Source organism: Acipenser ruthenus, chromosome 22, assembly GCF_902713425.1.
Source record: "Acipenser ruthenus chromosome 22, fAciRut3.2 maternal haplotype, whole genome shotgun sequence".
NCBI lineage: Eukaryota > Metazoa > Chordata > Actinopteri > Acipenseriformes > Acipenseridae > Acipenser > Acipenser ruthenus.
This window is the reverse complement of record NC_081210.1, coordinates 12,247,645-12,391,823: the sequence shown is the minus strand read 5'-3', so window position 1 is coordinate 12,391,823 and position 144,179 is coordinate 12,247,645. Positions and strand designations below refer to the sequence as shown.

At 40.8% G+C, this 144,179-nt stretch overlaps 2 protein-coding genes and 1 long non-coding RNA gene across 5 annotated transcripts; 1 reads left to right on the top strand and 2 right to left on the bottom strand.

Annotated features, from left to right (window-relative positions):
• Window positions 1-26,288: 26,288 nt before the first annotated feature.
• Window positions 26,289-45,539, bottom strand: LOC117431075 (protein NATD1-like). The gene is made up of 3 exons (XM_034051684.3): window positions 45,308-45,539; window positions 34,081-34,199; window positions 26,289-26,899 (listed from the first exon to the last, which is right to left on the bottom strand). The coding sequence occupies exons 1-3, from the start codon at window positions 45,402-45,404 to the stop codon at window positions 26,783-26,785; spliced, it is 333 nt and encodes a 110-aa protein (XP_033907575.1). The 5' UTR covers window positions 45,405-45,539; the 3' UTR covers window positions 26,289-26,782.
• A 13,264-nt stretch (window positions 45,540-58,803) lies between these two features.
• On the top strand, window positions 58,804-100,694 carry LOC117431675 (dual specificity mitogen-activated protein kinase kinase 3-like). 3 transcript variants are annotated; one of them, XR_004548711.3, is made up of 13 exons: window positions 58,804-59,175; window positions 76,979-77,048; window positions 78,085-78,133; window positions 88,243-88,356; window positions 89,631-89,750; window positions 90,930-91,046; window positions 91,526-91,577; window positions 92,077-92,204; window positions 92,859-92,936; window positions 95,305-95,444; window positions 95,743-95,788; window positions 96,189-96,337; window positions 98,350-100,694. XR_004548711.3 is itself a non-coding variant. In XM_034052897.3 (12 exons), exons 1-12 carry the CDS (start codon window positions 59,151-59,153, stop codon window positions 96,273-96,275), a joined length of 1,026 nt encoding a protein of 341 aa, XP_033908788.1. In that variant the 5' UTR covers window positions 58,804-59,150; the 3' UTR covers window positions 96,276-96,433. The 3 variants fall into 3 exon arrangements, 2 of the variants coding, with proteins under 2 accessions (XP_033908788.1, XP_033908789.1); XM_034052897.3 differs by lacking the exon at window positions 98,350-100,694 and having other exon boundaries at window positions 96,189-96,433; XM_034052898.3 differs by lacking the exons at window positions 58,804-59,175; window positions 98,350-100,694 and adding an exon at window positions 68,424-68,643 and having other exon boundaries at window positions 96,189-96,433.
• A 10,602-nt stretch (window positions 100,695-111,296) lies between these two features.
• On the bottom strand, window positions 111,297-111,897 carry LOC117431232 (uncharacterized). The gene is made up of 3 exons (XR_004548653.2): window positions 111,831-111,897; window positions 111,715-111,744; window positions 111,297-111,435 (listed from the first exon to the last, which is right to left on the bottom strand). It is a non-coding gene; the product is annotated as an uncharacterized LOC117431232 (long non-coding RNA).
• Between the last annotated feature and the right edge of the window lie 32,282 nt (window positions 111,898-144,179).

Here is a 144,179-nt window from a genome sequence, read left to right as displayed (position 1 = left end):
TAGCCTTTACCTTTACCATCCTTGTCTATTATTTTCTTTCTGATCTCCTCAGACAACTCTCTCCTTTGCTTTCTCTGGTCCATGTTCAGTGTGGTGCACACAATGATACCAAACAGCACAGTGACTACTTTTCTCCATTTAAATAGGCTGAATGACTGATTACAAGATTGGAGACATGTGTGATACTAATTAAAGAAACTAATTAGTTTGAAATATCACTATAATCCAATTATTTATTGTCTTTTCTAAGGGGTACCAACAAATGTGTCCAGGCCATTTTAGAATATCTTTGTAGAATAAGCAATAATTCATCTCTTTTCAGGAGGAATGAAGCATTATTTCAATGAGCTGTAAGGGTACCAACAAATTTGAGCACGTCTGTATATATATATATATATATATATATATATATATATATATATATATATATATATACTGCACTGCTGTTGTGGGGCTGTCATAATATTGCATATACAGCAATCTACCCATTTAGAAAAAATGATAACAATTGTATTTCAATCCCATTGCACTGAAGCAGGGCTCCAGTACACAAGCTTGGGGTTTCTCAGTATTTAAACACTGAGCAAAACAGATTCATTCATTCAAATTCATTCAAAACCAAAACAGCATTTGCTCCAGTGCAAAGTTTACACCACTTGAAATAAAACAAAGAATTATCATACTAATACAAAATATATGCAAACAAGCCATATTTTCCCCAAAAGGAATAAACAGCTAATGATGTTAACGACGGTATCTTTCGACTCCCGTTCCAGCCAACAGATGCAAAATCTGCACATCATTATTTTGTCACCGTCAGTTGCCTTCATCCCCTCATGATCAAATTCTTGCAGCGTTGTTTAATTTTAGAAACAAACGTCTCTTCTCTTCCATCACAATTTGAATGCTCATCTGTAATTTTTGCCCTGAACTGCAGCATTGAGGCAGCGCAGCCTCTGAGTCGGCCTTCTGGATCCGTCTCCTAACTTTTAATGCTGACTGCCAATTGACTCTGAAATTGTTTTTTTCTGGTTATTTAAGAGTATTTGTCTTCTTTTTTATTACCAAGAACTGTATATACAATGGAGAAAATGCAGTTTTGAGGTTAAGTGTTTTTAACTCTTATAAGAAATTTAAATAATTATTGGGTTTGAAGAAGTGGTCATATTGGGTTTTATTTGTATTTATTGTAGTGTAGTTATGACATTGTAAAAGTTTAATTTTAAAAGGTACATCATACAAATAACAGTATTGCAGCCGTTTTTCACTTAAAAAGTATTGTAGCGTGCACGGGGGAAGGCAGCAGTAGGGCTGGTAGGTGACGTAATCACACACAGAGACATAAGCCCGATATACGCTCCTTGCAAAGGAGCCGGCTCTTTTGTACAGCGGTATCGGCGCTATGCTTCAGTGCGAGAGGACCCGGGTTCGCGCCCGCCCTCCGCCTGTGTGTGGATTTCCTCGCTCTGTGTGATGCGCCTGCCTGCGGGAACCGAGAACGCTACATTGGTGTCAGTGTGGGATGCAGGTACCCCAGCACGCACTCGTCGGACTGTAGCCTGGTTAGCAAGTCCGGGGCGGACTTGAGGCTGGCAGGGGAGAGTGTAGCGTGCACGGGGGAAGGCAGCAGTAGGGCTGGTAGGTGACGTAATCACACACAGGGGCATAAGCCCGATATACGCTCCTTGCAAAGGAGCCGGCTCTTTTGTACAGCGGTATCGGCGCTATGCTTCAGTGCGAGAGGTCCCGGGTTCGCGCCCGCTCTCCGCCTGTGTGTGGATTTCCTCGCCCTGTGTGATGCGCTTGCCTGCGGGAACCGAGAACGCTACATTGGTGTCAGAAGTGGGATGCAGGTACCCCAGCACACACTCGTCGGACTGTAGCCTGGTTAGCAAGTCCGGGGCGGACTTGAGGCTGGCAGGGGAGAGTGTAGCGTGCACAGGGGAAGGCAGCAGTAGGGCTGGTAGGTGACGTAATCACACACAGAGGCATAAGCCCGATATACGCTCCTTGCAAAGGAGCCGGCTCTTTTGTACAGCGGTATCGGCGCTATGCTTCAGTGCGAGAGGTCCCGGGTTCGCGCCCGCTCTCCGCCTGTGTGTGGATTTCCTCGCCCTGTGTGATGCGCCTGCCTGCGGGAACCGAGAACGCTACAGTATATTATGTAAAAACAAACAAAATAACAATAGTCTGTGCTACCTCCAGGGCAAGCAGCTATTGCCTTTGGGTCTGTGCTACCTCCAGGACAGCACCTATTGCCTTTGGGTCTGTGCTACCTCCAGGGCAGCAGCTATTGCCAGTGGGCCTGTGCTACCTCCAGGGCAGTACATTTGTCCAGTAAAAGTAACTTGCCCCAAGGGCCTCACCAAATACCTTTTTGGCTGTATGTTCTAATAGACCATGTGTTCTGCCCTTGGGTAGCATGCACCTATTTAAAAAATGGGAATTTGCTTCCTAAATTACATAAACTTTTGTCATTTAGGTAGTTGTTACCCCCATGCTAGTAGCCATTGCCATTAATATGTTTAATCTACAAATTGCCTTAGTATGTAACATGTCAATTAGTCATGTATAGTACTCTAATGCCATTATGATTTTTGTGTGATTACAGATGGAAATGGATGACTACTGGATCTTTTCAATTGCATAAAGAACGAAATCCCCGTGTCCTGCGTAGTATTCATGTACTGAAGGAAGATCCCATCGATCTGTTCATGAAAAATCATCTGATGTCACTGGAACATCAAGGCAATGGCTGCTTTGCAGCACACAAGAATATATCACCAAATATGTTTCAGTGGCGATGTGAACTAATTCCTCGGCCAATCCAGAAGTGACTCGCGCTAACTCATGTCCAGCATATGTGTCGTTTCAATTTGTAACTGAGAACAATGTGCGTGAATGCATTGTGAGGTTAATGCCTGAGCATTGTGGTCATAGTCTTCTTAATCACAAAGAAAATGCCATTAATCGTGTTGATGATGAATTGGTACAATACATAAATTAATGTCTATTGCAGGGATTGTCCAACAGTGAGATCTTGTTAAGATCTGTTGAATGGGCACAGAATTGTGAAGAAATGGATCTGCGTAACAGAAGGTATGATGTCACTCTAGAGGACATTAAAAGTATTGGCATTGGTTTTAATGCACGTCAAATAATGGATGGAAATGTCAGCATAGCTGTTGATAAGTTGATTAAATCAGATTTGCGTGACAGTATTTTTTTCTATCAGCAACTATCTCACTCTAAACAGCAGCCCTTAATAACAGTGTTTAGTTCTCCTTGACAGTTAGAACAGTGTAAAATATACGGCTCATCAATGATTTTTTTAGATGCCACATACAAAGGAGTAACCCAGTATGGCTTTTCCTTTTATGCTGTGCTTGTCAGGAGCACTCAAGGGAGAGGAATACCAATTGCATTTTGTATTGTCAGTGAGGAATCCACAGAGATTCTACAAACTTGCTTAGGAAGCTTCATGAGGCAGTGGGATATTTTACACCCAGGTAAATATGAATAATCAGCACTGTCAATATTTAGTTTCTGTGCCATAATTTCACATTTTGTTTGTATATTTGTTTACTATACTGTATATAATGGTTTCCTTTTCTAAATGGTTGAAATCATGATAAACAATATAATTAACTTGTGTTTAGTGTCACTTTGGATTTCAGAAATGCACACTGCAGAGTTAAAATGACTACATTTGTGCAATGTGGGCAGAATGTTTTAAAAAAAGACATTTAATCCAGCAAACAGTCTACACTCAATGTGAGTGTACATACTGTGTCAGTGTTGCGCTTCCCCAATCCAAACTTCAGTTCGCCAAAATATAAATTGTGATTGTAATGTTTATGCACTTTTTGCATAATTGTTTAACCTAATTATCTTTTTATAGGAAATGGAATTTCAACAAATGGCCACTGAATTGATTGCGAACCTTAACCAAGAAACACAAAGTACACGTGTCTCAGTATCTGCAAGAATAGTGGTTCAACAATGCCGTGATGTGGTCCAATTTTGGTCGCAAACTCTTTCACCAACAAAGTGACATCAACAATGTTGTGGAGAGGTGGGACTGTGTGTACAAATGTGAGACCGGAGGGTGCTATTTAGTCCCTCCAAGATTCCGCGATAGCGGAAAAAATCACGGAATTTGTTCTCTCTCGCAGAATTTTTTGTAAAAAAAACAAAAACTCAAACATTTGCTCCCTACTATCACTGTACATGTCACTAGAGCGCATACACGCTTTTTGTATAGTGAAAAGTGTGGCCGGGTTTCAGTGCGAGCTTTAGTTCAGCCATGGAGAGATTCCTAAGGCCATCGGTGAGCTCTGGAAACAAATCTAAATTAGATCCAAATATAATGGCAAAAGATAGGACAAAAATGCAAAATGCAAGTCCAGTATTTCTGACAACTCGCCGTCATAGCTTCTGTTAAAACGGCAGAAGACCGTGACAGCGACCATAGATAGACAAACAGTGGCTACTGAAGAACGAAATAAGGCAAGGTTATTATTATTATTATTATTATTATTATTATTATTATTATTATTATTATTATTATTATTTTACAAAAGGATTTCATAGTTTAGTCGCAAGTTCAAAGCGAAGCGTTGTTCTGTTACTCCTATGTGAAAGGTCAGAGAAAAACAATTAGGACCTTGCTTGTACTGTTGCAGGTCGTGAAAGATGTCATTCTAATTATATATGGAAACACACACGTATTATGTACATAGTGTAGTAACATGAATGCTCAAAAAGGAAGGGGGCGGCTAACTATGTTAGATATTATCCGGATACTTGGGATGACAACATTTTTGTTACTTTTCGATTTGTTTTGTGGTATGTGATGGTAGCACTTTCACATTGTGGCCTTGGTCAAAGAAACAAAAAAGCGAGTTTATCAGCCAATCAGTGTCGCCTCTCACTGTTTCCAAGCGCTTGTCACAGCTTCCAAACTATTTCTATGTGCTGTTGATGTGGATACGTTTTAAAAGTACAACATTTTGGTGAACAACACATGTTTCTAAAAATACCCTGTTACATTTGTACAAAAAAGCTCCAAGCCTAGTACACATTTGTAAAACAGTGCACCAATGCTAATTTTAATCCCAGTGCACTACTACAATCTTATTTTGCTAGGCAAATGTTATTATTACTAATGTGATACAATATAGTCCTATGTTTTGGCCATAACTGTATTTAATTTATTTGTGAAGAATTGTTATGTTTTATGTACATTTAAAAAAAAAATTGGCATCCAATAGTCAGTGCTGTAAGAGTTTAAAAAAAAAAGTGAACTCTCTTTACTTTATTGTATGTGGCAAACGTGTTTGTTCTGGGGTTCCCCCCCCCCCCCCCCCCCCAAATTTTAGTTATGTGATTTAATTTAAAAAAATGAATTTAACTAACATTGACTTACTTTTACTTATTTATTTATACTCATTAACACTGTTTTTCATTAAAAAGTCATTGCTGCAGAAAACACTCTTTTCTCGTTACAAATTTTAGAAACTTTTACCGCGGATTTCCGTGGGGCTATTTATGTCCGTGTAAGCACACTAGACACATGGATGCCTACTCTGATTGTCACTGTGTAGGTTACAAAGTAAGCCAAAGCAATGAAAGAGCAACATTATTTTACATTGGAACTTATTTAGGTCAAAAGTCATATGTCTGTCTTTGTCTGTCCCGAGTCAGCGCAGGGGTGGCAGCTGTGGGATAAAAATAATTGAGCATTTCAAATCAGGGAGAAATCAGTGCATTTTAAAATGATAAAACAAATAGGTGCGGTATTCAAAGTAAAGGTTTGTTTACATCTACGTATTGTGGAGGTGGTGGTTTTCATTATCCAGTGGAACAAAAAGCTATACATATGCATGCTTGCTAATGCAATTACCATGTGATCATGAATTCTGATCCTTGTATTCATAACTGCAAGTTCTATCCCAACCCCAACCCTGCCCAGCAAAAAGCTCAATTGTGCGCAGTCATTTGCAACTGCTATTTAGGATAACCTACAAGTTATGTTACTTTGCTTTTTCTTAGATTTTTCTTTGGCTTGAAGTACAGCTTTCTAAGTGAGTATTCCAATAAAAGGGTTGATGATCTTCTTCTTATCTTTAACAGCCATGCCCTGCAGTATTGCAGGTTAGTAATAGAGTATTGTAAGTAATTTATATGGAAATGTGTGTGACAACAGAATATTGATGACACCACAGACGCTCATGATGAAATCATGAGGTTTGGTTATACTAGTCCTGAATGCCCCTTAAGTACATTGGTGTCCACCACTCCATGCACCATGACTTGCTTCCAAACATTACTACTCATGCCATTTAGTCTAGTCATGACATCTATCTTTAACCTTATGCCAACACACATTCTGTAGTTGGAATGAAAATAATAATAATAATTTACAACGGAACAAAATGTGATGAGTCCACAATTCTCTCCACCCTGCTTGGCTCTTCCTGCAGCATTTTTAAATGACACATTGTTAATCAGGATAATTAGCTAACTTGTGTTAGATAGCCAAGTCTTTTGGATGATCCAAAAATGTTGTTGTGTTACAGGCATTTGGAAGACCTTCAGATAGCAGGCAGGATCGAATGCAACAAGTCACAGGATGTCACCAAAGCTGCCCAAAGGATGACGTCAAAATGTTGTTCACAATTCGGATCGAGTTTATAATGTTGATTTGGTATATATGGCCTGTGACTGTGATTGTGCTTCAAGAGGCAATTTGTGCAAACATACAGAGCTTGCAAAGCTGAAGTCTGCTGACTGTGGCATTGATACCAATGTGATTTATTACGTGCTTTGCAAGGGTATGTCTTGGATGACACAACTTTAATAGTGCATAATAGTGGTCATAATAGTGAGCACAGAGCACTACTCCTGTATTACCAATAGCCTGGGAGAAGTATGTGTGTGTCTATGGGTTTTGAAAGTTATCAACGCTCAAAAGACAACCAATGAAGTGACTGACAACGTGACACAGCCCAGCGATGTTCAGGAAACAACTACTTGCGTGTATTTGTACTGCCTATGTGTACTAGTGCAAGTGTTATAATAGGTGAACCTCGTTGAAACAATAACCTTTAAGGACAAAAGGTCATATATACACATAATTTATTTATTTTTTATTTAGAAGTTGCCAATTGATTTTTACCCTGTTTTTCCTCCCAATTTGAAATAGCCAATTGTATTATTTTAGGCTCAGCTCACCACTACCATCCCTTCGCTGACTTGGGAGTGGCGAAGACAAACACATGCTGTCCTCCGAAATGTGTGCTGTCAGCCGGCAGCTTTCTTTCACTCTGCAGGCCCGCCACGCAGCCAACCCAGAGCTACAGCATCAGAGGACAACGCAGCTCTGGGCAGCTCACAGGCAAGCCCACAGGTGCCTGGCCAGTCTACAGGGGTTGCTGGTGCATGGTGAGCTGAGGATGCCCTGGCCAACCTAAGCCCTCCCCTCCCAGGTGATACTTGACCAATTGTGTGCTGCCCTTGGGGGCTCTTGTCCATGGTCAGCAGTGGAATAGCCTGGACTTGAACCAGCGACCTCCAGGCTATAGGGCGCATCCTGTGCTCCACGCGGAGCACCTTTATCGGATACGCCACTCGGGAGCCTCCTTTAAGTATGTTTTAAATCTCAACAGGTAATGTCTAAAGTTAAAGTTTACAATTTCAGAAAGACAGACTACAAAGAAATGAGACAGAGTTTAAGCAAAGTAGATTATGGTAAAATAAATATGGATTCAGTTGAAAAGGGATGATTACTTTTCAAAAATACAGAGTTATAGAATAAATTAAGCAAATCAAAGTAGAAAACAGGCCTAAATGGTTTAAAGGATTAATTAAAACCCTTTTAGGAAAAGGGTAATGTATAGAGTATACAAAAGACATCAAGACCCGATTAAACATAGAGTATACTGAGCTGCAAGTACAAGTGAAAACATGTCTCAGTTATCACAGTGGAGTAAGGAGGAACACAGGGAGCAGCAGGAAGAAAGATTGGAGTGGAGAGTAGATCTCAGATTTGGTTGTTCATTTATTACTGCTAAAGCAATGTACCTGAAGATATGCTATTTTGTGTTGAAGCATTGCTTTATTTCAAAGCTTTCAAAGTGACTCACTAGACAACCTCAGAACCTTGGGTTATAGTCTTTATTATTCTGTTTATAAATTGGTAATAAGAAAAGGCACAGCCACCCAAATGTTGCTTGTTGCGACCTGGGTGAAGAGGTCATCGTGAATGAAATAGAAAACCAATATAAATGGAATGATTAGGTACAAAAGGATATAAACTGTTGTGTACACGAAACAAATACAATTATAATAGTGAAGCCTTCAGGTGGAACACTCAAAAGAAAATATAGAAAACAAAGTGACATCAATGTAGGAACACATATACACGCAATAACTGCAGTGATGGAATGTGGTACATTAATTGTCCTTGCTAACTTGTGATGTTAGTACTTCTTCCTGATAATTAACATATCCAAGAAGTATATTGGTTGAATGAGCCAATATTTTGGAACCCAGCCCATGAGTTACACAATCAAAGTTGTCCATGCATGGAATAAGGGATTTGCAAGCTTCATCCAAATAAAGTAGGAAAAAATGAAAAGTGAATATATTTAATGAGAATAACAATACTGGCTAAGACATTTTTGACTGTCCTTGTGTTTTCATAGTAAACTAATATTGTAGTGATTGGAAGGTATTGTCTGGAACATTGAAAACACATTAAAACAGAGCGGTGTGCATAGTTTAGGATCTCATGCAAACAGAAGAGAGAATAAAATAAGTGTTTTTGTTGTGATTTGAACCATGGACAATCCAAATGCAATTCTGGTTGTTCAGGAAAAAAAATACAATTGAGCGTTGTGCGTCCAGATGGATGCAGCCCCAAGGAAACAGGAAATCTCTAATTAATGTGCCAGTTTGTCTCGTGAATTCAGTTTTCACTTGCCTTAGTGGCGCAGCTGGTAGCGATACTGTTACTGATTCATGTCGTTCTAGGTGTAAGTCCTGGTTCATGACGTTCTAGATGTAAGTCCTGATTCATGATGTTCTAGGTGTAAGTCCTGGTTCATGACGTTCTAGGTGTAACTCCTGGTTCATGACGTTCTAGATGTAAGTCCTGATTCATGATGTTCTAGGTGTAAGTCCTGGTTCATGACGTTCTAGGTGTAACTCCTGGTTCGTGACATTCTAGGTGTAAGTCCTGGTTTGTGACGTTCTAGGTTGAAGTCCTGGTTTGTGATGTTCTAGGTGTAAGTCCTATGTAAGGCACTTGTTCCTTTTCATATATTTTACATTGGAATAGGGAATACTTTAAGCAAATTTGGAAAACATGCGCCAAAGGAGACCAAAAAGCATAAATAAAATAACATGTGGAACATTGTTACAAAGGAAAATGAAGTAATGACTGAGTCAGACTGCAGACACACACATACACACACACAGCCTAGAGTTACTAGTGAATTTCTCATAATCAGGGATGAAGGAACACCAAAAAACCTTAAATCACACCCTCAGAGATAGCATTACCCATGATTAGAGTTAGGTTACCTTATTTAATATCACCCTAAGGGGCCACATACTGCCTTAGGGTGATATGGCACTGAAAAGTTAGGTTACATTTAGGTAATATCACTCTGAGGGGCCATTTGGACCCTTAGAGTGATAAGGCACTCAGGAGCTGACTGCCTTTATTAATATATACGAAAAAAGGAGCTGAAGGTTTACTTATACCGGTATACTGACTGAAGTGTTTTGGCCTTCAATAATTAGTCTCTGGATGTGAACTTTGCACATTCATTAAAATTGATGTACCGACTTGATAATCTGCCATGGTCTTTGGCAAAATCTCCAATCTCACCTATAAACAAACATTCATACAATTATGTGTGGCAGCTCAAGAGACATTGCACATTCAAGCAAGTTATTTATAATGAGTAAACTTTAAATAAGGAATTCAATAAAAAAAAGGTGGTATGTGCATATTTTAGGGTGCAGAAAAATAGCAACTATGACAGCTAACCATGCGCACAGTCATAGTCAAACAGACCCTGTTCATGGGAAAACCAAACATTTGCGAAATATTGTAAAACACTGATGACAGGGAAATATGCTGTACAGCCTTTTCCGAGCGCCACAAAAGTTCTTGATATATATATATATATATGTGTGTGTGTGTGTGTGTGCGTGTGCGTGTGTTACGGTTCATGTGTAAAATTGGTAAATCTATAGATTAACCAGCTCACTGATCGATCTATAGAATAACCGGTATATGTGTAGATTTAACAGCTCAGCAGTCAATATATAAAATAATTAAGGAGATGGTAGTTCAGCATCTGCACAGTAGGAACTTCATTTGTAAAGCTAGTTTTTATGCTATGCCTATGAGAACGTGCCATTAAAGGAGAATTCGCTATTTATTAAAGTATTTGTTCTTACTTTTTAAGAACATTTTAAATAACATTTAACATTATAAATAAGGGGGTTTCAAACTATCAGCCTTTCAATTCATTGTGCAATGTCTACACTATACTTCAATAAGATTCACTCAGTTGTCTTGCATTGTTATTCACTTCATTAATAATTATATTTTAAAAACGTATTAAGGTATAGTGCACTATTGAGTAGTGTGCATTATTTAGGTAGAGCATAAAAGTTGCACGGGCGGCACGGTGGCACGGTGGTTAGCTCTGCTGCCTCACAGTGCCAGGGTCCTGGGTTTGATTCCAGCTTCAGGGGTCTGTCTGTGGGGAGTGCATATTCTCCCAGTGTTCGCGTGGGTTTCCTCCCACAGTCCAAAGACATGCTGGCTAGGTGGATTGGCCTCTCTAAATTGTCCCCTAGTTCCCCTACGATGGACTGGCGTCCCATCCAGGGTGTAGTCCCACCTTGCACCCCTATGTCTGCCAGGTTAGGCTCCGGCTCACCGCGACCCTCAATAGGATTAAGCGGTTACAGATAATGGATGGATAAAAGTTGCATTTATTTAGTTTTGTGCGATATGAAACAAGCGGTATGGAGTAATATTATTTTCTTTAGTGCAGAGAAACTATCTGAAAAAATCCACGTCTAGTAAAATGGCAAGTGATGTGTGGGATTAACATAAAAAACAAAATCAACAAAGTGGTGCTTCAGATTTGGCAAGTGAGTCAGAATTGGGGGATACAGATGTAGGTGTACATCACTCGAAAATGCTACACACTTTCCAGACACAAACTTGCAAAGTAAATGTTATAGTGATCAACGTTTTGTTTTGTTGTGATTCTATTTTCTGTTATGAGGAGAGTAATAAACGAAAACCAAAATGGTGTATTTTTTTTCTTTGAACAACGCCTCTTTTCCACATTTATTTTTTGAAGAATTTATTTAAGTTAAACTTGACAGTTTTCACTTGCGTACACAGCTTTTACTAACAAGATAATCCCAGGAAATCTGAACCAATATATATTGCTATCATTTCTCAGATTTTCCTATATAAAAAAGCACACATTATGGTAAATTCTATTTTTTAATGGTCATTTATTTGAAGCTGTTAGAGAATAATATTTATCAAACGCTCCTTGCAGATAATTCAGTGTACTTCTGGTCAACTTCCTAATGTTGCATGAAAGAGCTGAAAAAACACCAGTCATGGAAAAAGTACACTAATGCAAGTGAGTCTAGCTTCTGGGAGTTCTTTTAAAAAAAAATACATGGCAAACATTTAGAATGATTTTTTGTTGTTGTTGTTATATTATTGTTTACAAATGCTATGAAAAAGATTCCATTAAAAATCAAATACATGTTAAACATAATGTGTGCCTGTTTCATAGACTAAAAAGTGACAACTACAAAATGATGGTAATACATATGATAAGATTTACTGGAATTATGTTGTTAGCTATATGTACTTTAAGATAACTGTGATATTTCACTTCTATGCCAAGTTTTTATTTAATACCAGCACTAAAGACCATAAAAACACAGTAGTTAGAGGAACATGTTAAATGAGCTTAAATAAGGCAGTGCTCAGATCCCCTGCTGTGGACTATTGAAACAGTTCAGTGTTAATATTGTACTGCTCAGTGTTGAAAAACAGATAGGGGATAACGGAATCACAAGCTTTAAATGATATGCTATTTAAACTGCGTGAAAATTATAGTTCATATTTTGCATAAACAACAGCATTTGTTTATAAACAAGTTTCTGTTCATCCTTAGAATGCATAGTTAACCTTGCCTCAGCTTGACCTAGCCCTTGTCTCAGCGTGACCTAGCCCTGAAGATCGTAGTTTATGGCACACATAACAACAGGCATGGAGGGGATCTGTCAGAGCACAGGAGCCTGCATCTGTCCATTCCCACAATGTCAATTCCCCCAGGCTGTGGGCTGCAAAAAGGGGAACATGTTGTTGTTGCATTTGCATTGTAGAAATTAAACTGCAAACTAAAAATGTTTTACTGATATTTTTTTTTTTTTTTGGTGAACCACTACATCTGCTGTTAATAAGGACAAGATTTTGCCCTGGAAATATACAGTGTCGTGAAAAAGTATTTGCCCCATCTGATTTTTGCATTTTTGCACATTTTTCACATTGTATTTGGTCAGATTTTTTTGTGGGTTGTAGTAGTATATAGAGGGAGTCTGAGAGAAAAAATGACACCAAAGTTTGGTGCTTCTTTCATTTGTTTGGTGTGCAAGGTAATCAAACATGCAATCTTCAGGTGTGAAAGAGTTATTGCCCGCCTAGTTAACTCAACCCAATTAAAGGGATAATTAGGGTCAGCTGTTTGAGTACTTTGGTTAACAACCAGGCCTGATTTGGGCCAGGTCTGCCCAATATAAATATGACTAACTTTGGCCCTTACCATCAGAGTGAAGTTGTCAGCACACAGGTTCTAGAGGCACATCATGCCACGAACAAAAGAAATTCCTGAAGACCTCCGGAAAAAAGTTGTTGATGCCTATCTGTCTAGAAAGGGTTACAAAGCCATTCCTAAGGCTCTGGGGCTCCAGCGAACCACAGTCAGAGCCATATTGTCCAAATTGAGAAAGTTTGGGACAGTAGTGAATCTTCCCAGGAGTGGCCATCCTGCCAAAATCTCTCCAAGAGCAAGGCGTAAAATCGTCCAGGAAGTCACAAAGAACCCTAGAACAAAATCCAGGGATCTGCAGGCCTCTCTCGCCTCGGCTAAGGTCAGTGTTCATGACTCCTTGTCACAAAGACGGCCAAAGTGGGTGGCGTCAGACCAGAAAAGGAATACACAGACGGTGGTGATGATGAGCTGAGTGCAATGGCTGCACTCAGCGTTTATTAACAAATAAAAGGTTTGAACAATGGAATACAAAACAGGACACGGCACTACACGCCAAAATAAAAAGACAAACAAAACGGACAGACACTAACAAACAGGGACGAACAAACACGGTGAGTGAAAACACTTATCTTTACGCTTTTGCTTTCTTTTACTTTCTCCTTCTCTCTCTCCCGTTCTCCACTCACCGAACACCAACCCTGAGTGCAAGAAATGTGCGTCTATATATACTATTGTGCTGGGATTCAATTACTAATTAATTATTCACTTGAATCCCAGCACGTGAATTAATTCTGTGCAACCCCGTGCTCACATATTACATTTAACCAGCACGTGAAGTGATTTGTGCTCTCCTCGTGCCTAAATACAAATCTACACTTTTTAAATACACGTGAAACACAGACCCGTTTATATCCCGTGTACCAATTGTGACAGTCTGGCTCGCAGTGGTGTGGTGGATGACGTCACAGACCAGGAAGTAACTGACTCCAAACAGTGGATGGGCGGGTGAAACTGAGTGCAAAAGCACTCAGCGTATTTAATAACAAACAAACAAAATATTTAAACAAAATACAAACAAAAGGGCACGAGGGCCAAACGAATAAATAAACAAACAAGTAAGTGCCGTGCTGGATTATCCAGCACGTATTAGCAATTGTTTTTTAAATATTATTCCTTCTCTCCGCTCCCCGTACTCTCTACTCCAACACCCCAACATCAAGTGCAGAGAGCTGCAGGTTTATATACTCTGGCCGAGGGATTTAACTAGTTGGTAATTATCTTATTATCCCCCGGCCAGAGTCTGCACGCGTTTGGTAAGGATGCATGACTGTCAGCTAGTTAAATAATCAGTAGCTGATCAGCCATGCATCCTCACGAGGTTTTTAAATATAACAATAAAAGACGCGGCGCTTTTACCCGCGCCGCAAACAAAAATACAAATAATAATAAATAGGGGCGGGACACTCCGCCACACATGCCCCCCCTTGTGCGCAGCACACATGGCCTTTTCGGCCACCTCCCCCCTTAGTCCCCAAAGTCCCGGTTAGCAGTCCCGGCGCAGGAACAGGGGCAGCAGCGGACCAAAGGTGGCGGCCACGGTGGGATGTCCTCCTCCCACCCAAACAGCCGTAGCGTTCCAATGGCCCGCGCACCGGCCGGCTCCTTTGGCCAAAAAAATTTTGGGGGTGGTCTCCAGACCTGCCCCCCCTTCTTCATGGCCGGCCACCCTTTCTCCTGCAGCGAAATTGCTGCGGGGGAAGCTGGTCTCCTGACCTCCCCCCCCTTCTTCATGGCTGGCAGCTGCCCTTCATGGGGCTCCAGCCACAGTATTTCCTGCCGCGAAAGTGCGGCTGGGGGAGCTGGTCTCCTGACCTCCCCCCTCCTCTTCACGGCCAGCAGTTCCCCTCCGTGGGGCTCTGACCACATGATCTCCGGCCGCGAAAGTGCGGCTGGGGGAGCTGGTCTCCTGACCTTCCCCTTCCTCTTCATGGCCAGCAGTTCCCCTCCGTGGGGCTCTGACCACCCAAACTCCTGCCGCGAAAGTGCGGCTGGGGGAGCTGGTCTCCTGACCTCCCCCCTCCTCTTCACGGCCAGCAGTTCCCCTCCGTGGGGCTCTGACCACATGATCTCCGGCCGCGAAAGTGCGGCTGGGGGAGCTGGTCTCCTGACCTCCCCCCCTTTCTTCATGGCCGGCAGCTCCCCTCCGTGGGGCTCCGACCACAGTGTAGTGACCCCAGGCGAAGCAGGATCCCTGGCGACCCCAGGCGACTGCAGCGGCAGCGGACCCTCGGGAGGTGAACTCGGGAGGGGAGCCCCTGGCCATGGAGGCGGCAGCGGGAGCTCCACTTCTCCCTCGTTCTCTGTAGCTGGTGGCTCTCCAGGTGATGCGGAGCAACAGGCAGCCCCAGGCGATGCGAAGCAGGCATCCCTGGGTGGTGCGAGGCAGGGCAGGAGCAGTCCTTCCCATGACGGTGGATGTGGAACCAGCAGGTATTCACCCTCTGCTGGTGGAGGTGGGAGGGGAAAGCAGTCCTCCCACGGCGGCTGAGGCGGAACCAGCAGGTATTCACCCTCTGCTGGTGGAGGTGGGAGGGGCAAGCAGTCCTCCCATGGCGGTTGAGGCAGAACCAGCAGGCATTCACCCTCTGCTGGTGGAGGTGGGAGGGGCAAGCAGTCCTCCCACGACGGTGGAGGCGGAACCAGCAGGCATTCACCCTCTGCTGGTGGAGGTGGGAGGGGCAAGCAGTCCTCCCACGGCGGTTGAGGCAGAACCAGCAGGCATTCACCCTCTGCTGGTGGAGGTGGGAGGGGCAAGCAGTCCTCCCACGACGGTGGAGGCGGAACCAGCAGGCATTCACCCTCTGCTGGTGGAGGTGGGAGGGGCAAGCAGTCCTCCCACGGCGGTTGAGGCAGAACCAGCAGGCATTCACCCTCTGCTGGTGGAGGTGGGAGGGGCAAGCAGTCATCCCACGACGGTGGAGGCGGAACCAGCAGGCATTCACCCTCTGCTGGTGGAGGTGGGAGGGGCAAGCAGTCCTCCCACGACGGTGGATGTGGAACCAGCAGGCATTCACCCTCTGCTGGTGGAGGTGGCGGAGGCAGAGGCAGCTCTTGCTGCTCTGCTCCTGGTGATGGTGGAGACAGAAGCAGCTCCTGCTGCTCTGCTCCTGGTGGTGGTGGAGACAGAGGCAGCTCCTGCTGCTCTGCTCCTGGTGGTGGTGGAGACAGAGGCAGCTCCTGCTGCTCTGCTCCTGGTGGTGGTGGAGGCAGAGGCGATGGGGCGGATGCTGGCCACTCAGAGGGAGGCTGTGGCGGTGCTGGCTCCCTCTGCTGTGGCGGCTGGGCTGGTGTGTGCCGTGCTCCCTTCAGCAGCATAAATAGAGGCTGCTGGGGAACACCAGCATCCTGCCCTTCTCCCCCCCAGAAAAATTCAGGGGGTTGAGCCTGTAACTCTTCCCCTTCTGGCTCTTGGGACTGCAGCTTGGGTCCTAGGGCTGTGGAAGCCCCGACTTCCCTCTCTTCGGGCCGTGGACACACCGACTCCTCCCTTTTGGGCTGTGGACGCACCGACTCCTCCCTTTTGGGCTGTGGATGCACCGACTCCCCCCTCTTGGGCTTAGGACGTTCGGGCTCCTCCCACTCAGGCGCAGGACGTTCGGGCTCCTCCCACTCAGGCGCAGGACGTGCGGGCTTCTTTGCCTTCTTAGCACCGCCCCTCCTTCCCTTCTTCGGGACCAGCAGTTCCACCTCCTGCCATGGAGGGGGTTGGTCGGGTGCTTTGTGCCCGACCTTGCCGACGGCAAAGCACCACTCCTCCCCTTTGAGGCAGGTGAGGCAGGTTTCCTGATCCACCTGCGGCGATGGTATGGCCTTCAGGTGGATCCACTCCTCCGCAGTCTCCACCTCACCTCGATCAAAGGCCTGCACAAAGAGGGGGTCTTCATATGGGCACACCTCAGGGAGGTGCCCATACTCCAGGCAGGCGAGGCACCATGTAGCCCCTCCTTCCTTCAACTCCCTCTGATGCGCATGCCACCTCTCCATATAGGCGTCCACTTCATCCATTTTTTTTTTTTTTTTCAAACACAAAAAACACTATTTGAAAAAACGAACACGAAAAAAACTTCCTTTGCTGTTCCTGGTCCGGCTGTTGGAGGCGTTGTTTATCCCACTTCTGACACCATATGTGACAGTCTGGCTCGCAGTGGTGTGGTGGATGACGTCACAGACCAGGAAGTAACTGACTCCAAACAGTGGATGGGCGGGTGAAACTGAGTGCAAAAGCACTCAGCGTATTTAATAACAAACAAACAAAATATTTAAACAAAATACAAACAAAAGGGCACGAGGGCCAAACGAATAAATAAACAAACAAGTAAGTGCCGTGCTGGATTATCCAGCACGTATTAGCAATTGTTTTTTAAATATTATTCCTTCTCTCCGCTCCCCGTACTCTCTACTCCAACACCCCAACATCAAGTGCAGAGAGCTGCAGGTTTATATACTCTGGCCGAGGGATTTAACTAGTTGGTAATTATCTTATTATCCCCCGGCCAGAGTCTGCACGCGTTTGGTAAGGATGCATGACTGTCAGCTAGTTAAATAATCAGTAGCTGATCAGCCATGCATCCTCACGAGGTTTTTAAATATAACAATAAAAGACGCGGCGCTTTTACCCGCGCCGCAAACAAAAATACAAATAATAATAAATAGGGGCGGGACACTCCGCCACACAATCTATACACCAACATTTACACACGCACCCATACATACATACATACACAGAACACACAAATGCACACAGGGGCGGGGCACTTTGCCACATATACCCCCCCTTGTGCGCAGCACACATGGCCTCCCCCCTTAAATACCCAGCAGTCCAGGCCAAAGTCTCGGGCTGGGAAGGGAGGCTTCAGTGGGCCCATGGCTGGAAATGCTGTCAGCTCCCCTGCCGGTAGTGGCACGGCTGACAGCATGCTGGTCCCGTCCTGCAGCGAAAAAGCTGCGGGGGCAGGTGGACCCCCGACCTCCCCCTTCTTCATAGCCGGCAGCTCCCTCCTGTGGGGCTCCGGCCACAAGAACTCCTGCAGCGAAACTGCTGCTGGGGAAAGTGGTCTCCAGACCTCGTCCCCCTTCTTCGTGGCCGGCAGCTCCCCTTTCTGGGGCTCCGGCCACCGTACTCCCTGCGGAGGTACAGGCAGCAGAGGCAGCTCCAGCTCCTCTGCTCCTGGCGGTGGTGGAGGCAGAGGCAGCTCCAGCTCCTCTGCTCCTGGCGGTGGTGGAGGCAGAGGCAGCTCCAGCTCCTCTGCTCCTTGCGGTGGTGGTGGCGGAGGCAGAGGCAGCTCCTGCTCCTCTGCTCCTTGCGGTGGTGGTGGCGGAGGCAGAGGCAGCTCCTGCTCCTCTGCTCCTTGCGGTGGTGGTGGCGGAGGCAGAGGCAGCTCCTGCTCCTCTGCTCCTTGCGGTGGTGGTGGCGGAGGCAGAGGCAGCTCCTGCTCCTCTGCTCCTGGAGGTGGTGGAGGCAGAGGCAGCTCCTGCTCCTCTGCTCCTTGCGGTGGTGGTGGCGGAGGCAGAGGCAGCTCCTGCTCCTCTGCTCCTGGAGGTGGTGGAGGCAGAGGCAGCTCCTGCTCCTCTGCTCCTGGAGGTGGTGGAGGCAGAGGCAGCTCCAGCTCCTCTGCTCCTGGCGGTGCTGGCTCCCTCTGCTGTGGCGGCTGGGCATGTGCGCGCCGTGCTGCCTTCAGCAGCATAGCGAGAGGCTGCTGGGGGACACCAGCATCCTGCCCTTCTCCCCCCCAAAAATTTTCAGGGGGTTGAGCCTGTAACCCCTCCCCTTCCGGCTCTTGGGGCTGAACCAGCAGGCATTTTCCCTCTGCTGGTGGCTTGGGTCCCAGGGCTGTGGAAGCCCCGACTTGCCTCCCTTTGGGCTGTGGACGCACCGACTCCTCCCTTTTGGGCTGTGGACGCACAGACTCCTCCCTTTTGGGCTGTGGACGCACCGACTCCTCCCTTTTGGGCTGTGGACGCACCGACTCCCCCCTCTTGGGCTGTGGACGTTCGGGCTCCCCCCACTCAGGCGTAGGACGTTCGGGCTCCTCCCACTCAGGCGTAGGACGTTCGGGCTCCTCCCACTCAGGCGTAGGACGTTCGGGCTCCTCCCACTCAGGCGTAGGATGTTCGGGCTCCTCCCACTCAGGCGTAGGATGTTCGGGCTCCTTCCACTCAGGCGTAGGACGTTCAGGCTCCTCCCATTTGGGCTGTGAAGGCAAAACCAGCAGGCATTCACCCTCTGCCGGTGGAGATGGGGACAGCAGGTACTCACCCTCTGCTGGTGGAGATGGGGACAGCAGGTACTCCTCTGCTGGTGGTCCTGCTACTGGGCTGCTGTTCCATTTATGGTTGCCTCCAGGTAGCTGAGGACAAACTCCACACCTTCCTCCAAGGTGTTTGGGGTGTGTTCCTCCTGATAGGCCTCCCATCTCTCACTGTCCATCATCCACAGGGCCCGGACGACTATGGGCAGAGACTGGGCCTCCAGCCCAGCATTCTCTAGGAACCAGCCCCGCCATTTTGTGGCGTCTTCTGCCATTATATATATATATATATATATATATTTTTTTTTTTTTAAACAAAACCCCTCCTGGTCTGACGCTTGGAGGCGCGGCTATCCCACGATGACACCACGTGTCACAAAGACGGCCAAAGTGGGTGGCGTCAGACCAGAAAAGGAATACACAGACGGTGGTGATGATGAGCTGAGTGCAATGGCTGCACTCAGCGTTTATTAACAAATAAAAGGTTTGAACAATGGAATACAAAACAGGACACGGCACTACACGCCAAAATAAAAAGACAAACAAAACGGACAGACACTAACAAACAGGGACGAACAAACACGGTGAGTGAAAACACTTATCTTTACGCTTTTGCTTTCTTTTACTTTCTCCTTCTCTCTCTCCCGTTCTCCACTCACCGAACACCAACCCTGAGTGCAAGAAATGTGCGTCTATATATACTATTGTGCTGGGATTCAATTACTAATTAATTATTCACTTGAATCCCAGCACGTGAATTAATTCTGTGCAACCCCGTGCTCACATATTACATTTAACCAGCACGTGAAGTGATTTGTGCTCTCCTCGTGCCTAAATACAAATCTACACTTTTTAAATACACGTGAAACACAGACCCGTTTATATCCCGTGTACCAATCTATACACCAACATTTACACACGCACCCATACATACATACACAGAACACACAAATGCACACAGGGGCGGGGCACTTTGCCACACTCCTCCATCAGAAAGACACTGGGCAAAAATGGGATTCATGGCAGAGTAGCAAGGCGGAAACTATTGCTCACTAAGAAGACCATAAACGCTTGTCTCAATTGCCAAAAAGCACCTGGATGATCCTCAAGAGTTCTGGAACAATGTTCTATGGACAGATGAGTCAAAAGTGGAACTTTTTGGCTGACATGGGCCCCGTTATGTCTGGTGAAAACCAAACACTTCATTCCACAGTAAGACCAACCAATGGTCAAGCATGGTAGTGGTAGTGTCATGGTTTGGGGATGCTTTGCTGCATCAGGACCTGGACGCCTTGTCCTCATTGAAGGAACCATGAATTCTGCTCTGTATCAGAGAATTCTACAGGAGAATGTCAGGCCATCCGTCCGTGAGCTGAAGCTGAAGCGCAGCTGGGTCATGCAGCAAGACAATGATCTGAAACACACAAGCAAGTCTACATCAGAATGGTTGAGAGACTGTGAGAGACTAATCAATAACTACAGGAAGCGTTTGGTTGCAGTTATTGCTGCTAAAGGTGGCGTAACCAGTTATTGAGTCTAAGGGGGCGATTACTTTTTCACATGGAGGCATTTATTTTAACAAATAAATGAAATATGTATCAAATGTTTGTGTTATTTGTTCACTCAAGCTCTCTTTTATCTAATATTAGGTTTTGGTTGAAGATCTGATAACATTCAGTGTCAAAAATATGCAAAAATGCAGAAAATACTTTTTCACAGCACTGTAGTTGAAGAATAGGTCCCTCAACATGGACTGTAAAGTTAGTATTTGAATTAAAGCTTGAGGTACTACAGCTGTATTTTCCACTTGTGTGAGCATATGACTGTGTTTTGGAAACATGTTTTTTTATGAATAAAAAGGGCAATTTGGGGATAATTATGATGTTTAATATTTCACACACAGAGCCAGCTTCTATTCAAATGAAACTTACTTGTATAGTTTTGCATTGACGTGATTATAGCTAGTACAATAAATCCAAAACTCTTGCAGGTTCTGCGCTCCCATTCATTATGTAAGTCTCAAATAAACACGTTATTATTATTAAAACATGATCTCTGGTACTGCACTTGGTTAAAGAAATCTCTGCTTGCAAGCTATGCTTTCAGTTAGTGTTGCACTTGCTTGGTCATTTCATGTGGAGGGTGAAACTGAGCCCACCCCTTCACTGGCTTCTTTCCTGTCACTATCCAGCCAGCTGTTTCCCCTCTTGACTGACCTGCTTTTAGCCAGTAACATGACCAGAAAGACACTGCTGAGGTGAAATAACCCAGGAAGTGTATGTGCAAACAGATTACCTGAGAATAAGGCATAGCAATCGAGAGCTTCCTTTACCCTAAAGCAGTAGCAGGAAACACACGTGTACTATAACATTCAACAATCCAAGACCGCACTTTTGAGACCTGTATTTTGAATGGAAGTGCAAACCAGGTTTATTGAGGTGGGGGGGGGGGGGTTCCAGGAAATCAGGAAACAAGAGGTACACTTCGAGAGGAACAGATCACACAAGGACACAACAGTAAGTAGTGAATTTATTGAAAAAGAAAATTAAACATTATAAAGACTGGTGTTGCACATGGCACGGACACAGAAAAAGCAAGTACTTTGCAATCCTTTGCTTAGTTTTTCCTATCCCCTTAACTGAGTTCTTCTTATTGCAATATTTCAAATCCTGTATTTTCATTATTTTTGAGGCGTCATTGTTAGGTGCTTTTACTTGAGTTCGGGGGCTACTCTTCAGAACTAGGTGCTGCCATAGACAGATGTTGATCAGCTGTAAGAGACATCCTCCTCTAGTACAAAGCTATACAAGTGTCTTTATTGACCAGCATATCATTTGTTTCACTCAATGGTGCTGGTTCTTACTTCTATAAAGACACTTTGGCTGATCTGACCTCTGCTACTTACATCTATGGCAGGCTGAACTCAGGTGAAAGCACCTTAAAGAGTAAGTAGCAGGGTTCCCCTGGTTACACGTCCCCACGTGCTGCTACAACTGTTTAAATAAAGTACCTGTCATTTTTCTTTTCATTGTTAACAACCTGACAACTTTTTACACTTATAACTTCAAAGTCTGTTTCAAAGCTCTTTTTAAAATGTCCTTGTATTATTTACTGTGATCTTTTGACAACTTTAGTATGTTTAGCATTTTTGCAAAAACCCCATCTTAATAATGATTTGCACGGGACTACAAACCTGTCCAAGGTGTCCTCAGAGTTGGTCAAAAGCAGAGGACGTCTAGTAATCTCCAATCACAGTGGGAGCAGGGTGAGCTGTGGAAAGGTATATAACAGTTGCCTCGGCAACTGGTGTGCCAAGACAGCTATCGCTAGCGGGTCCCCGCCTCCTGTTATGGAGAACCAAAGGGGACTGTGGGTTGATTCCTTGGAAGCAAAAAGATCTCTCTCTGCTCTCCCGAATCTCACACAAATAAGGCTCACCACCTTGGGGTGAAGCCTCCACTCTGAGGTGCTGGGAATTCCCCTCGAGAGGAGGTCTGCCGCCCAGTTTGTCACCCCGGGCAGATGTACTGCCCGCAGTGAGAGGAGGTTCACGTGCACCCAGAGCAAAAACTTGCGGACCGTGCAATGGAGACTGGGAGACCTGAGGCCACCCTGGTGGTTTATATAGACCACCACTGTTATGTTGACCTGCAGGTTCCACACCCCCTATGCCCTCCTGCCATTCCACACAGCGCCCCTGCCCTGGTGACACTGCCCAACGCTACACCGAGGCATAGATTGGCAAGCTGTTTCCACCGGGCTAAAATACCCTGCTGTTGAACCAGGATTGCAGAGGGTGCATGCGCAGGAGACCCAAAGGTAGGTTTTGAGAAGCTGCTGCCATCAAGCCCAGAAGTTTCTGGAATGTCACTACTGTCACTCTGTTGAGATGAAAGAGCTCTAAACAGATGGCTATTCTCAGCACTCTGCCATCCAACAGAGTGGACAGCATGGACCTGGAGTCCAAACACACACCTAGATAGAAGGCATAAGCTGGCTCTTCGCATGACCCAACTGTTGATGGTGGCCGGTAACAAGTTCAGTTTGAGCGTCTGCCTGAGCCCGGAGACTGGGCACAAATGAGCCAGTCATCCAAATAATTGAGAACTCTGATACCTTTGAGTCTCAATGGAGCCAGGATAGCTTCCATGCACTTTGAAAAGGCACGGGGAACTAGAGAGAGGCCAAACAGCAAGACCCGAAACCCCTACACTGTTCCTTGGAAGGCGAATTGCAGGTACTTCCTGTGCGCTGGTTTTATGGGGATGTGGAAATAGGCGTCTTTGAGGCCCACTGTAGTGAACCAGTCGCCTAGCCTGATTGACTGCAACACCTGTTGCATCGTCAACATTTTGAACTGCCAGGTTTCTACCTACTGCCGGCCCATTCAGTTTAGACAGAAGGAGCAGGTTCTCATTGATCAGGCGCACCTCATCCAGTTGTTGTGGTGATGGCCTGTGTCTGTCAGAGAGGGACTGCAGCAAATGTGACCGATAGGCTAAAAGAATGCTGTTAAAGATGCCCAGCCGTCTGAGACCCGACACTGCTTAATTGGGGCAGATAGTGTCCTTGGACAGGAGCGCTAAATTAGGCACCTGTACCAACACAGCAATAGAAGCCACCACTGTGGAAACTGGGCCAGGCACAGCTTCTCTGCATCCTGCACTCTATATAGGGTGCCCATACACCAGGAAACAGCAGGAGCTGTAGCCAGGTGATCCCAGGCGGTGCCGAACGTTCACGCAGCTACTCTGTGAGGACAGTTCCTTGGTGGGAAACAGATGCTGTGGGAGGGATTCCCGAAGCAACCTCTTGGCCCAGCAGCTGCTCTTACTACACGTGTGCCACAGCACACAATGCAGCCTGTGCGTAGTCTCCGTGAAAACAGAAAAATATAATGAGAAAAGAAAAGATTCTCTATAATAAAATTACTTAAATTATACAAACTGTCTTGTTATATTGGCCGAAGCCAAAACTAGAAATAAAATACCTCCAGCCGGAGATATTGCAGCCTGGGGGGGGGGGGGGGGTTGGGGGGGGAAGCACAAAGTCAGCCGACTTATGTTGCTTGATCCCTGGGAAGGGAGACTCAAGCCGCCAACTTCACGCGGGGCACAAGGCCACAGCGGGATGTAACAAACAACAGGCTGTAGTGCACAAATACGTGTAATTAGTAAAACTAATACAGAGATTATTTGTAATATCACATATAATTTGTGTAAAACACAATAAATATGAACATTTATAACAAAAAAGGTAACAAGTACTTATCTGAATAGGCTCAGTTCTTGAAAAGGAATATGACGCTGAGATCTGTGCGTGCAGCCCTTTATACCCTCAGGGACAGGCATGACTGCGTCACAGAGGCTTGGCTGAGGGTACATTGCCAGAAAAACATTGCAGTGTATGCAGTTCATGCACCCTCCTGTAACAACGCTGGTGATTAAAATAAGTGGCATATTGTGTGAACAGAAAACCAGCATTGTTGCAGGAGGGAGCGTGATCTGGATACACTGCGATCATTGTAAGAGAAATTATTTCTCCTGGTGAACACTCACAAATAAATGCAGAGAAACGTATTACCAGTTGATTTATGACCCATGAAGCGTGAATACACATTTCCAGAGTCGGCAATGTTTGAAAATATAACCCTGTAATACGTACAATGCGAGGCACAGTGAAGGGAACGTAGTGCGTTTCTTGTAAACACTGCAGGGCTTCTGCATTTTATAACTATAAAAAAAGAAAAATCATGACATTTGTAAAAAGCTCTGCGTTACACCCTAAAATTACAGTACTTACACCTGTTATTTTTTCTATATTAAACATATGTATTTGTAATCACTAAGGCAATCAATGTACGTTTCAGAGAGTAAATGTTTAACCCTATTGTGGACTCTACTGTTAAACTATAACATTCAAATACAAAAAAAAAAACAAAACACCTACACTTGACAATTTTACTTTTGTATTTATTTAAAATTGTACATTCATTTTCACAAACAGTAAGGTACAGTGGTATGCAATATATTAAGATACAGTAAATGACACTGAAGAAGAACTTGTGAAATTCATGATACAGTAAATATTCGGTTAAATATTTGGTAAAAAAAGAAGAAAAAAATTTGGTTTACCATTTATATTTCTACTTCTTATAACTGATGCCAATTTTGTCCATTTCCTTTTAACAATGTTCCCAGAGAACACAGAGTGGTGTTGGCTTGGACTTGCTCTTGAAGAAGTGGGCATTATCCAAAATTACAAAAATGCATAACTTCCAACTATGAAGCTCATCAAAACTGAACAGGGCGATTTGAACACTCAGCAACAAGGTCTTCATGGTTTTATTGTGCTATCGGTAGGGTTATGAGCATAGCTTGGCTGGTGTCCCCTACCTAGCATTACCCTCAAAAGTAAATTAAACCAGGATTGAGCAAGTTATAGTTGAAAAACAAACAAACATGTTTTCCATTTCACATCCGGTATGGCTGCACTGACTGGTCTGGCTCAAGTCCTGTGAGCTTGAGAATTATTCTGAATTCCGCTAGTAAACCCTTTTTATTTGCATGCAACTCATTTCTCTTTTTTCATTTTATCAGCAACTTCAATTACAGCTCCTGGCGTGATTTTACTGTTTCATCGCTTTAAAAAACAAATACAAATGCTGTCTTCATGAAAATTGCTTGGCTATGCATAACTGACCAAATCAACCGGGCTAAAATAAGATACACCAACACAAATATTTGAATGTACACACAGAACATCAGTTGTATATAAAAAAAAATAGTATATTGTCAAAAGGCTTCAAAGCTTGAAAATCACCAGCAGTTTCATTGAAGTCTGGGCTTGAGTTCTCCTGGAATCAGAGGATCTAGCAGATATTCTGGCTCTGCCATACTGTACTTACTCCACTGCGTTGAACAACAAGCCTTACACCCTTATTACACTAAACAATAGAAAAACCCTGAATCTGTGGGCTGATGGATGCTCCAGGTCTGCTTCTTTGTGTTTAATTCCTAAAGTTTCCAGAATTCACACACACTGAACAGACACATGCTGCTCTTGAGAAGATCCCAGTACACCCATTCCGCATCACACCCCAATTGCATTCTATTCAAATGCGTGTGTGTGTGTGTGTGTTTGCGACTTCTTAAGGCAAACTGATCTCAATAAAGAGGGTTAAATCAGTTCCTCTTCAGGAAGTGACATCTGATTGACTGGAGAACCTTTCCTTTGCACTGTGATAATAAGGCCTAGGGTCAAGTTGGAAATATGGCCTTTCAGAGCGCTGCCAAGGACAGATGGATACAATTTTGTTCTTTACTGTAAACTCTATTAAATATTGAATTGAGACTGTTAGATGACTGGTAATGGAGGAACTTGCATCTACAAGCCCTGCAGTGGGTTCTTACAGCTACAGCCCTTTAAAGGATCTTCGGGTTTCTTTATTTCCAAGTTAAACTTGTCTGCATGTATTCCTCGAATCACTCCCGCAAAGCTCAATCATGGATCAGCGTCGGCATCTGAACCAAGACATGCAAGCATAGCTCAAAGGAATTGATAAATAAATAGGGTGTGGGTTTCCCATGCTCCATGAATACACTATACTCCAACCCCAACCCCAACCCCCGCACCACTGTATCAATGGAAAACACGCTCCAGGTATTGAGGCTGTGGGTTCTCCTTCACAAACTTCTGAATATACCAGCAGGTTAGGTGAGCCTTCAGGTCTTCTTCAACTACAAAATCCATGGCTGCCTAAACAAGAAGAGAACAAAACAGTACTTAGGCTTCATCCATAACTATTAAACACTCAATGGTGCGGAATTTAAAATTCTAAAAGAAACGGAATTAAATATTGATCTTTTTCAGCGTCTTCGAAATTAACCTAGGTTGGTGTTTTCATATTAGAATATCCTTTTAAAATTCAAATGAATAGAAAATTAATTTTAAGATAGAGAAAATCTAAATAATTTCTCTCAATTCATTTTTATCACATTAACAGCAGTGAGCAATATAACTGTGGCAAGGGGCCAGTCCGCACTGTTTGGACTACAGGCGTGAAGTGTGTAATAACAAATCTGTTCAGCAAAGACACAAGATGCTCCATGACATCTTTCTATCGGGAGAACAGAATTCCTTTTATATTCCAGTACTGTACCTGATCGTGCCAAGACATCCTAAGATACTTATTCAATTCAAATGTTACATTAATATCTGACTCATAGAAGATAGTCATTTAAAGCACAACAACAACAACAATTTGACAAAAGTAAAGAAGAGCCAGCTGCTGGATTTCTTTGGGTGTGGAGGGATATTAAGAAATTCACCTGCACTTACACAACAACAAACATGTCTGACCCGGTTTGATGACAGGGCAACGCCTTTAATGTTGATGAGAAAACTCAGACAGGAGCAATCTGCCTTTGCCTTGAAATGCAATTCTGATGACAAAACCCTTGTACCATATGAGCATATGAGCAGTGCTTAACTTGTAAAGAAAGAGGTGCCGTTTGCAAAATCAATAATATCGTTCTTAAGAAGCGCACATTCAAAATCAGCACACATTTACTTGAAAGAGTATTGTATGTACCACATGTTCTACATCAGTGTTTCCCAAACGTTTTGATTGGCGACCCAAATGAACACCGGAATAATGAACCCACGACCCCAAATTATTCACTATACGGTATTTGAACTGAAATACTTATTAACCAATCAAAAAGCGATGTTTAATTTATTTGTAAATGCACTATACTATATAAGCATTCAGGCTTTGATAGTTTTAATTCTACTGACATTTTACGAAGGGTCCCCTTCACGACAGATCATTAATGGACAATATGGGTGCATGGAGATAATGGATGGAGGAACGAGAATGCATGCCTGTGATGTGGGGAGCGCGCACGACAGAGCGAAATGTAAGCCTGGAGAGGGAGAGGCTGGGTGAAGAGTTTCGGAGCTGTGGGAGAACCTGCTGGGTTTTTTTTTTTTTTAATTACTGAGTCAGACACGCAGAGTGTTAGCTTTGTGTGTGTGTTACCTGACTGTTTATTAAACCCTTTTATTTATCCTGTGTTCGTTATTGGGTATTGCATTTCAGTGGCGGCTCGTGACTTTGACAGGTGAGGCACAAATCACAAAATAGATATTACCACCTCCACTCAATGGCAAACGTACTAAAAGTAAATGTACTTTGTTCAGCTGATTTGCCTCTGCTGAGACCATTTTAATGCATTCAAATAATAGACTACAGTCGCTATGTAAAATATAGCCCTATCAATTAAAAAACATTAGCACTGTGAAGAACACACAATTTACAGAATTGCGGATATACATTTTTATAATCAATTGGCAAATCAGAAACTTAAAACCACGTAGTATTTATTGGTGTCATTATGTGACACCAGCATGGCACATTCGCTATAATGACACAAATACAATATCACAAAATCATTAATTCAAAACGAACAAGGCAGCTTGTCATGTCGTGGCAAGAAATTGACAGTTTTACTCCATTAAAAGAGATGTAACCATGTCTTATTGAGTTGAAAGAAGCAAAAATGGCCAACAATAGTTTCTTCACAGCGCTGCCTTCCATATTATGAACTATCCGCGTTCGTTTCCCATCTTTCTTCAAAATCTCCAGTGCTAGTGTTATTCTTCCGTCCTTACAACTGAACGTCTGTCTTCTTGTGATCTTACTGTAAAACGTATTTTCCACAGGTCGCATATAATATCAGATTCAACTAAAGCCATTTCTGAACAAATTAAAATCGCACAAATTCTTACTGCTCCAAATCCAGTAGGTGCCTCATCAAGCTGTGGTTACCATAGCAACTCCTTTAGAAAGGGACTCCCCAGCGTGGTGAGTTGCCATGGTAACAAGCAGCTTTGTGAGGCACTCAAGGTTTGTGCGTCCCACGGCAGCACTACATTGTTTCAGCTTTCTGGCATTGTGCTTTCGCTGCTGGTAAAAGCGAGTTGAGACTTTTAAATACTGTGGACTTAAATTTATTTAATATGCGTAAATGTGTTTATATTTCTCAATTAAATAATACAAATATGCAAAATGTTTTTTTAGCCTTTGGAAATTATTGGTGAGGCCATGCCCCACTTGCTGTGCATTTGAGACCAGAATACTTGCCTGGATTGCTTTCTTTACCTCCACGTTACAATATCAATTGTGTTACAACATAATGAAAACCAGTTTTAATTTTCAATTCAACATCAAGCATTGCAAACATACCGACAACAGTCAGTTGTGCAGTTTTTTGATTGTTTTTGCAGTATGCATTGTAACCAGGTAGGATACATTCATCCCCTTCTCTGAGACAGTGACTGATTTTTTAAGAACGTCTTGCTGTTTAGCTAATTGATCTTCTGGAAAAACTTGTTTTGTTTCCCAACGCAATCTGGATGCCGTTTCTCAAGATGTCGACGCTTTGGCTTTTGTGAGCCAGTACTTCACAACAAATGACACACGAGGCCGCGGATCACACTCATCACCAATGCAAGAAAAACTGAGTCAATATAAAATGGTAATTGCAAGTTTTTTGTTTGTTTGTTTGTTTGTTTCTTTGAGCTGCAACAGGATTAGACATTTTTTTCGTTTTGCATCTATTTTAACAACTGTTTTCAAAATCCCAAGTAACCGCACATAAATATTATACTTTATTTTTTTGGTTCATATTTAAAGCAGATGAATTGTTTGCATTGTTTACATAATTACTGCTAATGATGTGTATGCAAATTATATTTATTTTGAATATAAGCCTAAGGAGTTGTATAGTGAAAATACATCTTAACAGTGTGTACTGTACGTCATATTTTGTAGATTGTTTGGCGACCCATATTTTGGTCGTGACCCCCACTTTGGGCAACTCTGCTCTACATCATATACAAAGTAGTAGTATGTGCAGCAAAACAAATTAAAGGCAATCACAGGACACACACACACACACAAAACAATACAATACAATACAGCGTAGCCGTCCTTTGCATTGGGTATATAACCAAGATCTGCTTTTCCTGATGAGATATATACCATGTTTCAAACCTCAGGCTTCTGAGTGGGAGCACCACTAAAGCTGCATTTCTTTGGGATCCACTTTTACTGGCAAAGCTGTTGTTCAGAGGGCAGGATATACAGTTATGCAAGACTTCAGTAACTCACTCTCTCTCTCTCTCTCTCTCTCTCTCATTGTTATTTTTTATAATACATGGATACCCTTGTGATGCCAATATTAAAGAAGGAGGTTCAGCAGTACAGTTGGGGTTTTTTAAACGTAGTGTTTCAGTGCTGCACAGACGTTCTATGTCGTTATCTGTTTCTCCAGTTTCTGAGATAGGTATTCTCTTTTTATTGATCATTAATGAACATTTCTGTACTATGGGTGTTGTCGAGTGCCATATAAAGTCTGAAAAACAGCGCTCCCTTTGTCTGCCTTCATACTCACGTGTTAACCCATCTATTTACATGTTTAAGTAAAATAAGTCTAATCTTTAACACATTGTAAGTATCACCCTCTGAAACCATCTACATGCAAACTGATGCTTAACAGTGGGGCTACATTTAAATGTTCTGCTATTGAGCTTATTATTACCTGTTAAGCAGTCTTTTGGAACATCTGTATAATATGAGACTGACATATTATGAAAAAGCACAGTATATCGCCATGATCCAATAGTGCATGTAAAAATGTTCCATATGTACAGCACTCAGTATAACCCAACTTGTGAGCTAAAGAATGTCCTTACCAAGTTTCATCTCACTTGCATAAGCAGTTAGTAAAGTTCTAAAAGGGTGACATACTGTATGCACAGAAGAATACATTCAATGACAAATGTTTCAGCTATAGTTTAGGATAATGCAAGACAGGCTAATGTTCCTTTCAGTGTGTTAATGCATGTGTTGGTTTCTTTTCATGTTTGCAGATTTAAGAACTGTGTAGCTATTGGAAGTTCCAAACAGATGAGATTCATGGAATTACTTTGTGAGTTACAACCCTACAAACATTTTACTAGTAATGACTTTTTTTCTCTGTTGATTTCAAAATAATGAACTACCTGTTAGGCAAATAAAACATGACTCATCGCCAAACATTTAGCAGCTTGCCTGAGTGGAGATTACTGCACAGAGCTGCACTGGTTGGTCCAGGCTTGCTTGTTAGCTGTGATGAGGCTCTGCTCCCATGCTGGAGTAGAGCAGGGAATCTTCCGGGAGGCCCCCTGGGTCATTCGCCCTACTTCTCCTTAGTGGCTGCAGGATTGTTCACATTGACAGGTTCTTCTGAGTTACAAAACGAGCAGCAACATGGCTGGAAAGCTTGTACTGGATACACTGAAGCTTCCCTGGTTCGTGCCCCGTTTCTATAATTCAGTTTCTGCTTTTGAATTGCTTACAGGCATACAGTTTCTCTCTCCGGGCTGAGAAATTAAATTGTAGCTATAATAAGAATTAAATAAATCTTACCAATTTTGCACTTACATTAGGGGTAGTCCAAAACTATCATCACATACAGCAATTGTACACAGCAGGCTCTTTTTCAAGATCCCTTTTTCAAGCTTTCTTTAACCTAGTATAGTACCTGTGGCAGAATGGGGGGAGGAAAGAGGAAAGTAGTCCTTGAGGTTCAGGACTACATCCCCCAGAATGCCATGAGGTTGAAATTAGCCAGAAGTGGGATCACCTGGCCAGAATTGAATGAGGGTCACCTGCAGGTAGGTGTCAAAAAGCAGGTCAATGTCTCTGTTAGCTGTCTGTGTTAAGGCTAAGGCCTGGGGAAGGACCTGTGGGGAACCTTAAGAGAAGGTACAGTGTTTAATACTTGTAAAAGTGTATGTGTTTTGTGACCAGTAAATAATGTAGTTGTCCTGTAGTAGTTAAAAACTGAGCAAAGTTTAGTTTAGCACTCCTGGAAGGAGTATAATGATTGGATTGGATGTGCAATTACTTGAAGTGAGACTTACTCATTCTAGGATTTGCTGTCAGTAAAAGTCTCCTAAAAGTAAAGAAATGACAATGCATTTTAAGACTATTCCCAAATCTCTCATTTTTTTCATATGTCACTCAATGTTTAAACATCTTCTGCAACTAACCCTCTGCATTGGAGTTAATCATCTTGTTCATGGACCATCGCAAAGCTTACTGCTCTAAGTAATAAACATGGACATCAGCAATGTTTGTCCTCTTACTGCCCAAATAATAAACATGGACGTCATAATGCTTGTCCTCTTACTGCTCAAGTAATAAACATGGACGTCAGTAATGCCTGTCCACTTTATGCTCTAAGTAAAAGGGCATTTTTTGTCTTGTATAAAAAGGAGAGAAATCTCCCCATAAGCGTTAGTCAAACTTCTGTTTGTTCACATTATAATCCTTGCCTTGCCTCAAGGCCGTTGTCTCCTCCTTAATGGTTACATGCTGATACTTGGCAACACTCTTTTGATACTTCAGGAGCGCTAATGAATGGGTTTTACAGCCTGTCTGCTCTCATCAGATCTCAGAGGTAGGGCCTGACCAGCACTTAGGTGACTTGGGGATGCATTCAGATAACCCTGCAAATCCCACGTATGTGGCTACATTTCCATCAGTTACTTTCATGTTACGTCATGTTAGAGATCTTTTCATTGCGACGTACTGCAACACAAATATATTCTATTGCTAAGCATACTGCGTATCATTTAAAACAAACATGGGAAGTAAACTTTGATCTACATTTTGATATAGATGACTAACTCAGGGATTTTCAGAAAGACTTTACAAAATCCCAGGTGTGAAGAATACTCTTCTCTCCTCCCAGCTCACCTGCATGAAGGAACAAGCTCTATACTGCCTTCTCAAAAGTAATAGATTACATTACAGTACCTTCAAATCTCTTATTGATATCCTAATTATAGAAAATGTAAACATTCAGGGTGTAAGGTTTTATATACATTTTAAATATGTATATGTGCCCTTTTAAATCTTGAATGGTAAACATTGATATTTGTTTGTGTTTAAAATGCCTTGGGTTTCTAATCTCCACCTGTCTGTGAACCATGATCTGCTTTGCAGCTTGTGTGAAGGAGGAGGTAGAGGATGGGTTTGAATTATAGGACAGTTAGATCTTAAGTAAAGTAAAGCATAGAGTACAGAGATGGGCAATGCATTCTTGGTTAACTGAAAGGAGACAGGAGGAAGATGAGAAAAAGGGGGGTGGGTTATAGTTTTGGGTTTAATTGAACAGATGTGTTTCTTGTCACGTATGCGGAGTGCTTGTAAAACATTGTTTTAGCTGAGCTTTACAAACTGTGTGTAACTGTGACTCTGTGCGCAGAGAAAATAGAACATCTGATGCCATGAGGGCTCAGAACACCATCAAGCAAGCTCCTAGACTGCTGCAGGCGAAAATACCATGTACAGCAGCACAGAGAAACATCTACTCTGAAGCCATGGCTGCTGAAGCTACTGAATGATGATCTCCGTTGCTGTATCCAATATTAATCTGTTCTCTGCTGCTTCCACAATAAAGATTTTGTTAGTTTTGACAATCTTTGTCCAGACTATTTTATTGTTAAGAAAACAAACCTTACAGTGGCATGAACAAGATAAGACAATGAAAACCATGATAGACAGTATTTATGTCATGGACGGTAAGTAGTGGAAGGACAACAACCTTGCCCAGAGGCTTGTTTGCTATCGATGCATCCGCCCATGAAATGAAATACGGCAAGTCGTGTTTTTTCATGACATACCCTCTCTGTGTGTTTCCCTGTCTCGCTGCCTGCATTTCACCTGGGATGTTCTTGTATGCAGTTGCTACTCATCTCAATGGACCTCTCCCAGTAAACATATTCAATTAGATTTGTTTAACTGGTAAACGGGGACAGCAGAAGCACATCTCCGCTGTGTGCCTCTCTTGATCACTATTTTTTTCGACGACTCTCTCCCATACCTTTGCCAGATGCTTTGCGATCCCTCGACCTCTATAGGCATCAGGGACCTCGGTGTGCTGGAGATCCACGGTCTTCTTTCCGATGTATTCATACAACAACACAGCACGATCATGGGAGCCTAAAAGAGAAGACGCAATACTGTTAGTGTAGCTCCCCTATAAACATGCAAGTGGAACAGAGTGAGTCTAGGCAGCGCTGGTCCTGAAGTGCCATTCCACTGCAGACTTGGTACCTGCATCACTGCAGAGGTTACACTGCTTCATTTTATTTATTTGGAATGAACATTATTCATTATTATTACTTAGTCATTTTAGCAGACACTTTATCCAAAGCGACATTTCCTAAACAACTGTTCATTTTAAGCTACTTTTTTTACACAACAGTATTCACACGTTTGGTAACCATCACAACTGTTGCAAGAAACTGGGGTTCATGTATTCTGCTGTTGTTAATATACCTGATGAAGACACGTTAGTGTCGAAAAGCATTGTTTGTTTTACAACTATCTCCTTTTTTTAAATCAATAAAGAGATTTTGATGAAGAATATAAAACGAGCGAGTATTTAAACCTCTTTGAAGCAAAATGATGACTTTTGTTTGGTAAGCCATTGAAATAGTTTGGCTGAAAGAAATTTGAAAGTGTGCATTGCCAGAGAATCTACTTTCATTGTGTGTGTGTGTGTATATATATATATATATATATATATATATATATATATATATATATATATATATATATATATATAGATAGACAGATAGATATATGACCAATGTCATCTTGCATTTGTAAATATTGACACTTGCTTTTAAAGGGAGATGCAGAATTTTTGTCCCTAACTCCTGAAAAAGTTGTCAATGTGCTTTTTTTTTTGTTTGCATTTCTAACCATTTTAAGAACAGTCTGGAGCTCTACATTATAATTTAATTGGTAGCAGTAATGTTATCACTACTACTTGTCATTGCTGTTGTATTGTTGTCACCTTTTTACATTTAAGGTTTACTTCTATTAATGATGCTTTTGGAGCTATAAGAATAGTGGTATATACTCTGAACTAGTGCCCTGTGTAATGCACTACATGTTTTATCTAAAGCTGTTGTGGGTTTGTCAGCATTTTTTCTGGTGAAATGCTAGGGTAGGATGGATGGGTGGGGGCTCTGTCTCTTGCCTCTTTCTATCTCTATCTCTTTTTCTCTATCTTATGTTTGAGTCACATAAAACTGTTCCCTTTATACCATCGCGGTTGCAATCACCCCCCCCCCCCCCCAATGTGCTAATGTTTATGCCCCTAAATGGGATGACAGTCAGTTTATTAATAATTTCCTTTCCTACTTACCCAATTTACATTCCCATCATTTCATTTTGGGTGGGGACTTTCCCAGCCACTCATTCCTAGATATATTTAAGGTTGTTGACCCATGGCGCTTTCATTTTCCCACCTCAAGACTTTTTTCAAGTACTTTTTTTTTTTTTCCCCCACTGCATCATACTTTTTCTCATATTGATTATTTCTTTCTTGAGAGTAAACTACTTCCATCAGTTAGAAACTGTACTTATGATAGTATAATAATATCGGATCATGCTCCCCTAGTACTTGAACTTGCTTTTCCCAACCAAGACATGCCTCGTCCCTGGCGTTTTAACAATGCTTTGCTTTCTAGTCAGGACTTTGTTGAGTTCATGAAATCCAAGATCAAGTTTTTTTAGACACTAATAGCACTCTCGATGTGTCCCATTCCATGCTATGGGAAGCGTTAAAAGCTTATATCCGGGGTCAGATTATCTCTTGCACCTCACAAATTACTAAACAACGCACAAAACGCCCCTCTGAGCTACTGAACTTATTTTACAGCTGGACCACAATTATGCAAACTCTCCTACACCAGATTTATACAAACAAAGGATAACTCTCCAAACTGAATTTGACCTTCTTGCCACATCTCAAGCAGAACAGCTACTAATGAAATCTCAGCATAGGACCTACGAACATGGAGACAAGGCTGGTAAAGCTCTAGCTCATCAGCTTCGGCATTCAGCTGCATCTCGATTGATTACACAGATTCACAATCATCCAGGTTCCACAACGACTGACCAACAGGAGATTAACAATGAGTTAAAAAATGTCTGCTCTACTCTTTATTCCTTTGAATAAACCGGAAATCCCTTGAGGAACTCACACAGGTAATTAGGTCGATGCAAAGTTCTAAAGCTCCGGGACCCGATGGGTTTACTACAGAATACTATAAGAAATTCTGCTCACAACTTTTCCCTTTACTAAAATCTGTATTTCATAACTCTTAACTCTGTCTCTCCCTCCAACTTTCTATCAAGCATCTATATCCCTGATTTTGAAGAAAAAAACAAAAAACTTGATTGTCCCTCTTATCGTCTTGTCTTCCTTTTAAATGTGGACGCAAAAGTCTTAGCCAATGCCCTGGCGTCTCGACTTGAATGCGTCTTGCCATCAATAATATCCCCAGATCAGACTGGCTTTATCAAGGGTAGGCATTCATTTTTTAACCTTTGACGCCTTTTTAACATAATTTATATCTCCGACTCCTCATCACTCCTTCCTGAAGTACTGATTTCCCTTGATGCAGAAAAGGCTTTTGACCGCGTGGAGTGGGACTATCATTTTGCTACATTGGACAAATTTGGCTTTGGCCCCAATTTCATATCTTGGGGGAAATTACTGTATTCTTCCCCTCTAGCGTCTGTTTACACTAATAATAGATGATCTAACTACTTCCCGCTCCATTGTGGCATGAGACGGCTGTCCCCTTCCCCCTCTGCTGTTTGCTATAGCAATCAAACCTCCAGCGATTTCTACAAGAATGGACTGGGACATCCACGGTATTGTTTGTGGAGGAAAGGAACAAAAGGTTTCCCTTTATCCAGTTGACTTACTTCTGTATATTACCGATCCGACTATCTCCCTGCCACGTGTTATGTCAATTTTGGAACAATTTGGCAAGATTTCTGGATATAAGCTTAATTTATTTCCTACCAATACATCTGTTCCACAGTATTCTTTTAACCCTTTAAGGACCGGGATCGTGTTAACACGATCATACTGAAATGGGTTTCTAGGACCGCGATCGTGTAAACACGATTAAATTAGCACTTCGTTTTTTAGACTTACAGGGCCACCACACTTTGCAGTACAGGCTTGAAACACACATCCATGGATAGAGGAGGGACTGATGTTCACTTCCTATGTGACTTATAATTATATTAGAACGTTTATTCTGTCATGTGTTTTAATATATATGTTTTTACAAAATTTATAAATATCAAGAAACTAGTGGATATACCGTATTTTCTCAAGTATAAGTCGAAAAATTTAACCCCAAAACACAGGGGTCGACTAATACACTCGTAAAAAAAAAACCTTGTCAGCAAACCTTTAATGTCTGCAAAAGTCGGTGTGTGGTTACTACAATCCCCGTCTGTACCTAGCAGTGTTTAGGACCCAGGGGAGCCCTGTGCGGGCATGCATTCAGTGCGCGAGGCAAGTTCACAAACAGTACTTGGCAAAGCATCTGCAGGTCTGCAGGGAGGGACTGCCTAGCTTTGAGGCTTGCTCACTGCCACTTGTTTGTTATTTTTCTTTATTAATAGCTTGTATTAGCACTTGAAAAGAAAGAAGGTTTGGTTAAGATCAGGTTAACTTAGTTCAGAGAGAACAGACTCGTTCTGTTTTACTGAACATGCTTTCATGATTTACTACACTGCCGCTGTGTTGCCTGTCTTTCCCTTGTGGATTACAAACTAATGAAAAATGAAGATTTAATCTGGACGCTAAAACTCAGATCTCATTGCTACACTTCTCTCAAATGGGCGAGATAAACACAGTTTAATCATTTTTTTCTTGCTGGACGGCTAACGGATATTATTTTTTAAATGCGCAGCTTTTTTGCTACTGAGCTTGTAGCCCACATCTTGTATTTTTTTGTTTTTGTTTTTACTGGACGATTTTAAACAAACGGAACATTGCAACCTTACGGTCAATTCATTCACCGGGGATGAAGTTTAAATGTACGCTCTCCAGTTAATATTATTCATTCTTAATGAATTGTTTGTTGTGGTTGTTGCATTGAATTGCACACACTTGCTGCATTTGTTTTTTTTTCCAAGCTTGATTTCATGTCCTTATCGGAGTGCAAATAGTTTTTCTTGTGTTAAGCAAGTTATGTGTTTTTTTTCGCTGTCAATCAATCCTTCTGTACTTCAATATTTTAGATATTCTTACAATGAACACTCCCCAAATTTCTATATCTATTTCAGTGTATCCTAATACTTATTAAAAAGTGTTTTTTCAACTCAATGGATAAAATAACTTCTTCTTTTTGGAAGAAAAAAATATCCAGGATCCATAAAGATTTTCTACAAAGATCCAAGCTGGCAGGAGGTATGGCATTGTGTAACTTTCAGTTTTATTACTGGTCTTGTAATATTCAAACCCTTTCTTTCTGGTTGCCCTCCCATTTGCAGGAGGATCCCCCTGCCTGGTTGCACATGGAAGCGGCTTCCTGCCAGCCCACTTCACTGCCTACTCTACTATGCTCCCCCCTTCCTTTTTCAAAAACTCACTTTAACTCTAACCCAGTGGTTATACCGTCGCTATCTATTTGGGCACAGATTCGATGACATTTTGGTTGGCAATCTAGTTCAATCTTGGCCCCTATTGATGCAAATCATATGTTCCCACCTTCATTAACAGATAACTCCTTTTGAATCTGGCATAGAAATGGCATTAAAACTTTAAAAGATCTATATCTTAATGATATCTTTCAAACAGTTGAGTTCTAAATTTAATTTAACACAATCACATTTTTTTCTACCTTCAAATACGTGACTTTGTGCGCAGAAAAACAAGCTCTTTCCCTGCTTTACCTTGCCAAACCCCAATTGACAGTATTTGCTGAAAATCCATCCCATAAGGGTACGGTTTCCAGAATTCTTAGCAATATGTCTGCCCAACAGTGCACCTCACTAAGCACTGAAAGCTGCATGGGACAGTGATTTTGGATTAGTTTTATCCGATGTTGAATGGGAGACTGCACTTTCTTGAGTGCGTTCCTTCTCGGTCTGTGCTAGACATGGACTTATACAATTTAAAGTGTTACATTGCCTTCACCTGTCCAAAACAAAAATTTCAAAAATGTATCCCATGATAGATCCGACATGTGACAGGTGTAGTCAAGCCCCAGCTTCTCTAATTCATATGTTTTGGTCTTGTCCTAAGCGGATTAACTTTAGACCTCTGTTTTCAGACACTCACACATGTCCTAGAAAGACCCTTTGATCCCAATCCTTTAACTGCTATCCTTGGCATCCAACCCAATAACATATCTTTGCCCAAATTACAGTAGGATTCTATTGCCTTTGCTACGCTACTGGCTAGGAGATTGATTTTATCAAATTGGAGGCAGGCTGCCTCATCCACCCATACACACTGGATGAGAGATGTTATGCAGCACTTGCAATTGGAGAAAATAAAATGTATTTTACGTGGCTCCACTGACAAATTGTTTACTGTGTGGCACCCCTTTATTTCTTAATTTAATAGTCTTTTATAGTCTGAATTCCAAGTGACTCAACTGTGACTCTAACTATCCTCTGTCCTGTCTTCTCTCTTTTTAATCTTTCCGTTTATTACATTGATTGTGAACTGTACACGTGAACAGGGATTATAAATGTCTAAATGTGTAAAATCCAATAAACAGAACTGAAAAAAAAGAAAATACAAGTCTGCTAAAACATCTTCACATGTGCGACGTATGTATCTAATGGAAATGCAAAATGGTTACGATTAAAGGAATTATTTTGCTTTAACAACTCATTGGTTTAGTACTGAAGTTTTATTTCTAATGTACAGTGCCCTCTCCACTGACAAGAGAGACCCCACAATAGAAGTGTCTTCATTCCCCGCTTCAGAGAAATTACCAGATGATGTAAACAAGTGGTTCAGGTAAGTCAGCAAGGTATATCAATGCACAAAGAAACTAAACAATGTCAAGAAAATACATCCCCTGCCATGACTGTGAATTCAAAATTAGAGCCATCAGTATGACACTGATGTCTGACATACATCCCATAATCTGATACTCATTACAACTTAAATATGGCAATACCAAGTCTCACCACAACCCAACAAGCGGTTTTTACATACCGTATATGGAAAAATGTAAAGTATGACATACATACGTATGACCAACTGCCTCTACTCTCCCTTTTGGTTTACGAATGTTAGGTAGGAAGAATCCTCGAGGCTGTGGGGACGCATATTAGCGTTGCACTGTGCACTGAAGCATAAAGGAAACACACTTTAACCTTGAGTAGTCTTTTATTCAAACAAGGACTAAGCAGACATGACAGTCAGTATTTACAGCTGTTGTATTAGACATGACAGACTGCTCAGGATCTTTCAGCCAATCAGGGGGTACGTTTTGCCTGCTGTATTCCATGACACATCACAGAGAAACTCTATTCATGACATCAACGTGCCACTTTCAGTTTTCACTGTGCGGTACTTTCCACATCAGTACAGTTGATGCCACCAGTTTTAAAAACAATCAACTGCAAAGTCTGTTAAACGGTGATATCACAATCGGCTGCACAGTAAATAACAATAAAGCAGTAGGCCTGTACCTATATAATAGTTACAGTAAGCTGAGCTTCTGTGTATGGTTATATCGGTACTCGTAAAACTTAAACGAACTTTGGCTTTCAAACTCTGTTCACTTCTACTTGTGCTGATATTCTGCCAAACACAGACGTTTGCCATCCCATAACCCTTTTAAAAAGTAATACTATTGGTAGATGAAAGATCATTAGGAATAATCTGTATACAAACTAGGGGTGAGAATTTCAAATAAGAAGAAATTTGAATATGCCAAGAATAAACGTTTCGAATCCTTGACCTCTCAACAGTGACAGGTCCTTAGAATGTATTGGCAGCAAACACACATAGAGACGCATAGATAAATACATCAACAGTAACAGAGAAGAAACATCCTAAGGCATCTAATGTATTCGAAGTAAATATATATATATATATATATATATATATATATATATATATATATATATACATATACACACAGTCAGCTCCAAAATTATTGGCACCCTTGATAAAGATGAGCAAAAAAGACTGTATAAAATAAATAATACCAGTACTGAGCTATATTGTAATTTTCCAACATGTGGAATACATTTGACTTTATTAATGATTCAATGGAATCAACCAAAAGTACACATTGCTCAAATTATACATTTATTTCCAAAAAAAAAAAAAATGAAGTGTCACAATTACTGGCACCCTTGTTTTCAGTACTTTGTGCACCCTCCCCTTGCAAGGATAATGGCACAGAGTCTTTTTCTATAATGTTTAATGAGATTGGAGAACACATTGGGAGGGATCTGTGACCATTCCTCCATACAGAATCTTTCCAGATCCTTGATATCCTTCGGTATGCGCTTGCCCTCTTCAATTGAAACCACAGGTTTTCAATGGGGTTCAAGTACGGAGACTGAGATGGCCATTGCAAAATGTTGATTTTGTGGTCAATTAACCATTTCTTTGTGGATTTTGATGTGTGCTTGGGGTCATTGTCTTGCTGGAAGATCCACTTCCGGCCAAGTTTCAGCCTCCTGGCAGAGGCAACCAGGTTTTTGGCTAAAATGTCCTGGTACTGGGTAGAGTTCATGATGCCGCTGACCTTAACAAGGGCCCCAGGACCAGTGGAAGCAAAACAGCCCCTTAACATCAAAGATCCACCACCATATTTTACAGTAGGTATGAGGTTCTTTTCTGTACACACATCCTTCTTTCGACGCCAAACCCACCGCTGGTGTGCGTGGCCAAAGAGCTCTATTTTCATCTCATCTGACCATAGCACCTGGTTCCAATCGAAGTGCCAATGCTGTTTAGCAAACTCCAGGCGCTTACGTTTGTTGGTTGCTCTCAATAAAAAGGCTTTTTTCTGGCAACCCTTTCAAATAGCCTATTGGCATGGAGGTGGCGTCTAATTGTAGATTTGGAAACTTGGTGACCCCAAGATGCAACCTAGTTCCGTAATTCTCCAACTGTGGCCCTTGGATTTCCCTTTGCCTCCCGAACCATCTGCCTCACTGTGCGTGGGGGCAAGATACACTTGCGTCCTCTACCAGGCAAGTTTACCACTGTTCCAGTGGCTTTGAACTTCTTAATTATTGCCCTAATAGTGGTATATTTTGTTTTCTAGCTATTGTTTTGTACCCATTGCCTGATTTATGAAGGTCAACAACCATTTGTCTCTCTTCATTTGTGAGTTCTTTGCCTTTCCCCATGGTGATGGATGACAAATGGATTTCATATGCGTGTTACCTCATTTTTATACCCCAGTGAAACAGGAAGCCATGGAATGCCACAATACAGTTCCTTAAAACTGAGATGAACTTAAAGAAGTACAATGTTAATGCAGATTTAATTTGGTTTAATTTTATTTATAAGAATCTTTAAGGGTGCCAATAATTCTGACACCTATCTTTTTGAGAAAAAAATGTTATTAATTGTTAATAAAAAAAACTTCTCTGAGCAATTGTATTAGAATAAAATATGGTTTTCCCATATATTTGAGCATAAGATATAGCTCATTACCTGTGTTGTTTATTTTATACAGAATTTTTTGCTCATCTTTATCGAGGGTGCCAAGGGCGTGTATATAAGTAAGAAATAAGAATACACAACAGAGGGGTTTTAACTATAAAACGCATAACTTTATAAAAAGGCCATTCAAAACTTGCAACTGCATTTTTAACACCCTTGACGACTCATATAAAACACACAACACGACTGCTTACTAAAGCACAACAAAATAGGTTTGCTCAGTGACATCTATGCAATACTATAGAACATAAAAATTAGATGTACCATACCCGTATTTGATGATTCCATAATATATCATTTAAAATAGTCTGATTCCGGAATCAATCCGATATCCGTAGGAGACAGCAGAACTCAAACAACAAAGGCTTAACATCGCCCGGGGAGTTTGCAGTCAAAATCCAAATTAAAGTTAACTTTTAACAACAACAAAAAATTATGCCTTTTTTTCAGTCCGAGATGCATCACATTGCCGACCACTGCACACAGTAAAAGATGCAATGATTGTTTGTTTAGCCGCATGCTGTGTATTCTTCCAAAGTAACAGATGGGTGCTTGCATTTTTGATGGTTGAGCATTTAACTCGTTGATTTACAATACGAAATAGAATACGTGTGCTGCAGAGATTACATTGCACGTGGTCTCGTTTAACTTTTTTCAAAATAATTCCATGCGTTGCTGCTTTTTTTTTTTTTTTTAAGATGCCATTTTCACCGCTCATATGTACTTCCTTAGCCAACAGCAGAGCTATGTAACGAAGGGCGTCTGTCTCCATGTCAATTAGTGAGGTGACAATTGTTGTGGCTGATCACTTTTAACTTCCTCCTCTCTTAAAAATACCGTGCCAAATTTTTCCAGGATGTAATTGCGCATTTTTCCATCATTTGTTTTAGAAATAAAGGAGTATTCGAAACTTGATCAAAGTATTCGAGTAGTAATTTGATTTAGTAATTTGAATACTCGAATATTCGGACTCACCCCTAATGCTAACATGCAGTACATTTAGGAGTGACCCAGTAAAATATCTGGTTTCAGACTGGACAGTAAAGTGCACTTGATGCAGAATAGTTACACAGGCAAATCTTTTTCTAAGATGATGTATTATCTGCAATTCCATGTAACACTCTACGTCTAGCAACCTGCAGAGATAACTATTGTTATTCAGGATCAGATCATCATGCTGCAGAGAACTACAGGGGTTGGGCTAGAGACTATACAACCCCTGCAAACACTTTGTGTAAATGGACTCACATGCCTGATTCATTTGTTAATCTAAGCAAATGGAACACCTAACATTTCAGTCACTATGTGCAGATTTCCCCTCCCAACAGCCCATTTACAATGCTATGGCAGGGCTATGGTACAAAACCGGTCACATTTAACTTGTAAGGTTAGTTTAAAGACATGTTTCTCATTTTATCAAACATTTTCTCACACACAACTTACAATACAAAATTATCTTTGGCATAATGTCCTTAATTAGTTCTGAGAGTTAATCTTTCTCACGTCTATATAAAAAATATTTTTTAAAAAAACAAGTCCTGGCATTCTCATTGTAACCCTTTTCAAATATATAACTTTATTCCTTTCCCAAGCCCAATCTATCGTCCTATGCGTCGCTTGCATCTTCCTGTTGTCCAATGACCTCATCAGACTAGCCTTGCTTTGTGTCAGACAGCTTAAGTTGTAATTGCCAATATTACCCAAACGTATTTCCAACTTTGACAACATTAATATAAATTAGGAAATGACTGAGAATAAATACGAATTAAATTAATTACTTATTTACATAGTAAATTAAGTGACACACGTATAGGAAAAGACTTGTAGTTGACACTATTTAAGTTTCTTTTTAGTATTTTTAAATGTAACACTCTTTACAATGGAAAATTAAGAAACAAGGATTTTTAAAAATTTTGTTAATTCAACTTCTTAACTCGACGGAACTTTTGCTAGACACCCTGAACATGCAGTGGAGCAATCTATTTTAATCTCGAATGAGCCCGTGCACAACTCAGGCCTGCCGCTGCGTCCCATGTTGGGATCTCTACTTGCTTAAAATCTATTCACGTCTCAGCCCTTTCTCTCACTTTTCCACAGTCCAAGTCCCCGGGGCTGATGACAATGCGAGGCTCTTCGTCTTATTTTCTGTTTTGCACTGTGCCATTACAACCACGGCTTGCTGTGTTAGTTGTATAAAAACTAAACAAAACATGTAAAACATATACTAGAAAATAACAATCTAGTGTGATTAAAATGCACTATTGTATAGCAAAGGTGGGTTTAACGTTGCAATTTAACGAGGTTCGGTACTCCCAAAAGACCGTAAAATAAAGGATTGCGGTCTACCCCCTCCCCCTTCGCGGTTTGCAAAACATAAATCATACATACATGTTAAAAAAAAAAATACTTGCACTACAAACAGCGGACGCTAATTCAGATATACAAATTTACACAAACACTGATAAAAACTGAAATCGAGTTAGAGGGCAATCATCTCACTGCTGCTATTTTTTAGACAAAAGGTGGAAAAAACTGCAGAAAAGTAGATTTAAAAGCCCATCCCTCGGTACTTTACCGTTTAATCTTACAGTAAACTGCCGCCGTTTCCTGTCGTGTTCCACATTGATGGGGCAGTTGAGCTCCAGGGCGCTGATCTGAGATGCCTGAGCCATAGCTTACCAAAATGTTAGGTTTGATGATCAGTGGGTCATTATCCCACACAGAACACAAAACACATACATACAGTACGTACACTCACTCACTCACTCACTCACTCAACCCAAGGAAATCAGCTGTAGGATCACATGCAACGTGGGAACCAATAAGAATCAGTAGTAAGTGTTTTGATGCACGTCTTTCTCGTTTTAAAGAAACAGTACTGCATATGTGCTCTTTGTGTACAATGGTGGCGGATTGCCACAGCGGATGTTAAAGTGGCTGACAAAAAACACATAAAAAAAAAACACATAAAAAAAACATATTTGTGCAGGAAGGGTGTTTAGTCATCCGTGCAGCGAGACACTGATTTGACTTGTCGGTTGCGCGTGTGTTCAGTGAGTGACGTCCACAGATTTATGGGTGCGTTCACGAGAGGCACGTTACTAAGTCTGCGCAGATTCTGCAAAGTTTCTGAAAATTCATTGGCTACTTGCTCCGATTCTGTGCAGATTCTGCGCAGAATGACGAAAGTCTGCGTGTCGTGAACGCAGCCTATCTGTTTTACGTATTCATTCTGAAGTGGGGGCTTCAAATCTACGGTGGCCCCGATGTGCAAAACAAAAACAAAGTATGGCAAAAAAATATATAGTGTCTTCTAAATAGCGTGCATTTTTTGTTTAAAGTGTGAATCTTTCTAAAATCATTGTTGCATTGTCTCATACTTACTTTACACTGATAGAATTAATGCCAGTGTTTTATACCTAATAATATGGGCTCGGGACCACTCTAACAGTTGCCATTCACTGCCCTGTGTACTGCGCAGTGGTCTCCACTCGGGGCTATTTAATAGTGTGTTTGGAGAACTGATTTTTCAGTTGTACTGTCAGAAGTGTTCTTTTTTTCCTTTTTTTTTGTAAACAAAACCTAACTTTCCATCACGAAAGCTAATAATAATAATAATAATAATAATAATAATAATAATAATAATAATAATAATGTTTAATATAGACGTGAAAGGTTGGCTTTAATGGGTTTATATCATCAGCCTTAAATACAAAATAATAAGAATAATAATGCTGCACCAAATTCCCTGTAGAGTTTTATAGAGATATAGTTGTCAAAGAGATATTAACCATACGTCTATTAATGAATGGTTCATTGTTACTTTGATATTTAATATTATAAAAATAGTTTTGGGGTGATTGTGGCTGAATGGTTCCTGTATAATTATATATTGCTGATAATTCCATCCATGCATGTCTTCTATATTTTTTTTTACTTTGAAAGTAAAAAGTCTGGACTTATCTGAAAGAACAGATCAAGCCTTAGTATTCTATATAGCTTGTTTTTAAATCAATATACAAACCTCTCACACTTATGAATATTTGTTGAAAAGTAATTTACATAAAATCTGTGATTTAAAAAAACAACAAAACACAAACATGTTAAGAATTCCTGGAAAATGTAAGAGAATGGAAAACGAATGGTCAATATTGTGGTTGCACAGTTGTGTTGTCTTGCAGGGATTAACCAGAGTCCCACCCATATAAAACAAACCAAATGTATTTAATTTCCTTTAATGCTTACTATTCTGTCTTTTACAACTGTTTTATGCATTGTTCAGTTATGTGACAGTATACAGTATGTTAATTGTAGCATGTCACTTATAATGTGCTGTGATATCCCCCTCACCAATAAAGACAACACAGCTCAGCACAATTTTTATTTGATGAAATCAAATTAAATTAACATAAACCCTAAAACTCAACTATATACAGAAATACAACGATATATTGTTTTACCATATACCAGTGAAGCAGCTTCAGCCTTGTAGTTCAGCTGCCTCATTTCACCACCTTGCAGTGCACTATGGTCTGAAATAAATGATTGTGCATGGCACTGATATAGCTGTAATGGATGAGGTGGTGACATCATTTTCATTTACTCCAGTCCTAGCTGTCATGCCAAATATGCATGCTGCTGTATTAACCACATACTTGCCTTCCATCTTGCATAAGGCCCATGAAATCGTAGACTAGGTTATAGAAAGGTACTGCACCAACTAATAAACATTTGCATTAATTATAAGTATGAGAAAATGAAACAATAATGAGCCAAAAATGAATATTAAGTAAAGCTCACAATAAATACAGGGAATATCCAGGTGTAAACATCAGTTGGTCTGTTCAATCAGGCACACAGCCGCACGTGATTAATTCATTTTATCTTTATTTTAACTGGCAGGATGGCTGCACCGTAGCCCCTCTGCTAACAGGCTGTAATAATAGAAAATAATTAGTTTACTAGAACGACGATTCACGCGACAATTCTTTTTTTCTCACTAATTAGTGTCTTTATTTTCAGCACATCAGTTCTCTCACACAGCGGGCAAAAACAAACCAACATTTAAGTGCACTCCAAAAACAAATGTGAAAGAGAACTTTTTATTGTTATATACATACTTTTAAACATATAAAATAACACTTAAATAATACAATAAAAAAAATAGCCTGTCTGTGTAATGGATTAGCCACCCCGTGTGACATTGGTCTGAGTGGTCCCATGGGGTGGTCCGGACCACTGTGACGTCACAGCGCCTGTGTGGTCCCAGTGGAAATTTGGTACAGCATTATTATTATTATTATTATTATTATTATTATTAGACTTTATTATTAAAAATAATAATATCATAATACATATATGATAAACCCATTGAATCCAATATTTCTCTTGATATTACTAATATTATTAGCTTTTGTGATGGAATTATGACCCTTTTATAACCAACAAGTTAGGTTTTTAAAAACGGAAATATTTCCCCAAAGGAAAAAAAGAACACTTCTACCAGTACAACTGAAAAATCAGTTCTCCAGACCATGTAACATCACAGCGCTGAGTGGTCACAGGCCACAGAATGCTACAACCCCTTCTCGCATTTGTTCTATAAAGCGTGCACCTTTTTAAAAGCATGCCAAAAACGTTGTGTGCGTTTTTTTTAAAGCACACATCTTTTTTAAAAGCATACAAAAAAAAAATTAGTGTCTTCAAAAACGTAGCATGCATCTTTTAAAATACATGCCAAGAAAAATGTGTGCCAGAAATAAGAAATAAGGCAAATAAGACACGGTCCCTTGGACCAAACTCGTGGTCAAAAAAATCTAAATGCAAATTCAGGTAATACTTTAAGTCTGATGGAGCATTTTATTTTGAAAATTAGTACTTTCAGTTAAACTCAGCACCTTATTAATCACAAAAAATTGTGATTCTTTAGCAGTTAGTTGTGGATGAGATTAAGTCATAAACAGTGTATATATGGACACCTTGATTTACAGGAATGCTCTGAATGAAGGTCAAAATTTGAATTAGGGATTACTTTTTTTTTTTTTTTTTAACTTGGAAAGCCATAAGGGCTGCAGCGAAATATTTGTATTAAGCCTGACCTGTTTTTGGAGAGAGATGACCGTTCTCCAGTGGATGTGGAAAAAACCATGATGTTTTTACCAAAAAGTAATGAAAATTAGTCTTCTGTAGCTTCTGAAGAAGGTGTTTGTTGTGCTTTTGCTTTATCATTCAGGCATTAACACATACATTGTTAAACCATAAGGGCTACTTTAATCTGTTTGTGAATTGTAGGTTTTGCAGGCATCCCTACACCTTCGCCGAAATTTGAAACTTGAAAGGAATTTTTAAAATTGTGACCGAAAGAGGGATAAAAGGAACCTATATTGTAACAGAAAAACAGAAGCAAAAGGAAGATCTTGTCACGGTACCTAGTTTTTGCATGGTTTTTTTTTTTTTTAATTTAGTAGTCGCCAATTGTTTTTATCATTTTCTCCCCAATTTGGAATAGCTAATTATTTTTAGGCTCAGTTCACTGCTATCACCCCTGCGCTGACTTGGGAGCGGCAAAGACGAACACACGCTGTCCTCCAAAGCGTGTGCCGTCAGCTGACCGCTTCTATTACACACTGCAGGCCCACCGTGCAGCCACCTCAGAGCTACAGTGTCGGAGGACAACGCAGCTCTGGGCAGCTTACAGGCAAGCCCGCAGGTGTCCGGCCAGACCTGGCCGACCTAAGCCCCCCCCCGGTCGGCGCTCAGCCAAATGTACGCTGCCCCCTGGGAGCTCCTGTCCACGACTGGCAGTGGAATAGCCTGGACTCGAACTGGCGAAATCCAGGCTATAGGGCGCATCCTGCACTCCTACTCATACTGCATGTATGTTTTTAAATTACAGTTGTTGAGCATCACATTTATTAGTGGCTTATATTCACTGATTAGTATTTTCTTCAATTATCACATATTAAGTGTAGAATGCCAGTGTTTATCTGTGACTGTTTTCATAATGTATAAAAAAAAATCTGCCAATAGTTTTTATCCAGTTCCTCTCTTTCCATCTCATTAGTAAATATATATATTCTGTTAAAGATTGTGTTTTTAGGATTTTGACTATGGGCAACAGGAAAACAAAGCATCCACAAAACAGTATTAACTGTAGTCGTGTGTGTGTGTGTGTGCGTGTGCTTGTGCGTGTGTGTATGTGTGTATCCTTTTGAACAAAGCAAAGTGTCTGTTCCATGTTACCAGCTAATATCATTCAATTACCTTTATTAAGTCAGAATAACGGGATCTTGACTGCTGAAACCTTGTGAGCCACAAGCACGATTCCTGCTCCGGTTTACATGGGTTTTTACAGCTATTTTTATCATGACTGTAGAGTCGATTTTCAAGTGCATATAAACCGAGACAATGTCTACCATCTGCAGCCATATTTTAACACTAAGTTGTCCTTCACTAAATATATAAAAAACTTCATGGGAACAGGATATTTTGTCTGACATCTCGGACAGCATGTGGGAATTTATTCTGTCCAGAGTGCATTCTTCCTCATTCTATGCTCGTCATGGGCTAATCCAATTTAAAGTTTTACACCGTCTTCACTTTTCTAAAACTAAATTAGCCAGAATCTACCCTGGAGTGGACCCTACTTGTGACAGATGCAAACAAGCACCTGCCTCTCTCTTTCATATGTTTTGGTCCCGTCCCGAGCTGACACCTTTCTTGTCTTCCATTTTAGACACTTTTTCTAAAGTGTTAGACACACCCATTGATCCCTCACCAATTGTTGCACTCTTTGGAGTTGTACCCGAATTGAAGTGCTACATCAAAAGCCTATTTAGCAAAACACAATGAACAAAAGTATTTGACCTAACAGCTGCTTTTGACACCATAGATCATGGCATTCTTCTTGACCACCTTCAGAAGTATGCTGGGATCTCCGGAACCTATCTCTACTGGATGTCCTCTTACCTATCTGGACGCATGCAGTCTGTCTTCTATGATGGAAGCAGTGGTGTTGCAAACCCGGTCACTTGTGGTGTCCCCCAAGGATCTGTTCTTAGGCCCCTTCTCTTCAATATCTACATGCTTCCCTTGGGTCACCTCATCCGCCAACACAGTCTCATGTTTCACTCCTATGCTGACGACACCCAGCTCTACTTAAAACTCGACCCTGGAAGTCCCTCTGCCATGGTCCGGCACTCGGCTTGCATTCAAGACATCGAGGCCTGGATGTCTGCCAGTTTTCTTCAACTAAACACTAGCAAATGGTAGGATCTAAAACTCAAATTAAGAATCTAAATATAGCTGCCCTGAACCTCGGAAACTGTCTGCTGCTGCCTTCCCCCACAGTACAAAGCCTTGGTGTATTTCTTGATGACAACCTCACCTTTGATGCCCACATCTCCTCCATAGTCAAATCTTCCTTCTACCATCTTCGAAACATCTCCAAAGTCCGTCCCTACCTTTCCCTCCCAGATGCAGAGATGCTTTGTCATGCATTTGTCTCCTCTCGACTCGACTACTGCAACTCTCTATATGGTGGTCTCCCGGCACGCACCATAAACCAACTGCAGCTAGTCCAGAATGCCGCTGCCAGGATCCTTACCAGATCACATCATCCCCCGTCTTGCCCAGCTGCACTGGCTACCTGTAAAGTTCAGGATTATTTTCAAAACTCTCCTCTTCACTTACAATGCCCTTCATCACACAGGTCCTGAGTACCTCCTCAACCTGCTGACCCACTATGTCCCTGCCCGCAAGCTGAAGTCCTCTGACTCTGGCCTGCTTGTTATCCCCAAGCAAAAGTGCACCACACTTGGAGAACGCTCGTTTAGCTTCATGGCTCCGACTCTCTGGAACTCTCTCCCAGCTTTGGTGCGTGATGCTCCTACTGTCGCTCGCTTTAAATCAACTCTTTGATTGATCGATTGATTGACCCAGAGAGTGTTGAAAATGTGGATTTGTCTTGTTCCCTTTCAAGTATGAAATGTAGCCATTACCGAATGGGTATTAACCTCTTTTGACCCGAAAGCTGAATAAGATACAACAGAGCTGCTCTGTTGAGCCTCTGTGACGCAGTCATGCCCATCTCCGAGGGTATAAAGGACTGCACGCACAGATCTCAGGGTCATTTTCAAGAATTGAACCTATTCAGATAAGTACTTGTTACTTTTTTCTGTTTATAAATTATTTATAAAGATATTACAAATAATCGCTGTATTAGTTTTACTAATTACACATATTTTGTGCACTACAGCCTGTTGTTTGTTACATCCCGCTGCGGCCTTGTGCCCCGTGTGAAGCTGGCGGCTTGAGTTGCCCCTTCCTAGGGATCAAGCAACGTAAGTTGGCTGACTTTGTGCTCTCCCCCCAGGCTGCAGTAGCTCCAGCTGGAGTTATTTTATTCTCGTTTTGGCTTTGGCCAGTATTACGAGATGGTTTGTATAATTTAAGTAATTTTATTACTGTGTTGTATGAGAGAAATCTTTTCTTTTCTCATATTTTTCTGTTTTCACAGATACTACACACAGGCTTGTCTGCATTGAGGCAGGCAGCTTTGGCTTTCCCAGGCATGCATGCCTGATAGAGACAAAGCACCGCTGTTGGATGCCTCTATTACACCGCGGGGTCTGAAGGAGCTGGTGCACTTGCTTCCAAAAAAGCAATCACTCCCAGTGCGCTAACCAGCAGCAAGGAAGATATAATAAGTTCCGCTGCCCGGCGCAGAGACAAAAACCTCAGACCAAACCACAAGGCGAGCAGCATTCCTAGGGGTTTGCTGCCACAGGCCCAGGGCCCCTTCTCAGGGAGCTATCTGGAGTATTGGGGTCAGTGCACCATGGACATCTGGGTGCTTACTACCGTTCAAACCTGCTACTCTCTGCAGTTCAAGCATGGTCCCCCTCCCTTTCGGGGTGTGACGCCAACATCAATCACGGACCCGCAAGACACCGCAGTCATGTCTCAGGAGGTAGCAGCTGCAAAAACGGGCTATTCGTATGGTAGACCCCCTCCAGTTGGAGGAAGGGTTCTACTCCAGGTACTTCCTGGTGCCCAAGCAGGATGGTGGCCTCAGACAGAACCTTGACCTCAGACAGGTCATCCTGTATCTGAGCTGAAGGAGGTTCAAAATGTTGACGATGCAACAGCTGTTGCAGTCAATCAGGCCGGATGACTGGTTCACCACAATGGACCTCAAAGACACCTATTTCCACATCCCCATAAAACCAGCGCACAGGAAGTACCTGCGATTCGTCCCTCAGGGAACAGTGTATGAGTTCCGGGTCTTGCCGTTTGGCCTCTCTCTAGCTCCCCATGCCTTTTCAAAGTGCATAGAAGCTATCCTGGCGCCACTGAGACTCAAAGGCATCAGAGTTCTCAATTATGTGGACGACTGGCTCATTTGTGCCCAATCTCCAGCTGAGGCAGACACTCACACAGAACTTGTCACCGGCCACCTTCAACGGTTGGGCCTTATAATGAATCATGCGAATATCCAGCTCACGCCTTCTCAGACAGCCTCCTATATAGGAGTGTGCTTGGGCTCCAGGTCCATGCTGTCCACTCTGTGACTGCAGAGTACAGAGAATAGCCGCCTGTTTAGAGTTCTTTCAGCTCAACGGAGTGCTCATAGTAATGATGTTCCAGAAACTTCTGGGCTTGATGGCAGCAGTTTCTCAGACCCTACCTTTGGGTTTCTTGTGCATGCGCCCTCTGCAAGCTGCAGGGTTTTTCAGCCTGCATTGAACCACAACCGCCTATTGACAGTGTCTCGTCACCAGCTAAAGGCACTCTCTTGGTGGAAACAGCCGGCCCATCTACTCTTCGGTGTGGCGCTGGGCAGTATCACCAGAAGGGAGGTCGTCAGCACGGATGTGTCCAGCATGGGCTGTGGTGCTGTGTGGAATGGCAGGGCGGCACAGGGGGTGTGGAACCCACTTGGCAGGGTCTCCACATCAATATTTTGGAGCTGTAGGCAATTTACCTGGCCTTGCAGAAATTTTTCCAGGAGGTTCGAAAGAGACAAAACAACAGTGGTGGCTTACATCAACCACCAGGGCGCCTCAGGTCTCCCAGTCTCCATTACGTGGCCCACAAGCTTTTGCTCTGGATGCACGAGAACCTCCTGTCACTGGGGGCAGTACACCTGCCCGGGGTGATAAACTGCACGATGGACCTCCTCTCAAGGGCAGTTCCCAGCACCTCAAAGTGGAAGCTTCACCCTGACGTGGTGAGCCTCATTTGGGGGAGAATCGACCCACAGTCCCCTTTGGTTCTCCAGAACAGGAGGATAGATGCCTTGGCACACCAGTGGTCGACACAACTGTGATTTTCCTTCCCACCGCTCGCCGTGCTCCCACTATGTCTGGAGAAAATCAGGCAGGACCAGGCAAGGGTGTTCTTAGTAGCCCCTTATTGGCACAGGAGACTGGTTTTCAGTCCTGATGCAGCTCCTGAGCAACCAGCCGTGGAGACTGCCCATACGCCATGACCTGCTCAGTCAGGCACGGGGGACCTTATGGCATCACGACCCAGAGCCTGCAGCTCTGGGTCTGGCCCCTGAATGGCTACATTTGAGCCACCTGGGGCTTTCTAATAGGGTCATTGACACCCTGCAGAATGCCATAACACTGTGCATGTGTTCCCAGTATGGGTACGTGGTGTCTGCCGCATGGGTTCGACCCCACGACTTGTCCCATGGCAGTTATACTGCACTTTCTGCAGGATCTTTTTGATAAAGGGAAATCCCCCTCCATGTTAAAGGTCTGTCTGGCAGCCATTTCAGCTTGCCATGTTAAAATTGACTCCCCAGGAGCTCAGTTCCTGGCGGGGCAATTTTGGAAAGGGGCTCGGCAGCTTTGGCCGCCTATGAAGGATATTGTTCCTCGCTGGAGGCTAAACGTGGTGCTTGAAACACTTGTGAAGCCTCCATTTGAGCCCTTGCATTTAGCTGAGCTTAAAGCGGCTTTCTTGTTTGCAATCACCTCCACAAAGCAGGTGAGTGAGATGCAGGCATTCTTAATTTTTGTAGAAGCCAGGACAAAGGTTACGCTCCGTACTAATCCTGCCTTTTTGCCGAAAACTATCTCGGTATGTCACGTCAACCAGTCTGTGGAATTGGAAGCTTTCCATCCACCTCCTTTCCAGTCTGACAGAGAGCAGCAGCTCCATATGCTCTGTGCTATGCGGGCACTAGCTTATTATGTTGACAGGACAGAAAGTAAATTGTATTGCTATAGAAAGAAAGGTGTTACATTCCCAGGTTTAGATTCACAAATTACTATAAAGAAAATAAAAATGTTTTATAAACCAGTGCTGACTGTGTTCTAAATCGTTTCTTAGGCCATTTGGTCAAGTACTTCAATTCATTATAATGTTTCAAACTAGTTAAGCTTCAGGTAACCAAACTGATATATTGTTTCATGTCTGCTGATAGTAGTGACATATTTCACTCATGTAAACAAAGCAAATACATTGTGTGAAGTTTGTGGATGTGGAAAAAAGGTTACAAGAAATAGATGTCTACAATTATTTATTTAAGCAATTTTTTTTGCAAAACTCAAAAAATGCAAATTCAAAAGTATTCATACCCTTTGATGCTATGATAGTATTGTCTACAAGGTGCTAGAAATTTCAATATGATAATGCAGAACCTAATTCTAGAAAAGTCTAGATTGTAGGTGAGCATTCTTAGAGAGTATAAAAGGGTTAGGCATAGGATGATTGCTGTCATTACCAATAAGTTAATATGGGAAAAAGTAAAGAGCTATCTGAAGACCTTAGGCAGAAAATGATTTATTGTCATAAAGCTGGAGAAGGATACAAGAAGATTTCCAAGCATTTGAGTATCCCAATTTCAACCATTGTTTCTATTATCAAGAAGTACAAGACTCATGGTACTGTCACAATGCTCCCTCGGTCTGGAAGAAAGAAGGGTTTTCACCAAGAGCAAGTAGAAGAATTGTGAGGAAGGTTAATAACAATCTGAGATTGACTGCCAAAGATATTGAAAGTGAATTGGCTACAAGTGGGACTGGGGTTTCCATTTCAACCATTGCATGGTGAAGGTCTCAATGGTCGCAGGCCAAGGAAAAAGCCACTCTTAGGAAAACGTCACAAGGACAATCGCTTAAAGTTTGCAAAACAGCATTTGAATGATGGATATGAGTTCTGGTCAAAGGCTTTGTGGAGTGATGTAACAAAAATCGAGCTAAAAAAATGGTGTGTAATTAGTCACTATCCTGGGGTGGCTAAACCGTTCTTGAAGTGGCTAAAACTACTTAACACAGATTGGATTTCTTTTTCTCTATGTATAGAGTGAGTAGTTACTGGAGTGGCTAAAACTACTTAATAGTGTCTGATCTAGTTTCTTCATGTTAACTGAAACCTCTGAAAAAGCAACCTGCAAATCTTAAATCGATTGGTATCTCCTTGCACACTAACTGTTAAAATGAAAAAGCAATCGGCAAATCTGAAATTGATTTGTTTAGACTTGTACACTGAACTGTTTGTAAATGAAAAAGCAATCGGCAATCTGTACTCTGCAATCGGCAACTAACTTTACGTCCCTGGCAGAGTTGCCAAATCTGTGTATAATAAGCGGGATTGGGCTTGTTTTCTTGAGAACCGCGGGTTTTAACTTGCACAAACGCCCATATTCTAACATGGGTTGCGCTTTTTTTGGCTTGTTTTGAAGAACGAGGTCGCTATTTTTCTCAGAAATTGGCAACCCTGGTCCCTGGTATTCTTGTCAAAACATTTATGCAACAGAGCACAGCTACACGCTTTTAGAAGTTCATATAGAGGTTAATACACAGTCACAACACGAGGGTTTACAATCTATTTATTTTTGTTACTCACCTGTTTAAAAAAGGCAGACGTTTTTTGTTATTTAATAGGTGCGGGTTTAACTATAGCGTACTAATTTTCAAAATAATATGCTCCATGAAACTTAAAAAAAGTTTAACCTGAATTTGTTAGTGACAACTTGTTTTTTTATTATTACACGAGTTTGGTCGAAGGGACTGCTCACATCCGTTTTGAAAGTCTGGCACACATTGTTCTTGGCATGCATTTTAAAAGTGCTACATTTCTCAGGTGTTTCCTTGCAGATGCAGATGCACATTGCATGTTTAATACCGACACCACTGCTAAGAAATATAAGGAATTTCATGGTGTGTGACACACCGTGAATCAAGCCTATTCATTAAATGCATTGAAGGTTTTGGTGCAGTTTACACTATTTCTTAAAGCTAAACCCTGCTGCTTTATTCGCATGTACCTTGTTTCAACACTTTGTAGTTGCAGAAAACTTTTATGTGGATTTGTTTTGAAAATAGCTTTGTTTCCATGGAAACCTGCCTGAGGTTATCAATTAGGTGATGAGGGATGGAGTGGTGACTTCACTTGATTAGTATACTGTAACTGTGTTATGAGCAATGACACGGACCATTTAAACAGAAACACTCTAGAAGCTTTTATCATATTACAGGAAATCAGAATTCAGAAACGTATTGGTGCCTAATATGATTAGCAGCTTTATAATAATCATCATAATCGTCATTATCGTCCTCATCATCATCATTTTTGTATTAAAACATATTTCTTAGCCAAGTATATAAATACAGTTTTACTCATCTCAAAACCATGTACTGCATACACACCTAAAAAACACTAACTAGTGAATGTGTTAAATTAGAAGATCCCTTTTTTGCATTGTATGTGGTCATGTGATGTGTCATGTGCTTCACTAGACCTATTTCATCTGTGTGAGAGTTGTGTGCAACTATTCAGCAATGATCATGGGAAAGCAGAAGGACCTCAGTGACTTCACAAGTAGTATTTCATTTTAAATATTGATATCTGATACATCACATGACCTTTCAGACTAGGGGAATTTCTAATTTTACTTACATTCTCCCATTTTTTTGTCCAGTTAGTATTGTATTGTACTGTACTGTACTGTACATTGTCAAATGCAGTTGCTTTTTCGTCCACTAGGTGTCTCAAGCTAAAACTGCAGGGACAGCTAAATCTGAAAGTGCTACTTAAATTGCAGCAGCCTGGGTAAGTTTTGCACAGACTGTTTCAGTACTTTTAAAGCTGACAGCATTCAATTCCACAGCAAAGATAACCCTTTAAAAGCTGCATGCAGTATATGTGATAGTACAGAACACAGTGCTATGGAGGAATGCAGTCACAATGGAAATAATTATGGAACACAACAGCTTTCAATTATTCAGATTTTGTATTTTTTATATAGTAGCTTAAAAATTAATTTTCTTACCGTGACAATACCTTGGTGATGTGTGCCATCATTGTGAGTGGTTCTTACCTAGGTCTTATTTTCATTAACCTGGTCTACATTAGAAATGTCTGTGACAGGTAACTAGAAGAGGAGCTCCTGAACCCCCAGACAGTAGTCCTTGTAAGAAGAACCACCGAGAGTGATTGCAAACAGCATACAAAGCATAGCAAGGAACCTACTCCTTAAAGGGCACATTGAAATATAATTTATATAAAAAGCATGCTGCTTAGTAAATAGTCTTTAATACACAGGTCAGCCAATCAAAGAAGCAAAGGTGGAATTGAAACACGACCCTTAAATCAGGAGCTCTGTTCTAGAACTGTAGCCTGCTCTTTTTATGTTGCAGCAGTGATTGCTCGGTGGAAAATCTCATCACGGGGTTGCCCATCCTATATTCAATTAGCATTACAAAGGAGTCAATAGAAACGCAAACTCTTTGTCACCTCCTCTGATACTTTCATCAATAGACATTTTACCAGACTTAGTATAGAAGACTATCTGGTGGAAAATGAAAGGTGTATGTCTTATGACATATGGCAGCTGAATGGAAAACACCTTGTTTGAAATGTTCTCTCTTGCTAAATCTGAAGTTGCCACCGGCTCTAGCCGCCCGAACAGCGCGCTACGAAGCAAACAGGGTCTTTGAGTGCGTGCCTCAATCATTGATTGAGAAAACAGTAAGCCCACAGTCGCACCCCCGCAACATTCCATTGGCTCCTGTTTATTCCAGTTCCGTTTGGATTGGTCTAGAATAAATGACGTCACTGATTAAAGCTTGCAGTCACCGAGGAGCGAGGAAAGTCTTGCAGCTTCCTGCGAACTCTTCTCTCGTTATTTAATATTATTCGGTATTTTTTGTTTTGTTAAATTAATTATTTTAAACAATCGCATCAAGCAACAGGACTCCCAAGCGCTACACGGTCTGATCACACAGCTGTGTATACGTGCAGTCAGATCTCCTGCCGTTTGTTATTTACTGGATCCTACAGTCAGGGATTATTGTAAATCCTACAGTTTTTTTTTGTTTGTTTGTTTTTTTGGCTGCAACATTGTGAACATCGTGCACGAAGTGTTCAGCAGAGGCCTGTGCAGTTACTAATCGGGAATCAATATGTCACTGCCTAATAAAGTCACTGGTAAGTTATATCACGATTTCCTTACATGGTGAACAGGATTGCTTGCTTGAATAAGGACCACGTTTGTTTTACTCGTACCTGTAATATGCTGATGTACTCCATCCTAATCAAATAGGAAGTGATCCAGTCTTTGCGAAGTACCAAATCAAAATACGTGTGAGAGTGTTTGTTTTTTTCAGTTGCAGTACAGCAGGAGTAGTTTTTCTGTTGTTCAAACCCACCACAATTTCCCGTCTATTTCGATTACGCAAACCATTTCCAGGATGAACCATCCTACCGGCTACTTTGTGAGCATGTGGAAATTTAAAACAACTGAAAATTCAATTTGACTCGGACTGGGTGACGACGATAGCTTGTGCTTAATGTCGATTCCAAATGAGTGTTCTGATACGCACTCATGCTTTTGAAGTTGTGTTTTTAAATTGTAATTTACAATATATTGTGCTATTCAAAAATGAAAGGTATGACTGAGCAGCCCTCTCAAGAAAACATTTGATTTGCATTGACAATCGGTGCCCCACGAGTCGACACTTTCACGTGTCATCATGCACAGCATACACTTAGTATTTTATATATACTGTATAGACATGTGTGTACACAGACAATGAGGGTTGATCCACCAATTCCAGACACAGTAACCGAAACCAGTATAGTCGATTCGCACATGTTTTCTTGTTTCTATGTGACACCAAGTTCACACTAGAATTATAAGATCTCCATTGCAGGGATGTAGTTTATGATGCGGTAATACAATCCGTTTATTACGGGGAAGCAAGTTGAGAACTAGGGCGAGCTGGGGTCAGCTGCTTCCACTCAGTGTCCGTTTTGAACAAGAACGCTGCGTCTTACATCCCTGCTCGAGTTGTTTTTTAAGTATTTTTTAATTTGTTTTCGTTTCCTGTTGATCGTGCTCCTGTACTGTAGTTAGGGGGTGAATCACTAGGAGTTTGATACTTGTGAACGGGGCGGCTAATTGAGCTCTCAGTATGATGTCACCATGAGCAGAAATGTGTGGGAGGTTTGCTGACACTGGTGAAGGGTGCACCCATGAGCAGCTATAAAGGAGTTTCCATTAACCACAGCGTCACTTTGGAAACCATTCCACAGAACCTACCCGACTTTTTTTTCCAAACGAACTAACTGGGTACATTTTAGAATTGAGTCCTACGTGTGATGAGACAAATGAGACAAAGCTGTGCGGGTAATAAGTCATGCCTTGTCTGTGTGTCTGAATTGAATGTCAGGAGTCAAGCCATATCCACACTGGACGCGAGCGAATAATTTATAAGTCACTGCAGTCAAATGACAGTATCCACACCAGCAGCGAGCGACATCACTTTGAGAATTTCACGTAGAACCTGTTTCTATTTTTTTTCGTCGCGCGACTGGAATGAAACTGACCAATCAGAAGCAAGGTTGACACACGTCAAACACGCCTCAAAACAAGTCACGCCTCAAAACAAGTCACGCCTCAAAACAGGTTATTCATGTACGACGAAAAGTTAATTTGAGGTGCAGCAGTATCCATTATTATATGATTGCAAATTGAACAACTACAAAGACATGCAGAAGAATGATAATGTCTGGGTGGCGGTGCATTTAATTTAGCAGCACTGAGACATTTTCTTTCAGATTAAGGTTTATTAATAAGCAAAAATAAACGGGATCATACATAGTCTACATATACAGCATTTAAATGAAAAATGTGCACTTTTGCAGGCATTTAAAAATGACCTAATTTTAAGGTATGGCTTTTTTTGGTGTGTGTGTGTGTTGTTTTTTTTTTTGTTTGTTTGTTTTGTTTTAATAATGATAAATGACGTTTTGTTCACTAAATTGTTCTCTGGCACAAATCCGTGACAAGAAGACGGCCTTAACATACGCATGAAGTGAAGTCTTGTGGAGATTCACCAAACAAACAAAAATATTATCGAGGTCCTACTATTCTATATGTTGTAAAACAAAGCCAGCAATACGTTTGTATTCTATGTGACACATCCCAACATTACCAAGCTCATACATAGTGTTGAAGATTATGAGCCATATTTAGAAAGCATGTTCTGTCATGTTCACCGGACTGCTTTAAAAGGAAAAACTAAATACAAGTAAATAATAATACAAGGTAAGTGGTGACCTGCGCATAGTAACATGGATAATAATAATAATGGTGATTATGTATTACACAACAACAACAACAACATTATTATTATTATTATTATTATTATTATTATTATTATTATTATAATAATGTTGCACTTTAAAATACTAAAAGTTAATAAACAAAAAGGATCAAAGACGGAATTTGTAAAGAAAAACATTTGCGATTGCAGGAAATTGTATATATAAATGTATAACAATAAAATAATTTTGTTAAATATCAGTTAAATATTGCTATTGTCCAGCTGTCTTCAAATCAGCCTTTATTTTACAAGAGTTGCCGGAGGTCACGATGGTAACCTTTTATCAAAATATGACCTGTTTTGTAATGGGACAGCCCATCTCTAGTATGTCCAATAGGATTGTACGGACGGGGTCATGTATTTATTTCCAGTCTTTTGGACCGTTTCCAAGTCGTGTCTGGTGTGGATTTACATTCGGCGACTTTGCTCGTGTCGATCTGTCCAGTGTGGATGCAGCTTCAGGTTAGACGTGCAAACCATTCCAAAGGAATACTGTACTGCTGCAGTAGCATTCATCTCTGAGAAATAGTGGGGCAGCCAACACTAAAAAGAAGACGGATTTAAATGAAGGTTAACTACCAGTATTTATTTGTTTAGTTGATGGAAGTCCACAATGTGTGGTAAAGTGCATATTAGTATAGTGCTTTACTGAATGTAGACATGTTTAATCACACAGTTCCTGAATTATAGTTTGTTTTTGTTTGTTTGTTTTATTGTACGAAGTGGTCCCACAATATACATTTTGTTTTTGTAAATCTTTATTACACAAAAAAGTGAACATAACGGCCACTGCCACTGCACAGTTAGATCACTATTATGGTTGGAGTTGGGAAACACTTGTATTCTGTCTGCAGTATATTTTCTTCTAAGACATGTTGGTTTGGATTCCACAAAGCTTCTTCAATATGTGCACAAGAGTTGTTTCTAATTGCCCTAGGAATCATATGGGGCATGTACCCATTTAACAGTGCTGTGGGCGACTCTAAACAGAGTGGACTCTTTAGGTGCCTGGCACAACACATTAAAGGGTTGAGTGCTTCACTGGTAAAACACAGAAACAACCCCCTAGGCTACAAGGTAGACCTTCACAATCGTGGCCGTCATACAGTAGATTTCTAAACCACTTTCTTAGCGTATCTTATTGTAGTGTTCTACACTGCAGTTTTCATTCCGTGCATTTGAATTTAACCTCCATATAAAATAATAAAATAACTATGCAACTCCCTGTTCGCTGTCTGTTTCCAGTCTCTTGTTTCAAAGTCAGACTGTGAGAAAGGGGCAGCACATTTGTCTTTTGCTACATTTCCACAGTGCATTTTTTGTGTACAATAAAAAACTAGTTTTATATTTAAAAAGTTAATAAAACAGTTTTCACAGAACCTGCAGTTTTGGACTATCTTGTCTATGGTATAATTAGGTTAGTGCTGTTTTGGGTCTGTGCACCCAGACCTAAACATGCACTCAAACTAATTGTGTATCATTCTACTTCCAGCAGTATCCACTACAAGCCTGCTGGAAGTAAGAGTGAAGGTTAAGAGGTAAGCGCTGTATCTTTTGCACTGCACAGTGCAGCAGGTTTAGCAGGGCTAGAAGTTAACTTTTTTAAGGCAGTAGTGAGGCTTTGCTAACGGCCTGGAAAGTAGGAAGCAAAATGGTCTTATTCGGTAGCGGTTTATTCGACTAATAATTATATATAAAAATAATTTAAAAAAATAAACACCTACCTACTGTTTTAAGTAGACTGAATATCCCAAACTCACACAGTAGGCCTATATTTACATTAGAAAATATTTATTGAAACCGGCTTGTGCGCCACTAAGTAATGGAACTAATGCAATTCCTTGTTGAAATGTATTTTGTTTTATCCTTAAGTTCTACAAGAATTCACCCATATCTGTCATCTAAGCATCTGGTATGCCATCAACACTGTTAACCAGGTTATGTTTCATCAGTGCAAATTAAGTGTTACAAAATACTTGTCTTCAGTTGTTGACTGGGAGTTCGGTAACTAACAAATCCTATACACCTATAAAGGCAGCGATTTAAAAAAAAAAAAGTAACATGTGCCACATTATCGTTGAATCCTGCATTGTATGACTTTGTGATAGGGTGGCTGAGTGGTGATGTCAGGCCAGAAACAGGAACTTAAAAAACAGACAGGTACTCGCGTGCAAAGCGCACTGCGGTGCCGTTTTTATTTTGAAACCAAAAATAAAATATTGGAACACAAAGCGAAAATAAATATTTAAACAAAGCAAATCTTGGACACACAACTAAACTAGACCTGAGGTCAGGCTGATAATGCATGTTGTTTTTAGCAATAATGAAATACAATAGTTTCATGTGGTGCCATTTAATTAAAAAAAAAATATATTTACAGTGATAGTTGAGTACTGTATATGATACAAATAGTTTAAAACAATTACAAAAAAATAAAATAAAATTCTCGTTTTTATTTTACCTTCTTTAAAAAATACATTAGAGGCAGGATACATCTCTTTTTAATTTGGTGACCCCTTATTTCTATTTCTGTGTTAAATGTATTATAGAAGAAGTATATTTTTATCCTGCAAGATTTAAGAAAATAGAGACAAAGATTAATGTTATCTGTTGCATATGTGTGATAACTATATAAGGTATTTTATTTTACTTTATCACAGCTATTAGTTTAATAAAACAAAACAAAAATGTTCTCCAAATTTGTTCTATTTCCAAATTTCCTTTTTAACATGTATTAAGCCAACAGGTATCACTTAAAACAGAAAGGAATCTGTTAAAACATGTTAATTGCATGATGACATTTCCTGCCTTGTCTATTCAGTTTTTCTGTACTAATCGGTGATAATGAGAAAGCATCTCCTGACAATCTGAAGGCTTCTCTGTGCATTTTACATAGGCTAATGTTTTTGATTACATTAAGGAAGAATAAATAGTATTCCTTTCGTAAGTATAGATGTAATCTTGTTACACCTTGATCCGTGGCTATACTGCTGACATCAGCAAAGATCAAGATCAGCAAAGAAATGAGCCTTCGTAAAATGTGTAGTTATCTAATTCAGGTTGTCAGAAGACGCTCTCTCATGATCATTGACTGGTACCGAAAAACTGCGTAGATTGAAAATAATGGAATAGGCAGGAAATTTCATCATGCAATTAAGAAGTTTAACCGGTTCCTTTCTGTTTTTAAGTGACACCTGTCAGCTTACAGCATGTTAGAGGGGATTTGGAAATACAACTATTCAGAGAAATGTAAAGGGTTTGCCTACGTGGATTACTATTTACTATACTAAATAACTTCTTCAGAAGGAAATTCCTGTTTCAACAACCAGGGCAGCTTCTACACAAAACTAAGAAAGCTGATTATCTGTGAAAAGATGGGGAAGCTTATGGGGGATGATGCAGTGGGCTTCAGTTTTTTCACACAGTCAAAAGATAGGACATTTAACACATTTCATCACTTTTAATTAGTAACAGTTTAATAGTATAAAGTGGCTGAAAAAAGAGAGTGAAAGATGGAAAGTGGAAATCAGAGAGGAAGATGCAGTTTCTTAGGCAGAAAAGGGACTAAATTTGCAGAAGTAGCAGCAATTAAACAGATTTTTGTGAATTGAGAAGCTCAGACTTTTATATTATTGATTGCTACTGTCTAATGAAATTACAAAGACAATCAGGTAATTTAGTCACAAAAAGTTTTTGAAAGTAAACGATTCCACTCTGAATATCACTACGAGTCTCTGCATTAACTTTCAATATGATATTAGATCAAACATTGCCAAAGTGAAAATAAAAACCCCAGACCCCCATAGTTTGGAAGTTGGAAGTTAAAGCACACGTTTCACTAGTTAAACAGGAGAAGTACGCAAGGTAGTGATAATCTATTATAAAAAGAAAACAGATAAATTAATGCACCTCAAGATTGTATTTCGTCTATTATTCGTACCGATAAAACAAGGAAGCCATTACTTGTGTCAGAATTTTGATAAAGTAATAATGATCTACCTATTGTTTGTTCATTTTTAGCGTGGGTGAAACCAGGGTAAACATTATAACAAAACCCAGAGCCGCCATTCCCCATGACAGATTAAATTACCATTTTATAGACACTGAATAAACGTAATATCCTGTTAGGTCATTGCCTGTTATCTTATAAAATCGTAATGTTTTTAATAGTTATTTAATTGTACTTTTGGTCTATAAAATATACTTCATACCTTTAAATTGTATCAGTGTTGTTCTGTACTGTAGGTATTTGTACTCCACTGTCCAATACGATTTGCATTGTGGGCCTCGTGCGTATCTACAAACCTCAGTCATCTATCAGGAAGCTCTATTAGCAATGGTTTCCCACGTTATGAAAGATACTAATAATGTACATGTTTAAAAAAACTAAAACCTGTAATTGTGTACGTGTTCACTCCGGGTCGGTCATATACAGCAGCGTAAGGTATCAGAAAAATGCTACTGCATAAAAAAACTAGTAGCAAATTATGAGTTTTGGGTAGCAACATGCTACCAAATATACATTAACTTTGAGCCTTGGGTTTAGGAAGAAAGGGGAAATGAGCCATGATAATTTCTCTATGCACAGCCTCCTTACAGCTCTGTGAATGGAGTGCACTAAATAAAGTGATTTCAGCTTCTAGTGCAGCCTTGGTTAAAAGGATATTAAAAGGACTTCAAGAATGCTTATTGCAAATGTTAAATGTTCTGTAACTAGCACTCACATACCCAGCTAGTTATTGAGTGCTTTATGTGTAGTAAAAGACTCTTCTTGTCATTTTCAATTTGAGTGCAAAGATAGTGCCGGTTTTTATAGGGGAATAACTATTGTGTAATTGTTAGCGAGCTTCTGTATTTTCATCGCCTTGTTTCTTATCAAGCTCAGTATTTATTCATTAAAATAGGTTGCTGTGGTGAAAAGTGTTATTCCTCTATCCTGCCGTTGCATTCTGAAAGATTCAAGATTGTACAGTGCATTGGGGCCGCTACAGGTAATGTATCAGTGCTTCACACTGGGATATATTTAAGGACTAATGTGTTTTATCAATGAAAATATTGTCAATAAATATCAATAAAATATTATGAAAAAGTTTTCTTAGTAACAGAAATCTGAAATTTAATATTACTGTAATAACCAGTAGTGGTGCAATCAGCAACCTCATTTCTTAATCGATTATCACATACGCATTTATCCACAATAACCAATGCATAATTCAAAATCTAGAACAAACATTTTTATCAGAAGATCCAATGACTAAAAATCGACTTATACAGCGGTTTTTACGGTAAGTAGCGGGGTTTTGAAAAATATAGCTTTATATTTCCCCACATGGTGCTACAACTGAAGTACCTGTAATTTTTCTTTTCATTGTAAAACGGCTTCTCTCGGCTCCTATCGGTCTCACTCGGCCATTGAATGGTTTTCTCGGCTTTTTCCAGAGAAAAAACAACTAGAGACCTGTCCTGGGTGTCGGGCGCTATGAATTGCACATGCCTGGTCATGCACAAATGTCAAAGCGACAGTACAAAAATAATCTGTTTGAGTGCACAGAAGGCTGCACTGTAGTAACCAGACAACAAGGAATTGTGTCTTCATCATTGATGGGACGCTTCTGTTTTAAGCATGCAGTATGACCTCACAGAACAGCGGACAGCTGACATCCACATTCAGTCTGCAAGAGTTGAAGTCCACCTTTTTCATATTTACTTCTTATCTCTTACCACAGATGAAACCCCCTGCAAAGGGGGTGTAATGGAGGCAATGACTGCGTATACAGTATCTGGAGAACATTTCTCTTGTTGCTCTTGTCAAGCTGTGTCATTGCACTAGTGCAGTATTGTCAGAAACTACAAGCAGCCCACTACTAGTCGTACAGAGCACGCTTTCATATGCAGACTGCACAGAGCAAAACTTAAGTTCAAAACAAAACAGAACATAATGCAATACTGTAGGTTTGATCCTCCACGACTCCCCAATCGACAAGTCTCCAATACTAGTCTGAATGAAAGTGAGCTGAGCTGAGCGCAACTTGATTAAGTAGCCATTGACCTCAGCCCCCATCCTTCTTTCTCTTTGTGGGTTCAGTCACCCCGGGCACCCCGTGGAGGGTATCGTGTGCGTGTCGTAAAGAAAACTGGTTCTGGCTCACACTGCCTAAGATGGTGTTACGTTGGTGTGGCCCTTTGTTCTTTTGTGCTTATATGTTGTCTCTTGAGTGCATCGGTTCCTGTATTCCAAGCTTTCCCTAATAATAATAATAATAATAATAATATAAATCAGAATTTTTTTAAATCTGTGATTTTAAAGTAAATAAGATCCCCAGCCTCAGATAAGCGAGAAATGTGTTTAAACAGTGATTAACACAGAGTGCCATTGATGGAATAACCGCCTGGTTTATGAACTTCTGTATGCCAGAAGCAGTTGTTTGTAAACCATATACAATTCACTGGTATTGATAGTTGTAAAAGAAGAAACATTTTCTGACAAGATAGAAAATCTTGGCCACTTTGACGAATCAAAGAAATTCCTAACACTTTTGTTAACATGAACACGAATAATCTTCAGGTTGTCTTGCCAGCAGACCTACACAAAGCATTGCTGTTCTACGGAACCTCTGCATAGCAGCAACACACAGAGCCCTCTAGTGACATGTGGTTATTTATTTGGAACACTAAATACTATACACTAAAACTTGCTGACATTTCCAAATAAACTGATGAATTGTGGGCTGAATGCATACACTGGAACAATTCATGTACGGTATTTATTCAGTACTTTTTAAATAGTCATTGTACAAGACAGTTCTTTTTTTGTACAAAGTCTATGCGTTTATCATGTCAGATATAACGTATGGTGTGTGATTCCTTGTGTGAATTCAGTGACTGATGAAACATCCTGTATTGGGAAACAATGACCCAGAGCTTAAAATTAATTTTGTAAATAGCCTACCTCAGTGGCCTCCTGAGTTGGCATCTGCTTTCCAACTTCCTGTGACTGACGTCAGACCAGAGTACCTCCCTCTGGGCTTGAGATTCATTGCCAGTCACAAGTGAAACAAGTTGAAACCTAAGAAAGGTGCCTGGAACAAAGCTCTTTGCAGATGAGCCCTACTACTGGAAAAGCTGATAGCGGTGTGCACTGTGCATGAAAAACACGATTGTTTATCTTCTATCAGAAAGGCCTGTGCATTTGTGCAAGGTCTTTGAGTTTCTTGCACTTCTAACTTCCTCTTGAAGGTGTGTCACGTCTGTTTGTATAATTTCTGGGAACTCATGGACAAGAGGGCAGGTAAATGAGCCATTTTGACATGTGCATTGCTACAGACTTTGTTACAAAGTTGCATTCAAAGTAGATGTATGCATTAATGAAGATTTATTTATTGCTTTTTGTAGTTTTAATATAATATAGTGCAATGTGTGATATAGTTTTATGATGGTTAGGGTCACACGCTAGGGTGTATGGGTGTACGCATCAGCTGCAGAGTCACTTACAATTACGTTTCACCCGAAAGACGGAGCACAAGGAGGTTAAGTAACTTGCTCAGGGTCACACAATGAGTCAGTGGCTGAGGTGGGATTTGAACCAGGGACCTTCTGGTTACAAGCCCTTTTCTTTAACCACTGGACCACATTTGCCTGTGCTTGTAGACACATTTCAGTTTATGAAATGGCAGCTAATGGGGTTCTATTGACTGAAATGTTGCTTCTAATGTGGGCATGCATATGATTTTAATTAAAACGTGCACTGAATATAAATGTAATTGTGAATGAACTGTAAAATGCATTAATGCAGTAGAAGTAATAACTTGAACACTGAGTATCTTCACTTTTCCTGTAAGACTGCCCTTTCATTTGGACTGTTTTGTTCTGTTGCTCAATCCTGAATGCTTCATGAAGATCATCAGAAACAGCAACATCATTGAACTAACTGGCATTGACATGACTCAGATCTGTCGCCAGTTTAAGGCAGTCTGCAGTGTTGTGTACTTTCCCTTTGATTTTATTAAGCTCTGTCTGCACTTGCAATCGGAGGTTGTTGACAACAGCTAACAAGCATGATATTTAAAGTGACAGGGTGATTTAGTTTAAGGCCCTGTCCACACTACATAAACAATCTCAGGAAGCATATGCAAAAACTTTTTAATAAATCCAGCTCAAAGCGTCCACACTAAAGTACTATTTCATGTTTAGTAGGGTTTAATAAGAATATACCCTATTAAAGTAGTTCGGTTACAGTTCTTAGCAGCCAAATGGACTGTGGGACTTAATATAACATTATCCCATCATGCACTGTTTTTTATGTTTACAAACTGGCAAATATGGAGCCCGTGCCCATGGAAGATATAGTGCTTCTTAGCATGAACTAAGACCAGGCTAGCATGAACTAAGGGTCAGGCTAACGTACCACAGAGTCCTAACCGAACTGGCGTTATTCTTCAATTTTACATTGTCTGGGGTTAGATCTAGAGTAAAAAGTGACAGGATGTGCTTCCAGTGGCACTAGCTTGGAGCTGAGGGTCATGAACTTGCGTGTGGAACAGTGACACATTTTGAAACTACCAAAACCCCCAAAGTACGGAACTCCGTATGGTGACAGTGTTGAAAGGTGCAGTTGTCCATGAGGGTCTATAAGTTGGTTGCGTCTACAAGTTGGTGACTGGGTGAAGGTGCTGTATGACAATAGAAATGTTCCCTGGAGAAGTTGAGAACATCTCTGATCATGGAGCACAAGTGAAGTTTATACATCCTGCTGGACTGAGCACCTTCAAGTGGCCCTTCCCTGAGGACAGACTGCATGCAACTTTTAAAATGTTTAAGATCCTTTCCTTTTTGCGTAGTTATATACTTGTCATAAGAACTGAGATTTTTAGTTTGATTCCAGTAGGAGTAGACGTGAATTTCTAGTAATGCTGGAAGTTGTTAACCAAGTTTAGGCCGAAATAACTCATGTGGGGGGCTCCAAAAAATCAGCCAACTAATATGGTTTAAAGGCATACATGTCGTGTGGACAGGGCCTAAATTTAAGCCCCTATCAATTTGATCCATGTTAATAGATGTTTTATACACATTATCTTCAATGGAAAAAGCCTTGCAAAGTCTTCCTTTCCAGTTATGCTAACTTTTATTGTTAATTATAAGTTACGTCCCACTTCGATACTGTTTGCAGCAGCTACACTATGATATTGCTGAGAGTGCAGATATCATAATGTCAATGACAAAGCATTTGAAATGTTAAAACAACAATTGCTTCTATATATATATATATATATATATATATATATATATATATATATATATATATATATATATATATATATAAAACATTGTGTTTGTCAGGTTTTCAGCTGTGTTTTTATTTGCATTTAATGACTTGCAGTAAGTGTTTGGTGGCGACCTCTAAAGTTAAGAGTGTACTTTCTCTTGCACTCTTTGTATGCAGAGGCATGACACAGCAAAGAAATGCCTTGATGAGAGGTAGCCACTGAACACTTACTGTGCATACAATGTAAGCACCTATTCTCTCCCTCTTGCAGCCAGGAAGGATTTTGCATTGCTTGGGAAAGAAAGCAGTACCCCACTTACTGCAGTGTAACATGCACTAGGTTGCAGAACGTTTTGTACTTGTTTGGACCTATCTGTTTCCATAGCAGGTAGCTATTTGTGGCTGCAGCAGTTCGTTCTCTGGCTGCCCACAACTCAGCCGTTTGCTATTCTATATGCTGTGTACTGTGCATTGCAGCGGTTATATATTTAATGGAATAATTGCATCACCTGTTGTGCTTTTGCTATACATGGGTGTTTTGAAAGAAACACATTACTTAATTTGTAATTTCTAATTATCAATTGTATGATGTTATATACCAACTGTAATGTCTTGTATACAATAGTAAAGCACCACAAACTAATTAATAGGACATGGTTATTAGATGGAATTGCTATAAACATAGACTAACTGGAAATTGTTAAGGAACAGCAGTACATTAATAATATATGGCTTATTTGAGGAAGGTCCAATTGTTGTTGATTTCCCCTGCTGATTTCCTTCAGTGGCAGACTGAAACCCGGCTCTCAAGCACAGTAACAGAAAATCATTTCTGCAGCATTTGATCCAATCTGTGGAATGCAAATAAACTGTCTGCTTCAGACAATAAGAACCATTCCCTTTTGCTTAAAATCAGAATGTGCTGTACAAGTTTCTACATGAGCTGCAGTGCAGTTGTCCAACAAAAGGTGCTTTGATGGGAAATCAAAATTTCACAGCTTCTGCAGTGTAAAAGCCTCAAGGATATAGGAAGCATCCCAACTCCCTATCCGCTCTTCCAGTCTGTATATTTGAATTTAACTCAAGCTCAAAGCTATGGACTACTATAGAGATATATGAACAAAATCTGTTCTGGAGAAACTAATCTGAAACAATGATCTCAAGCATCAAGATAATATAATTGCACACTATAACCTTTAGTTATTTTATACTAAGAGTAGCTATATTTTGTAGGTGTACACTATATGGATCAATGTTTATTTGATAGAACTGAAGTTATAAATCAGGACTTTTAAGGTTTAGTCAGAATTGCAGCACACCTTAAAATTTTAAATTGTAGATCTTGAGCACAGTCTTCGTTTTTGTAATGCATTGTGTGTCGGGTGTCTTATATAACAAATTAAAACAATAAGAGACACACGATGTATTATCTTATAATACAATTAGTGTTTGAAATCTCAGTATCTTCACAACCTGAAATGAAATGAATTAGTACACTTATCAGGAATGTAACCAAAACCAGTGTGGGTGACTCCCCAGGCCATGTGCTTCTTGGCTGTTAGGGAAGGTGTGTGCGTGTGCGTGTCTGTGTGTGTCCAAGGTTGCAAGACTTTCCCAGCTTCGGTAGATGAAAGGGTCTGTTTCTGCACAGATAGGAAACCAAAAAACAAATGTCAAAAGAAATGTATGTAGAACTGCGTCTTCATTGTGATACAAATCGGTATGTTATGGGAATTGGCATTCATTAATCGATATTTTATTGATCGTGTTAATAATCGATTCAAGCCCTATTTGCAGCCTTGACGTCCTGGCGCGTTGCTCGACTTGGCCCTTCCGTTTTGCATTTGTTTTGTGTTGAGAAACGGGAGAACCTATTGAAAGGTCTCCTTGCATTTTAACAATACAGCTTTCTTAATGTGTATATACAGTAGTACTTCATATAATAATGTGCACTATATCTAGTTTTCAGTTACACATTGTTTTGTGTTTCTTTTGATTACTAAAGTGTTCACAAAGCATTATTAATGAGTGTATCAGATATTCAATTAGGAAAATGGTTGCAGATTGCACCTCTACTGGTCTGCCTTTTCTCTAACTTCAAGTGCAATTGTGCCTCAGTAGTGTTTTTTAAGTGAAACTATGCTTATTGTCAGATAGCCATCAACTGGCATAGGGCACCTGGAGTCATTAACACAATATTAATATATAACTTGAAACAGAAACCTAAAAAAAGATTTAGCCTTCCTGTTATGATTTCGATCACTGGGAGAAAGGAAGCTGCAGGTTCTCAGAAGTGGCCAGTCTGTCTGTTACAATTGTGATTCATTCCCTTCTCAGAATACTCTTTTAAAATCCACCCATGTTCAGTTTTATATTGCCCTATCCTAATTGTTCTATTGAAAGATATAAATGAAATATCCAGCTTTATAATTAAACAACACATTATTACATAACATGCATAAAATGAAAAATAACATGCACATTTGGGCAATTAGCATATTTTGTATGAAACCCATTTGTTGCTAATTATTATTAACAATTATCATGATTGAAAAACAGCACCTAGATAATTATAGAATAAATAAATACATAATCATCAAGTGCTGAAAAATACATTGGTAATTTGTGATTTCAAAAAAGCAACAAAAATGGTTAAAACTAAAAAGTACAGCTAAAATAGCAGAAAGACTTGGTTTACCAAAAAGCACTGTGTGGGCTATTATTGACAAACCACAGGAGAACAGAAACTACTGCAACTAGCTCCAGGTGTGGATCACCAAGAAAGATTTCGGCAAAATCTGGAAGAATCATCGTTTAAACAGCCCTGAAAAATTCTTGGATTACTGCAAAAGATTTGACACAAAAATTGAGAGAAGATGGTCAAGAAATTCACAAGCAAACAATTCAAGATGAATGTCCATGGGTGAAAACCAAGATGCAAACCTTTGTTAAAAATAATACACAAAAGAAAGCAATTAGAGTTTACCATTGTATACTTGAAGAAGCCTGATGATTTCTTCAAACACATTTTTATGGTCAAACAAATCCAAAATATAACGCTTTTCACCAAGAAAGCCACAATATGTTTGGATGAAGAGAGCTGCAACGAAGGTTCATAACACATTACCGAAGGAAGGTTCGAACCTTCAGTGGTGCTAATTTGCATAATTTACTGGCGACGTCACCATAGCTACTAGCTTACATTTGATTGATAATACTATTATTGTATAGTTTAAATATATGTTAGATAAAACAGTAATCATGTTTTTGTCATTTAATTAAAAATAAAAATACACGTTGTTTATGTACACGAAACTGATGCTGCTTGCGATACTCATACATACACTGTAGTGTTGGACGATAATACAGTTATCAATTATCGACTGAATAAATAATATATATATACAACATTTCTTGTAATCTGTCATATTATTGCTAACATGTTTTCTGGTTCTCAGCTGTTGAAAAGTGTCACATATTTCTCTCTTTTCTTAAACCAACAGTATTTGAATCTTTATCCGATTCGCTGCTTGACATTCTCCGTGGAAGTCTAAACAAAGAAGTAGGAGTAGCAGTTTTATAGCCGCATGACTTCCAGAATTAACATCATGTACACAACATATCAAAGTATATGTGCAAACCAGAGACATGCTCGGCAGAGCACACATCACCACCCTGCCGAAGGTCCTAAAGAGACTATGTTTTATGAAATCTGATTTGGTGAACTCCTCTAGCAGTGTCACTTTCATCTTGTCTCTTTCAAATGGGTCAGACTGGGGAAGCTGCACACTTAATTTATTGGGGTTTTTGTGGACTCTTCACATTTTCACTTTTCTGCTTTGCACATTCCAGACAAACTGTTAATACATATATAGAGAGGTAACATGTTTACAGGCCAGTGTTTCTCTCTACTTTTGATGTACATCCACCAAATTTAAATGGTTTCTTCCATGGCAATGGTATGACCTTTCCAACACTTGGTCAAAAACTTGCTTATGTACCAACAATACAATACTTATAAGAGTCCACGTTGCCTGCAGGTAACAGAAAAATAAAACCTAAACCTACAAACTTATGCCTCTTTCTTCCAGCTCCAATTGGCTAGTCCATGTCTGGATGGGTCTTGCAATCTTGATTCATTATCATAATTTATACATAACTTTTGCTGAATCATTCTGATTTTATTCTGAATTCCCGTTATTTTTACCATAAGAAATAATGTCGGGTTGTGACTTTGGTTAGACATCACAAACAGTTTCACTTTACATAGGGTTTTTCTACCTGCGTTATTTGCGCTTGTCAGGCGATTTAAGAATAAAAACGCTTGCATCTTGTACTCGTAGTGATTTTAAAATCAATATGATGTGAAATTGTCTTAAAGCTAATCTTCAAGCTAATTAAAGAGGTAGTTTTTCTCTTTCTTGCAGGCTTTGTGCTAAACCCTCCTTCCCACCAGACACACACTCAGGAGCCTTTTGTTTCCTGAGTGTCTATTCACAGTGTTAGATATCACCAGGCAAAGCTAGATTAGATTTATCAATGTAGTTTTCTGTTAAAATATATAATATCCATGGCATTTGCAATATGTGATGACAAAGACTATGCCAGTTCTGGCCCGATGTCGCTGGCTGTCTGGGTTAATGTCTGTACTCACTTGTTTGTTGCCTCATTCTGCTGAATGGTTAATCTATGCAGCTGATGACTCCAATGAACTCAGCATGCAGGGCTTGAATTTCAGCGCAAGATTGCGGGAATCGCGCATTTTCCAAGTTGCTCCCGCATATCTGCAACGTTCAGTGTGGGAAAATCCTGCAGAAATATTTTAAGACACCAGGCTACTGTATTTTTCACCCAATTTAGAATGCCTTACACGCTACAACAATCTCTAAGGACGTGGGTGAGGAAAGCACTATGAGCTGCAGTGGTTTAAATAAATAAATAAGTAAAAGTAGTGCTGGATAATTTAAGTGCCACAAGACTTTATTCTCTCCGAGATTCTTGGCCGCTATCTTTAAGCATTATAGAAACTCAGTACACTGCAATGAGTAAACAGTTTTGAAAAAAGAAATACGTTACTAAGTCTATTAAGGTGTTGTTTTGCAAGCGGTGACTTTTGCTTTAACTGTTAAAACTCAGCCCCATTCATTTTGGGGCGCAAGGGCACTGAAGGTTATGCACATATTAATCAGGCACGTAAAAGCCACCTACGACTGCCTGAAGTTAAGCCTCTCATTGTGTCAGAGTTCACAGCTTAGGTTTTCGTTTTGAGTCTGTTTGCTCTGTCATTGTAGCAGCTGGACTGAAATAACATTCCCTGTTTTATTACAAACTTACATTGGCAATGCCTTATCAAACATGGATCAGACCTGGCAAAAACTACAATGCATTAAAAACAAATGTACACCCCAAAAAATAATTGATAAGTGATGTAGTTTTGAAAGCCAATTTTATAGAATCCATTCATACTATAAGGCTTTATAGTAATTTGTAGGGATGCAAGTCGGTTCAGTTTTTTTATCAACTCTTTCAGCTGTTTTTGACATCCAATCGGTTTTCGGTAAAATCGAAAAAACGAACTGCATTTGTGCAGCCATGGGAATGGGACCATTAATACACAGATGTTGTTTTTTTAACTGTGACAAATAAGCTCAATACATTGTTATTATACTAATGTATTATACAATTTGACACAATGTAGAAAGAATAAAATAACATATTAATAGACATTTATTTATTATTTTCCTGGTACCCCCATTATCGCTCCGGTTGGTTGTAAGTGGCAATCCTATGCTAGTAGAAGTGCAGCTTATGAGATATACTGGACGACCTTACACTTGATTGCATTGAATCAATATGCCGAAAGAATGCAGCAAAAAAGTAATCTGACAAACTAGTTTCCATACATACACAGTAAATGAAACTCCCTTAATAAAAATAAACTGACCTGCTCTCAGAAGTGTCGTTCAGTTTGGAATTTGCCTGTGTGTACCTGTCTCACAATAGGCCTGAATCAGCATCAACAACATGACTAGATAAGCCATTCCACACCCTCACTACTCTCTGTGTGAAGAAGTGTGTCCGTCCCTCTGTTACAGAAGGTAAGTCTATCTTCACTTAATTCCTGACCAATGTGTCCTCTGATCCTGGTTTTAACACATTGGTTATGGGTATCGGTGCACATATTGACTTCTTATGAAGTTGAACGAAAAGCAGCAAATACATACCTTATATGGGTTCATACTGTCAGCTGTTGGATTATTATGCACGAGAAAGACTGCACTTATGTCAATAACAGTTTTGATTGACTCGCGATACAGACAGTATCACACTTCAGCTGAATTTTCTTCTTTGTGTTTTCCAGGGAAAGTGAGGAAGAAAGTTGCTATCAAAATTAAATTGGAAGACGTCAGACAGAAGGAACACAACCCAACGTAGGTCAAATCAGCACACTTCTCTCGGCAAGATAATGACAATAAAACCACAAAAGTCCACTGACATTGTTTTAAACCAAAAACTCCTCAATATTGAAAATGTTAACTTTTCATGTCCAGCACTGAACAGCAAAAAAGTAGTCCAGAAATCACATGTTTTAATCAGTAAAAATGTTATAACATGCATATTGATAATACGATGTTGTGATCGGGGGTGTGGGTGATTCACTGACACAGGGAGAGACATGCAGGTGACATTGAGGCGCGCAGGATTAGGGTTAGGATTAGGGTTAGGGTGTGGGTTATCCACTGACAGACAGGGAGAGACACGCAGGTGACATTGACACTCCTATACTGATGGGATATGAAATCCCTAAACAAATCCCTTTTTTCCAGTAATAATAAACCTGGCTCCGGCTCCACACGATTGTTGCCATGGCGCTCCGACCCCGGTTAAACACACGGTGATCGGAGGATTCTGGCTTTTAAAGGATCATTCAGCCCTGCCGCAGATGTGCTTAAACTATTCACTTTCCATACCTTTGATATTAAACAAAAAATGTCCAGGTTGCTGTACATTTAAATCATCGTTAAAATGAGCATCCAGTATTGTTCATCTAAAAGTGATCTTCAGCTACAGTAATGTTTCCAGGGTTATCTGTGTTGTATTTAACTCTGTTAACACTGCTGGTGTGCTCCTCATGAGTGATTTTAATCAGCCCTCCATATTCTTAGTAACTACTGGGTTAGGAACTCAGTCATGCACCCAGTTTGCTTCAGTACATGGCAATCATTCAGACCCCTGATCAGTCTACTCTGGATTTATCACAGCACAAATAAAGTTGACCTGAGTGTAGGTTTACTGATGGGAGTTGTTTATTTAGCTATAGTGGAGGAATATATACAGAATTGAGGGTAGTTATGTAAGCCAGGGCTGGTTGCAGGGCTCGTATGAGTTGTAAATGCAATACAAATTGACAGAGGTCACTGACTGCAAGAGTTGTTAGTAATAATCATTTTTTTATTTCTGTTTTAGACCACCTCGAAACCTGGACTCCAGGACTTTTATTACTATTGGAGACAAAGTAAGTGTCTGTGTTCTGATGTCGTTGCAGGTGCTGGTTATTGATCAGAGACATGTCCTCAGCTCCACCTGACTCTTAATGCACATCATAACATCATTGAGAACTCTGCAGGCACTGATATATCCAGTTACAAATGAAAGGGTTTAATGACTTGGGTACTTCTTCATAAATCTTAGCAGATGTTCGAGTCGTGTGCTAAACTTGTAGAAAATGTCACATTCCTCTTCGAACTGCAAAAGGCTTGCAGCAAGATTACTGAAAGTGGCTACTTCCTCAAGCAAGCTCCCTCCCCCACACAGTGTACCGTACATTACAAAATGAATTGTACAAGTGTACAAGTTTCAAGACTATATACAACTACTGCATCTAGGGTCAGTGTTTCTGAAAATACATTATTTCTAAACCAATCTATATCCCATAGTTTTAAAGTTTATTTATTTATTTATTTATTTATTTATTTTCATTTTTACTTCCAAAATGTTTTAAATGTTTTATCTGCTTCTATTCGCTACACAAATAGTCTTTGTCAGTGTTCAAACAAAAAATGCAAAACAAAGATCCGATCATTTCTATAATACAATGAAATGATTAGACCCCCTGTAGCTGTGTGGTGTCTTACAGGGGATTCCACAGGGAGCGTAGCACTGGCTCTGGCGCTGCCATGGGTTAGGGTTAGGGTTAGGGTTAATGATTGGGCCACCGTAGCTGCATGGTGTCATACAGGGCAGTGCGCAGTGATCTGTTCCTGGGATTCCATAGGGAGCGTAGCATTGGCTGTGGCACTGCCATGGGTTAGGAAGGCAAAATCATCAGGAATTGTTTCTCCTCATCATGTTCCAGCGAACACTAGTGGCCAGGCGCCTGGTGAGCTCATGTGGACACCTGCAGGGCTGGTCTTTGTCCTCCAGAGGCTGGTAACTCGGCTGTATCTGCTGTGGCGCTTCTGGCTCTAAAGAAGTGTTTGGCTTGATTTATGGAATAGATTCTGCCATTGACATAAAACAACCGAAATGTGGGGCTCCTGAGTGGCGCATCCAGTAAAGGCGCTCCACGTGGATGTCGCGAGTTCGAGTCCAGGCTATTCCTTTGCCGACCGAGGACGGGAGCTTTCAAGGGGCGGCGCTCAATTGGCTGAGCGCCGCCCGGGGGGAGGGAGGGCTAGGTCGGCCCGGGTGTCCTCGGCTCACCGCGCACCAGCGACCCCTGTAGTCTGGCTGGGCGCCTGCGGGCTTGCCTGTAAGCTGCCCGAGAGCTGCATTGTCACTGACGCTGTAGCTCTTGGGTAGCTGCATGGTGAGTCCGCAGTGTGAAAAAAAGCGGTCGACTGACGGCACACGCTTCGGAGGACAGCGTTCATCTTCACCCTCCCGAGTCAGCGCAGGGGTGGTAGCGGTGAGCTGAGCATAATCAAATAATTGGCGATTCCAAATTGGGAGAAAATAATAAAAAATAATTGGCAACGACTAAATTTATAGAAAAAAAAGAAAGAAAAAAAAAAAAAAAAATGTTGCATCACTGTCAAAAACATCACCTTGTAGGCCGTCATTTTGACATTTCCTGTAGACACTGTTTGAAAACCACAGAGGTGGCAGTGTTCAAGTGAAACTCATTACAGCACTTGCTGTTCCTGTCTATCTAACAACATCTCCAAGCCACATCCTTTTTAACCTGACCCCCGATGTTTATATTGTTCAGAATCAGCGGGGCCTTGCAATGACTAGGGGTGTAATGATACCCGAATGTCACAATATATATCCGGATTTGCAGGTTGCGCTTTATAGATCTCACGATACATGTGAGGGATCCTGCTGGGCAACTTGCATGATGCATAATGAGATCAAAGGTAATTTAATGATGGATTATTTCGTGAGAAGACAAACAACCAACTTTTATTCTTCATTTCAAGGATCACTTGGTGAACTACAATGATCTATGTTGTGCTTTTGGTCTTGTATCATGATATATACCTCTGTTACAATGCAGTATATTATGTAAAGAAATGCATAATGAATCGTTACTGACTTTAATGATTTAATTAACAGAGGGGCGGGGAAGTCTGTGCAGGAAAAACAACACAAAAAAACCCTCCCTCTTTGCAATAAGTGTCCCTTTCTGTCACAGCTGATGTGAGGCAGTGATTTGCGATGTAACAAAAGAATCATACTGAACGTGGCATCACCTGTTTATACAGAATATTCTTCTCACTCGTGAAATTTGACTCCTATTACAGGTACTTTTTAAAAAAATATATACGTATATATTTACATATCAGTGAATAAAAACTTTTTTGGTATATTTATGCTGACAGTCTATACATTACCAGGACCTGAAAATGTATTAATTCATCTCAACCTGACAAATACTGTGTTGCCAAAAGAAATAATATAGTCATGTATAATAATGTACACGTGTGTGTGTGTGTGTTTATATGTACGGTTTTTAATGTGGCTTAAATTACATTAAAACACTGAATGCTCATACCTACAGATTGATATAAAACGTTTTTGGATTTGTCAAAGAAAGTGTTTTATTATTATTATTATTATTATTATTATTATTATTATTATTATTATTATTATTATTATTACTATTTATTTCTTAGCAGACGCCCTTATCCAAGGCGACCTAACAGTCGTAAACAAAAATACATTTCAAGAATACATTTTTAATATGCCAGCAATCCAGCACAACAAAATGAAACCGAGAGCAATGTATATGATCTGTCTCATGACTAATATTTTTTTTTATATAAAATAATTATCATTATTGTTATAAACATTCCTATATATATATAGGAAACCTGATGAGAAACTAAGGGATAAGTGGTGATGTCAGGCCAGTTGCAGGAACAAAAATAAACAAAGGCAGTACTGCAGGAAAAAGACGCGTTGTGCGCCGTTTATTTCAAATAATACAAAAATAAATAAAAGGTTCAAACTAAAACACTGTGCTCACAGAGCAAAATAAAAGTTTAAACAAAATAATCATGAACACAAAATTAAACAATACAGGTCAGGCAATTGCTTTCACTGATCCTGTATTACCTTTCTGAATTTCTTTCTCGCTGCTCGCTCACTCTCTCTCTCGTTCCTCCTCTGTACACCCACCCCGAGTGCAGAGAGCTGCAGGCTTTTATTTGCTATGGCCGAGGGGTTAACTATCAATTATCTCATTACCCCTCGGCCACAATCTGCACAAGGTTTTTTAATTATTCCTGGCAGAGGACGAGCACCAACCTCGCCTCTGCCAGAACACGATTTAAATGAACAAAACAAACGCACGGCTATGCCGTCATATAAATACATAATAAATTATAAAACACAAATACAATATAACACAGGGGGGAGGGGGAAACCCTGTTCTAAAAATAAAAAATATGTATTTATTTATTTATTTATTTATTTATTTATTTATTGATTTATTTATTTATTAGCAGACGCCCTTATCCAGGACAATTTACAGTCGTAAACAAAAATACATTTCAAGAATCACAGTACAAGTATTAATACAATTAAGAGCAAGATAAAATACAATGACTTTGGTTCTAGCAAGTACAAGTATATGACAAAATACGATTTAGTAACGGAGCAGATAAGTATCAGAGATAGTTACATCAGGATATAATTAAATACAAAATACTACAGATTAAATAACACTTGTGACAGATTACAGTACTCTAAAGTACAGGATTAAATGCAGTAAAATAGGGAGCAGATAAGAGCAAGTAAAGTGCATTAAGGAAGAGTGATAGTGTCCAGAGGGAAAAGAGGTGCTGTCTGAAGAGGTGAGTCTTGAGGAGGCGCCGGAAGGTGGTCAGGGACTGGGCAGTCCTGACATCTGTAGGAAGGGCATTCCACCACTGCGGTGCGAGGGTGGAGAAGGAGCGGGCTCTGGAGGCAGGGGAGTGTAGAGGAGGTAGAGCCAGTCTTCTAGTGCAGGCGGAGCGGAGAGGTTGGGTGGGGGTCTGGAGCTAGCTGGGTGCAGTCTGGTCAAGGCATCTGTAGGCTAGTACAAGAGTCTTGAACTGGATGCGAGCGGTGATCGGGAGCCAGTGGAGTGAGCAGAGCAGTGGAGTTGCGTGGGAGAAGCGAGGCAGAGAGAACACCAGTCGAGCAGAGGAGTTCTGGATGGGCTGGAGTGGACGGGTGGCGGACGCAGGGAGGCCAGCCAGGAGGGAGTTGCAGTAGTCAAGGCGGGAGAATACCAGGGCCTGGACCAGGAGCTGGGTGGCACAGTTGGTGAGGAAGGGTCGGATTCTTTGTATGTTGCTCAGGAAGAATCGGCAAGTGCGTGCCAGAGTGAAGATGTGCTGTGAATAAGAGAGGCAGGGGTCCAGGGTGACTCCGAGGTTCTCAGCTGAGGAGGAGGGAGAGAGTGTGGTAGATTCCAGAGGAATGGAGATGGAGAGATCAGAGGAGGAGGAGGGAAAAAAAAGGAGGTCAGATTTAGAGAGGTTGAGTTTGAGGTGATGCGAGTGCATCCAGGAGAAGATAGCAGACAGACAGGTAGAGATACAGGAGGGGATGGTGGAGTCAGAGGTGGGGAAGGAGAGGAAAATCTGAGCATCATCAGCATAGAAATGGCCTTGCCTTCAACGTTTAACAGGGAAATAAGGCTAAACTGACTGATACTGACTGAGAATCTTTTTCTTTGTGTATAAAGACCCCACCTGCTCGGAGCCATGCTCTTGGTACAACCTGTTTTTCCCATGCTACTTTCATCAATTTCCACAGGATTCATAGAACACCAGGGGCACTTGTACACTCTGTATGGAACTCCATTAGGCCCAGGAGATTATGACGCCCTTGCCTTTTTCACAGCTTGCTCTACTTCTTTCCACTTAGGTGCGCAGTCCTCCATTTGGTATTCTGGTGGAAGGAATCAACATAGGCTCCTGCCTTTTTGAATCTGTGTGCGTTTCCTTGAGATGTCTCTCCAGCTCAGACTTAGTTGCTTTTAGTGTGCCATTTTTCTCTCTGGTGAATAACTTCTTTGCAAATTTGAATTGGTCTTTATAAAAGTTAGTTCTCACATGCTTCATTTTTTTGTAGCATTTCCATAGGCGGTCAGCTCTGCGCAGTGTTGCAAGCTTATCTTTTATGACCCTTTGTAACAGATTGAGTGCCTCCTTCTGACTTTGTTTTGCTCTCCTCCCTTGCTTCCTCAGCTGTCTCCTTTCTCTATCTAAGAGCTCAGTCTCCTGTTGCCATCTAGACTTCACAGGAATAGTTTGTACTTTTGCCTTTCTTTTTTCAACTCCAAACCTCTCACTTCCATTTGTGTAGATGGTATCCCCAAATTTATCCAGCTTCTTTTCAACCTGTTCCATCTAACCTTTCCAATGCAAAACAGATATCCGTGTTTACTGTGTCCCACACTGTTTTCTCAGAAGCTCTTGGTCATTTATCTCCAGGCTTGTGCCCGTTGAGGTTCTTTTCTCTCTTACGCTGGTTCAATTGACCGGGTTCACAAGGATCATTAGGTTCATCACTAGTTGTGTTTATGCAAGTCCTCCTCTCATTTGTGACAGGGGTGCTGATATCCTGCAAACTGTGGTTTGCTTCCTGTCACTGGATTTCATTCGACTGACTTGACTGACTTCATCAAAAGTACTGATCAATGCGAGGCCCTTGTCCCTTCTCCCTCAAGCATTTCCTTCTCCCTTGATGAATCTTCAAACCCCTAACGTTGTCACTTTGCTCCAGCCACAGACACAAACCTGGAGCTCCATGTCTTTGATAACTTTAGCTAGTCCTTTGCAAAGTACTCTCCTTTCTCATATCGATTTCCTTTCCTGAGTCGTTAACTGTGTTGTCAGACCTTGAGTCATCTTCCGCCCACACTCTCACAGACTCCAGGGGTATTTTTCTCTTTAATTTCTTAGAAGCCTTGGGCAGGTGTCTCCAGCATCCTGTTCCATTTGAAAACAGAGCTGGATCCTGGCAGCTAGGGTGGCTAACCCCTGCCAACCCCAATGGAGTCAATTGTCTCTCCAGGCTGTCACAAGGTGTTTCCCTCGTCGCCAATAATAATAATAATAGAACAATGTCAATACAATACAAATTTCACTTTACAAAAGAAATATAAAAAACCCTGTGTCTAATATATAATCCAGCTACAAATAAACAGACCCAATCAAATATGTTTTCCAGCAAGATTTAAAAGATTGAATTGTGCTAGTATTCCTGATATGAGTCAGGAGCAAGTTCCAAAGACGGGCATTATAACTAAATGCCTTGGCTCCAACAGAGTTCAAACAAATTTTAGGGACTGTCAGAAGATTAGCATGTTCCGATCTCGGGGAACAACCAGGGACATGATATGGGGTCAGCAGATCTTGAAGATAAGAAGGTCCAAGGCCATGTAAGGCCTTATATGTAATAAGAAAAACTTTATTATTAATAATAATAATAATAATAATAATAATAATAATAATAATAGCATCAGTAATAAAACAAACTAATGACATGGATGCAGTAATTTTATTAATTAAATATGCGATTTAAAACCAAGATTAATGAAGAACAAATTTTAAATGTGTGATTAATCGCAAATCTTTTTTTTAAATTGCTTGACAGCCCTAATTTTAAATATGTGTTTATAGATTATATTAGTAAATAGATCTCAATATAGATACGAATAGTACAGGTAAAGGTAGTAAAGGTAAAAATGTGAACGTTGAATGGACAAGTTAAATATACAGCCAAATGCAATCCGAAACGTATATAGGAGACTATGATAAAAGTCCCAATTTTTTAAAATGAGAATAGCTTTTTTTCCCCTACTCATTAACCACAATTTGAAATCCACGTATGCGACTAGAAATTCCTAAAGGTTGACTATAAACAATAAATGTGATTTATTTTTTAAGCTGAAAAGTATAAAACAAAAGAAAAAAAAGTCAGATCTAATCTCATAGCTCAATCGTAATGTACTCTAGGAATGTAGTTTATTGGTGTCCAGTGCCCAATGTTAATCACACATTAAAAACTACAAATCCCATATCCTGCCAATTTCACTGATTTATCAGTGCGATGGCTACTAGTTTCCAGACAATTTGTCAAACCAAGATGAGGAAAATAACAAATTCATATATGTCAGCGTCTTTACAAGAAATGAGCAATACAGGAATGTCAGAAGATGAAAGCGAACAGGGAGCTTCGAGTTAGTTACAGCGTGTTCACAGTTGTAAAATACAAGCTCAACCAACAGTGGCTAAAAGATTTCCCCTGGCTTAAGTTTGACAATGTTAAAAAGATCCATGTTTTGCACGTTTTATCAGGATGCAGGGGAACTGATGGCAGGCAAGACATGTGCCTAAAAAGTTAGCGTAGAGCGTTTGTTACATTTTTGTTGTTGTTGTGGTTGTTTTGTTTTATTATTGCTATTACGTATTGGACACTATTATATGAAATCCCACTAATAATTGTTGGTCATAGCTTACTGGTGGATCGTGGAGCCCGTTAAGATCCACCAAAATGGATCGCAGTGTTTGGTGTATTGGCCACCACTGATCCAAACAATATGGGGAAGCTATAAAAAAAAAAAGGCCAACAAGATGCTCGGATATATTGTGAAAAGTGTTGCATTTAAATCAAGGGAAGTAATATTAAAACTTTACAATGCCTTAGTAAGACCTTATCTAGAATATTGTGTTCAGTTCTGGTCACCTGGTTACAAAAAGGATATTGCTGCTGTAGAAAGAGTGCAAAGAAGAGCGACCAGAATCATCCCGGGTTTAAAAGGCATGTCGTATGCAGACAGACTAAAATAATTTAATCTATTCACTCTTGAACAAAGAAGACTATGCGGTGGTCTGAGTCAAGCATTTAGAATTCTAAAAGGTATTGACAATGTCAACCCAGGGGACTTTTTCGACCTGAAAAAAGAAACAAGGACCAGGGGTCACAAATGCAGATTAGATAAAGGGGCATTCAGAACAGAAAATAGGAGGCACTTTGTGAGGGTCTGGAACCAACTCCCCAGTAACGTTGCTGAAGCTGACACCCCGGTATCCTTCAGGAAGCTGCTTGACGAGATTCTGGGATCAATAAGCTACTAACAACCAAACAAGCATGTTCTTATGATTTTCGATTTTAACCGATAAAACCCGATAAAATGCCCCTGATACAAAAAAATAAAATAAATAATCGGTGGATAGCCAATAAACACCGGAAAAACTGTGGAAATGGTTAATCAATTCACGTTGACTTTACCCTTTTCCCATTTAAAAAAATAAAATCTACTACAAAATAAATACATTTCCCAGTGCTGCTGCTGCTGGGCAATGTCCCGCCGCCTTGGCTTGTATCTATCATTGATTCGTTCTGAAAACTTTAAACCTGCCCCAACTACCGAGTGACAGCACATTCCTACATTTCTATTGGAGACTGCACTTGCGAGATTTAAAACGAGATTGCAATCAGGATGGAGACTTGTTAGCGGGATTTAAAGCTCTATTACAGTTAAGATACAGAGGATTTAAAACAGAATTTGGCGAAATATACAAAAATTTTTTACATAAAACTCAAATAGCTAAACATAAGCACCGAAAAATACAATTAATAAAACCTGAAAAACAGAAGCCCTATTCATGTATTACTAAAATAAGACTAAACCTAAGGTGTTGCTGTCACTTTCAGTAGTAATGTAAACAAGAAAGGCTACAGTCAATTTGTTTTGTTTATTGCAATTTTTAATTAATCAAAGAATTTAAAAAATTATTTACAAAACCCTGGATGTGAAGAATGCACTTCTCTCCACCCAGCTCAGCTGTATGAAGGGACAATAGATTACTGTACATCACCTTCAATAGATTACTGTACAGCACCTTCAGTAGAATACTGTACAGCACCTTCAATAGAATACTGTACAGAACCTTCAATAGAATACACCTCCAATAGAATACTGTACAGCACCTTCAGTAGATTACTGTACAGCACCTTCAATAGAATACACCTTCAATAGATTACTGTAACTTCAATATATTACTGTACAGCACCTTCAATAGATTACTGTAACTTCAATAGATTACTGTCCAGCACCTTCAATGGATTACTGTACAGCACCTTCAATAGATTACTGTAACTTCAATGGATTACTAAGTACAGCACCGTCAATAGATTACTGTCCAGTAACTTCAATAGAATACACCTTCAATAGATTACTGTCCAGTAACTTCAAATGAGTTTGGGTAGCTACAGTCTTGTTACAGATATTTTATTAATGGAAAAAGGTAAACATTCGTAGCATAAACAAGATATGTCCTAAAAAAAACTATGGCCTGCAGTATCACTTCTTTCTTTATTATTATGTGGTATCTGACCAATGTAAGAGAACTTCTTGACTTTATACTTGACCATGTATTTATATATCTTTAACCTAAAGCCACAAATAGGTAATTTCTGTTATAACTCAGTTCCTATATGAAGGACCCATTTCTGTTTTGTTGTTTAGGTATACTTGAGGTCTTGTATTAATCCTTGTAATTAAGGGCTTCAAGTTGAGGCTGTGTGGTCCAGTGGTTAAAGAAAAGGGCCAGAAGGTCCCCGGTTCAAATCCCACCTCAGCCACTAACTCACTGTGTGACCCTGAGCAAGTCACTTAACCTCCTTGTGCTCCGTCTTTCGGGTGAGACGTTGTTTTAAGTGACTCTGCAGCTGATGCATAGTTCACACACCCTAGTCTCCTGTAAGTCGCCTTGGATAAAGGCGTCTGCTAAATAAACAAATAATATAGATTCTTATTACATTTGTAATGTTCCCTTACCTTTTGATATTTCTGTGGCTCTATTGGAATTAAATATATTTTTGTACATTTTTTGTCTGAATCAAAGTGCTTTTATTAGAGTCCTGGAGCTGCTCCTCACTTCTAGTTACCAGCCATAGACATAAGTAACATAGGCTAGATCAGCCACTTCTTAGAAGTAAGAGCTATCAAATTGTATTGCTGGGGACAGCTGAACACTTGCTGTCGATGGTGCAAACTCATATAAAGGCTCATTATGAAGCAAGATAAGGTTGCAATAAGCTACTCTTAAAACAAGTGCTTTCATTAGCAGGAATGCCCTGAGTTCAGCTCCTTCAGTGCTGTTCTTATTGTGTCCCCAGAACTTTGAGGTGCAGGCGGATGATCTGGTGTCGATCTCTGAGCTGGGACGAGGGGCCTATGGGGTGGTGGAGAGAGTTTGGCATGCACAGAGCGGGACCATAATGGCTGTTAAAGTAAGTTCCTTTTCACACAGTAAGTACCATGTGTACCTTGGCAGACTGGACTGGGCATCCATGCTGACAACTGCTGAAGAGACCACACTTCAGTACATCTGCTCTGGTATAACATTCTCAGAAACATGAAACAGAACTAGACGAGGCTATTATGATCAGTGAATAGAGATCCAGGTGGCTTAGTCTCTACTGTATATATACTGTACAGTGAATATTTGCTATATGTAGAAGTTTAGAAACCCCAACACGGTAGCCATTATGCATCAATGGCTTGTGATAGGGTGTAGTAACAAAATAGTCTATTATGCATCATACAATGATATAGACATACTCAAGTCCCTTTATTTTAGGGCTTCCTTGGAATCAGTATTTGGACATCTGTGAAAGTAATTCATTTGAATGGGCCACATTCTGAGTGAAAATCTGTACATTTACCATTAAAAAAAATCAGTAAACTTAAAATAAAGTGCCTCGCACGGTGTACTGCAGCTCGCTGCCTCCCTGTTTGTGGAGGTCTCACTGTGTACTGCAGCACGCTGCCTTCCTGTTTGTGGAGGTCTCACTGTGTACTGCAGCACGCTGCCTCCCTGTTTGTGGAGGTCTCACTGTGTACTGCAGCGCGCTGCTTCCCTCTTTGTGGAGGTCTCACTGTGTAATGCAGCACGCTGCTTCCCTGTTTGTGGAGGTCTCACTGTGTACTGCAGCGCGCTGCCTCCCTGTTTGTGGAGGTCTCACTGTGTACTGCAGCGCGCTGCCTCCCTGTTTGTGGAGGTCTCACTGTGTACTGCAGCGCGCTGCCTCCCTGTTTGTGGAGGTCTCACTGTGTACTGCAGCGCGCTGCCTCCCTGTTTGTGGAGGTCTCACTGTGTACTGCAGCGCGCTGCCTCCCTGTTTGTGGAGGTCTCACTGTGTACTGCAGCTCGCTGCCTTCCTGTTTGTGGAGGTCTCACTGTGTACTGCAGCTCGCTGCCTCCCTGTTTGTGGAGGTCTCACTGTGTACTGCAGCGCGCTGCCTCCCTGTTTGTGGAGGTCTCACTGTGTACTGCAGCACGCTGCCTCCCTGTTTGTGGAGGTCTCACTGTGTACTGCAGCTCGCTGCCTCCCTGTTAGTGGAGGTCTCACTGTGTACTGCAGCTCGCTGCCTCCCTGTTTGTGGAGGTCTCACTGTGTACTGCAGCACGCTGCCTCCCTGTTTGTGAAGGTCTCACTGTGTACTGCAGCTCGCTGCCTCCCTGTTGGTGGAGGTCTGAATATGTCTGTTGTTCCTTTCTCAGAGAATCAGAGCAACAGTAAACAGCCAGGAACAGAAGAGGCTGCTGATGGACCTGGATATCTCCATGCGGACAGTCGATTGTCCCTACACAGTCACCTTTTATGGAGCTCTTTTCAGAGAGGTACTGCCAAAGCAATTCTGAGCCCTCTAACCAGTATTATTTCTTCAGAATTTAAACAGAGTGACGCCATTGTCTGGAGAAGGCACTGTCATCTCCACATGGAATTCACTTTCCAGTTTATACAGTTTTTCATTTTCTACCCATTTTAGCATGAAAAGTAGTTCACTAACATCAACTGTAATTGCTTTGAAAGCTGTTAACTATCCACGCTATCTGTAAAGCGTGAGATTAATTAACAGTATGTTCAGATACGCACGTGCGTGGGGTGTGTGTGTATAGCTGCCACTAAATTGCCTTACTTTAAGCTTTGCATACACTTATCCTAATTTATTATTAACAAATACATATATCTAATGTAATGTATTGTATTTTCTTAATATAAAGATCTATTTTTATGCACTTCAGTGGTCAAAAATTTGGCTGAAAATATGTGTAAAAATCGGTATAAACTGAAAACGAATGGCCCTACATATATAGTAGTTGTTTGGTGCTCTGAGACATTTCCCCTTACGCACTATAAACAGTAAATAAGTAATACGTATTCCATTTCACACGAGAGGTTCGTAACCTTGTTCTTAAATAAAACGCTACATTTCAAATTAAAACATGTTTTGTGTCCATTGATTTTATAATAAGTTTATATGTACTGTTGATTCTCATCTCGTTTGCCCTTTGTGTGATAGAATCGCTCAGCTCCACTTAACAGTCCTATAGCCCACACAGTGCTGCATGAGGTTTGGGACCTGCTGTTTGATCAACACCATGAACACCTGAGGAGGAGCCGTCCTGCAGTTTATTGTTTGTAAAATGCAACTCTTGTTCCGTAGCTGCCCATTATTAATAATTGTTGCCAATTATATTAATAAATCACCTATTTGATAATGTCTGGTGTTCTATTTGTGAACACTGTTTTGGAATGCACTGTTTTGTGAACTATTTTTGTTTCTTACCTTGTATGATGATCTTCACACACAAAGCGAACTCCCGGTCTCCATGTTATGTGGGTCAGGAGAACAAACCCATCTCTTGCCCAGAGATCATTGTGATATCATCCTTTTTGGCACCTACATAAAACTAGTATTTTGAGTGGTCCACTGTGGCAGACAGACAGATACCATGGACTGGCCAAGCTACAGTGTCAGTTTTGGACTCTCAAATCTACGTTCTCTTACCTCTTAGGGTGACGTGTGGATTTGCATGGAATTGATGGACACCTCCCTGGATAAATTCTACAAGAAGGTGATCGAAAAAGGAAAAAAAATACCAGAAGATATTCTAGGAAAGATGACTGTGTCTGTAAGTATGGATTTATTTTAGTAAAGTGTTTTAAACTGTTGCTGTTATTATAGATCACATTATATGTGTCATTATACTGGATTATAGTACTTCCCATCAAGACACATTTCAGTCCCTTCTTATTCAGTGACATGGAGACCTACTAGACCTGCTTTTATATTCATGAGATAGATTCCACTGTGCATTAAAACCTCTGTTAGCCTAACTGGGGGAGCTCATACAATTATTTTGCTTGGATAATTGTATTCAAATTAAGAAATCTCCTAAATGCCTTTAAATATATAATGTACTGCACATTAAATACCAGCAGTAACGGGCTGATTTAACACAATATTTTTTTTTTAACAAAGATAGAGAATAATGCACACAAAATGTTAACATTTAAAAGTAGGTGTTTTAAATGCCCCTGCAAGGTCTCCTGAGTAAAAGTCTACCATCATTGAACATTTTGCCAAGCATTCTGCTTTCTTCCTTTGCAGATTGTCAAAGCATTAGAGCATTTGCACAGCAAGCTGTCGGTGATTCACAGAGGTATGTTCTCCCCTCTGCTGGGATCAGTGTGTAATGCAATTTAGTGAAGTGTAATAATGCTCTTGTAAAAACAGTAGCTACACCAAACGTGTGTGTGTGCGTGTGTGTGTGCGTGTGCAAGTTTAGGCTTCCTCAGTCCAGAAATGCTAAATGTTTGTAGAAACAAAAATGCTAAATGTTCACTATATGTATATGAAGGACAAACATGTTTTTATAATTATTTCATACTGCTCTTTTCATACTGCAACCCGTTCTCTTGCTAAGCATACTACATATCATGTAAAACAAACTGCATTTACAAAACGTTGATATTCACAAAATATTAAATATTTTAGGATGAATATAAACTTCAATTTTGACAGACGAGGATATTTTAATAGAAATCACTTCTCTTCACCCAGCTAACTTGTATGAAGGGAGGAGCGCTGCACTGCCTGCTCTGTACTACCTTGTAAAAAGTAATTGCCAATTACCGTACATTATTCATCTTCCTTTTCAGATGTAAAGCCTTCAAATGTCCTCATTAACAATGAAGGCCACGTGAAGATGTGTGATTTTGGGATCAGCGGGTACCTGGTAGATTCTGTTGCGAAGACTATGGATGCTGGCTGCAAACCCTACATGGCTGTGAGTATTATCAAGAAAGACAAAAATGGTTTTGCATTTTGTAAACCTGTACGTAGTTTAGGTTTGCATTGCTGCTTTGGTCACCTCACTACAAAAAAAACATTATAGCACTTGAATGTAAAGAGAAACATGTACAACACAATGTACAATGGCCATTCGGCTCATCCAGTTCCTAGTAGCTGATTTAATTCAAAACTTTTTATCCAGCTTAAAGGATCCCAGTGACTGCCAACAACATGACTAGGTAGCCCAGTCCATCCCCTCACCACTCTCCGTGTGAAGAAGTGTCTCCTCCGCTCTGTCCTAAGTCTATCTCCACATAATTTCCAACTGTGTCCTCTGGTCCTGGTTTCTGTGCTGCACTTTAAGTACTGTTAGAGTTAACTCTCTGCCTACTCTCTATTTAAGATTGTAAAGACTTGAGTCAAGTCCCCTGAATTCTTCCTTGTTCTAGACTAAATAGAATGGTAATGGAAAGCAAGGCATGCAAACATATTTCTTTAACCAAGTGTAGTACCAGATATCATGTATGAAAATAAAAATACAAGTTTACTGTAACATGTGCTTCTTTCAAACAGAAAAGTTTAAAACTTCTGTTTTTTTTTAATCTTATTTAGTAATTTAGGATATATTTTTTATTTTTTTGTCTTGCAGCCCGAAAGGATAAATCCAGAGCTTAATCAGAAGGGATACAATGTCAAATCTGACGTCTGGAGTCTGGGAATCACGCTGGTACAGTCTTTAAACAGTCATTTTAAGTCATGTCCCAATTGGAACCTATTAGCTGTAACTACACTTATAATTTCTATTGATCTCGCGCTTTGTCAATGACAAAGAATTAGAAACATTTAAACAACAAAATCTACAATCTAAATCTACAGAAACAGATTTAAATATGTTCATATCAGCTTTTTGTCTTTTATTTAGATTTAATGGCTTGCAGTATGTGTTCGGTGGCTATCTCTAATCAATTTGAGCGTGCATTTTCTCTTGCACTCTTTGTATGACACAGCAAAGGGAAGATGCTAGTGTAGGAACAATGTATGGGAGTGCGGTTGTTCTGATCAGATGAAAAGCAAATGGGGCTTATTAAAGGCTGTCATGAAAAAATAATATTTACCATCCCTGAAGTTATTTTTTTCTATGATTCAATGTGTGTTTGAGGCACCAGAGAACAGAAGTGTTGGATTGTACATTTGAAAAATAACACCCTAAGTAGTTCATCTGGGCCACCTAGATAATGCAATGTACTTGTGTGGCAGTGTGCCCCGCCCCTGTGCGTATCTTTGGGTTTTATGTCGTCTGTTATATGTGGATGTAGTGGTGCACGGGATATAAATGGGTCTGTGTAGCACGAGCGATTTAAAATATATAGTTGTATTTAGGCACAAACACTTCACGTGCAGAGTAAAGTGTGTATTTTAAAATGGATATTTGTATTTCGGCACGGGGATTACACTTTTGTGTAGTGTTTTTTGTTTGTTTAACCTTTTTATATTGTTTATTTAATAAACGAGCAAGCAGCGCATTTAGCATTTCCCCAATGTGCTGTGGATTCCTTTCATTTCACTCCCAGTGCTGTGTGTTTGTTCCGGCTCTGAGCCAGTCACTGTCACTGCTCTGAGCCAATCACGTCACTGGACCAATTAATCAACTAAAGAGTTGATCACAGATAAAACGTTACTCCCTGAGCCATATATATATATATATATAAGCGGGTTATGTGAGACAGCAGGGAGGGGGGTAAAACCTCCCTGCGAGAGAAACATTTGCGGAATGCACCTTTTTGTTAATTGTTTTATTATGTATTATCCCCTGCACCCGGGGGTGATTAAAAATTTGAACCGGGTGCAGGGTATTTAAGACGTGCAGCCAGGCTGCACGAGGCTGCTGAGTAGAAGGAGGCAGAAGAGGTGCTCTGTCTCCAAGCAGTCGGAGAAAGAGTAAGTGCTGTGTAAACCTGTGAGTTTGTAATTGTGTCGGTGCCAGGTAAACGGCTTAGCCATCCTGCAAGTTAGTCAGGGAAATTACCTGTTTAGTTAGTACTCCAAAACGGAGTTAGGTGTTTATTTTTTGTTTTTGTTATTATTATTATTATTATTATTATTATTTATTTCTTAGCAGACGCCCTTATCCAGGGCGACTTACAATCGTAAGCAAAAACATTTCAAGCGTTACAATACAAGTAATACAATAAGAGCAAGAAATACAATAACTTGTTCAAGTAAAGTACAAGTTTGACAAACCACAATTCAATAATACAGCAGGTAATAGTGATAGTTACATCAGGATATGATTAAATAGTGATAGTTACATCAGGATGTGATTAAATACAAAGTACTACAGGTTAAAAATTTGGCAGATTACAGTATTCTGAAGTACAGGATTAAATGCAATATATATATATAAATATGGCTCAGTGTCAGTGTGTGCACTGGGAGTGCCGTGCTTACCTGGCTCAGTGTCAGTGTGTGCATTGGGAGTGCCGTGCTTACCTGGCTCAGTGTCAGTGTGTGCATTGGGAGTGCCGTGCTTACCTGGCTCAGTGTCAGTGTGTGCATTGGGAGTGCCGTGCTTACCTGGCTCAGTGTCAGTGTGTGCATTGGGAGTGCCGAGCTTACCTGGCTCAGTGTCAGTGTGTGCATTGGGAGTGCTGTGCTTACCTGGTTCAGTGTGTGCATTGGGAGTGCTGTGCTTACCTGGCTCAGTGTGTGCATTGGGAGTGCTGTGCTTACCTGGCTCAGTGTCAGTGTGTGCATTGGGAGTGCTGAGCTTACCTGACTCAGTGTTAGTGTGTGCATTGGAAGTGCTGTGCTTACCTGGCTCAGTGTGTGCATTGAGAGTGCCGTGCTTACCTGGCTCAGTGTCAGTGTGTGCATTGGGAGTGCTGTGCTTACCTGGTTCAGTGTGTGCATTGGGAGTGCTGTGCTTACCTGGCTCAGTGTGTGCATTGGGAGTGCTGTGCTTACCTGGCTCAGTGTATGCATTGGGAGTGCCGAGCTTACCTGGCTCAGTGTGTGCATTGGGAGTGCTGTGCTTACCTGGCTCAGTGTGTGCATTGGGAGTGCTGAGCTTACCTGGCACACTGCTGTCTTTGCAGATTGAGTTAGCGATTCTTCGCTTTCCCTACGAGTCCTGGGGGACCCCATTCCAGCAACTGAAGCAGGTGGTGGAAGAGCCTTCCCCGCAGCTCCCAGCGGACCGCTTCTCCAAGGACTTTGTGGATTTCACTGCTCAGTGGTGAGTCTTGGGAATGTATTATTCATCCTACTGTCAGGCTTCCTGAAAAAAATAACATCTTGAAATCACTTACAAAACTTGAACTGATTATTAATCAGCCACGTCGTTTCAAAACACAAACTTCATATACTTTTACTGGCTTAGTCATTAAGTACCCAACTGCAGGAGTCTGACATATATATACTTAAAAGAGATAAATTGAGTCTGATATATATATATACTTAAAAGATACATTTATACAGAAGATCAAGAATGGTATTTTACAAGAAATACAACAATTTTTTAATATATTTTTCAGTTTAAAAAAGAATTCCATGGAAAGAATGAACTACCTTGAGCTTATGGTAAGTATATTTTCATTTTACTAGTAGTTTTACATAACAGTTGTGCAGTATCTGTCATAGGGGTAGAGTCTAATAGGTAAAAAATGGTCGAATTAGTCACCACTTTGAAAAAATATGAATAAGTCATGTATTTGATAATGGCTAGTGCTCTATTTGGGAAAGCACTATATTTTAAAACTGCTATGAATTTAGTTTTTTAATGTTCTAAAATGTCTTATGTGTTAATGGATTGCAATGACTTCACAATCACATGCAATTAGTTGAGTATCTGTAGAAAGGTGACCTCAGAAACTGGTAATTAGTGGACTATTTGGTGCAACCCCTAGTGTATAATTGTGGTCTGTGAGTTCTCAATCTGTGCTCAAGACCAGCCCGGACTAACCTGTCTTTCCCTGTGCAGGAGCACCCCTTCTTCAAACTACACGACACCAAGGAAACAGACGTGGCCTCCTTTGTGAAAGAGATCTTGGCTGAAGACCAGAATTGACCTCTCCTCTCCTGCTCGCTTTTGCAATCTCCAGATCATCATGAAAGGAATACATTGTTTCAGTTGGGTCTTACGGTGGTTTGAGCCAAATAATTTGCAATATTGTAAAGTTAGTTTTTATGTGTATTATAAATAAATAAAATCTATTCAAATGTCAAGCTTAACAACCATGGGGAATTTTATTTAACTGCCATTCTGTTGAATCAGTGCACAGTAAAATGAAACAAGTAGCATTAATTTAATGGTATTTTGTTGTTATTTAGAACTATTTTGAATTCATTTTGCATCCATATTTCAATACTGCAAACCACCATAAGCATTGAACCAGTCTCTTGCTACTGTCATATCTGCACTGTGAACACTGCTGTGATGAAAAAGACAGTGGCTTCTTTCCTGTCAATACCCAATTAGCTGCTTCCCCAATTGGCTGACATGCTTTCAGTAAGTAACATGCTTGGACCCACTGCTGGGGTGAAATGAACATGCATGTGAAGCAGTAACAGAAGGCAAGGCAAACGAACAAGGAATTTTATTTAATCTAGTGTAGCACCAGATATCTGCTTTAAAAGAAAATACATGTTTGATAAAACATGTGTTTCTTTAAGAACTGCACATTTGAGACTGCGTAGCTAATGGAAGTGGAAAATGGGTACGCTTTAATGAATTAATGTGTCGGTTACAATTCCTTTAATACCAGAAGTTTCTTGTTCAGAAATCGTATAGCTTTCCATTGGCATTGTCACATTTCAGCAGCCTTAATGTCTGTGTTCTTACTTTAACACAAGGTCAAATGTTTTGGTTCACATTATTCAGCTTTCCAACGCAATTGGCAATTAAGTGTTTCGAAATTTCTAACTTTTTTTATAAAAAAAAATAAATACATTTTAAAAAAGCCTCAGTAACAGTTTATATGAAAGGCAGTTCACTCACAAGAAAACTCTCCCACAGGAGTGGCTGTTTCTCAGACGGGGTTGTGCAGCAGCAGCAGACCCCTGGTAACCATCAATGGTGATGGTAACTGCAATGTGATGTTCCTGCTGTGCAGCAGCAGAACCCCTCTATTATAAAGTATAGAGTATGCCCCCCATGTACTGTATTATAGCTTGAGAATGACTGTATTAAAGGGAGCCTTGATACATGCTGATGACTCCTTTTGTGTATCAATTGTTTCACATGGTAAATAAAAGGTGTTCTAAGCTTCCTCAATATCACACAAATGCACTTGACACGTCGTTTTTTTTTTTTTTTTTTTTGCATAAAGGCCTTCAAGTATAGATGTAATCAACTCCCTTTTAAGGTTTTAATGTTTACCTTTGGATTTCAAAGTGAGCCAATACTGTAACGCTCCTATCTCTAAACTTCAGTGTTCCTCTTAAAGGAAATGACAGATTTGGTGAGACTGGGGGATTGCAATGGTACTTCTAAAAGTACTTAAAACCAGGAAGTATATATTAAAACTTTATAATTATGACTGTATTGTTTTGTGTGAATATATTGACCTTTCTATAAGATACAAGTAGGTAAAATCGATATCACTTTACATGCCTTACTAACTGTAAGTCTGTTTGTTGACTCAAGTATTTCTTTAGCCTGCTGTTGGTACTTATACTACCTAATAATACTGCTGTACTGAGATGAGTCCCCTCACTGAAGCACTCCCGGTTAACACTAGCTCTAAATATGGTCTATATCACGATACATGTGATAGTCCTGATGAGGTACTTGCATGATGCATAATAGGATCATTTAATGATGGACCGTTATGTTAAAAGACAGACATGAAATAAGATAGAGAGAATATGTATTTATACCAACTATAAGAACATAAGAATGTTTACAAACGAGCGGAGGCCATTCGGCCCATCTTGCTTGTTTGGTTGTTAGTAGCATTGATCCCAGAATCTCATCAAGCAGCTTCTTGAAGGATCCCAGGGTGTCAGCTTCAACAACATTACTGGGGAGTTGGTTCCAGACCCTCAATTCTCTGTGTAAAAAAGTGCCTCCTATTTTCTGTTCTGACTGCCCCTTTATCTAATCTCCATTTGTAACACCTGGTCCTTGTTTCTTTTTTCAGGTTGAAAAAGTCCCCTGGGTCGACGTTGTCAATACCTTTTAGGATTAAAACACACATTCTTCATCCAAGAACCACTTGGTGAACTACAATCAGCTGTCTTGTGCTTTTGGCCTTGTATTTTAAATGATACATACCTCTACTACGATACAAAAAAACTATGTTAAAGAAAATATCGCCCCTAGTAAATACATGTTGTTTGAAACATATCAGCAAACAACTTGCGACCCATAAAACCTACAAAATGACTGCATCCAATATATAACTATAACCCAGAAACTAAGCATTACGTCAGAACCTCTGTGTCTACTATTAAAGGCATGGACCTTGACAAACAGAAAGTACAGACTGACATAAAGAGAGTGGCACCCATTGAGGGTGATTCATCGCCTTTCGTTGTGCAATGCAACTTGGTTTCCATACACATTTCGGGATGCTGCTGCTAACTCCCAAACTTCATTTGGCACAACATATATTTCCATTATTGTTATTACTGTTATTTTAAGAGTCTGTGGAATAGAATAATACCCCTTCATATAGTGATTTAGGAGCTAATTCACACTTGGTTTTGGCAGTTTTTTTCAAATTGAGTGAGGTTTAGTTCAAATGTGATGATCTATCAGCTTAAATCAAACCCAACTGGAAGTGAGTAACTTGGTTATATAGGCTCTGGGCTGTAAATGTGACAGAAGAATTGAACCTATCCACGATTTGTAGAACCTTGGTGTATTTCAGGGAACTGGAGCTGGGGCTCCTCCCTTGTGTCATCCTGCTAAAATTCTTGTCTTGCTTTTGAGTTTCCTCCATACTCCCTTCCTCCTCCACTTTGCTGCGTCACCTCTACAGCGGTCCCCTCTGGTGGCAAGTGAAGCTCACTTTCCAACCTTAGAGGCCGACAATGTCGCCTCGCCCTCTGAGAGGAAGGTTCCCGCTGGTCAAAGGGGACCCCTGGCCAAAAACTTTAACTACATTTCGTTTTCCATTCTCCTGCTTAAATCTATTAATTTGCACCCGTGCCAGTCTACCCCTTTGGAGAGCAAAGCTTGCTCCCAACTTTTGAGCGAGACATTGACTCAACTTATTAAAAAAGGCGGCGGCGGCGGCGGCGGCGGCGGCGGGGGCCATCAGTTCAGCCTCATCTCAGCGAGGGCGGTTCTCCAAGTAATCAAGGGGAAACCCCTATTCTGTTGCTGAAGTTACAAGCACTTAGTCTTTATTCTAGTAGTCCCTTTCCGCAGGCCTGGCTCCTGCCTTGTGAAAGGGAACATCAGAACTGTCTGTTTGCTAGCCTGAGCACGAGACTGTAAGGGTGATTTACAAAGCTTTTATTATTTTTACAAGGTAAAAACCCTTTCAAGTTACACAATGAAAAAACAAATTGAAATGGCTGTGAACGATTTGCCTGTTATTTCCATTTGTGTAACTTTGTTTCTCGTTTTGAGAAAAATAAGTAACATACCTTTACTTGTAGGACTTGCGTAACATAATTCAATCCTTTCCTTTTAAGCTCCCATGACATAAAATGGATGTATGACTTCAGGAATTGTATGCATGCACACTGTTTTTTCATATATATATATATATATATATATATATATATATATATATGTATTGTAACACGGCAGGGAGGGGGTTAATCCTCCCTGCATGAAGAAAAAACATGTGAGAATGCACATTTGTTTGATTGTTTAATTAGTTTATTGTTAATGATCCCCTGCACCTGGTAGTTATTGTTAAATTAGGACCAGGTGCAGGGTATATAAGGGGTGCAGTCAGTCTGCTCACGGCTGCTGTCTAGAAGGAGGCAGGAAGGTGTGCTCTGCTTCCAAGCAGTCATCAAGGGTGAAAATACTGGGTGTATGTGTTTTGTGTTGTGGGGAAACGGCTTAGCCGTCCCACTGTATAGTCAGGGTGTTCCTGAGGTTTAGTTAGCGCTCCGAAGGAGCTAGGTGTTTGTTTTTGTTTTGTATTTTGTATTTCTGTTTGTATTATTAAAAGTGCGCGGAAGCGCTGAACCCCCAATTTCAGTGTGTTGGGTCTATTTGTAAAGGGGCAACGAACCTGTGTAAGGTGCAATCTTATTACAATATATATATATATATATATATATATATATATATATATATATATTAAAGGTTGCAAGTGCCTTCCCCCAACCTGTATGTGATGGGCTTTTAAACCCTGAATGGGCGTGCTTATCTGGTGATGCTGTATTACTGTAAATGCATGCGAGTGGTAGGGTATATTATTCAGTGATTTACTATTTGGTGGCTGTAGTATAAACACATTTTAAATATGCAAAAAAATGTGTAAATGTTGAAAATAAAATAAAAAGCAATTGTTTTTAATTTGTGTTGTGTTATTTATTTTCAGCACCACGCTGCTCTAGTAAAACGAGATGATTCAAATACTTTCATATTCATTTTGACTAATGAAAGCTTTGCGGTTGAATTAGGTTTAATTTAGGTTTCACCTCGTTCCTGTTCTTTTGAGAATGTGTTCTCAATAAAAAGCTTGCTGTCTGAAAATGGGAAGTGACCTAGTTTGTCTGGTAAACAACAAAGAGGATTCAGTGCCTCAGTAAAGGCGGCATTTGATCCTTTTCATCTTTTGTACCAGTATAAAATGGCACAGCTATTACTACCACACAGCATAGTGACTGAATCAATCAACTAGCCACAAGGTGTCACTGTTGCCAAGTATATGGTCTGGTCTTATTTAGGTGACACATTTTTAAATATAAGACAATCCAGTTGTTGCTGTGCAATGCTAAAGAGGCCTACTTCCCTGGGTTGACATGATCCACAACCAGAGTAATCAAGGGACCCAGAGTATGCCAGGAGAACACGCCCCACACCAGGGCAATGCCAGGAGAACACGCCCCACACCAGGGCAATGCCAGGAGAACACGCCCCACACCAGGGCAATGCCAGGAGAACACACGCCACACCAGGGCAATGCCAGGAGAACACGCCCCGCACCAGGGCAATGCCAGGAGAACACGCCCCGCACCAGGGCAATGCCAGGAGAACACGCCCCGCACCAGGGCAATGCCAGGAGAACACGCCCCACACCAGGGCAATGCCAAATCCAAATCAGGTAGACTGTTCCTAATAAAGTGGCCAGCAGTGCATACTGTATAACTAAACTGTTACCTAATGGGTAAAACTATAAAAGCTGCATGTATTCCCTTAAAATAGTATCAGCATAACAACAAAAACTAATTTTTAATATTGTTATTTGATATATGATTTATAACCAGGCCTGTATTCATTTTTAAAAAAAGGGATTCAAATGGGGCACATTTTTGCACAATTTTAAGCATGTGCTAGACTAGTAGTGGTCTGCTTGTAGTGTCTGACAAAGTACTCCATTAGTGCCATGAAGGAACTTTAACATTCATATATGATCAATAGCTTAAATATTGTCTGCAGAGATTATCCTTTGTATTTCATTTATTATCTTTTGACACTGAAGCTACTCATAAATAAGTTAGTATCCCTCAGTTTAGTTGCATATTATCTCTTGTTGCATACTATAATGGGTAACTTGACAACATATTATTTATTTAGCTGCTGCTTTACCCAAGGTGATGTTTTAATAGTAAATAAAAGCTAAATACAATTTGATCTCCCAGCTCAACAGAGACGTGCTCTGCGTTTGTGTCTTAGTTACCCCCGCAACCCATCTATTTATTAATTATTGATTTATTTTGCTTCAGTATATTGCTCAAATAACTCAAGATATTTAAATACATAGACGCTAACATTTGTAATGTTGGATTTATACAACACACAGGGAATTAAGGTTTAGGCTTTTTGAATATGAATGGAAAGAAACAATACGAAACAAAATTGTTTCTTGTTTTAAACACAAATGTAATTCTCTCGAACATTATAACGGAATCTTGCACTTACAGTACTGTACAGTAGCTGTTATCTCTTGAAGGCAGCAAAAGAACAAGGGAGAACATTGCAGAGCCCTAAATAATTTCTGTGTAATTTGTATTGTACTCTGGACCTACAGCGTATTAAACTTTAAATGTAACACACTGGCGTTTTTCCATTATTTCTGTTTATACTGTATGTAACAGGCCTGTTAAATAAAATATATTCAGTTATTATGAAGCAAATTTTCACCAAAAACACCACATAACAATACACATTTTTGTAAGGATTCTTTTTGACAAGCTGGGTTAAAAAAAAAAAAAAGCCTTTTTTTTTTTTTTAATGTATGTCTGCTGCGCGTATTAAATACTTTTGAGAGGTTTGTGGACGGCAAATGCACTGTATTTATTTTGAAAGGGATTACAGTACCGTACGAGATATGTAAATATAATCTGAAACAAAAACACATTGTGAAAAAACGCCAAGTTATCAAAAACACAAGCTAAGTTATAAGAAACAATTGGGGCAACCTCGGCCAGCACCCAGCAAATAGGCACAACTGTAAAACCGATGGGGGTCAAGGTTGCTCAGTTGCTGAGTTGAGTTAAAATTGCCAAAATGAGTGCACAGGAAGAGTGGCAGAACATCACACAGCAGTCTATCCAGAGGCTGATCAGGTCTACACGTCAACACTGCCAGGATTGTGTTAATGCTCAGGGAGGTCATACACGATACTAACTTTGCAATGTTTTCATTCTGACACTGTGTCACATTTTTATATATATATATATATATATATATATATATATATATATATATATATATATATATATATATATATATATATATATATATACACACACAGGTAGTGGACAAAAAAATGGAAACACCAATGTAAAGTCACTTAATAGGGCGTTGGGCCACTATGGTATCCCGCTCTGTGGAGTTCTTGGTGGACCGTTTTTGATGAAACTGGCTGCTCGCGCCCTAGGTTGAAATTTGCAGTCAGTTGATCTGCAGTTGCTCGCCTGTTTAGCCTTGCACTTCGAATTAATGCACGGATATCACGATCCTGGAGTATGCGCTTCCGCCCACTGTTGCCCAAAGCTGATGATGTCTTTCCCTCGGAGTTCCATGCCGTCATCACTTTAGACACCGTTGCTCGTGAAACATCAGCAGGTTGAGCTGTCTTGGTCACTGAAGCTCCTGCCAAACGCCCCTCTTTCAAAGTCACTGAGGTCTCCTCTTGCAGCCATGCTAGCCATAATTATAGGCAACCAGGCCTATCCAGCACCTTCAGCATGCTGGGATGTTATTTGCTTATGCTTATATATATATATATATATATATATATATATATATATATATATATATATATAAGCAAATAACATCCCATTGACAAATATCCTAAATCGTTTAAAAGAGGTTATTAAGGTGCCTCAACTAGCTATTAATTTAATTTTATTTGTCAGGGTATGAATACTTTTGAATTAGCATTTTTGGAGTTTTGCAAAAAAATGGCATAAATAAATAATTGTAGACACCTATTTCTTGTAACTTTTTTTCCTCATCCACAAAAGCAAAACTTTTGCTACAAAATATTTTCCGTGTAATTATTGGTTTTCGAAACATTTCTAGAAATTAGAAATTTCCAGTGGGGTAAACTTTTGACTACAACTTTTGACTACAACTGTGTGTAATATATATATATATAATTATATATATATATAATTAATTTTATTTAATTATTTATTTCTTAGCAGACACCTTATCCAGGGCGACTTACAATTGTTATCACATTAATTTTACATACAAGTACCCATTTATACAATATTTATATATATATTGCAACACAGCAGGGAGGGAGTTAGTATCCTCCCTGCAGAAAACATGTGCGTATGCACATTTTGTTTAATTGTTTTATTGTTTTGTTAATTGTTTTATTAGTAATTATCCCCTGCACCTGGTGATCATTGTAAATTAGAGCCAGGTGCAGGGTATATAAAGGAAGCAGCCAGTCTGTTCAGGGCTGCTGGTGTGTTTGGAAGCCTGCTTGACAGTGTGCTCAAGCGTATAAAGAAAAGGTAGTGTGAAAACCTTTTTGTTCTGTGTTAAACTTGTGTGGTTTAATGTGTTTGTTTGGCAGGTAAATGGCTTAGCCGTCCTGCGAGCTAGTCAGGGACCTGCCTGTATAGTCAGTGCTCCAACAAGGAGCTGGGTGTTTATTTTTGTTTGTGTTTTATTTGTGTATTAAAGATAGTGCGTCAGCGCTTAAACTCCATTTCTTGTGTCCTGGGTCTGCTTTAAAAGGGGCAAACGAACGACCGTGAGTGCCGGCCGGGTTACAATATATATATATATATATATATATATATATATATATATACGTTAAAGTAATGTGTGCAAAAGTATGTATGTTCAATGCAATACATTTTTTTTTTTTTTTTTTTTTGTTTGTTTGTTTGCAATATAAACCCTGTGTGAGAATCAAACCCAAGACATGCTTCTAATGCAGCCTGCAATGTCGACACCCTAGCTTTCACATCAGTTTGTCCTTCCATTTCACAACATTTGCAAGTAGTATAGCAGTAAAGTTACAGTTTTTAACAAGTAACGAGATAAACAAGATTTTGTAAATAATGATTATGTATTATCCCGATTGTTTACGAATTAAAAGTGAAATGGTGCTTTTGGTTGATTTACTTTTGCTGTGCCAATACCCTGAAAACACATAAATTATCCTTGCTGTATAGAGAGTCTGGCAGTTCTTGCTGATAACTTGGAGCGAAGAACTATCGTTCCTCTCAATTCATTGAGGCCAGGAGTAAACTGAAGAAATGTTTGACAAAAATTATGGGGGTATTTAGACAAAAACTGTAGGTTTGAGTGGCAATCTATTTATACATTTTTCAATTATCCAATTAATTCCTCACCCTTTTTAGTGCCTTCCCTCATCCTCTGTGAATTTTAGGGGCTCCATTTGACAGGCTTCATACACCAGAACTCTCTGCTGCATGACAGGCAATGCACACAGGGGCGTAGCTGCAGCCTCATCTCCCAGGCAACATAAAGAGTTTTCATGAGGAGATGTTATCATGATTTCTGTTTCCTGTAAGACACCTTTCTGAGCCTGGAGCTATTACATAACCAGGTTTGTATGAAATGTATTAAATACCTAGAGTTGTATTCAAATCTTTTAAATAACTACAGCTGATCAGTTTATCAACAAAAGATGGTTTAGTAGGTCAGCATTAAAGAGCCGACCATTTTGAGAAGTGTACAAAAGATGACAAACAATGCCTCCTCCCACAAACGGACTGTCTGCACTACCAGTAACACTACAAAGGACTGAGCAAGGTAGCTGTTTAAAAATGTTTTAGGAAAATGAGAAGTCTTGACAGGTATATATGGGTATTCAGTAATATAATATTTGCAATATTAATGGCCTTGGGATGCAACAGGAGAATTGGAGCCACCTGCTTTTTTCTTCAAAATGGGATTCGTTCCATGAAGGATACATGTCTGTCACATGCAGGTATACATTATCCCTGTCTCGAGACTGAGGGTTATAATCACGCCTAAAACATGGATATAATTACATTGAAAGAGGTCATTTAAAATAGATCCATCAATCAACAAATGACACAAAAATGGGCTCCTCAAGAAGATTTAATGTTAACTTTGTTAAATATTTAATGGGTAATTTACAGCTTGAGAGATATATAAGGTCTTATTAGCCTTTTGTAGTCCTCTTCATGGCTCTTTTGATCTAAATCTCATTCATATATATATATATCAGGGATGGCTAAACTTCCTGACTTTACAAGCCACATACAAACATTTCTATATGGTCGAGAACCGCACGACATGTACTGTAAAACATTAAATGTTTGCGAGCAAGACATTTTAAATACTAGCATTGTTGTGCAGTACAATAGTCTCTTGATGGCAGCAAACTACACAAGAACAAGTGATAGAACATTGCAGATCCTGCAGTTTCTGTGTAATTTGAATTGTACTGTAGATCTATAGTGTATGAAACTTTAAAAGTAACACTATGGTGTTTTCCATTATTTCTGTTTGTACTGTATGTATTGCACACTTTAAATGAAATATATTCAATTATTATTAAGCAAAATACAATAACTGACCTGATTTCACCAAAAACACACATTTTGTAAGGATTCTTTTAGACATGCTCTGAATGCTGAGTTTTAAAAAAAACAACACCTATGTCATGGTAAGGAGTCGTCCAACTCTTCTGAACCCAGTACAGTTGGCAGAGCTGGTAAATCAAGGTGCTCTCAAAGTTTCTTCCTTGATCTGAATGAATTCAATCAGGCACTCCAAAACGATAAAACCACTCCTGGACTAATACTTTAGCCACCGTACTAGCTCGCTGATCCCGAGTTGGCACTGCCTGCGTATACTTTGAAAACACATCTGTCATTATTAAAACATTTTCCCTACCATCACTAGAGGGCTCCAATACAGTAAAGTCAATTGCCAACACTTCTAGGGGCCTTGAAGCAAGTAAATTCCCCATAAAGGTTCTGATCTTCGGCTGAACCGCCTTGGACAATGTACATCGAATGCATTGTTCACACCAGTGCTTAACATCCTTCCCCATACCTGGCCAAAATACCCTCTGTCGAATCAGGTGCATAGTTCGTTCCACCCCTTGATGGCCATGGTCATCATGTAAACTAGTAAGCACTTCTTTCTTAAGAATTTCAGGGAGTAAAAGTTGTAAAAACTTCTTACCTCCTCCTGAAGGATATGCAGCACGATACAGCACATCTTGCTTTTGCTCAATCCGTTCCCACTGACGCAACAGTTCCAACACTGGCTTTAACAGCTGTGTTCTCTCGGCATGGTCCGGTCCATAACCCTGTCTCCAAAAATCACAGAAACGTCCAATTACAGGGTCCTGGGCCTGCAAGGTGGCCAAATCAGCCTTCTGCCGAATAGGCAGAGCCGTGATGGTACTCTGATTTGCTTTCCCTGGCCTCACGTCCTGACATTGAAGTCCTGACTGAGACTGTCTAGAACAAGGGGAAGACGAGATCCCACTACCGCTCCAGCCTCAGCAACCATAACATCCTCCTCCTCATACTGCCGAGACAGGGCATCGGCATTGCCATTGAGTCGACCAGGGCGATACTTAATCTCAAAAGAGAACGATGCCAGTTGTGCCACCCATCGCTGTTCTAGTGCCCCCAGCTTGGCAGTCTGCAAATAACTGAGAGGGTTATTATCAGTGTATACCAGGCAATGCTGTCCGAGCAAATACTCCCTGAACTTTTCCGTCATGGCCCATTTCAGGGCCAGTAGCTCCAATTTCATGGAGCTATAGTTCTCCATTTTCCGCTCTGTTGGTCTCAACCCGCGACTAGCGAAGGCAATGGGACGCAATTTTCCATCTTGTTCTTGGGACAGTACAGCCCCAAGCCCCTGATGACTGGCATCTGTCTCCAAAACAAAAGGCTTTGAAAAATCAGCATAAGCCAAAATTGGCGAAGAAACAAGTTTAGTTTTTAATGTCTGAAAACATGCATTGCACTCCCTAGTCCAGATGCTCTCCGTAATAACCCCTGGGCCTCTCCGTCCTCTTTTGCCAGCTCCTGCTAACTCAGCCACTACCTGATAAAGGGGGGCCGCCAACTTTGCAAATCGCTCAACAAACCTACGGTAGTAACGCAGAATCCCAAAAACGACCGGAGCTCAACAAGACTTCTAGGCCGCTTCCATTCTGCAACAACAGTGATCTTCTCAGGGTCAGTGGCTACACCCTCACGGGAAACCAAATGCCCCAGATATTTAACTTTTGTACGGAAGAAACAGCACATACTGAGATTAGCCTTAAGGCCCTGATGTTGAAGGCGACTAAGGACCATTTCTAGACGTCCCAGATGCTGTTCCACAGTCGAAGAAAACACAACCACATCATCCAAGTACAAGAGGAGGGACTGGCAACTCTGATCTCCAAACAGTCGTTCCATTAGTCGCTGGAATGTGCCAGGGGCATTACAGAGTCCGAAAGGCATCCTGTTAAACTCAAACAGACCAAAAGGGGTACAAAATGCCATTTTATGCCGATCAGGTTCTGCTACCGGAACTTGATTATATCCACTTGCTAAATCAAGTGTGGAGAACCAACGCGCGCCTGAGAGGGCATCCAAGGATTCTTCGATACGGGGTAGGGGGTATGCATCCTTCCGGGTCCGGGCATTAAGTTGCCTGTAATCAACACACATATGCAGACTGCCATCTTTCTTCTGCACCAGCACAATAGGAGAAGCATAAGGGCTACTACTCTCACAAATAACCTAGCTTTCCAACAGCTGCTTTATATGGGCCTTTACAACCTCATATTGCGAAGGGGGTATTCTTCTATGTCGTTGGCGGACTGGCACACTGTCCACCAGGGGTATCTCATGGGTAATAACCTTGGTACACCCTATATCACCCTCACCCTCAGCAAACACAGTATGGTACTTATGTAGCAACTGCTGCACCTGCTGCTGTTCAACTAAGGTTAACCCAGATAAATCAAGGCCAGAAAAATCAGATAAGGAGCCCATGTTACCAGATGGTACACCCTGCACATTAACAATTGCAACATGTTCAGGGGCCCTTCCTCCTCAATTTGGATACCTGTAGCAGGCTCCTGCACTACCTCTACCCAATGTGCTGTTCCCAAAACTTCACGGGGATGTAAATAGGCTACATTCACCCCTACATTTACCAATGAGTACTCCCATGCATTAATGTCCTTACTCGAAATGGTCTTGCGGAGTAATTCTAACAGTATTCCAAATTCAGAGATTGTGCTAAGGGATCAATTCGCAGAGAATGTGCGAGACAGTATGTTGCGCCGGGAGTTAAAAGGTATCGTACGTCGAGACCCACAGATTACTTTAATAGCCTTACGTCAAGAGGCAATTAGATGGGTTCAGGAAGGGGAACGGGGATCAATTAGTGCTGTTCGTGCTCCCCCAGCCCAACTCAGTAGTATCCAATCAGAGGTCCAAGGCAGTTGTGAAGCGGTTGCTGTATTAAAAACACAGGATAGTGAGTTGGAGAAAATTAGAGGGATTTTAAGTAGTCAACAGTTGCAAATTGATCACTTATTACAGCTCTTAGAACAGCCACAGGCTATTAGCCAAGGACCGGGGGCATCTCCAAGCCTTTCTAGGTATAGGTATGATTCAGAAGGGAGGCCCATTTGTAATCGGTGCAACCTGGCTGGACATATTGCGCGGCGTTGTGTGCGAGAGCAGTCACAACATGGACAAGTGTCTGGTAGTGATGGGGGGAGGTTAGAGCCCAGTAGGAGGACTCTGCCATCGGAAAACTAGGACCCGCCAGTGTACAGAGCCATACATTGGTTGGGGGCAGTGTAGGCTCCAGTGCTACTCCAAATAGCGCCACTGCGGTATCATGTTTGTTAGGCCGTTGTCCGGTAGTGAAAGTCTATATGAGTGGGGTCTTAGTGCCTTGTGTATTGGACACTGGTTCAATGGTTACTACTATTACAGAAAGTTTCTTTTCCCAGAATTAAGTCTAGAGGTGGGGGGAAGCTTGGAGATTGTGGTTGGTTAAGGCTTCAAGCTGCCAATGGTTTAGAGATACCGTATGTGGGCTATTTGGAGTTGGATGTACAAGTATTGGGGAAGTTAATTCCCAGTCGTGGGGTTTTGGTTGTTAAAGACCCCCCAGGCATTGGGGCCAAGTATTGTAGTGGAGAGCTACCAGGGCTTCTGGGAATGAATGTAATTGAGGAGTGTTATCGTGAGTTATTCTCACAACATGGGCCCGTGCTTTTTCAGGTCCCCCGTGTTGTTAATGCAGGTGTAGATTGGCAGAAGGCACTTCATTTTTGTCGACGTGTGGTGACTGGCACATCCCAGGTGGGTAAGATAAATGTGCAGGAAGCTGGGTTAGTCAGTATTCCTGCTGGAACAATGGTTATGGTTCAGGCTACCGGCCCTCAGAGTGGTAGTATGTTGCCATGGACAGCACGATTAGAACCCTTGGGGCCAGGTGAAGGTGCCCTACCTACTGGATCTCATTTCTAGCCTCCCCTTCTAAATGGTCATATAAAAAAATTGCCTGATCTACTTTAGACATATGTCGGGCCCTAATGCTAGTCCGTGCTTCCTCCACCCAATCATCAATAGACAATCCACCAACCATGGTCTTACCTTGGAATTTGGGGCACCTCCGTTCCCGTGGTAAATACACTAATCTTTCAGTTACCGCAGGGCTTTCTCCTGGTACAGCTGCAAGTACATTCTGCTGTCTAGCAGCCAGGGCAGCAGTGTGGAGTAGTGGTTAGGGCTCTGGACTCTTGACCGGGGGGATGTGGGTTCAATCCCCGGTAGGGACACTGCTGCTCTACCCTTGAGCAAGGTACTTTACCTAGATTGCTCCAGTAAAAACCCAACTGTATAAATGGGTAATTGTATGTAAAAATAATGTGATATCTTGTAAGTCGCCCTGGATAAGGGCGTCTGCTAAGAAAGAAATCATTATCATGAGCTGCCCTCAGCGCCTGCAACTGCTCCCTCAACTGCTCCATTTTAGCACCTTAAGTTAACAAAAGTTAGCGCTAAAAAGAAAAATAAACTTGATGGGGAGTGTTCTCTAGGGTGCCGAGTCTTCTACATCCACGTTAGAAGAGCCCAGCCACTGTTTCCCTATCTTTCCCTTTATACAAAAAAAAAAAAATAAACAAATAACTTCAGCACTGCAGCATACGCAACCAATTTCCAAAGATCCTGCCGACTACGCTAAATGTGGCCTCCACGACCTATTCTCTATTTAACTGTACAGGTCGCTATGCAGACTACGCCATCTATAGTTTAACGAGAAATAGAACCTCACATAACCTTATTGATCTAGCAGCAATATTTGGGTACCCCACACAGAGCCCCTCTCAAATAAATGAAAAGACAAAAGAATGGAAATTGGTTGTGCTCTTTTCAACAAAATCTTTATTATCAACAACAACACTAAAATCCACAATTGCTGCAGTGCAATAAAACACACAAACCTAACCATATATCTTGCACAAAAGAATAATTGCTTATTTATTGTCCCTAGCGACACCTAGAGGAGAGATAGAGAAACGTCCATCCAATTAATAAATATTTGGCTGCTCCACCCACCAAAGCCCAGAAGGGCAGTCAACCACCACCTGTGATAAAATAAACAAAAAGAAACCACACGTGAATTATTAAAGTAAATATATTGAAAGTGTAACTATAAACAAAATCACCACACCAAACATAATAGTGCACAACCCAGCACCCAACTTGACTAAGCGTTCAATGCTCTGTAGAGCAGAGCAGCTACAATAGCGATACTATTAAAACTGTAAAGACAAATAAAAACGTGCGTATACACAAACTAAAACAAAAAAGGGACAATAATAACAAAAACAATGTGCAAGATAAACACAGGGAAAGACAACTACCAGAAACAGTGGCTGGCGGCGTTCCACTTCCTACAATAACAAAAGAAACCTTGTTACGCAGCACCACCACAACAAATCTAACACAGCAATTACATTTAAAACACAGTTTACATTACCTCGGGAGAGTCCGGAATACTGACGTCCAAAAGTATATCCGCCGACTCGCCCTACAATATACCAATAAACAATACCATAAAACCAGGACACCAAAAGAGTACTGCACATAAAGATTAAGAGGGAGCAAAACAATAGTGCAACCGGCTTACCTCGTCACGGGGAACCACAGGAACACCAAAACACAGGAACACCAAAACACAGCTACACATCGACTACCTGGTGCTCTTGCACCCTTATGGTGCCAGTATTTATAATGCCAGCAATTAACACTTCCTGGTTCCCGCGGTCCCACCTGTTACATGAAGTTTGCGGTTTCTCGCCTTGTACAGGCTACGGTGTACGATTTGTTGCAGATGAGACACAGGTTTACCACTGTTTTCAGTGAGCGAATTCTTTCTCCCAGTCTGGTTTAAAGCCTCATACTTTCGTTTATTACTCGTGTAGGGTTTGCATGCGCCAGCTAGAGGTGTCGAAAGTCAACAAGTTATGAAATATCCTTGAGTGAACATGCAGGCTCAAAGAAACAGGTGAGAGAATAAAAGAAGAAAGAATAATTAACCCAAATGAATACAGAGAACACAAGTAATAAACGTTGTGTTTATTTTTACTTTCTCTGTTTTAGTTTTTGTTTATTATTCTTTCTTCAGTTCATTCGAGCCGCAAAGCGTGCGTCACCCAGCATTTCACCGGGAGCCGCACTTGAACTGTATAAAGAGACACATATGGACCAAAAAATGGAAACACCAATGTAAAGTCACTTAATAGGGTGTTTGGGCTACTATGGTATCCCACTCTGTGGAGTTCTCGGCGGACTGTTTTTGATGAAACTGGCTGCTCGCACCCCAGGTTGAAATTTGCAGTCAATTGATCTGCAGTTGCTCGCCTGTTTTGCCTTGCACTTTGAATTAATGCACGGATATCACAATCCTGGAGTATGCCCTTTGATGATGTCTTTCCCTCAGAGTTCCATGCAGACATCACCTTAGACACCGCTGTTTGTGAAATATCAGCAAGTTAAGCTGTCTTGGTCACTGAAGTTCCTGCCAAACGCGCCCCAACCATCAACCCTCTTTCACTGAGGTCTCCTCTTGCAGCCATGCTAGCCATAATTATAGGAAACCAGGCATGTTCAGCATTTTTATACATGACCCTAAACATGCTGGGATGTTATTTGCTTAATTAACGCATGAGCCACACCTGTGTGGAAGCCCTTGCTTTCAATATACTTGGTGTCCCTCATTTACCCAGGTGTTTCCATTTTTTGTCCACTACCTGTATATCTCAAGGGAAAGCCCAGATATACTACATGCACAGATATACTACATGCACAGATATACTACATGCACAGATATACTACATGCACAGTAAAGATTATCCTGGCGGCCACCCATAGTGAGCGGTAAATGACAGAGGCCCCTTCATTAAGTAGCCAAAAATGTACACAGTTCCTTTGGTGATAAAGGTTTAAAGACTTGCTTGACATTATTATCTGAATCAGTAGATGACTGTACTGTGAGCAATGCGATGCTTAATGTTAGTGCTGCCAGTGCTGTTTCACCCAAGAGGCACATTGTTGTATCAAGATCTTTGTGTTTCAATGCTTATTTTATCAGAAACTATTAAACATCCAATTATGCTGAAGTTAGAAAGAGTAAACGAAATGTAACAAATCCTTTTTCAATGTCTTCAAATCTTGGAATAGTTTGAGAGCTACTATATATATAATTTTGGAATACAGACTCCACCCCTTATTGATATAGTGTGAATGGTCTGCGTTATTTTTATTATTATTTGTATTATTATTGTTTGCGGCAGTGTACAGAGGAGAGTACGGGAGAGCGAGCAAGGTGGGAGAGAGAGAGAGAGAGAGAGAGAGAGAGAGAGAGAGAGAGAGAGATTTAAAACCTAAACAACTGCTAAGTGTGCTGGTTTTACACCAGCACGATACTTATTTGTTTCTTTCTGTTTGTTTGGCCAACGTGCCCTTTTGTTTGTAGTGTGTTGATTGTTTAAATCTTTTGTTTGTTTATTATTGAATAAAACGCTGAGCTCCGTAGCGCTGCAATTTCACCACCGCCATTCATTGCTTTGGTTTCTGTTCCTGGTCCGTGACGTCAGCACCCACATGCCACGCAACAACAGCTCGGTCACAATCAGTTAATACAAAATTAGATTAAATGAATAAATAGGATGACAAGACGGGAGAATCGTAGATACTGTGGAACTTTCTTATATAGTGGTGTTCTTTTGTTCATTCCAAATGTGCGTACTGTTGTGCTATTACTTGTTTCGCCCATTTTTCTTCAATCTCTTTAAATGTTGGAATGGTTTTGGATTCACATACCATTTTGTATGGACTCCACCCCCGATGTGTGAATGTCTCTTATATGGTACTAGTATACTGGGTTATAGTTTGCATGAATTAGGTAGTCTCACACTTTGGTCATTTCACTTGTCACAGTCACTCTACTCTGTTGATTTAACAACAGCACTATCCTCCCTAATGAGCTATTAATGGCTCAAAAAATAAAAAATGATTAAGGTTAGTAAGATTGACCGACAGCAAAACGCAGGGACATCAGAAATACCAATTTGCGAATAATACACGGTTTATTATATTGAAATAAATGAAGCCAGAAATGAATCAATTACAAAAACCCTGTAAGAAACAGATATAGAAAAGTATAAACAGGAATAGAATGACTGGAGTGAAAGTAAGCAGAAAGGTAGAAACAAATGAGAGGAAAATGGATAATGAAAAGTAAAACTGAGTAATACAAATAGCAAAATGGAGTATCTTCTGGGATTCCTTTAACAAACATGATACCTCAAACACATTATTTTTATTTATTTTTTATTTTTTTACAGGCAATAATGGGCAGCATAAGACACAAGTCCTTTAGATTTGACGGTATTGCAAAGAATCCCAGATGTAAACAAAATAAAGAAGAAAAAATACCTTTTTTCCAATGATAGTATAAATGACTTCAAACAAAATTGCAATCCAACTGGAAAGGTGAATAAATAATTTGATCTAACAAAACAACAGTAGTGATGAATGAAGCAGATGAATTTGAGAGCATTACAAAGAGGGTCCAATACGACAATGAAGAAGTTGTTATTAAAGTATAAATGAAGACTGTTCAAATATAAACATTATAGCAGCAAATATGAAAACAAGACCTTGCCTCTAAACTTCCAAAAACTTTGCTGGTTTAAACAAACACCTTACACTTAAAGCTTGCAAAATATAGTAAACAAAAAATGCAAAAGGCTTATATGTTTTTCTCCCTGTCAGCCTCTGATTCTTAAAAAAAGGATTTCCAGTACTAATGAGTTGGCAGCCTCTGACTGGCAGGAGAACATTTAAATTGAGTCAGTGGAGTATGAGCCTAGAACATAAAGACTACTGGGAAATGTAGTTGTATTGGGTTGACCTGGCCAGGCTACTGCCACTAATTAAATGGGAGTGCTACACACTGACCAAGGAATGAAATTGTCCCCACCTGTTCAACTTGTAAACCAACCAGCTGCTTCCCTTCGTGACTGACGTGCTTTGCAGCCAGTAACATGCTTTGACCCCGAAGACACTACTGAAATGTGTGAAGAAATAGTAACAGACTACCAACAAAAATCAGTTTTAAAAATGAACATGTTTGTTTTAAAATGTGTTTCTTCAAAACTGCACTTCTGAGATGAAAATAGCGAATGCAAGTGTGAAACAGGTATGCTTTTTCTTCCATAACTTTGAGGCATTGAAAAAGACTTCTAGTCAAAACATGTGTCACTGAATTTTAGTTTCTTTTAGTATTTCTTCCTTTCGAAAAAAGTCTTCTAAACAGAGGACAAAGTGTTAAATTCAACTCGGGACAAACACATGACAATGGAAAAAAAGTCCTAAGAAACAGATTACGAGATGGTGTCTCAATCACCTTTGACCTCAGGGCAGAGGGCAATCACAGCTCTGCTGTGGCCTGTGGGGGGCAAAGGGAATCACAGTACACTTTCTAAAATACACTGTGTTGAACTACCAGTTCAGAATCTCTCTTGTAGTTTTGGCCCTCAGTTCACCCAGTAAACCATGCCACTATTAACTATGTTTCCTGGTCCCTGATGGCATTTTATTTGTACTTTTCAGTGTTTTGCTCTCCAGGATATAACCCATACACCATCTCATTTACAAGTGGTCCTGGGGGACATTGCAAATACGTTTATAAATCAGATAACACTCTGGGACAAATGGAAATCTGATCTTCATTGAAAGTGATTCTCTAAGAAAATAACGCAGGACAGAAAGTACAAATAAAGTCTTCTTGTATTAAGAATAAACAGATTGTTATTATGGGTCTGCCAATTCCAGATACTGAACAGTATTGCTCATAGTATTTGACACATGGTCATTACTATACATGTAAGAGAATGTAGTGCTATTAAAGGTAAGTATTGGAAACTATAATACCTACAAGTTAAGGTAAGTATTATTAACAAGTAGTTATTACAATATACTGAACATAGGTCATTCAACTTAATATTGCAAACACTGTCCATTTTTAAATAATTCAATAAAGTGCTTCTTGTAATTTTGGCAGATGGTGAAGCTGGGTAAGAGCTTGTCTACTTCTGGTGAATCTGCGTTTTAGATGGTCATGCTAATAAAATTATAAACGGTTCACTTTCCTCCGGTATAGTTCCCTCAGCACTTAAGGTAGCCTATACTTAAGAAACACAATTTGGACCCTAAATTCCTCAATAACGATAGACCAATCTCCAACCTACCATTCTTAGATAAGGTTCTAGAAAGAATTACAGGTTCTAGAAAGAATTACAAAAATTCTTAATGGTGCATCTGAGAAGTTTCGTCCTGCACATAGCACTGAGATGGCCCTTGTCTGAGTTGTGAATGACCTGCTGATAAGCTCTGACTAATAATTTAGTCGTTGCCAATTAGTTTTTTTATTATTTTCTCCCCAATTTGAAATGCCCAATTAATTTTTAGGCTCAGCTCATCGCTACCACCCCTGAGCTGACTCGGGAGGGGCGAAGATGAACACATGCTGTCCTCCGAAGCGTGTGCCGTCAGCTGCCCGCTTCTTTACACACTGCGAACTCACCGTGCAGCCGCCTCAGAGCTACAGCGTCGGAGGACAACGCAGCTCTGGGCAGCTTACAGGCAAGCCCGCAGGCGCCCGGCCAGACTACAGGGATCGCTGCTGCGCGGTGAGCCGAGGACACCCTGGCCGACCTAACCCTCCCTCCCCCCGGGCGACGCTCGGCCAATTGAGCGCCGCCTCCTGGGAGCTCCCGTCCACGGTCAGCTGTGGAATAGCCTGGACTCGAACCGGCGACGTCCAGGCTATAGAGCGCGTCCTGCACTCTAGCGAGTGCTTTTTAGTGGATGCGCCACTCGGGAGCCCATCAGTTTTAATTCTTCTTGATCTAAGTGCTGCCTTTGATACTGTAGACCAGGCGTGTCCAATCCTGGTCCTGGAGGGCCGCTGTCCCTCCTGGTTTTTGTTCCAACAGTACCCTAAATTACTTAATTGGACCAATTAAGCTTCTAATAAACACTTAATTGGTCTAATTAAGTAATTTAGGGTACAGTTGGAACAAAAACCAGGAGGGACACCGGCCCTCCAAGACCAGGATTGGACACCCCTGCTGTAGACCATTCTATCCTACTGAATCGTCTTGAAAGCACAGTGGGACTGTCTGGCCTTGTCCTGTCCTGGTTCAAATCCTGTCTTTCTGATAGGTTTCAATTTGTCTATTGGCATTATCGGAAGTTGTCTGTGGTGTTCCACAGGGCTCCATTCTAGGTCCCTTGCTGTTTTCAATATGCTACCGTGAACTTCCATTGCTATGCTGATGATACCCAGCTATATTTGTCCCTAAAGCCAGGAATTTCTTCTGCCTGGGTATTATTAGCTACTTGTCTTACAGACATCAAGCATTGGGTGTCACAGAATTTTCTAATGTTGAATTCAGATAAAACAGAGGTTATGCTAGTGGCTCACAGAACCAACAAAAAGGAAATGTGGATTACATGAGCTCGACCCTTGCAGTCTCTCATCAAAACTTGTATACTCTACAAGAGAGATTATGTTATTTAGTCGGATTGTGGCACTTGTATGTGTGACATGCTATACAAATGTACTGTGGTTTGTTCTTTTTTCTTCTATGTACTGTACAGTGCTTTGCAATACTTTTGTATAAAAAGCGCTATATAAATGCAATAAAAATAAATAAATAAATAAATAAATAAATAAATAAATAAATAAATGCTGGTAAATTTGCTTACTAATAATTTGGTGGCTGCTGGTGTAAAGCTGATGAACCTGGTCTGGAGATGGTCAAGCTTTTCAGTGATATACTGTATTCTACTGGTCATATTTGAGAATTTTTGTTGTGTGTACATGACCGTGCATGAATAAATCACTATTTACACAGAATTATACAGAAAAATGTTAGCATTTGCTTTTAAATTGTTTCAACCAACTGCTAAATCACAATGGAGTCAGGGAGTCAGTTTATTACTCACCAAATTATACTGTATATTTTCTTATCAGTTTACTTAAAAAAAAAAAGAAATAATAAAAAAAAAGAAATATATATATATATATATATATATATATATATATATATATATATATGGCAGGGGCCCTGCAAGTGTATATATGTGTGTTTGGTGGTTTGGTGGCAGGGACAAGGTTAAAATCCTCCTTGCCAGCCTAAATTGTATTACTGTGTAATTGTATTATTAGTTAATGGTTTAATTATTATTTGGTAATTGTTGTTTTATTGTTTTGGTAGTTGGCCTCATTGTTGTAAATTAGAACCAGTTGCCTATACCTGTTTCTCTGGGGCATATAAACTCCCAGAGTTAGTTCATTCAGGGCTGCTGCTGCTGAGTGAAGAGCATGAGTGTATGTCGTATTCCTGAAAAAGGTACAACTGTATATAAAAGTAAAACCTACGTTTGGTTTATGTGCATTTGTTTAAATCTGTTAGTATGTTTTGTATGTCAGGTAAACAGCTTAGCTGTCCTGCACGTTAGTCAGGAACCTGCATCATAAATGTTTAGTAAGTGCTCGGATGAGCTAGGTTTTGTTTGTTTATTTTGTTTTGTATAACAGTGTGCTTGTGTGCTAAAAATTTAACTTTTAAGTCCGACTTCCACTGCCTCAAAGTGGCAGGAGGGTGACAACAGGTTCTTAAGGCGAAGTATAGCGGCGTCCCCTGATTCTGGCAGGTTCAACCATGCTGTGAACATACTCGGCCAAAGTGGAAGGGGCACTCACCAACCCGTCTGGCCAGCGTGGTGAGTTATGGCCAACCACCCCCATGATGAAAGCACAGACAAAAACATGGCCCTCATTGCCCGAAGACTGGATTGCCGCCGACCAAGGCAGCGCCCGGTTAGGCATGAAGGCAGAGGGTGCTCAGAATCTGTGGGTGTGACAAGGTACTTGTGTCACGTGTGTGGGTAGCCTCTGATATGCAAGACAGAGAGACATGGGAGTTGGAGTTGAAACGCCGCTCAGGCGTGCAGGATTTATTCACACACAAAAAGTAAACAAACCAGTCATGTGACGCTACCAGCGATGGTAATGCACAGAGGACACATACAGAAGACTGTACAAAAGGCAAAATAAAACAGTACAAAAACTACAAATAAAAGGTGCCACACTTGTGATGGAAATTCAATCGTTTCCTCGAATAGACTTATTAGAAACTGGTAGGAGGCAGTATGAGTAAAACAAAATAGATTACCTTTATTGATTGCAATCAGGAGCGTTCAACCATGCATCACAGAGTCTGTTAGCAGTCAGTTAGAATCGCACACCCACCCTTAATTTGGTGCGGGTTATATAGTTTTAGCACCCCCAACCCAGCCGAGAGAAGATCCGCCTCTTCTTCCGTCTGCTCTTCTGTGGTTACCCACAGAAGTTTGTTTACCCCACATTTGATTGGCTGGGGCAGTTGCTCCACTTTTAGTTGAGGCCTGATTGGTTGTTACCGGGCAGACTTTCTGGAACCTTCTCCGGCTGCGAGTGTGGCGTGGTGCCAAAAGACACTTTGTAACATCCTTATTATAAAAGTATATAAAATATATAAAATAAAATAAAGAGATAAAACATGCACAAACTGTTTTTTTCTATCTCACTTCAGTTCCCAGTGTCCTAGAGATACCGGGCAGGGCTAGTTCTTACCCTCATTGTTCCATCTATAAGCTCTTTGTAGTGTTAATGCTGTGTCTAGCTTTATTGAGTTATTTAATGCCATTTAGGCAATACCTTATAAGAAAATAATCCACTACACACTATATAACCCTCGCTATACATTACTTGGGATCAATATCCCCTAAACTAACACTTATGTGCCGGTATTCTTACGGCGACTCCTGCTTCTTCATATGGCCTTGGCTCGGCATTGCCTTCACAAGTACCGTGGGTTGCGTAGGATCTTCACCAACCGCCCCCACCTGAAACCCATTAGATTCCCTCCATTGCCAGCCCTCATTCTTAGTGGCGTTCCTGTTTAGTTTTTTGGGGCTTAAATCCATGGCAAAACCAAGTCGGGTCGCAGAAGGGGAAGATGTCTCCAATTACTTCTTCCTTCTTAGCCAATGCAGTGTCAGACCAGCTAGGAGCTGGGAGATGCTGGTCAGACAAGCTTAAGTTGTTCCAAAACACAACGCTAGCTGGTCAGTGCTGGAATTTCCAGCAGGGATTGCAAGAGCTGACTAACCTCTTTTAATTTAGAGGTTAAATCAGCCTGGACTTTGCCACTGGCAATGGCTTAAGGCCAGGTTCTGAAACGTCATGGTCTGACGATGAAAATCTGTAGGCACTAGAAATAGCTTTGGTACCATCCCTTATACACGTTTCCACAGTAACAGCAGAGTGAACGAATGGTAAACAAGATAAATGCATAGTATAACCACAGGTAAAGCGTAGGAAAATTTACTGTGGTAACTTTTATAAGGGATAGACTAAGCACTGGCAATGGTTAAACATGGTAAGGGTTGACCATGTTAACAGTTTATGGTTCATCTGTGGAAAAATGATGGTGTCACATGGTTTAAACATGTCATGATAAAAAAGCCTTTTGTGATGGTTCTTTACTATGAGTCACACATCATACGAACTAGAATAAAGCATTGATGACAACCCAGGGAAAGGTTTTCAAGTGGAAAGTGTCAGTCTGTTTTGTTTCAGTGAAATTGGGTGGGTGGTTAATAGACTGCCTGAAGTATGGCGAACCAAAATGTGGGTCTTCCCATTTCTTATGCATTGTGAAAGTACATTTGTGGACTAATTCATATTCACAGACTGGTATTTGAGACAAACTGCATGACTAAGTCCTCCTCAAATGCAATTGTGAAGTGGGTGTTATGTTCTGTCTTCTTTTTTACACAAAACAATACAACAAACGTAGCGTTGTTGTTTGAACGTGAACTTTATATGTTTTCATGTAACTCACATGTCTAGGCTGATAACCCCATTTCTCTGTCTCCTCTTTCTCTTTTCATACCCGTTCCTCTAACCCCTAACCCACCCTCCTGTATGTCATCTATTAGTGCCCAATCCATTCTACTTCTTAAAGGGCTAGGTAAATGATTGAACATTACAGTGGGTCTTGGGAACAAAATGCAATTAATAACCCACTAAACAACTCTAAACAGACATTGACTAACTGTGTGTTGTGGCTTGAACTACAATTTGCAGAATGCAATTAGTCTGAAAATGTGTTCTTTTCAACCGTGACTTCAACTACAAAACTTTTAAGAAGTAGACAGTGCTTTTGAATGTGATGCCCTACTCACTCACTGTATTTATAAAGACAGTGCTTTTGAATGTCATGATCAACTCACTCACTGTATTTTGTTTGATTTTGCACTCACAGAGTTATGATGCAATCCCAGTTTCAATTCTACACTGTAGCAGTTCAATGAGAACCGTGGTTTCATTGGTAAATCCCTGTAACTCAGCTTGTAATTGGCTGTTTCGTTTGTGACATCATCTTTCTTGAGTGGTAGCAGACACCTCAGTACTCCACGGACACTACTGCAAATATTTAAAAAAAGAAACATTCAGATTCTTAATAATGGATAATTCCCAACTGTGCCCATCATATCAATGAAACTCATAATGAGGAGCGAGGGATGAGTTTGTGCACAGAAGCGTTGTGTCCAGTTTGTCAGTAGATACTCCTGGAGATGCTAATGTTCCCGGAGGCTTTTTTCACAAAATGATTCAATAACCTGTATTTGTGACCGTGACCGTTTGTACTTGGTTGGGTGTTTCTCTTTGTCCAGGATGTCAGCAGAGGCAGCTGGATAGCTCCGGGGAGCAGGGCAGCGGGGAGTCTCCAGGAGAAGGGAGCAGTGCCAGGTGCGTGCATGCTCCAGATGATGCTGTTTGAGTGTCTGGCATCAGCTGAAGTGACGCGCAAAGCTCTTTGGTTATCAGAGTTAAGCTTTCTCAAGCGTTTCGGACTAAGTAAAATGAATCTAGGATATGCATACAGTAGGTGCAGCTATTTGGGTTTCATGGGGTTATAATGCACTCAAATACACAGACTGTGTTCAGCTGCAATAAAGTAATTCATTCTGAATGAATTTGTATTTGTTTCTGAAGCTACCTTCATGTAAACTTCCTTGAGAGGCCTGGTTTCAGAAGACAATTTGGAAGAATATATTATAATATGGTGCGGGGTAGGGAAACTTATTGATTGCAATAGACAGGTGGTAAGATGCAAAACACCAGACATGGAGAGATCGTATATGAGTTCAAACAGCACGGTGTCTGTATGTTTAATTGTTTTCAGGTTGTTTAGCCTTCCAATAAAGCAACAGTTTATACTTCTTAATCAAAAAGAAAAATAAACACAACGTAATAATTCTTCAATACGTAAAAGTAACAAAACAAACAATCACTGGAAGTCTCGTGGTTCAGGTACAGAAAAGGGTCATCTTTACCGGGTTCGGGTTCTCATTCAGTCCAATAATCCAGTCCACTAATAAGAGTCCAATTCCGTTCCAAAGTCGTTGCCAAGTAATCCTTTTTGTTTGTTTTTTTTCTTTATCTTTTCTTTCTCGCTCGCTCTACGCCCGCTGTCCTCCACTACACACAGACGCAGATTGCTGGTCAGAGCGTATTTTATACCGGTGCGCGGATTCGGGGCACCTGTCCCTTGTTAAGCTCGTTAAAGCTGGATACAAATGACAAGAAAGGTGAAGCAACATAACGTCCATCAATTATCCTACCCTGTGCCATATTACATAATTAAAAATCATATTTTAAGAATCATATTTTAAATGTTGTACATTTACATGTTGATTAACTCAGAATTTGTGTTTACATACCAGAATATCTTTTATATTCCAGAAACAGAAGCTCACAGGCAGGCCCACCCGCTGGGTTTTTATTTATGATTTCTTAACTGGGCGACATTATTTCTTCATGGACAATATTTCTCAGATGTAACAGAATAGTAACAAGGGTGACTATTATCATGTGGTAGCAAGCTGCTGTGTTTACTACCACAGACAGGGTCTGATACAGATAAGAACATTCTGATTTTATATTTTTGCTTTTCTTTGCAACCACATGGGTGTGCTATTTGGTAACATAATGTGAATTCAGTGCGCATCCAAGCTTTTACATAATCATCAGAGCACCTGAGAGTACAGCCTTTAGCTTGCTTTGACAGTTCAAGAGGTTTGAAATGAGGTGGAAAATAGAACAAAGAACATTAGGTGCATACTGATGAACACATCCCCATATTGCTTTGAAACCAGATAGACCAAACATAATGCTGTACTGTATTGTCAAAGTATTGAAAACTAGGCATGGATTTATAGACATTAAAGCAACAATTCAAAGCACTAATATGACCACTATTATTCCACATAAACACAGGTCTTTGACATTGTGGCAGGGTGCACCGCCCTATGCGTATTTTCGTGTTATATGTTGTATGTGGTGTGTGTGTATTGGTGCACGGAGTGTGGGTTATCACGGGTGATTTAAAATACATAGTTGTATTTAGGTACGGGGATTGCACAGCTGTATATATAGATGCATGAGAGAGAGGAGAGTAAATGTCTGAGATACAAATGGCAAAATCATAGACGAAGAAAAAAAAAATAGCAAATATATAGGAGGCTGTGTGGTCCAGTGGTTAAAGAAAAGGGCTTGTAACCAGGAGGTCCCCAGTTCAAATCCCATCTCAGCCACTGACTCATTGTGTGACCCTGAGCAAGTCACTTAACCTCCTTGTGCTCCGTCTTTTGGGTGACACGTAGTTGTAAGTGACTCTGCAGCTGATGCATAGTTCACACACCCTAGTCTCTGTATGTTGCCTTGGATAAAGGCATCTGCTAAATAAACAAATAATAATAATATTAAATGATTACTTTTCACAAGTTTTTACAAAGGAGGATATGGACAACATGCCCCACATGTCAACCTGTTCCTATCTAGCTTTAAATAACTTTAGCATAACAGAGGCAGAAGTGTTAAAGGTACTAGGAGCTCTTGAAATAAACAAATCCCTTGGGCCAGATGAGATCCTCCTAATAGTACTCAAAGAAATGAAAGAAGTTATTTACAAACCGCTAACCAAGATCATGTAACAGTCTCTTGACACAGGGGTTGTACCAACAGACTGGAAAATTGCAAACGTAATACCAATCCACAAAAAGGGAGACAAAACCCAGACTGCACCCAGCTACCTCCAGACCCTCATATCTCCCTACACCCCCACTCGACCTCTCCGCTCCGCCTGCACTAGAAGACTGGCTCTACCTATCACTATTTAATCATATCGCAGCACCAGTCTTCCCAGTTCCAGCAGTTGCAGCACCAGTCTTACCACTTCCAGCAGTGTCAGCACCAGTCTTACCAGTTCCAGCAGTGTCAGCACCATCTTACCAGTTCCAGCAGTGTCAGCACCAGTCCCAGCAGTGTCAGCACCAGTCTTACCAGTTCCAGCAGTGTCAGCACCATCTTACCAGTCCCAGCAGTGTTAGCACCAGTCCCAGCAGTGTCAGCACCAGTCCCAGCAGTGTCAACACCAGTCTTACCAGTTCCAGCAGTGTCAACACCAGTCTTACCAGTTCCAGCAGTGTCAGCACCGTCTTACCAGTTCCAGCAGGGTCAGCACCAGTTCCAGCTGTTGCACCTCCCCAGTGTCAGCATTAACTTCAGTATCAGTGAACCACACGCATGTCTCACTGAAGGTATAAACCCATCTACTTATTCATATTTATAAGTTCTATTCTTCTTGTCCTTTTAAAATCACATATTTCTGACAGTGTGAATAGGGGAATTTTAGGTTGGTGAGGTTTTACTGGGAGACATTTTTTTTTAAAATGTGTCATGAAATTTCAAACATCATCCAAGGTGGGTCACTGGCTAAAGAGTTAGCGACTTATTGTTTTGCTGTTTGCATTAATAGTGTCCAGGCTTTATACGATGGTAAGTTTCACCTTTGTAACATATACAGAATATGCAGGGGGTTCTTTTTGACAAAAATGTGATTTTTGCCTCAGTAAAAATCTATTCCTAGCTACGCCCCTGCATATAATAAATACATTGCAGAACTGAGTGCAGTTCCAAGTAAGGAGCAGAGACTGCACCACTGATGGTCCTTTGTGTTTAAGCATCTTAGATATTCAAGGCTTCTGCAGAACACACTGGCTCTATTTGGACTGATTCTACAAAACTAGTATGCCATGCTAATTAATCATCTGTACTTGTACTGTATTATTGTAATAAAGCCTGATGGTGTGCTGTTATAGAAAACCTACAGCCCCCTAAAGAAATATCTCTAGCCCCATTCACTCAGACACTAGATCATAACTGTATTCATGCAATTAAAGATGAATTAATTAGCATTTATACATACAAGCCCTGAAGCAGGCCAGAGAATACCAGTAGACCCAATGCTCATTACCTCATTACAAACATCGAATTAGAGAAAGCTGGCTGTATAATTAATTATTATATTAATGTCAACTTTTATTAGCAGAAAAAAGATTAATTGTTTAACAGTTTCATTGGCTTTTTAAAAATGTGTTCATTCCAGTACAGAATGTAAAAGTTGAACTGCTTATACATTTCTTATTTTTTCGTTTCGGTTTTATTCAATTTTCAATTAACAAAAACTTTACAAAGATTTTTAAATGAACACAACACATTCTTCTGCAATTAAAGTAAGTTAGGTAGTTCTGCAAGGCTGTTCAACCTGTCATTAAAACAATGATTCACAAGTATGTACTTTTTACAAACATTCACCATGTTTACCTCATTTCAGTTATTTCATTTTAAATATGAAAGGAGGGTAGCAGTGAAGTGACTTTAATTATACCTTAACCAGGTCAGCTGCCACTGTAAGCAGGTTAGCCGCACGTGTGGGTAAACATACTTTGCCCGTCTATGTGATTTAGCAGCTGTGTTTTAGTGCCTACCCGGCAAGTCAGCATTAGCACTGGACATGGGCTGAACTTTAGGGGAGTGTCCTCATTTACATACAAATGTAGCGATTTAGCAAACCAGCAACAGTGTTAGCGCTTGTGTTTCAATTGACATGTGAAAACCAGGCCTAAACTGTGCGCAAATTACATAGTTGACTATAAACACTGCTGAAACTGCCAGGAAAGCAGGCAAAGAAAAGAGAAAAAAAGAGAAATATGGAGTGTGCACTGGATTTCTACGTGGCCAGACAGAGATATGAGGATGAGGAGATGTCCCCAAATATTTAGAAGTCATGTCTTTTCTGAGCAATGAGCAATGACACACAATGTATGCAGCAATTTTGCTGCCAACTGCTTCAGGCTGACCTGGAAGGAGACATGCGGAGAGCACACTGCAGCACTAAGGGTACCTGCTGCACTAACATTTTATGCCACTGGCTCATTCCAACATACTGTGGGTTACTGTAAAGCCATAAATATTTGTGACCAAAATATTTGGTGAATCACACCCATAAAACCTAATTTGCTTTAGAAATGTTGGCGACCTGTTACAATATACAAAGTGTGTATTGTTAGTGGAATTTGATTTCTTCCCAAAAATGTTTTTTTAATACGTGAAAAAACGCATAATAAAAGGCTCGCAAATATTGATGGCTTTACAGTGTTCTGCAGACATGAGCCAGTCGGCTGTGCAGTGCGAGATGTACCAGCAGCTTTAGTAAAGCGGGCAGGAGAACTCATCCATTTCTCTGCCTCTAACGAACTGTAACAAAATACAAAGCAGGGTTTTCTTGGGAGGTATGGGTTTCCTGGTGTCTTGGGAGCCGATTGTGCAGCAACACAGAATATGCACCTCTTCATAAATCATAAGGGGACTTATTCTGTCAAGAGCAAGAAGTGTGTGATGCCAACAAATGTGTATGCAAACCATCCTGGCTCCGCTCATGACTCGTTTATCCTCGATGATTCACAGGTGGCAGCTGTGTTTCAGCGGGATGACAGTGAGAGGCTGGTTCATAAGGGACAACGGGCATCCACTGAAGCGTTGGCTACAGACACCGCTGCTCAACCTCACGACCCCTGCTGAACAGAGGTATAACCGTACCTTTAAATGTGCTCGTAATTGAGCGAATATTTGGAATCCTCAAAATGCAATTCCGATGTTTGGATGTCTGAGGCAGAACACTACAGTACACTCCTCAGAAGGTTAGCAATAACATCCTGGCTTGTTGTGTTTTACACAACATAGCTCTCCGTAATGGATGTTGAACTCACAGAGGAAAGATTACAGGGTTTGAGGGAAGCAGATGCTGAACCTGAAGCCCCAGTGGTGGAGGTTGCAGATGCTGCAAGTGCCAGGCAGGCCAGACAAAGCCTTGCCCTGTATTCACTCTCCACCTCCAGGCTGCTAAAAAAAATGTGTAGCCTTGCTTGAGGGGCTTGGTCATCCTCCTCACTTGGGCTGCTGGTCATTTTTTTTGTGTGTGTTTTGTCTCCTTTCTTCTTTTTTGGGGGGTTTCAAAATGCCATCCGTTCACTATCGCAGACGCACAGGTGCTCTTAAAGGGAATGCTGAATCCTTATTTGTTGTAACATTACTCCCCCCACTGTGCTTTGATTGGCTGGGTGCATGATTCACTATTTGATATGCATTAGCCCACACATGAGACCCAACTTCTAAATCACGTTTTTGTGCGTTATTGCGGCGGTTCGCTAACGCTGAGAGTTGCACTGAAAAACTAGCCTTGCGTCTGTGCAAGGTCTTATCGGAACTTTGTGGGCGTCTTTTTTGACCCACCTCCCAGGTGCAATTTTCCATGATCGCATCTCGTTGTGTTGCGTCTCTTTGACTTAGAGAAGAAGATAGAGAAGGGGAAGGAGAAGGAGGAGATACCCTGCAATAGAGTACATAGGGCCAGAGTGACTTCTCTTGACCAGTCAGATGAACATGTCTTACAGAGAGACCGACTTGATAACAGGCTATAGCAGATCTGTGTTCAGAGTTAAAGGACAATCTACAGAGTGCTACTGCCAGGAGCTGTGTCATACTAGTGCATATCAAGGTTACTGCTGCCTTAACCTTTTACACAGCCGGCTCATTCCAGATACCAGCTGGGGATGTTTCTGGTATCGGCCAGTCTTCAATGTCTAAATGCATCAGCCAGGAAACGGCTGTTTTGGTTAAGAGAGCAAATAAATACATGGTTTTTCCTATGCCCCCTGCAAGCAACACTGCCAGCAGGGGTTTGGCTGAAGTGCCAGTGAAACCTGCAGATGTTCCTGGCTGTGGAACATTTAGACTCTGCTTCACTGAGTCCTAAAATAGCATGGCCATGACTTTAAAATTCTAGTTGAAATCTCCAGTACAAGAATCCAGCACTCCTCTTACTCTCCTGTCCCGCCCCACTCACTGCCATTATCTATACATGAGGTAGAAATGATCAGTTTAACTCTCAGGTCTATCCTAAAGCTGGGGATCAGCTGATCTTGAACTTTGTTCCCTGTATTGTTCTTTGCAACTGGTTCTAAGATAGTACAGAGCTGGGAATGATCTGCAGATAGTACCGTACTGTCAACTTAGTACACAACTAAGGACTCTGGGGGTCCTTTTCGTACAGGGCTAGTTTAATTCTAAGTGCAGACACAAAACAGCCAGTGCCGCGACTTAAGACCAGTTCTAAAAATGCAATTTTCAATAAAACATTTTAAAGTCGTAAGTAAGCCTGCGGCTTTGCATAGTAAATTTAGTATTTAAATGGACTCAGTAAGTACACTAGACACTTAATTTAACTGATAATATGCTTAATTAGACACATTACTTGTTTTCAACTCTTGAACAGTTGCATATTTCAAGTTAGCTGTAACATTTGGTAAGTAACTTGAACTGCAACTGTTCAAAAGCTGAAAACAAGTAAAAATGTCTAATTAAGCAAATTATTAGTTCAATTAAGGGTCTAGTTAAGTAATTGAGAGCGCGGTTGGAATGAAAACCAGCAGAGACAGGGGGTCCACAGGACCGAGTTTGAGAAGCCCTGGCTTAATTCATTGTAATTTAAATTATCCTGTGGTCTCTCATCAGTACTGTCCCCTGTGCTGACCACAAGATCATCCCCATTTAGTACACTGCAATTGAAACTATCCTGCAGTCTCTCATTTTTTTTTTTTTTTTTTAAATTAGTCGTCGCCAATTATTTTACCCCGGTTTTCACCCCAATTTAGCATGCCCAATTATTATCTGTATCCTCGGCTCACCGCTCGCAACCCCCCCGCCGACTCGGGAAACGGAGGCTGGAACACGCGTCCTCCGAAACGTGCTCCTGCCAAGCCGTCATTTTTTGCACTGCAGATCCACAGAAATGCCACCAGACCTATAGTGCCGGAGGACAACACAGATCTGGCGGCTCCACTGCAGAACCACAGGCGCCCTATCGGCCACAGGGGTCGCTGATGCGCGGTGAGCCGTGGATTCCCCTGCCGACCTAAGCCCTCCCTACCCGGGCAGCGCTCAGTCAATTGTGCGCCGCCCCCAAGGAACTCCCGGTCACGGTCGGCTGTGACATAGCCTGGATTCGAACCTGCGATCTCCAGGCTATAGGGCACATCCTGCACTCCGTGCGGAGCACCTTTACTGGATGCGCCACTCGGGATCCCCTGCAGTCTCTCATTAATACTGTCCCCTGTATTGACCACAAGAGCTTTTAGTTTGGTGGAATTGACCCTTGAAGACACAGTCCTAATGATTTTAGCATGGAACATTAACCTTTCCGTGCCAGGACCTCTGCACCAGGCCTCAGGGCTTGTCTAGCCAATTAAGCCCCAAAAAACTTGTAGAGAGACATAGGGAAAGCATAGGGAATAGAGAAACTTGTAGAGAGACATAGGGAAAGCATAGGGAATAGGGAAACTTGTAGAGAGACATAGGGAAAGCATAGGGAATAGGGAAACTTGTAGAGAGACATAGGGAAAGCATAGGGAATAGGGAAACTTGTAGAGAGACATAGGGAAAGCATAGGGAATAGGGAAATGTGTAGAGAGACATAGGGAAAGCATAGGGAATAGGGAAACGTGTAGAGAGACATAGGGAAAGCAACCAAGATCAGCATTCCAGTTTTACACATAATAATTGTCGGGGGGATCCCCATGGTATATCACCATTATATATAAAACATATACAGCAGTAGTTACAGCACATATATGTGTTTATTCCACTCCAAAATACTTTCAGTACTGTATATAAACTACATATGAAACAGGAATGCATGCAGGTGTGCAAATGTAATATAGCGACACCCAGTGGTCAATGTGCAAAGCAAGAGTCTATTTTATTGATCTTAATCCTACTTCTCTTTAATTCTATTAACCCTGCTAATAGATACATGCGAATAAAGCAGAGGAATGAGCTCCGCAGGAGGGTTATGGATTTTAGGATATTGATAAGGTACAGTACCGGTGTATTTCAGAAGGAAACGGAGAGTGTAAAAGACAAATTAAAAGGTAAAGTGGCTGTCCTCCAGGGGTGCTGTAGCCAGAGGCAGTGTTTTATTCAAATGGAAAGAGCCCCAGGACTGGAGTCTTTTACTTACTGCAGGTTTTGCTATTTTTTTAACACTAGTTCTAAACAGAGTTATGTGGAATGACTCCTTAGAGCTGGCATTGTAAGGTTGACATATTCTTGAAAGATGTCAAGTAATAACTGTGGGCCATAATCCTCAGGCATTAAGCACACGAGAACATCTTATGTGCTTTATAATAAATGTGGCTTGGAATTGCTCAAAGTCAGTGTTTGCTAAATTAAGCTACAATGTTAACAGGATATGCCAAACGATTGCCCTCATAAAAAAAGTTAACTATAGTAACTTTGCAGTTATATTCCCAACTTTTTATGATAGCTTTAACCATACTTATCTGTGCTTTATCATTAGTAACATAATGTATTTATATAGGAAAAGACACCCTTTAGTTACCGTGGTTTTGTTAAGCTAGTCATAGTTTGCAATGCTTTTATCAACAATAACACTGACAATAATCAATGCATTGAGAACACATGGGGCAGGATTTTCAAAAGTTCATATTTGATAACTCCAATGTTAATGAACAAATTGGTATGCTGCATTGATTTGGGCGTTTTCAAGTGGTTGTTATTTCGTTAATAAATAATCGCGCTAATGTGATTTTCCAAAATTATGTTGATTTACAAAATAATGTTAATATCTTAATGAGCAGTGTTTCTTGTGACTATTTCTTTTGTTTGCATGGGAATTTAAAAGGAAATCCGTGTTAATTGTCGTAATTTGTCAGGAGTTAATTTGCACTTGTAAAAGGAGGGTTTTAATTAACGAACGAGTATATAACTCACCTTGAACAGAAATGTAACAGACGATACAGAGAGAGTGAGCAGGGTTAATTTCTTACAGACTACCTATATAATTCAATATTTGTAGTTATGAAAATATTTAAGCCTTTTTTATACTGAGATTTATTTACTTCTTTTAATCATATGTAACCTTACAGAACGTGTGTTGTATTGCATAAATTATATACCGTTATTTGCACCTAGTGAATTGTTACAGAAATTATCAATGGAACTGTAGCCTATCTGAACTCTGGATACGTACATTATATGACAACTGACCTGTACTGTAGATTTTGTTTTACAATAAAAATCTAAGAGTAAATAATTACATCTTGGTATAAAAAAGGCATACTAGATATTACAATAAAGTTTCCTTACAAGCAGCAGATCATTGACATGGCATTTTGCCTAAATGTATTTGGAATGTTGTCAGACTCCCCCCACACTTTATGTACAATGTACACTTTCACCTTCACACGTCTATTTGCATATAAAATGTTATTATAATACTGTAAGTGTTCTGTGGATACTTCTAATCATGTTGAGTTTATTTATCACAGAGGCGAGCAAAGACTGCCCCGTCCAAAAAAAAGGTATTTATTTATTTTTAACTACAAAAAGATTGTAAATATTAAGCTGTGTCAACATATCCCCCCAAATGAGGGTAAATGACTAGTGGGGTTTAAGTTTTTTTTTTCTTTTTTTAATCCATGCATCCAATTTTTATTCCCACACGCAAGATAATCATAAATCAGCAATATTTCCATTATTGTTCTATTTCTACAAACTAGCCCTTTATCTTAGTTTTTCTAATTTTACAATTAAAACCACATTTTTTGTATCTCTTTTTAAATTTCAGTTTCATCAAATTGTGTATTCGACGGCCATAGCTATCTGGTAGCCAAAACCGAAAAGGAGCATCGTACTTTCAAAGCAATACACAGAGACACAGAGAGCAAGTACATTTTACAGAGAAATGAAAAGAAAACATGACAGAGGAGATGAGTAACCACATTAATCCATGGCAGATGCCAAGGCACATTCTGATCAGGGGTCAGCACCATATCGAGTGGTGCCGGACATAAATAAAAAACATATTGTCCCCCCCCCCCCCCCCCCCCCCTCAACATAATTCCACAGCGGAGACCAAATGCTCCAAAACATGTCAGTTTTATTAAGTATGTCGTAGGTTCATTTTTCTAAAGGTAAGACCTGTAATGCCTGGGCAATTCACGTCTTGGTACACAGAACTGAAGTTCCACAGTAACAGAATTGATTTTATTGCCAAAAAGATTAGCATGTTAAAAAATAAATATATATTGAGCAGGAGTGCCAAAAACCATGCATGGAAGTGCCCTATTCAGTATGACATCTGTGACACATTGGGGAATATTCTGTGGAAATTCTGTTAAGTCGAAATGGAGTCAGATACGTTTTTTAAATGAATTTATAATTAAGTTCCTTGACATTATTGCATATTGATGAAGAGTTAATTTTCTCATAGATTCTTGACCAAAGCATATCTTCAATAGGGTGGTTCAGATCAGTTTCCCATAAACATTTAAATGGAGCAAATGAGGATCCTGTTCAATTTGACAGAATCGCGTATACTTCTGACATTTATTTTTCCAGTGAGGCAGCAGAGAATAGGAGTCTTTCAATTCCATCTTTCTGGAAACTAAATTAGTGACTTTATAAAGTGTCGAATCTAAATATATCTGAAAAAGTCTTTATTAGGTATTCCAAATTCTAAAAAGGGTATTTTGATCCATCAAGTAAGATAAGAAGTATTTTGATCCATCAAGTAAGATTATGAATGCCCTTATCAAACCAGCTTTGAAGACCAATATTAAGAATGGAAGGTGGGAGATCTGGATTAAGAATGAGGGGAGAGAGAGCAGGCACCACAGGTGGTACTCCTATGAACTTTTTACAGTTATTCCAAGCCAGCAAAATTTTGTAAATTACACAAGACTTGGTTATGTAACCCAGGGATTTATAGTTACTAATAAAAGGCAGGAATCTCAGGGGTGTAGGGTGACTTGACAATGACTCCAGCTGTGTCCATAGGGAGTCTTGATGATTTAGAAGCCAGATCATCATCTGCTGAATTTCAGCCAACCATTAATAATATAGCTGAAGACTGGGCAGGGCAAGAGCACCCTTTTGTATTATATGGGTTTGATCAGTGTTGAGAATTTGATTCTCGGTTTTTTATTGCCTCAAATAAATTTAGATATATGACTATTGATTTCTTTAAAAAACAAAAATGATAGATAACAGGGAAGGGGCTGAAACAGATCTGGGTAGCACATTTAAATCTGATAAATCTGGGTAGCTGTCACAAAGACGGCCGGAGTGGGTGGTGTCAGACCAGAGCCAGGAAGTAACACACAGAGACTTGGATTTTGGTTAAGCGCACTCAGCATTTAATAATTAACAGCACAGAAAATAAAAAGGTTTGCAACAAAACACAGGACACGGCACTTGAGCCAAAATAAACAGACAAACAAAACGAACTACACAGACAAACACGGTGAGCTTCTTTTACTACTTATTTTACTTTTACAATTCCCTCCGTCTCCTAACCCGTTCTCCACTCACCGAACATGAAGATGGCAGGCGTTGGATTTTGTAACCAGAAAATCTACTATGTGGTTCAATTGTTTCTCGAGCAGCAGAGGTAGATTTCTCAGAATTTGTCAAATAAAGGAGAGTGTCATCTGCATAAAGTGATATCTTTATGTACACAGCCACCTACTTGCTAGTGCAAAGAGAAGTGGGGAAAGGGGACACATCCCTGCCTGGTAGCCCTATTAAGTGGGACATTTTCTGATAAGATACTGTTAGTAAATACCTCAGCCTGTGGGTTAGAGTACATGGACTTAATGCAGTTTATAAAATTTGAACCCAGATTACATTTTTCAAGCACTGCAAAAAGAAAGCCCCACTCCACCCTGCCGAAGGCCTCAGCATCAAGTGACACGACCATTGCATCAGTTTTCTGTCTATGTTGTGATTTATGATATTCAATAGGTGACGGATATTGTCAGAGGCATACCTCCCCTTGATAAAACTGGTTTGGTCTGGCTTAATCAACTTTGGCAAAAGGGTCTCCATCCTCCGAGCCAGTAATTTAGCAATAATTTTATGATCAACATAAAGCAAATAAATAGGTCTAAAAGAGGAGCACTCCAGCAGATTTTTGTCATTCTTTTTTAAAAAACTGATTGCTACAGACCTCAAGAAGCCAGGTAGAGATCTCTTCTCCACAAAATCACTGATCATGGGCATAAACAATGGCATCAATTCTGGCCAACAGCATTTGTAAAATTTGATTGGGTATCCATCTAGTCAAGGAGATTTGTTAGAAGGCATGGATTTATGGCTTCAGGGGAAAAGGGGGCATTAAGATAATCACTGTCTAAATCTGAAGGTTTTGGAAAGGAAATACTATCTAAATAAGCTTGAGGATGCGTGACTGATCAGCTAGTGATTTATTTAACTAACTGACAGTCATGCATCCTTACTAAACTTGTGCAGACTATGGCCAAGGGGTAATAATTAATTAATAGCTAGTTAACCCCTCGGCCAGAATATAAAAAGCCTGCAGCTATCTGCGCAAAGGGCAGAGGGTTTGGAGTAGAGAACGAGAGCAGAGACGGGAGGTAAAAATAAGATAACAATTGCTAATTGTGTTGGTTTGTACACCAGCACGATACTTATTTGTTTATTTGTTTGGCCAATGCGCCTTTTTGTTTGTGTTTTGTTTTGTTCAAATCGTTTGTTTTGTTTATTTAATAAAATAGTGCCGTTGCGTTCAGCTTCACCCGCCCATTCATTGTTTGTGTGTCGTTCCTTCCTGGTCCGTGATGTCATCGCAGCAACAGCTCGGCCACACAGTGCCACAGTCCCAGGTATCTTATTCAGTAGCAGTGCCACATTCCCAGGTATCTTATTCAGTAGCAGTGCCACAGTCCCAGGTATCTTATTCAGTAGCAGTGTGACAGTCCTAGGTATCTTATTCAGTAGCAGTGCGTTTTCAGGACATGATGAGACAGTCAGTGTAGACGCACCCATACATTCCAGTCACTTCTAAATTATTTGCTTGCATTGCTCGCTTCCAGTGTAGATCCACCTTAACACTTTCATGTGGGACTGAACTACCCCAGAACCAAGCTGGAGGCAGGGGAAGCCTCAGTGACGTCTTCCGACAGCGCAGTGACATCTGGGGTTTCAGGGGATGTGCAGTAGGCGACCTGGCGACCGACTGTGCCTGGTGGAGCATCACCCGGGGACCTTGAATCAAAGGCAATACTATGTAAAATCATACAGTATTGTGGCCTTTTTTTATCCAAAAAAGGAGGGATGTGTTAATCGTCTGACACATGCAGTAAAAGGATTTATCCTCAGGCTAGCATTAGTTATAAATTATACAGTTGATTTGAGTCTTGCACACATTTTCTTACACCAAACAAATAAGTGATTTAACATGTGCTGTATATCAGCAGCTTCCCTAGAGAGTTAAAACCTCTAAATAAACATGCCACTGGAGAAACTGTCCACGTTTAACCCTTTTCTGCCTAAATAGAATGACCATATACAGGCATAAATATGACCTTTGTGTTTTAGCGCTTGTAGTTTGGAAAACTTAAATCAGAAATAAAACCCAACATAGCCACAGAAAGGAGGAGGAGCTGAGGAGCTACAAGATTTGGTCTGAGCCATGGTCTGTATGACAAAATGGCCCTATTTACAAGCCCTATTTTTAGTCCAGACTAAGCTAAATATCACAAAGTACATTGCCAAATCGTATGTAAAACTTTTTAACCTTGAAATATATGAATAAATACAAGTCAAATTCAATAATTTTGTATTATGAAGAGAAAAATTAGATTTGTATACAAACATTATAGAATTCAATATAACCTTGAATAGCAAATAAATTATGTGGAAAAACAAACTATAAATGGTGACAAAGCAGTAAACGTAACTATATTGAGTTACTGTAATAAATGTGGCCACCACTGTAAAGCAAGCACATAAATAAATGCATTTCATGTGAGGCATATAAACATAATATACTGTATATTTCCTGACTTTCAATAATTTTGCATTATGAAGAGAAAATCATATTTATATACAAAATGTATAGAATTCAATATAACCAATAGACAATACAGTCAGCACTCATATATACGACACTCAGATACACATCAGTCACGTTTTACCATCCTTGTATTAAGAATAAAATCAATCTCCATTATATATGTAACAAATTAATGCACTGTCCCGTTATACTTGATTTCCGACTCTGTCACCAGTTTTCTGATACAAAGCCCATCTCTTCAATGTTACAATTGACTTGTTTAACTGTCACAGCCCGCTTTTTTTTTAAATTTTTTTTTTTGGGATGGCAAATCAGTCTTTATTGTGCACTGCAGTTACATAGCGCTTCCTCCAAAAGCAAAGGAAACGAGACTGGGCATGATAATGTAAAAGTTAATCATTAAACAGTTTTAGATACTGTGATGCATTTTTTTTAAAGCTGTGATCTTTAGTTGCTTTTGTTCATTTTCATTTGCAAGTGAACTGTGTCATTAGGGCCTTATCAAGCACTATATTCTGCCATTTTGAATACTGATTTTGGATACTGTTTTAATTCTGGAAACTGGTGTTGTTATTTTTTAACCTTTTGCTAAATTCCATTGCCTTTTACGTTTTATTCAGTTCTGTGCATGGGTATCGTTTTTATTTAATTTTGCTGTTGGGTCTTTAATGGGGAATTTTAAACACTGCTACAATACGTGCCAGATTTAAAAGTATGTACTGTATTGCAGTTCACCTGTCCACTTGTCTCTTTTGGCAAGCGATATTTTCACAATCATATAGTTCTGAATTAAAATACTTATTTTGAAAATATAGTACTGTACCAACAAAACCAGCTACAGTTCATCTAAATGGTAGCCTACTTAATTTAAAACCCAGCCTTTTCAGCGATGTATTTTTGACATTGTATCTTTTTTGTGTTCCCTGAAAAAATGGACAAGTTTTTGTCTTTTACTGCTATGTTATTCCCCCAACTCGTGCGCTAACAAATTTCAATGAAAGAATCAACGTCTCCCTGTACAGTTCCTCAAATGCAAGTCATATTTTTTCTTTGTACGAAATGTTTGTGTGTGCAGGGCAGGGGGTTGTCTGGGTGGTAGGAGGCAGGTTACAATGTGCGAACCTACATACACATCAAATCAGATTAAATAATGAGATATGCGTCTGTGGCAAAGTTTGCAGTGCACAGGTGTAGAGGTGATGCAGTGCTCAAGAATGATTTGAAACAACACAGTTCACAGTTAAACAGCTCTTTATTTGGCTGGGCTCCTTGTTTTGCCACGAGAAATAATAATACCTGGCTATACACAACAATGTGTATCTCGCAGGTAAACCACGGGGTTCAGTCTTGAAATAATAATACACACTAAGCAAGACACACACAAACACAACACGGTCACAAGTCCAGAGTGAAAGTGGTGATTAACGGGTTTATTTGTGTACAATGGTGAAGTGTACTCTGGGTTTAATTGCTGGCGGTTTAGCTACAGCTCCCGGATTTTATCCTTCTATAAATAAACAAACGAAACAGTTTAATAGAGAAACAAAACAACAGACAAAAACTCACATTTTTTTAATAACACTTTTTAATACTCCTTCACTGGTCCTTTCATAACCATAACAAAGGAACAGATTGCTTTGCCATATCTCCTGATCTCAGTCACGCCCCCTCCAACGTATCCTCCAATCCATGACTGACACATCACCTACCAAATTAAGGTGATGACTTTTGGTATTGTGACTCCACCCCCTTTCTGGATGGCCGCTTTCTGTCTGACCCTGGAATGAATTGTCAAACCATCCAGTCCGTGGCACACTGTTCCTATTATACAGTGCCCTCACAGGTCAGGAGGGAGATTGTTGACTAGGATTCATTCGTTCTCTGTCACAGCGTCACCCTCGTGATTGCTGACTGTAACAAAAAACAAAAAAGTTATAGAAAAACTAGCTATATGGTGATCATAAAGCAGTAATCGTAAAGATAGTGGGGCAATGCAATAAATCAATAAATCAATAAATCAATAAAAGTAGTGTGGTGTATCTACTGTCAAGTACAAGCCTCCTCTTGATTTTTCCTCTTCCACTTCAAAATACACGTTCGTAGACGCGTTTCCTGTGTATGCATTTTTTAAGTGTATCATCAAAATAGGCATATAGAGGTAGAATGTGTTTTATTCCTATTGCCTAGTCGTAATTCAATGACAAGGCTCAGAAACACTGATTGCCCCACAGCTTATCATTGCCGTGAGACATCCCGGAAAAACATATTAGAGTGGTCCGGCGCGTAGGGGGTTAACCTCTAAATAAACCAATTTAAACCATTGTGGTAGAGTAGGGGGAAGATGGGTGCAGAGGATGTGTGTTTTGTTTGTTTGTATTAATAAAGTTGTGCAGGCTGCTAAACTGCAAGTTCTTGTGTCTGGGTTGCTATTTCTGCCGCTGGCCAGCCTTGACCGCCAGTCACATTACCACCCATGGTGGCAGGGTAGGATAGCATATAATCCTTGTGGTATAAATAGGATACCTGGTGGCTGGCAATGATCGCTGGCATACCTTACTGCATGCTTCAGATGACATCACTTATTAGATAAATATCGAACCCAATAGCCTGGAATCAGCTATCCAATACTTCTCTGTATTTAACATTGAGGTCCAGAAAAATAACCCCACACAACTCAGCAGACTGGTATTACTATTATGAGGATGGTCTGGGTCTTGGGTATGCCCACATGCTCTACAAGAATATGATTGATAATCCCTGACTAGCACCAATATAAAAGCACAGAAGCTGTTTAAACTACAACAAAATGGTTTCTGAATGGTTCACCGTGGCAGTGTGCCCCGCCCATGTGTGTGTTATGTGTTATGTGTTGCGTGTGGTGTGTTAATGTTGGTGTATAGGTATTGGTGCATGGGTTATAAATGGGTCTGTGTAGCACGAGTGATTTAAAATATATAGTTGTATTTAGGCACGGGGATGCATAATCACTTCACATGCAGATAAAGTATGTGAGCACGGGATTGCACAAATTAGTTCACATGCTGGAATTCAAGTGAATAATTAATTGGTAATTGAATCCTGGCACAACAGTATATATAGATGCACGTTTTACTCACTCTGGGTCGGGTGTTCGGTGAGTAGAGAACGGGAGAGAGAAGGAGAGTAAAATAAAGTAAAAGAATAATTAATAACAATATGCTATTTCGTGCTGGAAGAACCATACTTGTTTGTTTTGACTCACCTTGTTTGTTTGTCTGTTAGTCCACTGTTTGTGTGTTTATTTTGGCCTCAAGTGCTGTGTGCTGTTTTTGTTTAAATCTTTTATTTGTTTGTTTATTAAACACACTGAGTGCCGCAGTGACTCAGTTTCACCTGCCAATACTGCGTGCCTGTGTGTTCCTTGCTGGCCTGACGTCACCCCTACAGCCAGCCTGTTCACATGCACATAATATTATTCACTTTGAAAAGCACTTCAAATGAACACAAAATAGAGCTGCATACTAGATCTCATTCATTATTATTATTATTATTATTATTATTTATTTCTTAGCAGACGCCCTTATCCAGGGCGATTTACAATCGAAAGCAAATACATTTCAAGTATCACAGTACAAGTAATAATACAATTAAGTGCAAGATAAATACAATGACTTTGGTTCAAGCAAGTACAAGTGTGACAAAATACAATTCAAAGATACAGCAGATAAGTGCCAGTGATAGTTACATCAGGATATGATTAAATACAAAATACTACAGATTAAACACTTGGCAGATTTCAGTACTCTGACGTACAGGATTAAATGCAGTAAAATAGGGGGCAGATAAGAGCAAGTAAAGCGCATTTAAGGAAGGGTGATAAGTGTCCCAGGCGAAGAACAGAGGAGTTCTACAGGTGCTGTCTGAAGAGGTGAGTCTTGAGGAGGCGCCGGAATGTGGTCAGAGACTGGGCAGTCCTGACATCTGTAGGAAGGTCATTCCACCACTGTGGGGCGAGGGTGGAGAAGGAGCGGGCTCTGGAGGCAGGGGAGCGTAGAGGAGGTAGAGCCAGTCTTCTAGTGCAGGCGGAGCGGAGAGGTCGAGTGGGGGTGTAGGGAGAGATGAGGGTCTGGAGGTAGCTGGGTGCAGTCTGGTCAAGGCATCTGTAGGCTAGTACAAGAGTCTTGAACTGGATGCGAGCGGTGATCGGGAGCCAGTGGAGTGAGCGGAGTAGTGGAGTTGCGTGGGAGAAGCGAGGCAGAGAGAACACCAGGCGGGCAGCTGGAGCGGACGGGTGGCGGACACAGGGAGGCCAGCCAGGAGGGAGTTGCAGTAGTCTAGGAGGGAGAGTACCAAGGCCTGGACCAGGAGCTGGGTGGCGTAGTTGGTGAGGAAGAGTCGGATTCTTCGGATGTTGCTCAGGAAGAATCGGCAAGTGCGTGCCAGAGTGGAGATGTGCTGGGAATAAGAGAGGCAGGGGTCCAGGGTGACTCCGATGTTCTTAGCGGAGGAAGAGGGAGAGAGTGTGGTAGATTCCAGAGGAACAGAGATAGAGAGATCAGAGGAGGGGGAGGAGGAGGAGGGAAAGAAAAGGAGGTCAGATTTAGAGAGGTTGAGTTTGAGATGATGCGAGTGCATCCAGGAGGAGATAGCAGACAGACAGGTAGAGATACGGGAGGGGATGGTGGAGTCAGAGGTGGGGAAGGAGAGGAAAATCTGAGCATCATCAGCATAGAAATCGTATGAGAAACCATAGGATGCGATGAGGGGGCCCAGGGAGCGGGTCTAGATAGAGAACAGGAGAGGACCCAAAACTGACCCTTGGGGGACTCCTGTTGAGAGAGGGTGAGTTGTGGAGGTTGCTCCACGCCAGGTTACCTGATAAGTGCGGTTGGAGAGGTAGGAGGAGAACCAGGTCAGAGCAGTTCCAGAGATTCCCAGGTCAGCAAGAGAGGATAGTAGGATAGAGTGATCGACAGTGTCAAAGGCAGCAGAGAGGTCGAGGAGAATTAGGACAGAGGAGAGGGAGGCAGCTCGGGCAGACTTAAGTGAGTTGGTGACAGACAGGAGGGCGGTTTCAGTGGAGTGAGCAGAGCGGAAGCCAGATTGGAGAGGGTCGAGCAGAGAGTGGTTGGACAGGAAAGCAGAGAGCTGGCGGTGTACAGTCTGCTCGAGGGTTTTGGAGAGGAAGGGTAGGAGGGAGACGGAACGGTAGCTCTGGAGGGAGGTGGGGTTGAAGGTAGGTTTTTTGAGGAGGGGAGTGATAGAGGCTTTTTTGAAGGCAGAGGGAAAGAGACCAGAAAGGAGAGAGGTGTTGAGAAGGGAGGAGATGAAGGGAAGTAGAGCAGGAGCAGCAGCTTGAAAGAGGTGAGTGGGGAGGGGGTCCAGGGCACACGTGGTGGGTTTGTGACCCTGGAGCAGGGAGGAGAGGTCAGAGTCTGAGAGGGGAGATAAGGTGGAGAAGGAGGTTGAGTTAGTAGGGGGTGCAGTGGGTGTAGGGGTTGGAGCAGGAGGGGGTGCGGGGGAGGGAGAGGTGTTAAAGAGTATGCAGATATCTGAGATTTTATAAGCGAAGGAGGCAAAGTCATCAGGGGAGATAAAGGAGGGAGGAGGAGGGGGGAGGGTTTAAGAGGGACGAGAAGATAGAGAATAGTTTACGTGGGTTGTTAGTGGAGGCTTGGATTATAGATTGCAAATAAGTACATTTAGCAGAGGAGAGAGTAGAGGAGAAGGAGGAGAGGAGAGTGCGGTAAAGGTCTAGGGCAGCAGGGAGTTTGGTTATTTTCCATTTCTTTTCAGCAGATCGCAGCGTGATTCTTGCTGAGCGGAGCGCAGAGGAGAGCCAGGGTTGGGGAGGGGAGGGGCGAGCAGGTTGGGAGGTGAGGGGACAGAGGGACTCGAGGGAGGAGGTGAGGGAGGAGAAGAGGGTGGAGGTAGCAGTCTACGGAGAGTTGTGAAAAGGAGTCGATAGGAGGGAGGTGAGAGAGAGCAGTGGAGGCAAGGACAGAGGGGGAGAGAGAGCGGAGGTTACGACGAGAGGTGACAGTGGGGGTAGGAGGAACAGGGTGAGAGGGGAGAGACAGAGTAAAAGATATGAAATAGTGATCAGAGAGGTCCAGGGGGGTGACAGAGAGGGTGGAGGGGCAGCAGGCTCTGGAGAAGGTGAGGTCCAGTTGACGGCCAGCTTTGTGGGTAGGAGGGGATGGAGAGAGACAGAAGTCGAAGGAGTGAAGGAGAGGGAGGAATCCAGCAGAGTGGCTGGGGTTGGAGAGATGGATATTGAAGTCACCTAACAGGACAGTTGGGGTAGACAGAGAGGGGAGGGAGGAGAGTAGATAGTCGAGTTCATCTAGAAAGTGAGCGAGAGGCCCAGGGGGACGGTAAAGTACAATCAGCAGGAGGTGACAGGGAGAGGTTAGTTGGACTGCATGAAATTTGAAGGTATTAACAGAGAGTGAGGAGAGGTCGGAGGGGACAGAAAAGAGTAAGGATGGAGAGAGGAGGAGACCAGTCCCACCTCCCCATCCAGTGAGACGCGGGGTATGGGACAGGACATAGAGAGAGGACAGGGCAGCAGGAGTTACAGTGTTATCAGGAGACAGCCAGGTTTCAGTGAGAGCAAGGAAATCGAGAGAGAGGTGGGAGGCAAAGGCAGAGATGAAATCAGCTTTGTTAGCAGAAGAGTGACAGTTCCAGAGTGCACCAGAGAGTGTGCGGGAGGGGGGGAGAGGCAGAGGGATGAGGTTAGAGGGGTTGGAGGAGCAGCAGCGGAGGGAGGGCAGAGGATAGGGCGAGAGGACAGAACAGGGATGTGAGAGACAGTCATAGCAGGACAGGTGAGACAAATAGGCATAGTGGGAGCAGTGGGGTGGAGGGTACAGACCTGACTAGTAAATGGCTTCTTCCAGAGCGCCGTTAGGTTCGGATCTATTGGAACAGCGTCTCGGCGCAGGCCTCCCCTCGCTGGACTCCCACAGCTAGACTCCCGGCTCTTTTGTTGAGGCTCTTCGGTATGCTGGCGCTTCTTGCTGGCGCAGAAATAGGCTGCCTATCTTGCCTCAGACGCTGGTTACCTGCAGACTCCCACAGCTACTCCCGGCTCTTATGTTGAGGCTCTTCGGTATGCTGGCGCAGAAATAGGCTGCCTAATATATAAAAAACAACTGCGTGGCAAAAGAACCAACTAAACTGCGTGGAAACCAATCAGATAGCAAATCAACTTCTATTCAATTAAACCACTCACCTGGTACTAATCACACACTAACTCAGCTAATTCACTGCTGAAATTAGTTCTTAGCCAAAGGTTTTAGAAATAAACCCGTAAAGGAAAGAACCTATTGAAACAGGAACATACCTAAGTACCTTCCTCCCACATATTACTAAGAACAGGACACACTGTTCAATCCCTAGGGAAAAAAAAAACACAT

What these genes read in the sequence shown, in the direction of transcription:
- LOC117431075 (XM_034051684.3), bottom strand. Translation starts at nt 45,404, where the DNA reads ATGGCTCAGGCATCTCAGATCAGCGCCCTGGAGCTCAACTGCCCCATC. An exon ending in GTTTACTGTAAGATTAAACG is followed by an intron (nt 34,200 to 45,307) that starts GTAAAGTACCGA and finishes CTTCTCTTTTAG; the next exon opens with GCTCCCATGATCGTGCTGTG. An exon ending in TCGCAAAGCATCTGGCAAAG is followed by an intron (nt 26,900 to 34,080) that starts GTATGGGAGAGA and finishes CTTCTTGTTTAG; the next exon opens with GCAGCCATGGATTTTGTAGT.
- LOC117431675 (XM_034052897.3), top strand. Translation starts at nt 59,151, where the DNA reads ATGTCACTGCCTAATAAAGTCACTG. An exon ending in ACTGCCTAATAAAGTCACTG is followed by an intron (nt 59,176 to 76,978) that starts GTAAGTTATATC and finishes TGTGTTTTCCAG; the next exon opens with GGAAAGTGAGGAAGAAAGTT. An exon ending in GCTGTCGGTGATTCACAGAG is followed by an intron (nt 91,578 to 92,076) that starts GTATGTTCTCCC and finishes CTTCCTTTTCAG; the next exon opens with ATGTAAAGCCTTCAAATGTC.